Source organism: Cheilinus undulatus, linkage group 7 (genome assembly GCF_018320785.1).
Source record: "Cheilinus undulatus linkage group 7, ASM1832078v1, whole genome shotgun sequence".
Taxonomy (NCBI): Eukaryota; Metazoa; Chordata; class Actinopteri; order Labriformes; family Labridae; genus Cheilinus; species Cheilinus undulatus.
Genome location: NC_054871.1, coordinates 53,306,835 through 53,451,013, shown reverse-complemented (window position 1 = coordinate 53,451,013; position 144,179 = coordinate 53,306,835). Strand labels below are relative to the sequence as shown.

Here is a 144,179-nt window from a genome sequence, read left to right as displayed (position 1 = left end):
ACTGAAATGCTGTTTTTTTAGAAAGAGGAACGTATATCCAGGAATATGTTCCTGGGGGAACACTAAAGCAGGGCACGACTTGTCCCTCACTTTACAAACACTCCCCCCGCCCCCTCCTGAACAATAACAGCGTGTCAGAGCAGCTGATGAAACACGAGCAAACATCACGTAGCTCAACACGGGACAGTACAGGACGACACGATGGTGCACCTTCAAGAAAACTCATCTGTGCTTCGAGTTATTTTACCTCGCCACACCTGAGAGTCATGGAGAGAGGAATGTCTGTGGCCACACCGCTCATCCCTTGGAGGCTTCAAACTCAGGTCGGACCGACTCGAGATTTTATGAAGTCCCGTAGTCTAAATGATGTTAAACTGGAGTAACAGTTAGTTTAATAATTCCTTTGTAGATACTGTAGTTCCCTGTGGGTGCTTAACGAGCCAACACGTGTCTGTATTAACGTAGCCGTCTGATATGAGGCAGACGGACAGACAGCGAGGATGGAGAGAGATGAAGAGAGAAAAGTTACAGTCAGGAGTAAAACAATGCAGCATCAAACTGACGGACTGTTAAGAGAGAGAGTAAAGAAAGTTTAGGTAACAGGTTTATCTTTAACCATTTAACTTTAATGTGACCTTCTTATTAAGTTAATATCACTCTGTGTTTGAGAGAACAGAAGGGTTTCTTCATTTCCATTATAAACATCAGTTAGGATGTGATTATACTCGTGGATGTGTCTGAAAATGTTGGAAATATCTGACTGTTACACTGGTTATAATTATTTTATATCAGGGTTATCCAAACAACGGCTCCTGGGCCAACTGTGGCCCTTTTTCAATAAATTTAAGGTTATTTCTATTTAGTTAGTGAACATTTGGTCAAACTAGACAAAAGGTTAAAAACGGAATTCCAAAAAATTAAAATGGAAAAAAACAGAATTTGGAAAAAAAACAAACAAAAAAACCAACACCATTTAACAAAAAATAAAATGGATGTCATCGGGCCCTACTAATGGGCAGACTGATTATCAGCCTGGCTGGTTACTGAAACTAAATCTGGCATTTAGCTGATTATCAATACTGGATTTTATTTTACCCATAATCCCCAAAATCAGTTCAAAGGTGAGCTCCACTGAAAGCTGTGTCCTCACCTCTGGGCTTGTTTCCACTATCTACTGTCCCGAGCTGAAAATAATCTACCAGAGATTCTTCTCTCCAACATTTAGTCATGAACATTAAAAGTGACAAATTTGACTCTATTTCTCAATAATCAAACCATAACATTACAGTAGCATGATTATATCATGCAATAGCTATGAGATCAAAAATGTGGTTTGAATGGGAGTCAATGGGACGTTTTCGTCCACAAGTGACTCGAACGGGTCGTAAATTTTAAATCAGATACTACACAACAACTAAAAATGTATCAAAGTCAGTATTTTGGCCAATGTTTGACAATAGGACTGATTTTAAAAAACAACCCCCACCCCTCCCAACATCAGTTTTCTGGAAAATAATTATTGTTTTGTGGGTTTTTTTTATGAAAAAGATTACCATCCTGTAATCAAACTGGGATTTAAAGGGTTAAAATCCTGAAAATTATTCAATATTTGATTGTTTTGATCAGAACTGAAGTTGATCAAAAGATCTGACCCAAAAAAGCAGAAATAAATATTAATGTATACTATTTTATTGCCATTTTTGGAAGTGGACATTTTTGTCTTTAATGACTTGAAAGGTAGTAAATGTGTTTCAGTGTTCCCCTGACCTGTTAGAGCAACTGAAATTTGAATTTGAAAATTTGCCAAGTAAGAAACTTTGTTACAAAAAATTAGACCAAATGGTATAACATGGCCAAAACGGTGAGAGAGAAAGAGTGATGCCTGAGGGTTAAGAGAAGGATGTTTATGATATTCTCATGCACGATGTCTAGAGCATAACATCTCTGCTGCACAAAGTATCACAGTTATTCTTAAACACATTTTAGGCTTGATGTCACACAACTAGCAATCAGAATTAGGGCCTGGGTGACACTGACATCACTTCCTGTTTCCTGCTGCTACCGTGTTGCTTTGTGTCATTAAAGAGCTAGAGCTAAACGCTTTATTTTCCTTCATGTTTTGAACATACAGATCTACTTTATCTTCACTGCCAACTACTACATATCCGCTCCACCTATCCACAGCACTGCTAATAATCAGTATCAATATCAGTCGTGTAAACCAGTATCCACTGACCTCACTTTGACTAATAATTTTGGAAAAAAAAAAAAAAAAAAAAAAACAACAAAAAAAAAAACATCACCTGTTTCATAAGAGTGAATTTAGTAGAGAAGTGAAGCAGGCCAAAGTTAAAATACAGATGACTGATTATCAACCTGTTACCACCAGGTTCAGCTGGAGGTCTTCTGTGGGCCTGGCTGACTATCTACCTGGCTTATTATCAGCCTGACTGATCATCCGCCTGGCTTATTATCTGCCTGGCTTATTATCGGGCTGGCTTATTATTGGCCTGACTGATTATCGGCCTGGCTGATTATCTGCCTGGCTGATTATCTGCCTGGCTGATTATCTGCCTGACTGATTATCGGGCCTGGCTGATTATCTGCCTGGCTGATTATCTGCCTGGCTGATTATCTGCCTGACTGATTATCGGGCCTGGCTGATTATCTGCCTGGCTTATTATCGGGCCTGGCTGATTATCTGCCTGGCTTATTATCGGCCTGGCTGATTATCTGCCTGGCTGATTATCTGCCTGGCTGATTATCTGCCTGACTGATTATCGGGCCTGGCTGATTATCTGCCTGACTGATTATCTGCCTGACTGATTATCGGGCCTGGCTGATTATCTGCCTGACTGATTATCGGGCCTGGCTGATTATCTGCCTGACTGATTATCGGCCTGACTGATTATCGGGCCTGGCTGACTACAGGCCTGGCTGACTATCTACCTGGCTTATTATTGGCCTGGTTGATTATCGGCCTGGCTGATTATCGGCCTGGCTTATTATCGGCCTGACTGATTATCTGCCTGGCTTATTATCGGCCTGGCTGATTATCTGCCTGACTGATTATCGGCCTGACTGATTATCGGGCCTGGCTGACTACAGGCCTGGCTGACTATCTACCTGGCTTATTATTGGCTTGGTTGATTATCGGCCTGGCTGATTATCGGCCTGGCTTATTATCGGCCTGACTGATTATCGGCCTGGCTGACTACAGGCCTGGCTGACTATCTACCTGGCTTATTATTGGCCTGGTTGATTATCGGCCTGGCTGATTAGCTACCTGGCTGATTATCTACCTGGCTTATTATTAGCCTGGTTGATCATCGGCCACTCTCAGATCCACGTAGAAAGACAGCTGCTTTGGCTGAAAGGAGGTGAGACTGAGAAGAGTGAAGCTCAAATGGATGAGAGCTCTGTTCAAACACGTTCTTTCATGCCAACAGGTTTTTCTGTGACTCACTAACAAACAATGAACTTCTCCCAACCTTCACAAGTAGGTCAGCTACAGAGCTAACAGGCTAATTTACCACACAGATCAGGTTAAAGTAGAAGCATCAAAGTTGTAGTTTCTTAAAAAATGAGGAAAACAACTCAGAAACCATTCAAACTGGTGATAACGGACATGGGAGAAAACATTTCTGTGGCAGAAAGAACACTAGTGATGATTTTGATACCAGTTTAGCACCCACCACTTCTCCTATTCAGGGTTTAATGGATCTTAAAGCAGGAAGAACACATGAGCAGAATGTGGATTTACTTAGTCCAAACATGGCCCCTTATGACCACGAAAGAAGAAATGAACGCGGCGGTGGCTCAGCCAATCTCAGCTCTAGACGAGGAGTTAGTTTCTCTTTCTTTGTCATAGACCTGTGGCCAAGCCTTCAGCAGGTTTATAAAGTCCTGAAGGCTGCACTCATCATGGAAAGAGCTCAGCACATGAGAACACCATGTGTGAGGCATGAAGGTCACACTCAACCATCATGTGACTGTGAAACCAGCGCTCAAATATCACCGGACACATGGACATTCATGTTAGCGCCCTGTCAGCACGCCACACACACCATCCAATACCGCCACACACACCATCAAACACCGCCACACACACCATCAAACGCCGCCACACACACCATCAAACGCCGCCACACACGCCATCAAACGCCGCCACACACGCCATCAAACACTGCCACACACACCATCAAATGCCGCCACACACACACACCATCAAACACCGCCACACACACTATCAAACGCCGCCACACACACCATCAAACACCGCCACACACACCATCAAACGCCGCCACACACACCATCAAACACCGCCACACACACCATCAAACGCCGCCACACACACCATCAAACACCGCCACACACACACACCATCAAACACTGCCACACACACACACCATCAAACACCGCCACACACACCTTCAAACACCCATCTGGGGCCATTCATCAATGTTTGAGGTGATGTAAGGATGAAGACACAACCAGAGCATCCAGCTGAAACCTTAAGGGTTGAAATTTATCTGAAAGATGAGCCGAAGGAGCGAGGGTGAGACTACAGCTGACCTACGTCTGTTAAACCTAACAATAACACCACGCACTTATTTATACATCAAGATGATGTTTACAGCTGATCAATGCTGACATTTACAGCTGATCAATGCTGACGTTTACAGCTGATCAATGCTGACGTTTACAGCTGATCAATGCTGTTTACAGCTGATCAATGCTGATGTTTACAGCTGATCAATGCTGACGTTTACAGCTGATCAATGCTGACGTTTACAGCTGATCAATGCTGACGTTTACAGCTGATCAATGCTGTTTACAGCTGATCAATGCTGATGTTTACAGCTGATCAATGCTGTTTACAGCTGATCAATGCTGACGTTTACAGCTGATCAATGCTGACGTTTACAGCTGATCAATGCTGACGTTTACAGCTGATCAATGCTGTTTACAGCTGATCAATGCTGATGTTTACAGCTGATCAATGCTGACGTTTACAGCTGATCAATGCTGTTTACAGCTGATCAATGCTGTTTACAGCTGATCAATGCTGACGTTTACAGCTGATCAATGCTGTTTACAGCTGATCAATGCTGTTTACAGCTGATCAATGCTGATGTTTACAGCTGATCAATGCTGTTTACAGCTGATCAATGCTGATGTTTACAGCTGATCAATGCTGTTTACAGCTGATCAATGCTGATGTTTACAGCTGATATCACTAGTAAATATCAGCAGAAATGTTCAGAACCGTTTCTTCTTCATGTTTCGGTTTATCTGAGGGCTAGGACCGTTGATAGAGATGGAAACAGGGATGAGAGCGTGGAGGAGGACTTAAACTCAGGCTGCCTTTGTAAACTCAGAGCTTCTACGTTCTCATCTGCTGTCTGAGCATCTGTCTTTTTCTGAGAAAGGATGAAAACAGCAGGAGACTATTAAGTTTAGGGTGGAAGAATTCCTCGACCTACATTCCCAGCTGACTGCGTGACATTTGTCCGTCTTGTTTTGAATCCCTGCTGTGGATCAAATGTACACATGATCCATCCAGCCTACAGCAACACCTCGACCTATAGACGCTCCCTTAAAGGAAGAGACACCCGGAGCAGTGAGGTAAACATGAACCGCAGGCTAACATAGGCTCCAGGCTAAACTTAGCGCTCCATAGCTTCTAACTATGTAGTGGGACGTGTCCAACGTCTCCTCAGTCACACCCCCATCCCCATACGACACCCAGAGATGTACAGGAGAGATATCAACAGTTAAACCAGGTCAATGAATCATCAATCAGCTACTATCAGCAGTCTTCTAGTCTCAGTTCTCTAAAGTCTCACTGCTGTTTTTACTCTGTAGCACCTTAAAGATCAGTGTTAACCTGTCCTGTTTATGTGCATGAGAACAGGAACCAAGACTGACAACACTGACACTAACCGTGACATCAGAATGTTTATGTGGTGGATTCTGAATCCATACTGTAGAATCTGTGGTAGCATGGAATGCCAGGATGTTTACTGATTGGTAAACATTAAACTGGAGCACACTCACTGGTGGATCTAAAGCTGGAGCTGAGCAGACAGCCGGCAGAGTTAGAGTGCTGTTAAGGCTCACTTCTGCTCTACATAGGAACCTCAGACGGACACAGACGAAGCGTCTGTACCTCAGCACCATCCTCTGGGATCTTACAGATGTGGACGAAACGCTGAAATACCACCAGCATGTCTGTGGAGGATCTCAGTCATCCAGGTCCTGGTTATTCCAGTCTTCATCAACTGAAGATGTTTGACCTCTCCTCCACAAACTGAAGAAGCCTTTTGAAGGAGAGAACCTCGACCCTTCCTAATGGGCTCCTAATGGCAGATGAAAATAGTCCTTAGCCCCCCCCACATTGGCACATGAGCACACAGAGAAACCTCTCTCACATAAAAGGGCCAATCATTCTCTCTGTAACACCACCACTGAGCAGACAGGGACATACGACTCGTCATTTAGTCTTTCTGTTGGTTTGGACTGTAGATTATTGTTGGCCCTAATTTGAGCATTCTTCAGCAGCAGTGCATGCTTTAGTTTGATTCAGCCTTGATGAGACCCCCTTACCATCACCAAGACCCCCATCAGGGAATCACTGACTGAGCTAAAGAAGACTAGAAGAGCAGAGGATGAAGTGGTTGGATGCAGAGATGGAACAGGAAACTAAGCGTTAGAGTTCAACCCTTCTTTAAAGCTGCTGTCGTCCATGTTTACATAGTCAAATGTTCCCAAACCTGTGCTCTTATTTTGAAGGTCTCCCATGACTCAGATAAGAAACTGCTGAGTAAACACACACAGAGCAACTTTCAGAGTCCACGTCACACAGTCAACAATCCTGTTCAAACTTCCTGATCATCCATGCAAACCTGACATCCGTCTTCTGACTCAGGGATGTTTGTCCATGGCCTGCCAACTCACACAGAGCAACATCCAGATCCACCAATCACAGCACAACCCAGGCTGTCCCCATTCACATTCTCATCTGGCCCCTGCAGCCCCTCCCCCCTCGGCGAGCTCTCTGTCGGAGCATAAAGACCGAGTGTTGACATTCCTCCGAAGATGAAAAAAAGGAGAGCTCTGAGTGAAGGGGCCGATCTTTGAGAAGCGCTCTGACCTACTTCTTAATTCAGATCATTACATAATGGGGGGGAGGGGGAAACTTTAACCCAAAAACACAGAGAAATCCAGAAAGCAGCCAAAAATAAAGTGTGTCATGTGCCTTTAAAGGAGGAGTGGGTCGGTGCTGAGCTAATGAAGGAAGAGCCTGAGGCGAGACTAATGAGTCAGCAGCCCGCTAACATGCTTCCTCATTCCTCTCCTGTCCCATTTCAGAGACAGCAGGGAGTTAAAGAAGAACATTCCTCTGTGGTGCATCGATCACGCTGTAATAGTCAAATGAGCTCTGGCAGCCTTACAGGAATGATGTGGCATTCATCTCCTCAGAGCTCTGGTCCAGGACAGCATGATCATATCAGGGTGTTTTCACATTAATCTTTTTTAACCTGTTTTCATTCATAAAATCCAACATGATAGTCCTGAACACAGTTTTTCCTACCAAAATACCTCTGTAGAAACTATCTATGACGTTTGCTGTGGTGCAATTTTCATATATCTGACAACCTCTGAACAGTCAGAGCCTTCACCCCTACTGAGCGTGCCCAAACCCAACGGCTCAGCGGTTAGTCTGCATGCCTCATGTGCAGAGGCTGTGGTCCTTATGCTGGTTTTTGTTGAATAAAGTAATGCATCAGCCAGTAGCATGTCTAGGACAGTGCTTCTCAACCCTGCTCAACCAAAGAGCCAAACTGTTGAAAAATACCTTTGCAAGAGCCGCAATCTAAGAGGTAAAAGTGTCAAAAACAGCTTGAAGTGGCAATAAAAATAAGTTAAAAGTGGCAAAAATGCACCAAAAGTGACTAAAATGGGCAAAAAGCAGTCAAGAGTGGCAAAAAAGGGCACAAAATAAAATAGGAAACTAGTGGGATTTAATGGCAAAAGGTAGCTTAAATGGGCCAAGAATGGTGAAAAAGGGCAAAATGGGATAAAGGTGGCAAAAAGAAGTGGTAAAAATGGACAAAAAATGAAACAAGTGGTATTCAATGGCAAATGGTAGATTAAATGGGCGTAAAGTGGGAAAAAATGGTGAAAAAGGGCAAATACGGAGTAAATGTTTGAAAATGGGATGAATGGGACAATTAAGTTTGACAATTAAAACCTTCTGTACAAGTCTGGGAAACAAACTGATCAATGTGATTCATTTCTGAGGTCGGTTTCCCTTTAAGGTTTTCTAAGGGAATAATATTTCAAATGAAGACAAAAGAGCCACAGGTTGAGTATCACTGCTCTAGGACTTGTGTTTGTGTTGCTGTGGTATCAAACATGACTTGGTTTATTTCACTAGAATCATATTAAAGTGTAACATCCTGGTACAGAGACGGCTCTGCTGTGCATGAATGCCCACAGACTCACTGTCCTGATAGAAACCGACCTCTGAGGCTGCACAGACAAATCCCCGGGCCCAGATATTTCCTGTTGGCTTAATCTTCATTCTGAACCAGGAGGCGGTTTTAATCAGCCGGACTGAACCGAATGACTGAGCAGACACAGAGATGATGGACCTGAGACAATCCATCACCAGAGACAACAGCCTGAGGACGGACTTATCCACCCGCACAGAGGCAGGAAGAACCAGCAGCTGCAGGACATGCTAACAGCGCTGCTAACAGCGCAGCTAACAGTGCTGCTAACAGCGCAGCTAACAGTGCTGCTAACAGCGCAGCTAACAGCGCTGTTAGCAGCGCAGCTAACAGCGCAGCTAACAGCGCAGCTAACAGCGCTCGCTAACAGTGCTGCTAACAGCGCAGCTAACAGTGCTGCTAACAGCGCAGCTAACAGTGCTGCTAACAGCGCAGCTAACAGTGCTGCTAACAGCGCAGCTAACAGCGCAGCTAACAGCGCTGCTAACAGCGCTGCTAACAGCGCAGCTAACAGCGCTCGCTAACAGCGCTGCTAACAGTGCTATAGTCTCTACATGGATGTGGTTCAGCCACGTCTGGCCTTGATCTTTCATCATCTTTGTTTACTCGTGGTAAGACAAAGTCAAATCAGCGTTCATTCGACTAAAAATGGACTTTTAAAGTAATAATGAGGTTACATGCTCCTCAGCTCCAGACTGGGTTTCTGAGCATGCTCCACAGCTCCAGACTGGACCTTCTGAGCATGCTCCACAGCTCCAGACTGGACCTTCTGAGCATGCTCCACAGCTCCAGACTGGGTTTCTGAGCATGCTCCACAGGTCCAGACTGGGTTTCTGAGCATGCTCCACAGGTCCAGACTGGGTTTCTGAGCATGCTCCACAGGTCCAGACTGGGTTTCTGAGCATGCTCCACAGGTCCAGACTGGACCTTCTGAGCATGCTCCACAGCTCCAGACTGGGTTTCTGAGCATGCTCCACAGCTCCAGACTGGACCTTCTGAGCATGCTCCACAGCTCCAGACTGGACCTTCTGAGCATGCTCCACAGCTCCAGACTGGGTTTCTGAGCATGCTCCACAGCTCCAGACTGGGTTTCTGAGCATGCTCCACAGGTCCAGACTGGGTTTCTGAGCATGCTCCACAGGTCCAGACTGGGTTTCTGAGCATGCTCCACAGGTCCAGACTGGACCTTCTGAGCATGCTCCACAGGTCCAGACTGGACCTTCTGAGCATGCTCCACAGCTCCAGACTGGGTTTCTGAGCATGCTCCACAGCTCCAGACTGGACCTTCTGAGCATGCTCCACAGCTCCAGACTGGACCTTCTGAGCATGCTCCTCAGCTCCAGACTGGGTTTCTGAGCATGCTCCACAGCTCCAGACTGGGTTTCTGAGCATGCTACACAGCTCCAGACTGGGTTTCTGAGCATGCTCCACAGCTCCAGACTGGGTTTCTGAGCATGCTACACAGCTCCAGACTGGGTTTCTGAGCATGCTCCACAGCTCCAGACTGGGTTTCTGAGCATGCTCCACAGGTCCAGACTGGGTTTCTGAGCATGCTCCACAGCTCCAGACTGGACCTTCTGAGCATGCTCCTCAGCTCCAGACTGGACCTTCTGAGCATGCTCCACAGCTCCAGACTGGGTTTCTGAGCATGCTCCACAGCTCCAGACTGGACCTTCTGAGCATGCTCCACAGGTCCAGACTGGACCTTCTGAGCATGCTCCACAGCTCCAGACTGGACCTTCTGAGCATGCTCCACAGCTCCAGACTGGACCTTCTGAGCATGCTCCACAGCTCCAGACTGGGTTTCTGAGCATGCTCCACAGGTCCAGACTGGGTTTCTGAGCATGCTCCACAGGTCCAGACTGGGTTTCTGAGCATGCTCCACAGGTCCAGACTGGACCTTCTGAGCATGCTCCACAGCTCCAGACTGGACCTTCTGAGCATGCTCCACAGCTCCAGACTGGACCTTCTGAGCATGCTCCTCAGCTCCAGACTGGACCTTCTGAGCATGCTCCACAGCTCCAGACTGGGTTTCTGAGCATGCTCCACAGCTCCAGACTGGGTTTCTGAGCATGCTACACAGCTCCAGACTGGGTTTCTGAGCATGCTCCACAGCTCCAGACTGGGTTTCTGAGCATGCTCCACAGGTCCAGACTGGGTTTCTGAGCATGCTCCACAGGTCCAGACTGGGTTTCTGAGCATGCTCCACAGCTCCAGACTGGGTTTCTGAGCATGCTCCACAGCTCCAGACTGGGTTTCTGAGCATGCTCCACAGCTCCAGACTGGGTTTCTGAGCATGCTCCACAGCTCCAGACTGGGTTTCTGAGCATGCTCCACAGGTCCAGACTGGGTTTCTGAGCATGCTCCACAGCTCCAGACTGGACCTTCTGAGCATGCTCCTCAGCTCCAGACTGGGTTTCTGAGCATGCTCCACAGCTCCAGACTGGACCTTCTGAGCATGCTCCACAGGTCCAGACTGGACCTTCTGAGCATGCTCCACAGCTCCAGACTGGGTTTCTGAGCATGCTCCACAGCTCCAGACTGGACCTTCTGAGCATGCTCCAAAGGTCCAGACTGGACCTTCTGAGCATGCTCCACAGCTCCAGACTGGGTTTCTGAGCATGCTCCACAGCTCCAGACTGGGTTTCTGAGCTGAAGGTTGAGTATAGATGCTAAATGTAGCAGAAGTGGCACTGTTGTCTTCTTTTGGATATCACCAAAAGTGACTCTTTCATGGCAGGTTTGCTGATCTTTTAACCTACCCATGTTAACCTGCTGCTGTTTAGGAAGCAGCTAGAGGCTGAGGTCCATCATATTCACTGAAAAGGAGGCGTATCCCCACCTGCTGTTCAGGTATTCCTCCACTTCAGTCGTGCCGGCGCTGAGGCCTGGAGGACAGGAGGAACATTAGCAGCTACCGTTGACCACGACATGGAGCTGCAGCACCAGCTGTTTTATAGTCCTTCTCTTCACATTGGCACATCCAAAACCACAGAGATCAGAGGCATTAATTCAAACTGAGAGTTTTTGTCCCCTTACACAGAGATGCCATTTAAAGCTGTAAAACCAGAGACGCCCCAGCCACAACTAAGCTTCAGTGAGAAATCTTGTTAAAACCGTAGGAGGCAGACAAAAATGCTAACTTCTCCACAGCACACAGCAGAAGGAGCCTTTCCTGTCCACCAGGGGGCAGAGCCACAGGTGTGTTCCATCACATTAATGCTGAGTCCTTTAACAAAGACAGCAGTGCAGAGAGGTTGTAATCCCGCTCTAACCGTAGCTTGTGTGTGTATTTAATCACAGCCGGTTGTTTCTGGACTCTCAGACACGCTCATCAGTCTCACAGCACCACACCTGAACAGTCTTTAACCGGGCCAGATCCAGATTACCTCCCTCCTCGCTCTCCTGGCCTGAATCTGAGGACAGCCTGTTCACTGACAACGCTCTCACACACAAACAGCCTGGGGTGAACACCGAGCACACATCTGTCTTTGAACGAAGATCTTTGTCACATGTCAACAACAAAACGCAAACAGTTGAAATAAGGAGAACAAAGTCCCATCAGTGCAGTCCTGCCTCTGAATAAAGACCAGGGGTGTTGAACTCGACCACAACAGGGCCGGATTATGAATGTAGCTCTGAGGGCCTAACAGGGTCAAGACTTTAGTAAGAACAGCCAACCTCGTTTTTATCAGCAATGAATTATGGAAAAATAACTGATTTCTAATGAAAAAAGGTTTGGAGTTGTTAATGATTAAAAAAATAAAAGTTAGCAGTTTATCATAATAAGTTACTTTAGTAAAAACTGTTTTTAAAAGGCAAATATTTGAAATAGAAATTTACAATCATGTTTCAAACGTCAAAACATGAGATAAAATTTGTTTCTATAAGGCAAAAAAATCTGGCAAAATTTTGGATTGAGTCTAAAATGTGAAAATATGGAATTATCAACTCAAAAGCACTAAACAGAGTACATCAGAAAGTAGAAAAGCACTCCAAGAGCGCAGACTTCCGCCAAGCAGTTCATTTTTACCCAGAAATTGTGATTTCCACCCAACATTATAGGCCCATATTTTTTTATACCCACATTGTGGAATGAAAAATATCAATCTGCAAGAAGTGTGATTATTGTTGATAGAAATATCATCCAATGGAGTGACCTAGTTAGTAGAGGGTCAACAAAAAACATGGAGGGTGCAATCAAAAAAGAAGTTCGTGTAGGAATATTATATATAAAACAGCCTTCATCAATGAACGAAATAGGCATATAGGCAAGGTATAATTGTTTTTATCTCCTGTCAAGCTCTTCACTGCCTTTTGTGGAAGTAGATCTTTGTTTAATGCTGTTTTTACGACTCGACTAAAATGTAGTTCAGTAAACTCCAGCTAATTTTGAATCCTACTCAGGTTTAAACAAAAATAAGAAATAAAAAAATATTAAAAAAATAAAAAGTCAGAAAGCTGCAGTTTTAATGAGCACGATGCATTGCTGTCAACAAAAAAACAAAGGGCTGTCCCATTCCTACTTATAGTACTTCAAGCCCTTGCAGCCTCATGCACTCAATCACTTTCCAGGTGCAGTCAGTTGTCAAAGAGCGCTCAGGGCTCAGGGTTTACAGGAGAGACCGAGATTCAGCCAGAGCTTCATAAACGGAGTCATGTGACTGACATGCAGCTGCGCTTACTCAGGCGGAAGGAAAAGTAGTTCCCACCAACAGTGTATTTTAGACAAGATCTCCACAGTTTAGTTACTTTCCACTGCGTTCATCTTAATAATATACATTACCTCAGATGGCAGAAGTATCAGAAGTATTGATATTTCGATTTGAGAATTGATTTTAGAGCATAAAGATCTGGTATCAGAGGAATGGCCATTTCCGTATCCATCTGCACATTTCCAATTGGCAGCACGCATTTTAACGCAGCCTATCTACCTGCATCCCTGGTGGTGAGCCTCTTCAGTTGTTCATATAGAGAGGATTGACACCATGGAGGACTTGAATTTGCAGGAGCAAAACCTCACTGATGCACAGGCCTTTGATACCCTGGTAGGTTTTATATCTGGAAGTAATGGATAGCCTAGAATAAAATAATTCAGTGCACTCACACACTGTTATATTCCTCTGGGGAGTGTTAGTCAACTTTATTATCAACTTATTCCAACAGGTGCTGCAAATTTCAAAAATTAGTGGGCGGGACACCAAGGACTGTGTCCACAAAGTGTTGGACAGGTATCTACAACATTTTCTGAATGTCCTCATTTGCCTTCTTTCTGAAAATACAAGTTCACAACCAAATGTATAGTTAGATTATAGAGCAGCTGTGCTTGACAAGGAGATAAGGGATAAAAGGAGGACCACCCAAGAGACACTGATCAGCTAGTGTGAAGGGTTTATGAATGTGTAATGTTGTTCCTACATAAATACTTGACAATTAATTATTTGAATGCATATTTTTAGGCTCTTCGCCAATGGCCTTATGGCCCAATTTAATTTGAAGGGCAAGGGGGGAAAAGGTTTGGAGGGAACAAAGGTTTATAGAGCTATACAAGGTAAGCCCAAGTTTCAAGTTGACCAGTCTATGAAAAATAACTTGGGAAACATTTCCTTCCCTTCTGACTTTAAAAAAAAAAAAACATGCTAATTATATCTTGATACATATAGATTTTATTCCCAAGAGGAAGAAGCAAAGACAGCAAAGTTAAAAGTAAAAGATCGTATAGTCACAATTCTCTCAAAATAAACTCCTCAAAAAAGTTTGGAAACTTTAACAATACCATCTGGTGTTGTATTTTATACCGTTAGAAGCCTGATTATTCACCTTTACAATTTGTGCAATGAGCAACACAGCTAAACGTGGGTATTTCAGTTAACAGTTGCTGAGATGGTTTTGTAGTAATCCAGTATTGGTAGTGGATGCAAAGGAAACATATTTTTGCTTATGGATATGGTGACGACTGACGATTACGTTTGCATATATCTAAATCATTTGTCTCTTTTTGTTTGCAGCAGGGATAATGAAATTCGACTCCACAGCCACGGAGGAGTACATCAGAGCTCATTTGTCTGAGCACCTCAAACATGCGCCACAGAGACGTGGAGGTGGAGGATTCTCGATGCCCGGACAGCCACCTGCCAGCCACTGAAGAAAACTTTTTGCAAATAATAGTTTGGTGTGGTTTATTTGTATGTGTCTAACTGTAGTCCCACGTTTCCACAAGGTGGAGGACACGTTTCTTACCAGATATTCTCCGTTAGTTTGGCTCAGTAGTGAGCTGGAAAAGGAGTTGTATTGTATTCATCTCCAGCTAGACAACCATACGGCATTTTTGGAAAAGGATCATTTTCTCAGCAGCAGGTGATAATGAGACCAATAAAAGGAGAAATGCATTTCCTGCTGCTGATCCAAACTTCTGGAAAATGAAGTGGTAGGAAACATGTGCTCCACCCTCTGGAAACAGTTGTAAAAACTACGTCTAAAAGTGTCTCATAGACATCCAAAAATGACCACACTAGGACTATAAATGTCATGTTCAGTAGACGTCGGAAAAACACGTCAATCCGACGTTGCAATTAAACGCCCCAAATATGACGGAAGAGACATCAAATCTCGCAGTGGGACGGACGTCAACGCTAGACGTTCAGTAGACGTTGAAAGAAGACGTCGTTACAAAACAACCCCTTCAGTGGACCAAAATTGGACGTCCAAAAATGGCACAGCTTTGATGTCACTCCGACGTCGCATTGCGCAGTGGGTGTGATATGCAAAATCAAAAATATGAAAACAAACAAATCAATTTCCTTTTTTACATCCTGACTTTTTATCTTATTTATTTTACTCTTCATCAAATTTTTTATTATGTTAGGATATTTTTAAACCAAAGCTCAAGTTTACATTTTTATACTGAGGAAATCTACAGACCTCGTTCTAGTTATAATAAAATATGACATCATCATGCGGGCCGAGTGCAGCTGTATTATGGGCCGGACTTGGCCCCCAGGCCTTGAGTTGGACACCCCTGATACAGACCATGAAAGCCATCATTAAACACTGCTATCATCAGCCTCATTCACACACAGCTGAGAACGATGCTGAAATCCAACAATATCTCCTGAACACCCAAAACTGTGTAGCCATGGATGCTTTGATTTCCAACCTGCACTCAGAAGAGGTTCAGTGAAGACAGACAAAAATGTGACTTCTAGATCAGACTATCCTACAGTAACATCTAGTACCTACCATCATTTATCATTTATTCTAAATGGTCACTAATAATCCAGCACAAGTGTCAGCAGTGATTGTGATCTGTCTGTAACTTCAGATTCATGGTAAGGTCGTTTCATGGGCGTCAGTGTTTGTGCAGGGCTGTGAGGCTGTCCTCCGTCTGCAGGCCGGGATGGAAAGAAATACTAAAGAGAGAAACTCTGTTCTCTGTACCTGACTTTAGAAGAAGCCAACACGGGGCGCAGGTGGCCTAGTGATTTAAGGTGCGCCCCCATGTGTGCGGACGGCCCAGGTTTGAATCTGGCCCTTTACCACATGTCTTTCCCCCACTCTCGTCCCTGTTTCTGACTCCATCCACTGTCCTCCTCTATCAAAATGAAGGCCCAAAATAAACCTGAAAAAGGACCCCAGGCCCCACATAGAGGTCTGAGCCCCTGAAAAGATCCCTACAGGTAGGAGGATGTGCTGAGTTTGGGTTCTGATGCTCTTCTAAGAGCTTCAGAGTATTTGGTCCCTGTGTTCTGGCAGCTGATTGAGGGGTCTCTTGTTGGTCTTTGCCTGGGGCCTCCAGTTCCACAATTGATGCAGATTTTCATGGAATTCCACTCTGGGCTTCTCCACTTTTCAAACCAGAGGAGGTTCTGTGTCCCTTTAAGGTGAAATGTGCATCAAAGATCCATTTTAAGCACCTTTTTATTTAATATTTTGCAGAAGGATAAGTTATTTTTGTTTGTGCAGAAATTGCAAAAAAAAAAAATCATACTCCTCAATCATGTTTACACTCTTTAAGTCAATAAAAAAGGTCCAAGTGGACAAACATCTGTTCATTTTAAGATGTGGAATGTCTAAAATTCTTTATGTACTTGATTAACATCCTGAACAATGGTGATGGTGTTCATTTCTAAATGAAATGAAACATCCAAAGGAGTGCTGCTGTCCTTATTTAACAGCACTGTGAGCTGGAGAGACCCTGAGCAGGATCCAGCTGCTGCCCCACAGAGGTGGTCTCACATTCTGCTCTTATGTTCAGTAGAAATATTCAGAACCTCCAGCCAAGCCTGAAAGTCTCTGGAAAGCACTCCTCGCTCTGACTGAGACCTGTGAGGACAGGTTCATCAGAAATCCTTGGAGATGTGAGGCGTATGTGAGATAGTACACTTCTTTTGGTGGATGGAGTTACCAGAAAGTTCCTCCTGTAAGAACAGGGCATTAAACTGGACTGATGTCAGGGTTTGTACAACTTCTAATACTTGATGTGATTAAACGTTTAATCAGGATGCGAGCACCGTCTTATCATGCTGGAGCTGAAACAAGAGGAGAACAGCATGACGATGCACAGAGTTCATCCAAGTTCTCCTTTAAACTGATCCGTCACCTCACCAGCAGCCTGATCACATGATCAGGGAGAGCAAAGACATGCACGACCAACAGGAGGCCGAATAAATGCAGCTGTCCTCACAGAGAGCTACAGACCAGCATCCGTCTGACACATGGCTGCAGGAATCCAACGCTCAGAGACAAAACCAGGAGAAAAGAGCGCTTAGAGCGAGAGAGGAGGAAACTCGTGGGCAGAGGTGGATTGTGGGGCAGGGCGTCGTGCCAGGGATCGCCAGTAGAAAGTAGGCCAGGCAGACAAAAACATGGCGTCACAGTTGGGTTGAAAGAGGGGGGCGTGGCCTGCAGCCAGAGGAGCTGGAGCATGTTTGGTTTGTGTGTGCGTTCCCTCCACATCAGGAAGACGATAGAGCAGCAGCAGCATTTCCTAAAGCCTGCTGATCCCCCATAATCCTCTGCACTGGTGCATCCTGGGGCGGACAGGACACGGTGGTGGGACTGGGGAAGGCTCGCAAACTGTACAGGCACGCACACAAACCCACATGCAGGCATACGTTCTGATATAAAGACTGTCTGCAGATTTATGCACACAGATCAGCTGATCATCTTTAAAACATCAGGAGTAAAAACCATCAGAAATATTTGAACAAAATCATTCCAACGCAACAGAAAAAGAACGTTGGTGGAGTGGTCTTCAGTGTGTGCCGGTACCAACGTAATCCAGATGGAGACATCCCAGACCACCTCTGAAGCAGTCCGGGTTATCAGGCAGTTTTCAGTACTGATGTTTGTCCACAAAATATTATGGACTGCCACAAATATCCAAAGCTTAGAAAAGTTCCTGCATCATAACAATGGGAGAAAGCAGAGGGGGTCATGCCAAATCCAGACTGCGTGCAGGAGTCTGCATGCAGTTTTCTCAAGTCTCTCAGGAGAATTTGAAAATTTGCAAAAGTCTCCCAGAATGCTATGTGAAGGTTGCTTCTTAAAAAAAGATTTATACCGTGCAAATCAGTTTCACAGGTGAACTGTGCGAGGAGGAATGACCATGAAAAGATGCCAGCAAACTCCTGCACTATCACCCTGCAATGACTGGTACCAGAAACGTTTGAGCTGGTTAAATCTGTGCCTCTTTTAACCAACACCCATTAAACAACCGAAGAATTCTTTAATCCAGCTCTTAAACACAATGGCTTTATTTCTGTTTGACTGCTCACTTCATTAGTGTCCAAAATAAAAACTGATTTAACACAGAATATTCTGAAACACCATTCATTCAGTCCATGAATGAAGGATTGTATCTCCAAATCAGATCTAGTTGTTTGCTTCTTAAAAGCCTCCTATGAGGATGGATGCTCATGTTTTCTCCCTCTCCCTTGCTGACACATGGACCATAAGTCCATAAATGTCCTGTCAGACCTGTGAATGCAGTATGGAAGAGTTCTGGTCTTGGTTTGAGTGGTGGGCTCATTCCCACTAAGTGCTCTAATGCTTTGAGCCGGAACAGAGGTGTTGTCTTCATCCTGTTATGATCCAGGCCGGTTACTGGCACCAGGATGTGGGTCTGTGGTTACGTCAGGAGGAAATCTGCCCCTACTGACCCAAAACTCTCCAAATGGGCCACTTTTTGGTCCAGTTTGGCTCAGGAGTAAAAGCACCTTATGTTACCAATCTTCTCTAGAATGTCGGAGAGCTGCAGAGCTGTCCGGGAACTTAACCATTCCTGGTTGACCTGGCATAACCAGGATTTAAACTTTGGTTTGTGATAGCAAGGAGGCCAACAGATTCATCTCACTGTCATCAAATACTCATCAAATATCTGAATCAAGCCTTCAAAATAAAAGAACCAGGAACCACTCTGTTTAAAGGTGACAGTGAACGCAGAGTCAAGGCCGCCGCTCTCAGGACTAAGAATCATCTGAAATAGGATAAAAAACCAACAGGTTTAATATTTGATACTCATGGATTGATAAAGCTGTTAGAGCAGCGCTCCCAAAGTCAAACACGTCACACTAAAACTGGATCAGCAGCGTTCCCTCTCTAAATGTCAGAGCGACTGGCAGCAGTCCTGCAGAATAACACTCTTCATTCATTCTTACAGCTCAGAATGATCCCACACAGTGAAAGCTCACATACTGCTGTCATCCAAACTCACTGCAGATATTTGTAGAGCCTGTTTGACTTTCTGGTTCACAAAGATCCTCGTGAAGACAGATGCTCAGTGACACACAGAAATGTTGAAGAACTGTCCACAGGAGCTTTTCATTGAGATACACACCTGTTTAATGTGAAGCCAGCGGCAGCATCCTGTAGGGCAATGATGATCGTCTGACTCGCTGCAGCTTGAACAACCAAAACTATTCTAAACAGAACTGCATTCAGCATGGCAATCAATCGATCTGATCAATTACTCATCTTTAGGAAGATCGAGACTGGCCCCTCAGTCTGAGGTCTGCAGATTTCCTCAGGTATAAACTTAGATCTCTTTGTTAAGTCTGACAAAGTAAGGAGTAAAATATTTACATCAGACGTCAGGAATGTGGAAAAATAAATTCATTTGTGTTTTTATTTCATATTTTCAATTTAGCATCTCACAATCAGGACTCAAATTTAGGATTTTGACTTTTTATTTTGTACTTTGAGCATTTCAACTCAGAATTTTGACTTCTTATATAATATTTTGAGTTTTTAGAATTAAAATTTTAAGTCATATTTTGACATTTTTATACAGTTGTTTTGTATTTTATCTCATATTTTCAACTCCAAATTTTGACCTTTTAGACTCACAATTTTGACTTTCTTTCTGATATATTTGCCTTAAAAAAAATTATTTTTCAATTTCAACTTTTTGAACTAATAAATGTGCTCGTCTCGGATTACGAGGCTTTTAACTTATATTTTTTTAACTTTTTAAGCTTAAGTTTTATTTTCATATTTTATCTCTGGTGAAACGAGGGTGACAGTTTCTGGTTAAATGCTGACCCTGTTAGACCCTCAGGTTAGACCTGAATCCAAAACCAGCCCCTGCTGTGACTGAGTTGGACACCCCTGTTTTAGACTAAAGTCTGTTAAACTCAGCGATCATTTCTGTCAAACCAGATCTGAGTCTCTGTCCTGGGGATCTGACTGAAGCTTTATATCCATGCCATCTCCAGAGCTCTGAAACTTTGAAAACTTAGCGGGCGCCTCGTGGTGCATCGACCGGCCAGGTGTGAGGTTCAGGAGAGGTTCAGGAGAACTATGAGAGGGATCTGGTCACTAAACCTATGTTAGTATAGCACGGTTACACAGAGCATGGAATAAATCAAGATTAAAACAAAGACTAAAAGAGGGTCAGAGGGAGAGGAACATCTCGTCCTACAGACACAGTGATATCAGTGAAGAAGTCTGCAGCAGCAGTCCCATCAGAAGGATCGCAGCGGCCTGGGAACTCCACAGGAGGAGCGGCCGGGACAATGGGAGAGGAGGACGCAGTCATGTGACATAATGTCATTTGATAGGAAAAGCCACTTAGCCGGTGTTGGTTAGCATTGAGGATACAACAATGCCTGTTCACTCTTAGAGAGTGTAAGTGTGAGGAAACGGAGCAGAGGACAAACAGCCTGGTCTAACATTTACGAGAACGTATACACGCCACGCTACAGGGCAGAAAAGGGCGTCTTTAACACCTGGAAATATGAGCACACAGCACAGCTCTGTGTGGGACAACCCCCCATACAGAAGGACCTGCACCTTTAGCAGAGAGACCAGAGGCTGTGTTTGAGTCTGATGTTTCAGATCTAGTTATCAGAAATAAAGAGATTTCACCTCAGCAGACGCTTTAAAGCAGATTTATACCACTGCTTTGTCTTTTAATGCAAAATCATGCCCTCTCTAGTTTCAGTACACAATGTTCTTTAGCTGCTCTGCGTGCGTGTGTCAGCTGTGGGCTCGCCATCTCTGTACATTGCCCCCGCCGTGTGTTTAAAGGCACATATAAACACAAACAGCACACGTTCCTGCACACATGACTGAACCATCAACACGGAGAAAAGGGGAGGAATAGACCCCCCCACCCCCACGCTCACACCAAGCATGACTGCTGCAAAAAGTCAAGAGAGGCGAGCAGAGAGGGGGAGGGGACGAGGAAACCGGAGAGTTTCAGAAGGAGAGAAAATAGAGCCTTTCTGTGTGAGGGCAGGAAAACCTGAGGCAAGCTCAGCTTAAAGACCAGGAACTGGTAAAAACAAAAACACACTCTGATCCTTGTGTTCATGCATTTAAACGATGCTTCCTCCGCTTCAAGAACTACAGCGCGACATCTTCTTCATAAGGACAGCTGGAGAGCCATGACCCTTAGAAAGAGAAAGCACACCCTCAGATTACACATACTCCATGTCTGCAGCCTTTCATTTGCGCTGTTTTGCTGGGATCCGCCCTCACCCAGACAAAACCAGATCACATGATCACACAACACCAGGAAAAACACCTGAAGGTGACCCAGAGCTCTGTGCGTTCCTGTTTGTCCTCCTTTAAGGTCCCGTCAACACGGAGACGAATTCAGGAGTAGACACAAAAGTTTTTCTGTCGTATCGGCGTTTCGTTCACACAGAAACGGCGTTTTGGGAGGCCATAAACGCTACCTTTTTAAAACCGAGCCCCAGAGTAAACAAATCTGTATACGCCAAGGTGACAAAAAGACTCCCCACATGGCACAGCAGTGAGCGCCCATAGCACACGCTGTGGGACGGCGAATACGGACTAAAACGGGAGAAATCTGCTCCAAGTCTGCAGCGCGTACAAGCGCTGCAGACACAGAGGTCGTGAAATTGGTCAGTTTTGAAGTTTTGTAAATAAACAGATAATTCAGAAACGCATGTGTCTCCCCTCTCTCTCTCCCATTTCCAACTCTATCAACTGTCCTCCGCTAGAGCAGGGGTTCTCAACCTTTTCAGCCTGGGACCCCCAAAATAAAGGAGCCAGAGACCAGTGACCCCCACTGGACCTGAGGTCATGAATATTCAAGAATAGTCATGTGGAGACAAGACTGTCCATAAGGAGGGGTAAAGGGAGGGTTATCTATATCTCTTCCTATTTATTTGTGTAGTAAACAGCCCTCTATAAATGACAATAACTGTTGTTAAAAACATTAAAAATGGGTGAAAAATTGCTTAAATTAGTGAACAATGGCAAAAAAATGGTGGGAAATATGTTGAAATTGGATTTTAAAAGAAAAAAAATGGGTTAAAATGGCAAAAATTAGATAACTTGGCCAACAAATAAAAAAACAACCAAAAATTGATTAAATTGGCAAGAATTGGCACAGAAAGTGGTAAAAGTGAATTACAAAGTGTCTGAAATGGCTTTTAAGTGCAAAAAATGGAAGGAAATTAAGTGGACTGGGATGAAAAATTGATATAAACTGGCAAAAACGGGATATCTGTGGTTAAAAGGGGCAAAAAGGGGTGTAAAAAGTGGTTAATAATGGCAATAATGAGACAAAAACAGGAAAAAAGTGGCAAGAATTGGTTTAGAAGTGACAAAAACAGGCAGAAAAAAAGTGAAAGGGTTTAAAATTGACACGAATGAGCTATAAGTGGCCAATATGTGTTAAAATTGGCAAAATGGTGTTAAAAAGTGATGAAAAAGGGCTAAAATTTGACAAAATTTGTGTAAAGTGGCAACAGTGTAATTTAAAAAATATTCTTAGCCATTTTTAAGGCATCTGGAGACCCCCTCTCAGTGTGTCGTGACCCCCAACGGGGTCCTGACCCCAAGGTTAAGAACCACTGCGCTAGAGAATAAGGGCATGAAAAGCCTAACTGTCCAAATGCAAACTGTGCCTAAATACATAAGGATGTCCTCAGTCCTATCATTATTCTCATACAGCGATGTTAAAGTGGCTTCTAAAAAAGTAGAGACATTCTTTGCATTTCTATTTGACGACAGAAAGAAATACATCGATCACAAAGGCCAAGCAAACACGGACATCCTGGATCAGTGCTGGAGACAAAAACCAACCAGGAGCAAAGAAGGGCCGTCCATCAGGACGCTCCTCCTTACAGATTTATTCTACAACAGCTGGTTTAAAGAAACCGTTTACCAAAGCCTTTGGGTTTCCTCATACAGATGTTTGTTCACATTTTTAAAACTGAAAACAGGAAAAAGAGCTGATGCTGTCGTGGTGTCCTACAGGTGGTAAATAATTACTTTACAGGTTAATAACATTGTTGATAAAAAATAAGAGAGCTAGAGTTTTCTTTCTCAGTCTTTGCACCAACCTTTCAACAGCGAGGACGTATAAACACAGATCCTTATCTGTAAATGAAAACAGGATTCCTTTCCACCACATGGGAAACAGAATTTCTGACATTTCTGCTTCATTCTGTACAAATACAACCAAATCACTGCTAAAACATTTCTGCAGAAATTTGATGACGATGATGACTCTGGTCCTTCTTCCTCATGCTGCACAGACAGGCAGGAGATGTCTAGAGCAGTGATTCCCAACCTGTGGGCCGCGGCCGAGGTATTGCAAGTGGGCCACCAAATCATTTCCAAAACAGTATGTTTTTTTTTGGGGGGGGGGGGGGGGTGTAATTATATAAATATAAAAATAAACAGAATAGTGTTTTATTGTTAAAACTCAGTTACATTTAAAAGGATATTAGAAATGTTCAAATATTCTTTTCATTATTTTGTTTTGTTTTTCCTTCAAGTATTAGACATGTGACAAGCTAATGAGAGACAGGAACTGTTGTTGTTATCTAGAGGTTATTGACAGCTTCTTGAAAACTGTGATACTGAAGGTGTTGCAACATGTTACAGATGCTGTGTTAGCAGCTGTGGAGCTTCAAACATGTTTCTCCTATTCAGTTCAGTCCTTTATGTTCAATCTTCAATTTAAAAAAGTGCTCTGAGAACGCATTATAAGGCAGTGTTTCCCATATATTCATTTATTTGTGGCGGACTGCCACAAATAGATTCTGGTGCTACCTGTTGACCCTCAGTCTGTGAATGTAGCGTGTCGTTAAAATGACTATATCGCAAATTTTCGAGTATAAATTATGTGGAAGTTTAGAGCCGCCAGCGTGCATTTCTCGCCGGAGTTTCACTTCTCCCATAGTCCCTGAATGCATCTCTCACAGCAGAGAGCTCACTCTCTCCTGCGCCTGCGCCCAATCAGAAAAATCCTTTGCACATGCGCATCGAGAGCGGCGAGAAGCAAGGGGGAGGAAGGTAAACACAGCAGCCGCGTGGCTAGTTAGCGGGAGCTAGCTGACTTCAGAGACAGAAACAGCGCTGGATCTGCAGCGTTGAGCAGTTATTCAACTTTGAAAAGCAAGAGGTCGAACTCACGCGGTATTCCTTCAAATACGCCACAAGATGATTCAGAGATAACGGCGGGAGTAACACAACACGTCACTAAAGACATGAGCCCAGTGTTGCTGAAAAGCCAGGATTTTAAAAATCTCATAAAGACGCTTAACCCAGAATACGAGGTTTGCCTGGGTGAGAACATTTTGCTGAAACGAGAAGTTAAAATGTTCCTGCCTCCAGACGAGCTTTTCCCCCACGATCACACAGGAGAGCTTCAAGAATGAGGCCTAAAGATGCTCTCAGCTCATGAACTCACCAGAAACTGCTCCAGGATTCATCAGCACAGATAGCACACTAATATAATCACAGCTGGGCCTGAATGGAGGACTAGACTGCAGGGGTTTGGTCTGAATGGAGGACTAGACTGCAGGGTTTTGGTCTGAATGGAGGACTAGTCTGCAGGGTTTTGGTCTGAATGGAGGACTAGACTGCAGGGTTTTGGTCTGAATGGAGGACTAGACTGCAGGGTTTTGGTCTGAATGGAGGACTAGACTGCAGGGTTTTGGTCTGAATGGAGGACTAGACTGCAGGGTTTTGGTCTGAATGGAGGACTAGACTGCAGGGTTTTGGTCTGAATGGAGGACTAGACTGCAGGGTTTTGGTCTGAATGGAGGACTAGACTGCAGGGTTTGGTCTGAAAGGTGGACTAGACTGCAGGGTTTGGTCTGAATGGAGGACTAGACTGCAGGGTTTTGGTCTGAATGGAGGACTAGTCTGCAGGGTTTTGGTCTGAATGGAGGACTAGACTGCAGGGTTTTGGTCTGAATGGAGGACTAGACTGCAGGGTTTTGGTCTGAATGGAGGACTAGACTGCAGGGTTTTGGTCTGAATGGAGGACTAGACTGCAGGGTTTTGGTCTGAATGGAGGACTAGACTGCAGGGTTTTGGTCTGAATGGAGGACTAGACTGCAGGGTTTTGGTCTGAATGGAGGACTAGACTGCAGGGTTTTGGTCTGAATGGAGGACTAGACTGCAGGGTTTTGGTCTGAATGGAGGACTAGACTGCAGGGTTTTGGTCTGAATGGAGGACTAGACTGCAGGTTTTTGGTCTGAATGGAGGACTAGACTGCAGGGTTTGGTCTGAATGGTGGACTAGACTGCAGGGTTTTGGTCTGAATGGAGGACTAGTCTGCAGGGTTTTGGTCTGAATGGAGGACTAGACTGCAGGGTTTTGGTCTGAATGGAGGACTAGACTGCAGGGTTTTGGTCTGAATGGAGGACTAGACTGCAGGGTTTTGGTCTGAATGGAGGACTAGACTGCAGGGTTTTGGTCTGAATGGAGGACTAGACTGCAGGGTTTTGGTCTGAATGGAGGACTAGACTGCAGGGTTTTGGTCTGAATGGAGGACTAGACTGCAGGGTTTTGGTCTGAATGGAGGACTAGACTGCAGGGTTTTGGTCTGAATGGAGGACTAGACTGCAGGGTTTTGGTCTGAATGGAGGACTAGACTGCAGGGTTTTGGTCTGAATGGAGGACTAGACTGCAGGGGTTTGGTCTGAATGGAGGACTAGACTGCAGGGGTTTGGTCTGAATGAAGGACTAGACTGCAGGGGTTTGGTCTGAATGGAGGACTAGACTGCAGGGTTTTGGTCTGAATGGAGGACTAGACTGCAGGGTTTTGGTCTGAATGGAGGACTAGACTGCAGGGTTTTGGTCTGAATGGAGGACTAGACTGCAGGGGTTTGGTCTGAATGGAGGACTAGGCTGCAGGGTTTTGGTCTGAATGGAGGACTAGGCTGCAGGGTTTTGGTCTGAATGGAGGGCTAGACTGCAGGGTTTTGGTCTGAATGGAGGACTAGACTGCAGGGGTTTGGTCTGAATGGAGGACTAGACTGCAGGGTTTTGGTCTGAATGGAGGACTAGACTGCAGGGTTTTGGTCTGAATGGAGGACTAGACTGCAGGGTTTTGGTCTGAATGGAGGACTAGACTGCAGGGTTTTGGTCTGAATGGAGGACTAGACTGCAGGGTTTTGGTCTGAATGGAGGACTAGGCTGCAGGGTTTTGGTCTGAATGGAGGACTAGGCTGCAGGGTTTTGGTCTGAATGGAGGACTAGGCTGCAGGGTTTTGGTCTGAATGGAGGACTAGACTGCAGGGTTTTGGTCTGAATGGAGGACTAGACTGCAGGGTTTTGGTCTGAATGGAGGACTAGACTGCAGGGTTTTGGTCTGAATGGAGGACTAGACTGCAGGGGTTTTGGTCTGAATGGAGTACTAGACTGCAGGGGTTTGGTCTGAATGGAGGACTAGACTGCAGGGGTTTGGTCTGAATGGAGGACTAGACTGCAGGGTTTTGGTCTGAATGGAGGACTAGACTGCAGGGTTTTGGTCTGAATGGAGGACTAGACTGCAGGGTTTTGGTCTGAATGGAGGACTAGACTGCAGGGGTTTGGTCTGAATGGAGGACTAGACTGCAGGGGTTTGGTCTGAATGGAGGACTAGACTGCAGGGGTTTGGTCTGAATGGAGGACTAGACTGCAGGGTTTTGGTCTGAATGGAGGACTAGACTGCAGGGGTTTGGTCTGAATGGAGGACTAGACTGCAGGGTTTTGGTCTTCATGCATGGTTGGTGAGTGTTTCTTCACCCTTAATGAGGAAAATAATCATTTTCTAATCATCAATAGTAAACAGAACAGAAAACATTTCAGGACTTTCCATAGACTGTAAAAGCCAGAGGATTTCATGATTTATGTTTTTATGTATTTTGATTTATTAGTAAAAGATTGAATGACGTACTTTTCAAAATAAAACAGCTAAATTTGACTTTATATTGATTTTTACTTTCTGCATATAATTTTATTAAAAATCCAATAGAACAGTCTATTTTTATCACCAAACTCGTGCCATTTGGGGCTGAATTTAATACAGCTGCTGAGAGGCCATTTCAAAATATGGCGATATATATTGTGTATCAGGATATGGGGTTGGAGGTGGGCCGCGAAAAGTTTTGAAACATAAAAGTGGGCCCTGAGTTGGAAAAGGTTGGGAACCACTGCTGTAGAGTCCACTTCGCGGCTCTACTCCCTGATAAGGACCCCGTACTCTGACATGGTCGTGTTCACATCTCCCACAGACCGGGCCGCATGAATGCCCAAGACCAGCGCTTCAAGCAGACTTGATCACAGCGCCTGAGTCCAGAGTACTGGTGTTCATCAAACCAGACTCTGGGATCAGGACCTGGGTCCTTAATATGGAACCAACCACAGTTTTTACCTGATCTAAAATTTCAAAGTCTCGGTATGAACGGTCATTGGCTGCTGTTTCAGACATGGAAATGATGTCATGACTGTCAGTGCTAGAAAAAAAGCACATCTTAAAACCACTGAGACACTTTTCATGATCGATGCTGTTCTAAGAATGGTTAGAAATCTGCTGAGTCAGCTAAACTCACAGAAAACAATGATGTAAAATCTGAAACTAAGTTGGAGCTTAATGCTGGTGCTCCTGTTACACAGCCAAACCCTGCAGGAGTCAGGCCGCCACCTTTAACCCTTTCCTCCCTCTGTGAAGGATCTCCATTCAGAGACTCAGCCTCAGGCTGTTGGCCTGCCATCAACTCTCACAGCAGCTCTGCCTTTTCCTAGAAATGTGTTTGACCAGCAACAGGATCCTGCAAACAAGATCCTGCTGCTGCAAAGTCAAAGACAACAGTGTTATTACTGAGTCATCCAGAGAAAACTTTAGAAATGTCATGATGGTTCGATTTAATGCTCTGCAATCAAATACAACCACATGGATGCAACACGGTGTCAGTTACACAACATCTCTGCTTAGTTACACAATTCTACCAGGAACGGGGGTTAAAAGATGCTGGAACAGGACTGGGAGGAACTGTCAATGAAGAGACACGCTGTGGACAGTTTTACTCTAAACGAAAATAAAAAACAGCTTTAGCTTTCTTTAACCAGACTACGGTCAGTACCTGAGTTAAATAAACCCGTGTCACAGCAAAGGCTCTGAAAACTTATGGCCATGTGATATTTCAGTTTTTGTTCTTTAATAAATTTGCAAAAATGTCTATAATTCTGTGTTTTTCTGTCAAAATGGCTGCTGTGTGTACATTAACGAGGAAAAAAATCAACTTCAATGATTTTAGCAAATGGCTGCAGATGAACTGTGAGTGAAAAATGTAAGGGGGTCTGAATACTTTCCGTACCCACTGTAAACACCGTCTGTGGGCTGCTGCCCAGATGGATGTGGACTAAACCCTCACCTTAGACTTCCTCCTGGTCTGTCTTGTTGTTTGAATGGGTGGGTGTTTCTCTCTGTCCCTGGTTCCTGACTCCGTTAGCTGTCCTGTCCTATCTCTAATAGATCAGTGACGTTTCTATCTAATCGATCTGAAAGGAGGCAGCTGAACCTAGCATCAGCTCAGCTCCACGCCTGAGAAGGCTGTCTTCATCCAAGCTTCACTAAAAACCACAAACATCCCGTCTTCAGACTCCATTCAAACCCAGACTTCACCTCACACTCAGGTGATGCCAGGCTCACTGTGAGCGACCTCAAATCACTCATCAAGTCTTTCTAACGCTACAGAAAGGAGAGACGTGAAAACACTTAGAGAACTATAGCTCCGTGTCCGGCTCCGTGTCCGGCTCCGTGTCCAGCTTTGGCTCCGTCAGAGCGGTTTTAGTGGGTCGTAAATGCACGGCAACAAAAAACAGCCTCAGAAAGCGTACTACATACATAGCCCCCCATCAGTGAAGAACTCTGTTCCCATGAAGCTTTGGCTGATCTCCACCTGTTTCATCTCATCATTAAAGTATCAAATCTGCTCTGAACCACCATCATGGTTTCGTTTCTCCATATCTCTAAAAAACAGGCCAAACTCTAACATGGTATCCAGGGAAACAGGGGAAAAAGCCGACACATTTGTCTCTGTGTGATGTCGATCAGCTCCTCTCCAGGTAAATCAGCTCACCTGTGGTAAAACCACTGTTGATGGTTCTCAGTGGTTACAGAAAGCTGTGATGATCAGGTCCACCTGGAGCTGGAAAGATCTAATGCTCCTCTCCACATTTGACTTTAAATGAAACATGAATACAGATTTTTATATTCTTATGAATACAAGAAAAAGGAGAGAAAGACATCAGCTGATTCAGACTGAAACACAGGAAATGCTTCACAAAAGACACAGATAAAAACAAAGAAGAAGACTATTGTCAAAAACAGGAACTTTACCAGTGAGCTGCTTCTTGAAAATGTAAATCCCTTTTGTTAAAAGAATTAAAATAGGTTAGAAATGGCTAAATTGGGTTGATACTGGAGAAAATGGTGGAAAAGGTGGTGAAATTGAATTTTAAAGTAGCAGAGATGGGCTAGGAGTGGCAAAAAATGGACTGAAATGGCAAAAAGGCAAAAAATGGGTTAAAGCAGCAAAAATGGAAATAAATAGTGGTAGAAGAGAGTTCAAATGTGGCTGAAATGGCCTCAAAAATGGTGGACATTTAGTGAAATGAGATGGAAAAACTGATATAAACTGGCAAAAAAGGGTTAAGTGAGACAGAAAAAGGCAGATATTGGCAAAAATTGGTCAAACTTGAAAAAATGGGCATATCAGAAAGTGAAATGTGGTTAAAATGGGAAACACTGGGTGTAAAAAATGGTAAATAACAGGTCAACAGAGGCAACATTAGGTTTAAGTGGCAAGAATTGATTTAGAAATGGCAAAAACAGGCAGAAAAAAAGTGGTGGAAAGGGTTTGAAATGGACAAAAATAATTAAGTGGCAAAAATGTGATAAAACTGGTGGGAAAACATGAAAAGGGGTTAAAATTTGGCAAAATTGGTGTAAAATGGCAACTGTGTAATTTGAAAAATACTCTTAGTTTTGTAGGGCATCTGGACCCTCTCAGTGTCTCATGACCCCCAAGGGGGTCCCAGCCCCAAGGTTGAGAACCCCTGATTTATAGGTCGATATGTGATTTAAACGGCCGACACATCAGCTGTGAGTGACAACTATGGAGCTGATTCTGATATCACGCTGATGGAGCATCTCTGCCGGTAAAAGTGGACCAGGCGTCTGTCCCTCTGAGACCGCCGCTGGTGATGAACTTTGGAGCAGAGACAGGGGGCCGGCTGGTCCACACTAGAACTGATGCCGTACCCCATTGACTAGCTTCGCCCTAAAACCAAGCTAAAACCAGCAGCAGCTTTACTGCTGAGTCAGCAGAGGAGCATCACAGAGAAGGTCATCAGCATTCTCAATACTTCACATCCTGATACAACAGGTTTTTAGAGACTAAAATCTCTACTGATCTCTGCTAGAGAGGAAGGAGAGGGAGGAGAGGGAGGAAAGAGGAGGAGGTGAAGAAGAAGAAGGAGGAGAGAAGTGAGGAAGACTGAAAAAACAAACAGCTTGAGATTTTTAACCCAAAGCTGCCGTAGCTCAGCTCACTGAAATATCAGCCTACAGGGCCAGGACCAAACTCTGCCCATGTTTATGTGCAATGTAAACAATGAGCAGGGATTCTAGGACAGGTGTGTGTCCCAATGTTCCTGAAACAGGGACTAAAGCTCTCCAGGAGCGTGGTATGAAACGTTAGATGAGAGACTCTGAGTCTAACCGTCCTATAAACACGGTTCACAGAAGGAAAGAGAGGAGTGCTGAAAAATAGAAATAATTATGAATAAAGAGAAGGCAGGGCTGGAGTCTGATGGCCTGAGGGCTCCAGGTTCTGTCCATAGTGAGGTGGTCTTCAGTTTCCTACAGAGACCTCTTTGTTCCCAGTTCAGGTACTGGGCGTGTAGACTGGATGGTAACATAAGCACCATTATCAGTGACAGCGGGCCCCTGGACGTCGACGCGCGTGGGAGACACAGAAAGGATCCTCTTATGCAACAACAACCCTGAAAGGGAACTTTAACAATGTGGGAGGACACACAGTCCTCTTTATGAGAGGGTCCTGAGCCAGTCCAGCACCTCCACGTTAGAGGACAAGGGGGGGACACGGGACGGAGAGAGGGTACACTTTTACTAGTTCACAACCAAAAAGCTCTGTATTCTTTAGCGCCCACCCTGGGGGGTCCCGGACCCCAGGTTGGGAACCAACGCACTAGACTACATACACACTAGACTACATACACACTAGACTACATACACACTAGACTACATACACACTGGACTACATACACACTAGACTACATACACACTGGACTACATACACACTGGACTACATACACACTGGACTACATTCACACTGGACTACATTCACACTAGACTGCATTCACACTTGACTACATTCACACTTGACTACATTCACACTGGACTACATTCACACTAGACTGCATTCACACTAGACTGCATTCACACTAGACTACATTCACACTAGACTACATTCACACTAGACTACATTCACACTTGACTACATTCACACTTGACTACATTCACACTAGACTAAATTCACACTTGACTACATTCACACTTGACTACATTCACACTTGACTACATTCACACTTGACTACATTCACACTAGACTGCATTCACACTTGACTACATTCACACTTGACTACATTCACACTGGACTACATTCACACTAGACTACATTCACACTAGACTGCATTCACACTAGACTGCATTCACACTTGACTACATTCACACTTGACTACATTCACACTGGACTACATTCACACTTGACTACATTCACACTTGACTACATTCACACTTGACTACATTCACACTTGACTACATTCACACTTGACTACATTCACACTGGACTACATTCACACTAGACTACATTCACACTAGACTGCATTCACACTAGACTGCATTCACACTTGACTACATTCACACTTGACTACATTCACACTTGACTACATTCACACTGGACTACATTCACACTAGACTACATTCACACTTGACTACATTCACACTTGACTACATTCACACTGGACTACATTCACACTAGACTACATTCACACTAGACTGCATTCACACTAGACTGCATTCACACTTGACTACATTCACACTTGACTACATTCACACTAGACTACATTCACACTAGACTGCATTCACACTAGACTGCATTCACACTTGACTACATTCACACTAGACTACATTCACACTGGACTACATTCACACTAGACTGCATTCACACTAGACTGCATTCACACTAGACTACATTCACACTAGACTACATTCACACTGGACTACATTCACACTAGACTGCATTCACACTTGACTACATTCACACTAGACTACATTCACACTAGACTACATTCACACTAGACTACATTCACACTAGACTACATTCACACTTGACTACATTCACACTAGACTGCATTCACACTAGACTGCATTCACACTAGACTGCATTCATACTAGACTACATTCACACTTGACTACATTCACACTTGACTACATTCACACTTGACTACATTCACACTTGACTACAGTCTAAAGCAGCATCACTACTAGAGACACCACAACAAAGACCAACCTAAAAGGAACGCTGGTGGCGTTTTATATTTTTGACCATCTTTAATTCTCAGTGGGTGGAGCCACTCACAGCTCACCTCTAAAGGTCATAGTGAAGGTCAAACAGCAGCAGAACTAGCACCCTGAAGCAGCACTGTGAACAAGCAAACATGTCCTACTCAGGAATCTTCAGTCTGATCCAGGACCATCAGCACTGATGGAGGACTGCCTCACATGTCAGGAGAGTTCTACTTCCTCAGTTCTAACGGTGTGTTTGAAGTGATGGGGATTTTCTCCTCATGCTAAAGTTTACTGACTCACGTGTGAGCTCAAACAGACCTACAGCCGATTGCTCAACAACTGTGCACAGAGAGCTGGGAAACCCTGACCCAGCACTCAGGGCCCCTATAGACCAGCACCCTATGGATCCTCCAAGAAAGGAAACTGGTCAGACAAGCAGAGCCTCTGTGTGTTTTTAAAGTTCACAGAGCATCAGACTCTAACGGTGGACAGTAAAAGCAGACAGAGAACACAAATACAGTAGTTTAGATATTGTCCTCCTAATGCTCTTCTGCTTCTTCTGCATAAATACAGTTGGCTTTCATTTTTAACCTTTTAATGTCTATATTTCCATCAGCCTTATTTGCAATTTTTTGACTTTTATCTTTTTTTTTGCTACTTTAAATCCATTTTGACTAGGGATGCACCGAAAATTCGGCCACCGAAATTTTTCGGCCGAAAATGGCCCAAAAGTGCATTTTCAGTTTTCGGCCGAAAGACTTATATCACCGAAACAACAAGGCCGAAACACGACGTTGTGATGACAAAAGCAAAAAAACGTGGCCAGCACGCGCTTGGTGCAGTGGTTCTCAAATACGGGTACGTTTACATGAAGGCACTCCAGGGGGTACGCGAGATTTTAAAATACATGCCGGCTATTTAAGAAAAATAACGCCTTTCTTTGCACATCAGGAGCGACACCTTTTGCGAGTATATTACGTACATTACGGACATGGTAAATATTTCACTAAAGTCCCGTTAGTTTAGAAATAGCTCCAGCTGTGTGAGTTTCGCTCCAATGAGCGCACATGGTGGTGGTGGTGGTGCCAATAAATAAGGCAGACAGAGGAACAAAAACGTCGTCCTCTCCAACACCACCTGATGTTTGATATCTCCTCATATCTGTCTGTATCAGTGCTTGTGTTGTTGCCTCTTTTTCAGCCTGGTAGAGAGGGAGACAGGCAGCAGGCAGCACCACATGTCCATATGAGCGCAAATGCGCTATTTAAATATACAGAAATGTCACGCTGTGTAATGATGTTGCAGGTGAGGAAGCTTGCACTGACTCGCTACAGGTTCTAAATGTAAATATTTTGTGTAAATAATTTGCATGAAAAAATTGCGTATAGGGTGTAAGGACCTTAAGTTTATAAACTGGAGTTAATATTTTGTAGGCTCTTAAATTTAATGACCCTACAACCCCCTGAGTCTCCCCCATGGCAGGATGGTTTGACCCACACTGGCACATGCCTGTCAATCACTGCGTTCACAACCTCTCCATTCATAAAAAGGTTGGTGATTTCTTTTTTGTGAAGAAATGCTGATCTATAACTAAGTTCATGATTTCAGTTTGAGAAGAGAGAAGTCTTTTTTATAATTTGTTTATTATTTACAGGTTTTCAGTTTTTTCTAACTCTATGTTTGTATTTCCAAATTGTTCCAGTTTTGCACACTTCTGGGTTTAAAACCTTTCAGTCACTGTTTTCAACAGCTACATTCATTTGAATTCCCACATTTAGAGATGAGAAGATGTGCCATGACTTTATTCATGCATTTTTAACATTTAAAATGTACGAAAAAAAATCTAATATTTGTAATTTGAAAGTGTTTATCAGTTACAAAGTTTGATAAATCAGACGGCTGTCACAGCTCTCTTTAAGGTCTTTCTTTATGGCCAAAAAGCTTTGCGCTGTTTAGGGGCTACTTGGCTGAAAAAAATACTTCACAGGGGTACATGACTGAAAAAACGTTGTGAACCACTGATTTAATGTAGACATGACTGCGGTCAAGTTAAACATTTTATTTTGTATTTTATTTTATTTTATATTGTTTAGATTGAAGTGCTTAATAAATATTTATAGAACTTAGTAATTGATTTATTCTTTGAAGCATTAATATTAATTTTTGCAATTGCAATTGATTTTAGTGAGGTTAGTACGCAGTCATAGCCATAAATGCAATGGTACTAATAATTGCCATAATCATTTCTTTCGGTGTTTCGGTTTTCGGCCTTGGTTTCCTCATTTTCGGTTTTCGGTTTCAGCCAAGAATTTTCATTTCGGTGCATCCCTACTTTTGACTGCTGCACTTTGGCCGTCTCTTTTTACCCTTTTTTACTACTTTTATCCAATTTTTGCCAGGTTTTTTGCCTCTTAACCTGCTTTGTGCACTTTTTCCTTTTTTGCCACCTTTTTGCCCATTTAGGACGCATTTTCCATTAAATGCCACTGTTTTCACCATTCTTGCCACTCTTTGCTGCTTTTTGACAATTTTTACCCATTTTAGTCACTTAAACACTTATTTTTTGTCATGTTTTTGTTCGTTTTGACCACTTTCCCACATTTTTGCCCATTTTAGTCACTTAAACACTTATTTTTTGTCATGTTTTTGTTCGTTTTGACCACTTTCCCACATTTTTGCCCATTTTAGTCACTTAAACACTTATTTTTTGTCATGTTTTTGTTCGTTTTGACCACTTTCCCACATTTTTGCCCATTTTAGTCACTTAAACACTTATTTTTTGTCATGTTTTTGTTCGTTTTGACCACTTTCCCACATTTTTGCCCATTTTAGTCACTTAAACACTTATTTTTTGCCATTTTTTTGTTCGTTTTGACCACTTTCCCACATTTTTGCCCATTTTACTCACTTAAACACTTATTTTTTGTCATGTTTTTGTTCGTTTTGACCACTTTCCCACATTTTTGCCCATTTTAGTCACTTAAACACTTATTTTTTTCATGGTTTTGCTGTTTTTTTACCTTTTTCTGCCACCTGTAACTCATGGTAACTTCTCATTTCTGCCACTTTTTCTCCCTTGTTTTCCACTTGTCACCCACTTTCTGCCATTTTATGCCTACTGTGCCTCTTGTTGCAGCTTTTTTGCCGCTGGTTGACATTATTTGCCACCTTGTTCTTATTTTCATAGCCACTTTGATCAGTTTTCGCCACTTTTCACTACTTAGATTGTGGCTCTTGCTAAGGCCTTTTTCAACAGTTTGGCTCTTTGGTGGTTGAGAACGCTGCTTTAAAGAGTGTCTGAAGTAGAGCCCAACAATTGATCGGCAGGCTGATTAATTGAGCGGATTATAGCGTATCACGGATTAATCAACATCAGCCAACATGTAGCTGATAATTAACCCTTAGAGCTCAGGTGGCACGGATCTGTTGTGCCTTTCTAATCATGTCTTCCAAGCATCTGTAGCTCTTACAGAACATTTTCTAGTGAGCCTGGAACTTGGCTGACTTTCTGGAGTCTATGAGGACAGTGTTGTCCTTCACAACAATACGTGACACCGTTTATAAAAACGCTGATAACTTTTGAACCGTAAGTCATACAAACTTACTCTTTTTTTCCTCTGAAAGCTTACATTTGCCATTTTGCCGTTTGTTTGCTACCATCGATGTCTCTGTAGCTCTAAAGGACGCCATTGTAGTGAGCCTGGAACTTTGGTGACTTCTCAGGGTCTTTGTGGAGATTAAATCCACACATTACATCCCATAATAAGCGTCTTTTTATCCATTTTTAATCCATTTTCAATCATGTACTTTCACTTTCTTCAGTGCGCAGCCATATTTGTTTGACATGCAAAGCATTGTGGGAGTTGTAGTCCACCTCTCTTCTCGAGGAGTAGAGACGCAGTAGAGAATAAACAATGATAAATGCAAATGTCCGCCATTATCTAATAAAAGACTATTACACAGCATTTTAACGTTGTCTAAGTCGCTTCTTTGTGAAATAAACAAAGATAAATACAAGAATTTATGTTCATGTACAGTATAAATCCTGTCTATATCAGTGTCTTATTTCTTATATCGGTTATCGGCTTTTTTTAGCCCCCAGTATCAGTATCGGCATCGGCCCCAGTTTGAAGTTTCAGGTCCAAACTACGTTTGAATATCAGGGCGCTTTCCCATTAGACTCGATGGATCTGAACAGCGCTGCGGCGTTATTCCTCCTGGCCACATCACTCCGTGCCCGGGCTGTTTTCCGTCTGATCAATAACCAATCTGTGTCATCAGGAGATGGACGGAAGTTTTAGTTTGTGTAGTTAAACGTTAACGCTGACATTTGTAAATCTGTTAAATATGTCTCCATCTACGGCCCTCACTGATCCCTTATCTCAGCTTTTCCCTCTTGTATTGAAGTGATAAATCTCTGACAGAATTAAACCTTTTGGGATGTTAGATTTAGCTTTGGGAAACACTGATCAATATCTGCTGAGGTCTGATGGTCCGATCAATGAACTGATTGGAGTATCCCTGATCACCTGCAGCCCTGGTGTCAGCGCTCTACTCAGTAGGAGGATATATACCCCAGCTGAGTTATCTCATGAGTGCTAATCATGTTACATAATAATAATAATCTTTAAATGGCTGTGAGGATAATTCTGGGGCCCAGTGTGATGATGACAGGATGTCTCCGGTATGAAGAGCACACTGTAAATACTGACCCTGCCTCTCATAGCTGACTGAATGTTAGACCAGTAAGGAGGCAGAAAGTTCATCAGCGAGTTCTGCAGAGTTGTAGAGAGAGCCCTCAGCCGACATCGAGACACTCAGAGATGTGAGAAAGTCTGAGGGGTGAACTGTCATTACAATGAACTGAGCATGCTCACACACAGGAACACCTTCTCCTGATGATGATGATGATGATGATGGTGAGAAGGACAAACAGGCAGGTTAGAGCCTGCTCGTCTCAACTCTGCACTAACATCTGCCTTAGACATTCATGCTCTATGCACATCTAAACTTTACGTTAACGACAGAGACGACCTGCAATCACACCTGAGTCACCTGCCCACCCCTAATGTCACATGACCAAACCAGAAAGAGGGTCTCATCACATCCACTTGTTGGAGAAGCAGAAGCAGAGATAAACGGTGACTCAGCTAGACTTTTCTCTGAATCAATAACAGCGATGTCAAACTTAATCACCACAGAGGCCGAATCCAACCTGAGGGCCGAGGAGGGTCCACGTTTACCAGAAACTGTCCACCTCATTTCATGCTATTATGGAGTAAATGCTTCTGAAATAATTTCATTGTTTTCAATCACACGCTCTTATTTATGGAATTATTTATTGCCTGAATGTGTCAAAAAATACATAAGATTAACCCAAGAATAACTGCGTATTAAATCACAATACTGGGGGGAAAAAATCGCAGTTCGATTATTTTTGTGAGTGGATCAGCCCTAGCTGGTACTGAGACTGCTGATATCTGAAACAAACATTCAGCTGATCAAGTGTTTTTTCTAACTCCTTTTGTAGCGTCCCAACATTTACTCTCATGTTTGACCATAAAAACTCTTCCTATAATCATTTAATATGATTTTCAATGGAAAAGAGAATGATGGAAACATTTTCAGTGGTTCAGTCTACCAGGAACCAGGACTACACTGACTGGATAGGACAGACAAACCCTGGCTCCTGACATCAGTCCGTGCCTCATTACTGCCTCTGAAATGACGCATCGGTGCATCCATAAATGAAGACACATTTTTTACTGAGGACTACCACAGAAGACGCCCCAGTCCACCTCTGTATGCAGCCTGAGCATTAAAGTCCAGAACGGATGTTAAAGGGAGGAACAAACGAGTCCTCAGAGTTCTGAGCAGCTCCAGCAGTCTCACAGTGAAATCCAGAGGACGAACTTTTTCCATATGAAGACGGAGACTGAGGAGGAAATCTAAACATCAGCCCTGCAGGCAGCTCTGTACACAGAGTCCAGTTCTGCTCACAGAGACCTCTCTCTCTCTGCTGCCTAGGAAACCTTTGGATTACTGCGAGGACTGCATTCCCCGCTCCTGCGCTCTCATTGGGACGTGTGAGAGTTGGCACGGAGGAGTGAGAGGCCGCCAGCAGCACGCTAAAAAGCGTTTGCATTAGTAATAAAGCCTGTGCACGCTGTTGCACGGCCATTAGTCAGTTTAAGAGAACGTGAAAATGTTCACAGAGGCTTTTAAGAAGACAAACATTCATGGCTGTGATGATGACAGGAGGGGTTTTTGTTTCATTCATGTATTCAAATATAATCTGATCCTCCCCCACATCCTTCCCTGAATTTAAATGACCAACCAGGAACATGTCAACACCGCTGTTGGTATCCCCGACCTGCAGGAGAGAGAGAGCGAGAGAGAGCGAGCGAGCACGCTCTGCTCTTTGTTTGTCTTCTATAAGGACAGAGAGAACGCTGAATCTTATCTCAGCTATACCTGAGCTCTTTACAAAGAATCTAATCTACAGAAATGTGATCATTCCTCAGAAAAACAACGGTCCAAGGGTCAAAGACATCATCAGTCCAAGTCTGACTATGTTTGTTCTTCCACGACTACAGCTCTGGAACATGTTTTAACCCCATCTGCAGTGAATACTAGGAAAGAACGTCCCCAACATTACTCTGTTATCGATGAGGCCGTTTTATAAAACTCATACTAAGAACAGAAGCATCAAATCTGCTTCTGAGGATATGAAGAAAAGTATGTGGGTATGATTTCCTGCAGGTATTTTCATAGATGAAGCCAAGACTCATATTTATGTGGATGATTACATTTTAAGGACACAGTTCTCTGCCTGGAAGCTACTCCAGCCTTTAAACCTTATTTCCTGTGTAAAAATCCTCCCATATCTGCTTGATTGTGTTTTTCAATCATGACTACATTCATCAGTCCGCCTCCTTAAGCAGTGGTTCTCAACCTAGGGGTCAGGACCCCCTTTGGGGTTCTGAAGCACTAAGAAGGGGTCTCCAGATTCCCTTAAACAAACTAAGAATACTTTTAGAACTCCACTGTTGCCACTTTACACCAACTTTGCCAAATTTTAACCAGTTTTCACAATTTTTCCCCCAAATTTTAACACCTATGTTTGCCATTTAACCCTTACTTTTGCCTCTGTTGACCCATTATTGCTATTACTAATAACTTTCTATCACTTTTTATTGCCCAATTTTCCCATTTTAACCCCATTTCACTGTCTGATCTGCCTTTTTTTGCTAGTTTGACCAATTTCTGCCAATATCTGCTTATTTTTTTCTTTCTCGGTTAGCACTGTTTCACCAGTTTATGTTGATGTTCTTCCCATTTCACCAGATTTCCATCCATTTTTGCAAATTTAAAGCCTTTCAGACACTTTTAATTCCCTTTTACCACTATTTGTGCCCATTTTTGCCTTTTTGGGGTTATTTTTTACCACTTCTAACCCATTTCTGCTACTTGTAAGATCCAACTCACCTTTTCCACCATTTTTGCCATTATTAACCATTTTTTCAATTTTCAACCAATTTTAATTCTTTTGTTTTAACAAAATAGATTTGATTTAAGAAGGCTATATTCTACACAAATAGAGATTTCTTTCATTGATAAGAGTGGATGTTTTTCAGGTTTAATATAAAATAAGGATATCACGGCTAAACTTCACAATAGACCATGGTTTTGTGGACCTCCATGGGCCCCAGTTTGTTTGGGCCCCAGAAAGGTCTGTCCCCCTGTTCATGGCTGTTCAACCACCTTCAGGTGCAGTGGGGGTCCCCGGTCTCTGGCTCCTGCATTTTGGGGGTTGAGAACCACTATCCTCAAGATGGATAGTGGTGACATGTTAGCTGCCCAGTCTGGATAATGGTGGCATGTTAGCTGCCCAGTCTGGATAGTGGTGACATGTTAGCTGCCCAGTCTGGATAGTGGAGGTATGTTAGCTGCCCAGTCTGGATAGTGGTGGTATGTTAGCTGCCCAGTCTGGATAGTGGTGGTATGTTAGCTGCCCAGTCTGGATAGTGGTGGTATGTTAGCTGCCCAGTCTGGATAGTGGAGGTATGTTAGCTGCCCAGTCTGGATAGTGGTGGTATGTTAGCTGCCCAGTCTGGATAGTGGTGGTATGTTAGCTGCCCAGTCTGGATAGTGGTGGTATGTTAGCTGCCCAGTCTGGATAGTGGTGGTATGTTAGCTGCCCAGTCTGGATAGTGGTGGTATGTTAGCTGCCCAGTCTGGATAGTGGTGACATGTTAGCTGCCCAGTCTGGATAGTGGTGACATGTTAGCTGCCCAGTCTGGATAGTGGTGACATGTTAGCTGCCCAGTCTGGATAATGGTGGCATGTTAGCTGCCCAGTCTGGATAGTGGTGACATGTTAGCTGCCCAGTCTGGATAGTGGTGGCATGTTAGCTGCCCAGTCTGGATAGTGGTGGTATGTTAGCTGCCCAGTCTGGATAGTGGTGGTATGTTAGCTGCCCAGTCTGGATAGTGGTGGTATGTTAGCTGCCCAGTCTGGATAGTGGTGGTATGTTAGCTGCCCAGTCTGGATAGTGGTGGTATGTTAGCTGCCCAGTCTGGATAGTGGTGGTATGTTAGCTGCCCAGTCTGGATAGTGGTGGTATGTTAGCTGCCCAGTCTGGATAGTGGTGGTATGTTAGCTGCCCAGTCTGGATAGTGGTGGCATGTTAGCTGCCCAGTCTGGATAGTGGTGGTATGTTAGCTGCCCAGTCTGGATAGTGGTGGTATGTTAGCTGCCCAGTCTGGATAGTGGTGACATGTTAGCTGCCCAGTCTGGATAGTGGTGGTATGTTAGCTGCCCAGTCTGGATAGTGGTGGCATGTTAGCTGCCCAGTCTGGATAGTGGTGGCATGTTAGCTGCCCAGTCTGGATAATGGTGGTATGTTAGCTGCCCAGTCTGGATAGTGGTGACATGTTAGCTGCCCAGTCTGGATAGTGGTGGCATGTTAGCTGCCCAGTCTGGATAATGGTGGTATGTTAGCTGCCCAGTCTGGATAGTGGTGGTATGTTAGCTGCCCAGTCTGGATAGTGGTGGTATGTTAGCTGCCCAGTCTGGATAGTGGTGGTATGTTAGCTGCCCAGTCTGGATAGTGGTGACATGTTAGCTGCCCAGTCTGGATAGTGGTGGTATGTTAGCTGCCCAGTCTGGATAGTGGTGGTATGTTAGCTGCCCAGTCTGGATAGTGGTGACATGTTAGCTGCCCAGTCTGGATAGTGGTGGTATGTTAGCTGCCCAGTCTGGATAGTGGTGACATGTTAGCTGCCCAGTCTGGATAGTGGTGGTATGTTAGCTGCCCAGTCTGGATAGTGGTGACATGTTAGCTGCCCAGTCTGGATAGTGGTGGTATGTTAGCTGCCCAGTCTGGATAGTGGTGGTATGTTAGCTGCCCAGTCTGGATAGTGGTGGTATGTTAGCTGCCCAGTCTGGATAGTGGTGACATGTTAGCTGCCCAGTCTGGATAGTGGTGGTATGTTAGCTGCCCAGTCTGGATAGTGGTGGTATCTTAGCTGCCCAGTCTGGATAGTGGTGGTATGTTAGCTGCCCAGTCTGGATAGTGGAGGTATGTTAGCTGCCCAGTCTGGATAGTGGTGGTATGTTAGCTGCCCAGTCTGGATAGTGGTGGTATGTTAGCTGCCCAGTCTGGATAGTGGTGGTATGTTAGCTGCCCAGTCTGGGGTATTCTTGAATCAATCAATTGTGTAGTTTCCCTCCAAGGATCAATGAAGTCTCATCCTAAAATCATGTTTGGGAGTTTTTCTGCCGTTTTTGATCATTAAAAATAAGTAATGACTCAAAAACAGGTCCCTACAGATTCTACAGGTATCTCTGTAGTTTCAATCAATCAATCATGGCACCATTGCAACCCTGTTTGAAAGGGATGCACAACACTATCAGGATAATATCAGTATGTCAGTATAAGCAGTTATCAGCTTTAAAATCAGATTATTTCAGCTGGTATTTACAACTGATGTTTTCAAATCCAATCACAATGTTGGCTTCCAGTGATCATGAAAACAAGATAACAGAGATTAAACCATTGTTAGGCAGCATGCCAGCTTGTTTTGACATCTGTAGTAAATATTTCATGGTTGTTGTTGTATTTATGTAACCAGAGTACATCACCAATACTTTAAACAAGCTTGATTTATTTTTAACTGTTCTTAGTAAGATACTTCCATTAGTGTTTGTATTTTTTTCTTGTTCATTTTCACATATGGCTTGTTTTTTATACACCAGAAAGGAGAAAATGGGATGGTCAAAAAAACACAGTCAGACAGGGTAACACCAGTAACATGAGGAGCCACTTCAATTATCACCCCAAAAAGTTTTATGAAGATGAAGAGCAGAGTTTGGCCCGGCCAACAGACTCTTAAGGAAGCGTTCACAATCCCACTGCACCACAGCAGCTCAGCAGATCACAAGGTGTATCAGTGAAATCATCCCCAAAGATCTACAGCTGCTCTCAGTGAGGACAACGGCGGTTTTAGAGCAGTGATACTCGACGTGTGGCTCTATTTGTCTTAATTTTAAATATTATTCCACAAATAACCTTAGAAAACTGAAACTTTACTACCTTTTTCACAATTTTTACCACTTTTCACCCATTTAAACTACCCTTTGCCATTAAATATCCCTTTTTTATACATCTTTTGGCCATTTTGCAATGTCTTTTTTACATTTTTTCTCAATTTTGCCACTTCCTTCCCATTTTTGCCCTTGTTTTTAACCTTTTTTGCCACTTTTTGTCCATTTAAGTTAACCTTTGCCATTAAATACCACTTTTTCCCTTTTTTCCAATTTTTGCCTTTTCTTTTGCCATTTTTTTTCCCATTTTTGTGCCACTTTTTGTCCATTTAAGCTACTTTCCTGCCATTAAATACCACTTGTTTCCTTTTTTGCCACTCTTGACTGCTTTTTGCCCATTTTAGTCACTTTTTGCTCAGTTTTTTGGTCATTTCTCACCCATTTTTGCTGCTTTTGGACCATTTTTGCCACTTTTGACCTATTTAATTGCTACTTCAAGCTGTTTTTGCCACTTTTAACCCCTTAGATTGTGGTTCTTGCAAAGATATTTTCAACACTTTGGCTCTTTGGTCGAGCAGGGCTGAGCTACACTGTTTTAGAAAGTTAGTAAACACGCTGGAGCTAAAGAAGGATGGATTTTTAAGTCTAAGGCACATCTGCTGCACTTTCTGCACACATTTTAACACTCAAAGAGTAGTTGTTGTTAAATGCAGGTGTCACTTTACTCCAAGCCTTCGTTTGTTGTTTGGGGTAGTTTTTTTATACCTTCATAAACACCTGATACTGAAGTAATACCGTATAGAGACATTCTGATAGGCTTTGTTCATTTCTGGCCACAGGTATCTGAAGACCTCTGTTAGGACTAGTTCAGGCCAAACACTGCCACTGTTAGGGGTATTCTCGATAGCTTAATAGAGGATGTTAAATTGATATATCATGGTGAGACAACGGTCAGTTTCAGTCTAGGCTAAAAGATTACGGAATCCATCATCGCTGATGGTGACTACAGTATATCCGGATAACCTGGCTAACGTTAGCAGCCCGAACAATGAGGTGAATGTCAAACTCACTGGTTTAGGTTAGCTAACCCTGCTGCTAATCAACAGCTGGCTAGCTAACCTACTAACCCAATAAAACCATTGAAGCTTCCAGTGATGTCCAAACGAATAAAACCGTGCTAGCACTCTTTTTCAACCGTCATAGCTGAAGTGAACATCCTATCCAGCTGTCGTTAACTGGCTGATAATGTATTAAAAACGTTAGCAGTGTAGCAGGGAGGATTCATGCCCATTCACATTGATGACTGACGGATTTAATGCGGCAAAAATCCCAGAGAAGAGCAGCTAGCAGACAGGGCAGTGATGGTTTAACATGTTAGAGTGGTTCACAGTGCTGTCATGCTGTCTGGTGTGTTTTAAAGATGATTTATGGAGGTTTTAGTTGGAGCTTACCAGCACAGGAGAGCTGCGATGAGGCACACCAACAAAACGCGCAGCCTCTTCATTATCTTCCCGCGGGGACCAACATCCTCGCTCTTTGGGGTTGTTTGAACCTCTCACGGCTTCACAAAAACGCCGAACACAGGCTCCCTGAAGGCTGGACTCCCGCCGGGATAACACGAAAACAAACGCGTGTCTTCTGCGGATCAAAACCTACACATGCGGTGTGCTAACGTTCATTGTGCGGACCCGTTTGTCCGCCTCTTTTTCAGCTCTCCTATCCACTTCTGTTGACGGGGAGCAGACTGTCGGTAACTTCAACCCCTGCTTCGCTCCTGACCAATCAGATCAAAGCTGTGGGATTTTTGACCAATCAGAGGGCAAGTAGTGACAGCGTAGAAAGAATCTCCAGCCTCTGAGAGTTGAGATGAGGTGGTCACCGTGGAGCAGGACGCGTCACCTTTATATCGATAAATTAATCAATAAAACACGCAATATTTAACGTATCTACTCAGCACTCTCATGTTAATTAATATTTAACTTACGACGAATTTACATCAATATGTGTACTTCTTTACGATATAATTTACTACACCCTTAATGAGGAGAGTAGTGACAGCCTAAAAGAACACGATGTTCTCTTTGGCTTCTTCTCATTACACCCTGAAATAACATCAAAATGTCTACTAGAAATTTCCCAAAGTTATGTTTTCATGAAAATATGCAATTTTAGACCTGAAGTGTTGTTAGAAGCGTTTCAACCCCCATATATTTACTCATTTTTTTGTTTTTGTGCTGCTTTCATTTAAAGAGACAGGTAAAACGGCAACCACTCCCCCCCCCCCCAACTAACACTGAAATCAACATTATGTTACAGAACGAATCATGTTTGACAGATCTGTTTTTTTAGAGAAAACTTTCGCATGTAATCGGAAATAGAAATAATTTTTTGTTCATATAAAAACAGTTATGACTTTTTTGTCTTAACAGCTGTGACTTTTATTCCCCTTTTAAACGGTTTTTGCATCAAAAAGCACGATTTTAGCTTGATTTTCCTCGGTTTCCCGGATGTTTGCGCACGCGGTTCAAAAGAACTACATATCCCACAGTGCGTTGCGAGACAGGCGCTCAAACTTCGCCTGGTTTTTAATGGCGATATTGAATGCTAACTTGTTAAATTAGCTCATAAGGATTATCATTAAATGAGTGAATTTTAGGTCATTGTCGTGGTAAATTATCATTAAATTTTGTATATTTTAGTTAGGCGGGGTCCTGAATCTGAAACAGCCGTGAGACTATTTGTAGTGAAGTGAAGTTTGGGCGAACACAGCTAGCTGCTCTGCTCTCACTCCGAATCGGCGGCTAGCTGCTGGAGCTTCGCCTCGGTCTATCCTGTCTCTCAGACACTATGGAGCTGTCCCGGAGGATCCTGAAGGTTCTGTCCGTGTTCGTCGCTCTGTTCTCGGACAGCTTCGTGGTGCTGGCTGGCTTCTCTCAGTCCATGGACAGCGACTTCACGTTCACTCTGCCCCCCGGACGGAAGGAGTGTTTCTACCAGACCATGAAGAAGGATGCCTCCCTGGAGATAGAATATCAGGTCAGATAGAAACGGGATAATAAACCAGAACTTTAGTCAAACTCATCTAGACTAGCCGCTGGTCTGTCAGGTTAACGATGACTTCTTGTCGGAAAGTCAGCAAGGTTGTCAGACCCGACAATCCACAATACTCGATACATGTTTGAAACGATACGGTTTCATTTGACCGATGATAGAATCGAACAGCACCAAGGCTGTAAAGATAATACATCTACTACATAAGACATGTGCTCAGGAGAGGACAGAATCCAAGAAAATTCCAACAATGCTGTTTATATTGCTTTAGACATTGACAACGTTAGGATGCCATCTTAGATGAATCTTAGAAATCATTAAAGACAAGAAACTAGCCAATATCCTGTGACATCTGTGTATTATAAGAACTGTAGTACCGAGGAGTGTGCAAGCATTATAATCCTGCTTTAGCTTTTCAGAGGGGAGAATAGTTGGGAATTAATCCATCAAAAAAGCAAGCAAATTGCTGCAAAGCGGTCTAAATAATGGGCAATGTCAAGATACTGAAAATCTGCAAACTTACTTCTATCTAATAAATCATTAGAAGCAAGAAAACACCCAATATTAGGTGTCTGTGACATCTCTATACTGCAGTGATTAAGGCTGGGCAATTAATCGCAAATTAGATTAAATCGCAATATGACATGCTGCAATATTCAAATCCCAGACAGTGCAATTTTTTTTAACCAGAAAAGTGTCAAAATACCAGTTTGATACAATCTTTTTTTCTTTTTATATGCTTTATACCAGTGTTACTCAACCCTGCTCAACCAAAGAGCCAAAATGTTGAAAAAAACCTTTGCAAGAGCCACAATCTAAGAGGTAAAAAGTGGAAAAAACAGCTTGAAGTTGCAATAAAAATAAGTTAAACTTGCCAAAATGCTCAAAAAGCAACAAAAATGGGTGAAAATGGGCAAAAATGTGGAGGAAAAGGGTCAGAAAGTAGCAGAAAATGGGTGAGAAGTGCCAAAAAATGAGTTACAGTTGGCACAAAATGGTCCAAAAGTGGCAAACCTGTGGCAAATAAATGAGTGAAAAGTGACTAAAATGGGCAAAACGCAATCAAGAGTGACAAAAATGGACAAGAGACCCAGCAAGAAGTTCTATTTAATGTTAAAAGGTAGATGAAATTGGTGAAAAGTGGAGAAAAAGGGTGTAAAAGGGCAAAAATGGGGTAAGAGTGCTAAAAGGAGTGGCTGAAATGGGCAAAAACTAGGAAAAAAGTGGTATTTAATGACAAGAGGTAGCTTAAATGGGTGAAAGTGGGGAGAAAAAAGGGTGAAAAAGGGCAAAAATGGGATAAAAGTGGCATAAATGGGCAAAAAAGCCTTCAAACCTTTAAGTATCATTTTAGGATTTTTTTGATGAAAATCTTACTTTTCGTACTCAGCATTTATTTTTCTTCATCAAAATGTGAATAATATGAGAAATGATCTTCCCCTTCAGTAAAGCAATTGAAATCAAATTTGGTATATGAGCCAAAATTGCAGTGAGATATTTTTTTCTAAATTTAGACCTAATTTAACTTGTCTAATATTGTACTAGATATAATATAAAGTGATTTCTTGCTGATGTTTGTTGAACAACAGAAAAACTGAGGAACCTAAATAATCGCATTTTAAATCACAATATTGCAGGAAAAAAATTGCAATTAGATTGTTTTTGCAAATCGTTCAGCCCTAGCAGTGATATCAAAAAGGTTAATATATGACAAATCTAAATGTTATTTATGGTTAATTTGTCATCTCATATTGTTTATCATGTGTAAGTATCTCAAAATATACAGCAGGTAAAACATGATAACATTTTCATTTTCACCAGCAAAGCTGGAGTTGGCTTAAAGCACCCAAAAATCTGCTCAGACTGAGAGTAAGTCGTCAAAATGTTGAATACTACATATCTATTTGACTCCACAGGATTTAAAACTGTTTCATCTTTCCTATTTTAAAGATTGGTGTCATTGAGGACCACCAAAGTTTTAAAAGACAGCATCTGTTCCACATAGAAGGAGCATTGATGAGGAATTAATCCATCAAAAAAGTGTCTGTGTCAGTGGTCACCAAGCTTTTTAACCAAAGATCCTCTATTGACAAAGAAGGTGAGATCTACTCAGCTGTATTCACTGAGAAATTGTATCTATATTTAGTTTACAATTTATATTAGTGCTGAATAATTTGCAAAAATAATCAAATTGTGCTTTTTTCCCCCAAATTTTGCGTTTTAATATGCGATTATTCTTGGGTTAATGTTATGTATTTTTGACGAATTTAAGCAATAAATATTTCCATGGGTAAGACCATGTGTGTTGAAAACAAAGAAATTATTTGAGAAGCATTAAATCCATACTAGCATGAATCTGAATATAGGGGTGCAACAAGCTTTAATCTATAAAGGAGGAGGCTGGGGTGGAGGAGGTGAAGCTTTGGTCTACAAAGGAGGAGGCTGGGGTGGAGGAGGTGAAGCTTTGGTCTACAAAGGAGGAGGCTGGGGTGGAGGAGGTGAAGCTTTAGTCTATAAAGGAGGAGGCTGGGGTGGAGAGGGTTAGGCTTTGGTCTATAAAGGAGGAGGCTGGGGTGGAGGAGGTGAAGCTTTGTTCTATAAAGGAGGAGGCTGGGGTGGAGGAGGTGAAGCTTTGGTCTATGCAGGATGAGGCTGGGGTGGAGGAGGTGAAGCGTTAGTCTATAAAGGAGGAGGCTGGGGTGGAGGAGGTGAAGCTTTAGTCTATAAAGGAGGAGGCTGGGGTGGAGGAGGTAAGGCTTTAGTCTATGCAGGAGGAGGCTGGGGTGGAGGAGGTTAAGATTTAGTCTATGCAGGATGAGGCTGGGGTGGAGGAGGTGGAGTTTAAATCTATGCAGGAGGAGGCTGGGGTGGAGGAGGTGAGGCTTTATTCTATGCAGGAGGAGGCTGGGGTGGAGGGGGTGGAGTTTAAATCTATAAAGGAGGAGGCTGGGGTGGAGGAGGTGAAGCTTTAGTCTATAAAGGAGGAGGCTGGGGTGGAGGAGGTAAGGCTTTAGTCTATGCAGGAGGAGGCTGGGGTGGAGGAGGTGAAGATTTAGTCTATGCAGGATGAGGCTGGGGTGGAGGAGGTGGAGTTTAAATCTATAAAGGAGGAGGCTGGGGTGGAGGAGGTGAGGCTTTATTCTATGCAGGAGGAGGCTGGGGTGGAGGGGGTGGAGTTTAAATCTATAAAGGAGGAGGCTGGGGTGGAGGAGGTGAAGCTTTAGTCTATAAAGGAGGAGGCTGGGGTGGAGGAGGTGGAGTTTAAATCTATAAAGGAGGAGGCTGGGGTGGAGGAGGTGAAGCTTTGGTCTATAAAGGATGAGGCTGGGATGGAGGAGGTGAAGCTTTGTTCTATAAAGGAGGAGGCTGGGGTGGAGGAGGTGAAGCTTTGGTCTATAAAGGAGGAGGCTGGGGTGGAGGAGGTGAAGCTTTAGTCTATAAAGGAGGAGGCTGGGGTGGAGGAGGTGAAGCTTTGGTCTATGCAGGATGAGGCTGGGGTGGAGGAGGTAAGGCTTAAGTCTATAAAGGGGGAGGCTGGGGTGGAGGAGGTAAGGCTTTAGTCTATAAAGGAGGAGGCTGGGGTGGAGGAGGTGAAGATTTAGTCTATGCAGGATGAGGCTGGGGTGGAGGAGGTGGAGTTTAAATCTATAAAGGAGGAGGCTGGGGTGGAGGAGGTGGAGCTTTAGTCTATAAAGGAGGAGGCTAGGGTGGAGGAGGTGAAGCTTTAGTCTATAAAGGAGGAGGCTGGGGTGGAGGAGGTGAGGCTTTAGTCTATAAAGGAGGAGGCTGGGGTGGGGGAGGTGAGGCTTTATTCTATGCAGGAGGAGGCTGGGGTGGAGGAGGTGAGGCTTTAGTCTATAAAGGAGGAGGCTGGGGTGGAGGAGGTGAGGCTTTAGTCTATAAAGGAGGAGGCTGGGGTGGAGGAGGTGGAGCTTTAGTCTATAAAGGAGGAGGCTGGGATGGAGGAGGTGGAGCTTTGGTCTATGCAGGAGGAGGCTGGGGTGGAGGAGGTGAGGCTGGCTACCAGCTGATCATGGCTGGGGTAAGACTTTTCAGAAGTTATTCTAGGCTTCATCAGTTCTAGATAAAATGAGCTAACTCTTTTTGCTTGTATTGCGAATGTGATGTCATTTACTTTGTTTAAGGGCGTTATCATTTCTTTGTCACTCATTTTGATTCAGAAAAACATACATTAGACACAAAAGGAGGATTTTTGTAAACCATTATAAAAATTGACACTTGAATGTTTTCATTATGTGCATAGAATCTCTGCTGCTGCAACAACTTGATCTATTAAACTGGTATTTTGACACATTTCAAGTTATAGAAATATTGCATCTTCTGCGATTTGAAAATTGCAGCAGGCCATGTTGTAATTTAATCTTATTTAATTGCCCAGCCCTGATTTATATTATTTAATTTGACTTATATTTAAGCTCATAGATGCTGTTTTCTATCTGACAAAGTTATAAAAGGGAGGAAATAAATACTAAATGACAGAATTTCTTATTTACTTACTCTTATTAAAGATTTAAAAGTAAGAATTTCTGCAAGAAATGAAGACATAAACAACATTTTTTAAATGTTGAAAGCAAAATTTGCTTTGACATCGTCTGTAGCCAAGAATAAAACCAAAAGGCATGAAAATTTCAAAGATTCTTTAAAAGAAACTCCGGTTGAAGACTGGAACAGTATCAGACAGCAGTCTATCTCTGGCTTACTCTAGACTAGAAGGATGACAGAAAGTCAGTGAAGGTGGACCTTCTGCACGTCTATTTAAGAGTTAAACCTGTCTCTAGGCTGGACCAGTAAATCAGGATCTACAGGTAGGGGACCCCTGCTCTGTTATTTTGGACAGACATGCTGATAATGAGCAGATTAGACAGAACGCTGGAGTCTTTATTTGGATGTTCAGGTTTTTTTTGCTGTGGTATCTCAAAGGTATCAGTGTTTTAATGATAATAGGGGTTAATTTACTTCATAGGAAATAAAAAGTAACATATAAAACATTGATCAGAAGCACAGTGATTTGTTGGTGACAGACTTTTCTTTTCATATCCGTGGTATTAAAACATGAAATAATGCAGCTACATATGTATTTTTCCCATATTGAACTTCAAAACTATGGTAGAGTGACAGTCCTAGTGTCTTTTTTAGATTAACTACATTCACATACACCTCTCTGGTGCACTGCCACCTTAAACAAATGCAGCGGCGTTGAAGAGGTCTAGCAGGTCAGGTAGCTTACACCTTGATGTTCGTATTGTTGGGAACCTGCTCTGCAGGATATTATGCAGCTCAAAGCTCTGCATGAACCCCAGAGATGGATTTTCTGGTGTGTCTAGATGTTTGAGGCTTACAGAGAGGTTTTGTGAATGTGAGAATGTGTTGTTCCTCTGTTGTGGCGTCTACCATCCAGGCTTATCTCTGTCTGTGGAGACCTTGAGAAGAAACATCAACATTCCTCACGTGAAATGTTTAAAGATAAATCAAGTCTGCTTCAACCTATAGAGAGAAAGTGTTATCACAAACACGCAGAGCTCATTTAATCTTCCTCTTTCTGTGTTGTCCTCACCTGTCTGCAGGTATTAGATGGTGCCGGCCTTGATGTAGACTTCATCATCTCCTCTCCCTCTGGCCAAGTCCTGTACAGCGACTACCGCAAGTCAGACGGGGTCCACACGTAAGTTAAATATGTCTCAGAAGAGATCCATGACTTAGATTACTAGGGCTGGGTATTGTTAAGAACCTCACGATTCAATTTGATCTCGATTCTTTAGGTTGAGATTCAATTCGATATCAATTCGATTCCATATTGATTTAAATGCTTCAATGTCGATTCAGTAAGAAGTAGAAATACACAAATAACCTGTTGACAATTTTTTAATAATTATTTTCATGCCCATGTGAACGTATTTGGTAAGTCACTTCACATTTTTGAGCAGTAAAAGTTCTGTATAAACACTGAAAAAGTGCATGTAAACCTAAATAATATTTCTTTCCTCTTGGAAATTGTGATAAACCTCACATAACATGGTTATGGTTGGTTGTTGTTTGGTCGAGTGCGGGCTCCGTCCACACAATGCGAATCAGATGCACAGCGACCCCCACTGGCCAGGAGGTGAATCGATTCAGAGGATTTGCTGAATCAATATTGAATTGGGGGAGGATATATTGCGATGCATCGATTAATCGATATTTTTACCCACCCCTATAGATTACTGACAAAGCTTTCAGTACTCTGATACTTCTGACACCGTGGACCTTCATGGTTCTCTTACACAGGAGTGCACTAAAGTCGATGTAAATAGATGAGCTGTGCTGCATCACCCAGATATTCAGGCTGGATCTGACCAGGATGCCTCAGAATAAGCCACAGAGTCAGGAAAGCTGTAGTCATGTCTTCTTCTGACTGAGACTGATCTTCTAGTAAATAAAGACAGCAGGTGTCATGGACTCTGGTATTAGAGGGACCTCGTTTGGTCTGGACCAACCCCATGTGGCACACTAACGTTTCTTCATGATTATCTTGGTTTCGTGAGCATAGGAAGATAAAATCATGATTGAACTGCCAGTATGGGACTTGGTCCACAAGGCACCCACCCCCCGTGCCTGTCCTCTCAGGGGGCAGGCCCACAGATCAGCAGATCCCTGTGGCCTCTTTGGGATGAGCCTGACTGGACCCCTTGTAGAGAAGCCCAACTATGCTGGCTCCATGGGGGTGTCCATCCTGTCCATTCTTTAGGTTTTTATGAGTCACTCTTAGTCTGGACCCACCCATGGGACTAAATTTCCTTGGTAGACCCTACCATGGGCGAACACCCCCAAAGACAGCTCCCAGACTCCCAGGGACATGCAAACCCCTCCACCGATTTATGGAGGGTCCCCGATAATTGATCTTACCATGAAGTACTGCAGTTTCAAAGATACATTTTTGTCTTTTCATGCCTTTGTTCATAGAGGAGGACAGAGCCAGAAATGGGGGGGGGGGGGTGCGGGTAAGGAGTCATGGGCCAGACTTGGACCTGGGCCACCCCCGGACATGGGGTGCACCTTAAACCACTAGACCATCTGTGCCCCTAAAGTACTGTGATGTTAAAAAGAAAATAAAAGCTCTGGTCATATTTGACCCCAAAGCTCTGTCCAGATTGTACAGATATGTTCAGCTACTAAAGAGTGCCAGAACTTTCTGACAGTTTTTCACATTAAAAACCAAAACTGACCTGATTACGCATGCAGCTTCTGTTTTAGTTGTTGTGGTATAAAAGCAGGCATCAGAATTATCAGATTTTTACTAGCTGTGTTGAAAAGGGCCAACGCTGTAGAGAATCTTCAGTAGTCTTCGTTTCTCAGTGAGGAGGATGAACTCTGTCTGGATTGCAGAACAAATCTAGTCTCTATTTGAGCGGTCTGGCAGGAGTTTGTCTGCATCTTTTGGTCATTAAAAACTAGGAATCACTCCACTCTTGTATTTCTGTGGCTGTGGATTTGAAACAGACATCACAACATTGGATTTTTATCATATTTTAGTTAAAATTCTGGAATCCTGAGACCCCGATGCTGATAAATATGTGTGTTTTATCTTTAAATGCTTTTGTTTTCATTCAGAGTTGAAACTGAGGACGGAGACTACATGTTCTGCTTCGACAACACGTTCAGCTCCGTCTCAGAGAAGCTCATCTTCTTCGAGCTGATCCTGGACAACATGGACACAGACGAGGACCCCGACGACTGGAAGGAGTACGTCCACGGGACTGACATACTGGACATGAAGCTGGAGGACATCATGGTGAGAGAAACACAACACTTTTATCACACATCACGGCCATCTGTGTGGGAACTTCTGAGCCTGAATATCTGTAGAGAGAAGGAAAATAGACTCAAAGTGTTTATTGGATCCTTGTTGGAGGGTTCAGACTTTGTCCGTCCATCTTTGTCTGCCCTGTGATCGATCACAGTGTGACACAGCGGGGCGGGATGACCCGACAGGCTGCCAGCAGAATAGCATGCATCCACCACATAATCAATGGTCATCGTGGGGGAGGGGGAGCAAAGCTGTGCCCACGCTGTGTGGATGTTTTCTACGGCACAGAACTATGAGGTGAAGTTGTGTGTTAATCACAGATGATTATCAGAGACGTCAGCTGTGGCTCTTTCTGTTTGTACTCTCCCTGATAAATTTGAATCAGAAATATCACACCAGAGTTGACTCTGTTCTTGTCACAAGTCGGTCACTTGGAGAACTCGGGCTCCTCTGTGTTTCAGAGTCAGCATTAGGACTTCAGTGGGACCTTTGGGTGAAGCATCCCACTGACATGTCAGAATTTCTGACTGTACTATCAATGGGAGCACCCCATACATCCTTGAAGGATTGCTTGCACTGTTCCCTCTAAGGGTTTTTTTCTCCACCTCTCTGCACAGAAGAGAAAAAAAGTTGCACACTCAAATATCGTCAACAAGTTTTCACGTTTTTTTCTCGTGTGCTGTGATTAAAAGTGCACTAATGCACAGGTTAGCTGGTACTGTAGCCTGGGGTTTCTACCTCCATGGGTGCCTCACACTAAGAGATGTAAAGTGTGGCTACCACATAATGCAAAAGCTGACACACCGATGGCAGGGCCTGATACTGACAGCCGTCGAACGCGGATGGATTCTAGCCACGTAGGGTTCCTCAGTGAGGATTTCTGGTGAATTCAGTTTAATCCTTACAAACTCCACCTCTCTCTAACTGTGCTTGGCTCCTAGTGCCAGTGTGGGTGAATTGGATGCTTGTTTCAATGACTGATCTACACATAAAGGGAGAACTTCTTTTCCCTGAATACCTGCCATTTAGCTGAGTCTTTCGGTGCGTCAGTCATGCGTCTTTGCACAGACACTTTTGGCTTCATGTTGTTCACACGACAACGCAAACACTAACGCCACTCACAGACAGACAAACACAAGCTAACGTGTTGGTGGTGTAGACCTGAGGCTGCTATCTGCAGAGGAGAAAAGGTTTCAGCTCAGAAACTTTTCTCCTGCTTTAAAGCTCTCTGACCATGGCGCATACGTGCATCAGTGCTGTCTATGAATAACTGCTCTCTCTCCCTCTCTCCTCAGTGAGCTGCAGACTGTTAAACTGGATCTCCTATAATGGACCCATAACAAAAGGATTTAAGCCCTGATGTTTTAAACAGCGTGACACATTTCTCTGAAATGTGCTGTGTAACTTGTGCAGAAGTCCTTTAGGAGACCTGACACTGATAAGGTTGCTGGAGCATGACAAGAGAACTTGTGTTTGGTTTCAGCCCAGACGTTCAAACTTCCTGCCTTTTTATATGAAACTGCAAACGCTGTTAATTTCTGTTTTTACATGAGGACAAATGCTTGTAAGATAGAGTCAGTTTCCTTGTAGACCATGATTATATTGAGCAGGATTTCCAGACATCAAAATTGTGGCTAGCTAAAACTGAGAGTGGCTTGTTACTAGGGCTGAATGATTAGCAAAAATAATCTAATTGCGATTATTTTTCCCAATATTGCCATTGCGATTTAATGTGCGATTATTTTTAGGTTCCCATCTTATCTGTTGTTTAACAAACACAAGCAATAAATCAGTCTTTAATAAAAAAAAGCTTCATATTAGATAAACAAAACTAGGAATACATAACTTTAAAAGAGAAAAGGCATTTTGATCCATATCTTTTCTTGTTATTCTTGTTTTGAGTAAGAAAAACACGTACACGAGGGAGAAAAGTAAGATTTTTGTAAAAAAGAAAAAAAAAATCTGCGAAAGAAACTGTATAGAGAGTAGAGCAGTGATCCTCAACATGTGGCTCTTTTGTGTCTTCATCTGAAATATTATTCTCCCAGAAGACCTTAAAAAACCTTTTTTTGCCATTTTCATAATTTTTTGCCACTTTTTGCCCGTTTAAGCGACCTTTTGCCATTACATACCACTTGTTAAATTTATTCCCAAAATTTTTGCTTCTTCTTTTTGCCGCTTTTTTTCATACAAACTTGTTTCCTATATTTTTTGCTCATTTTTGCTACTCATGGCTGCTTTTTGCCCTTTTTAGTCACTTTTCACTCATTTTTTTGCCACTTTTTGCTACTTTCTGACTGTTTTCCATGTTTTCTCCCAATTTTCAACACATTTTCACACATTTTTGTTGCTTTTTGACCATTTTTGCTATCTTTAACTTATTTTGATTGTACTTCATGCCATTTTTGCCACTTTTCACCTCTTAGATTGTGGCTCTCACAAAGGTATTTTTCAACAATTTGGCTCTTTGGTTGAGTAACACTGCTGTAGAGCATAAAACATCTACTGCAAAAAAACTGTATCTGGTATCCTGACACATTTCAGGTTAGAGGAATATTGCACTGTCAGCCATTAGAATATTGCAGCAGGCCATATTGCGATTTCATCAAATTTTCGATTAATTGCCCAGCCCTACTTGTGAATGAATGAGTGAATGAATGAATGAATGAATGATTGAATGAATGAATGAATGAATGAATGAATGGTGACATTCATGATTTGAACAGTGATTATTAATCATTATAATTTCAGCCACTTGTAATGATATTTGGAGTTGGAGAGGTGATGCCGTGGCGCTGCCATGAGGACGTAGCGTGTACATCATATGTCGCCCACAGTTGATGAAGTAGGCACCCAGTGGAGTTGAATGTCTGCTCAGGAGTTTTGAAAATTAGAGGGATCATACGTAATATCATATTCACCTTCATATGTAATAGTAATGAAAGTTTAGTGAGCCACTCATATGGACAAGTTAGAAATGTTAAAAAGAAACCAGAATGAAGCACTCTCAGGAGTCCTGGAGACTGTTTTTGTTGCTGTGGTTCTAAACAGGTACAGGTTTGATTTTGACTAGTATTATATCAGAATTCATGCCACCTCTAGTCCTGACTGTAGGAAATATGAGGGAGCATCAGCAACTGTAACGGTTTCTAGTATTCAGACAGCCTGTGAGCCATGCTGCTGGCAGGTTTTCCCCAACACCCTGTAACTACTTCCTCTCTGTTACTAGCATTGATAAGAAGGAAACCTGACAGGAATATTTCCTCCATCACAGAGCTTGTTTTCCAGTGAAGATAGTTGAGTGTTAATAGTATCTGATGAAACACTCGGATTAGTGTCAACACAGAATCAAATCTGCTGAGAGGTTGGCAATGCAAACCGCCACACTTGTGTTTCTCTGCATCCAAGTAAAAGTGCTGAATGTCTTTCTTTAAATCAGAAAGTAAAATTGGATGCAGTGTGGACAGCAGGCCTGCCCTGTCACTGCTGTGAGATGGTGTCTAACACTCACATGCTGGTGTTTTTAACGTTTAGGCCTCGAGGATTTTTGTAGATCTCATCATGCCACATAAGCACCAAATGTCCCTCATGTGGCTGGGCTCCTGTTTAAGGCCCAGAGGAGCTTTTTTAAACCCCCCTACAAGTGACCAGGTTCACTGTAGACCTGAACCAGGAGAATCAGCGTAAAGCATCCCGTACAAACCAGGTGAATCTCACCAAACTAGCTCTTACTTTAAATAGCCAGACTGCACTGTTTATCTGCTGGTAACAGAATCTACCAGTGTAGAGTGGAAACAGGAGGCTAAGTTTGAGTTTAGAGGTCAACTTTATAGACTGATGGCCGTCTTCAGAGTCTTTAACCCTTAGAGCTCACAGCTGTGTTTTTCACCATCATGTCTCATCTGGATTTTTTGTCTTATAAAGCTTCTAAAACATCAACGTCGTCCTTTATCCAGGACAACCTGGCTTCAAGAATAAATCTACTACAGTAATGTCACTTTGATTTTTAAAAAGTTATAGGACTCTAAAGACAAAAGAAAAAAATCAGAATTTGAAAGTCAGCAACTTTTATTTATAAAACACAGAAAACATCAGTGACTAAGCCTTTCTTTGCACAAACTTGTTCTCATCTCTTGGGGACAAAACGGTGAAAAAAATCAACATTCTGTGACTAACAGTTTATAAAATATCACATATATACAAAGAGAAGTCCATGTGCTTTTTTGCAGTTAGATTTATTTGTGCCATTCCTTAAAGCAGTAGAGATGCATTGCGGTAAACAACATGGGGATGCCCTGGGCAAAAAGCTGAAGTAAATGATCAAAAATGGATTAAAATGTATAAAAAGACGCTTATTATCAGATCTACCAATGTGGATTCAATCTGTAAAGACCCTGAAAAGTCACCGAAGTCCCTGGCTCAATACAACGGTGTCCTTTAGGACTACAGAGACATCGAGGGCAGCAAACGAACGACGAGAAGGTCAGCTGTCAGACGTTAAAAAAAGGAGAATCCATGAGTCTATCTATGAGTAGAGTCTATCAAAAGTTATCAACGTTTTTATAAACTTGTCACTCCTTGTTATTTATGACAACACGGTCCTCAGAGACCCTGGAAGGTCAGCCCACTGGAAAATGTTCTGTAAGAGCTACAGATGCATGGAGGACATAATCAGAAAGGCACAATGGAGAGCTTTCAGATAAAAAAATAATTAAGAGTCTATGACCTCCAGTTCAGACGTTACCAAGTGATCTATAAAGGGATGTGCCTGCGGCGTGGCTCTAAGGGTTAAAAACACGCTGAAACACTCTGCTGATGTGGACGTGCATATCTGCTGAAACAAGGCCGATACAGCTGTCTGTGTTTCCCTCTTTTCTGCTGACAGATGTGTACAGCTTTTATTTAGGCTCACAACATGTCCCACTGCTATTTTCAGATCAGGTAAGGGCCAATATTTCTGACAGACCCTGAAATGAGACAAGTGTTTCTGCTCTACACGTCATTCAGCCTTCGAGAGTCAGTTTTTCTAGAATGGATGCAATAAAATCCTACTTTCCTTGTTTTTGGATGTTTTGTCTTAACCAAAATAAGAACGACATAAAAATGATTTTCCCTTCCAAACAGCAATTGCAGTTAACATCTGTAATATCAGTCAAATAATCACTATTAGATAATGGGGCTGAACCATTTGCAAAAACAATCTAATTGCAATTTTTTTCCTGCAATATTGTGATTTAAAATGCGATTATTTAGGTTCCTCAGTTTTTCTGTTGTTCAACAAACATCAGCAAGAAATCACTTTATATTTTAACTAGTACAATATTAGACAAGTTAAATTAGGGCTAAATTTAGAAAAAAATATCTCACTGCAATTTTGGCTCATATACCAAATTTGATTTCAATTGCTTTATTGAAGGGGAAGATCATTTCTCATATTATTCACATTTTGATGAAGAAAAATAAATGCTGAGTACGAAAAGTAAGATTTTCATAAAAAAAAAATTTAAAAGGATACTTGAAGGTTTGAAGGCTTTTTTGCCCATTTATGCCACTTTTATCCCATTTTTGCCCTTTTTCACCCTTTTTTCTCCACACTCTCACCCATTTAAGCTACCTCTTGTCATTAAATACCACTTTTTTCCTAGTTTTTGCCCATTTCAGCCACTCCTTTTTGCCACTTTTATCCCATTTTTGCCCTTTTACACCCTTTTTCTCCACTTTTCACCCATTTTATCTACCTTATACCATTAAATACCACTTATTTCCAGGTCTCTTGTCCATTTTTGTCACTCTTGACTGCATTTTGCCCATTTTAGTCACTTTTCACTCATTTATTTGCCACAGGTTTGCCACTTTTGGACCATTGTATGCCAACTGTAACTCATTTTTTGTCACTTCTAACCCATTTCTTGCTACTTTCTGACCCTTTTCCTCCGCATTTTTGCCCATTTTCACTCATTTTGGTTGCTTCTTGAGCATTTTGCCACGTTTAACTTATTTTTATTGCTACTTCAAGCTGTTTTTTCCACTTTTTACCTCTTAGATTGTGGCTCTTGCAAAGGTCTTTTTCAACATTTTGGCTCTTTGGTTGAGCAGGGTTGAGTAACACTGGTATAAAGCATAAAGAAAAAAAGATTGTATCAAACTGGTATTTTGACACTTTTCTGGTTAAAGAAATATTGCACTGTCTGCGATTTGAATATTGCAGCATGCCATATTGCGATTTAATCTAATTTGCGATTAATTGCCCAGCCCTATTAGATAAAAACCAAAGTTCAGCCCTTCTCTGGCGCTTCCACAGGCAGTCTGAAAGCCTCACTAACATTTAAACCAAAACCAAAATCAAGCCGTCACTGCTAACGCCGCATCTGACATGGGCTTTAAAATCTCGGTTTTATTCACCCTCTGAGTCGTGGGAATTGTTGAGCATGTTTACACGGACAAATTAGAAATTTCCAGAAGGAAAGAAAGAACAGGCTCCTACAAAATAAAACAAAGTTCTAGAGCTGGGCAATTCATTGAAAAATAATCGAAACCAACATTTATTTATTTATTTATTTATTTATTTATTTATTTATTTATTTCGTGCAAAAACATTACAACAAAGTAGTGACACAGGATAGTGAACAAGAAACACAAAACACCAGGACAAGACAATGACATGCTACAGTAGTACACTGGTAATGTAGAATATCGTGTTCAGACGTGTTTGATCAGGAGGGTTTTTTGGTTTTTTTTTTTCCTTTTTTGTGTGTGGGTGTGTGTGTGTGTGTGTGTGTGTGTGTGTGCAGGGGGGGTGTTGAAAAAAAAAATATATATATAAAAAGAAAGAAACTGTAAGGAAATAAACAAGATCTTTTCATATGTCATTGAACAAAACGAACAAAATAACTAAAACAAAACAAAAAAACAAAGGAGTAACTGTTTGTGTGTGTATGTGTGTGTTTTGTGTTTGGGGGAGGTTGACTGTAAGCAAAGAGGACCAGAGCTTGAATCACTGCTGATTATGATGAGTTGACTGAATGTATGAAGAGCTGCCATGTTGAATCCTGAGACTTTGAGTTCTGTTTGTGGAGCTGGATAGAACTCAAAATTACTGCCATAGCACCCTGAGCACGCCCGATCTCCAAACCAACATTTAGAGCCTCTAACCCACGTAAACCTGCCTGTTAATTATTTCAATTTTTTCCTTTTTCTTTGAAAAAAATTTCACTTTTTACGAAAAACGTATTCATTTTAGCTGATGTGTGTTTTAATTTCAAATCTTTCATTAAACAACCATAAATTATTAATCTGTGCCTGTTCTTTCAGTTGTTTGTTTTAAAATTAGACAAATATTTACAGACCAAACAGAGTCAGAGGTTGTTCATTAATCCTAATCAAGGCAAGAAGTTCAGTTAATCGTGATTTAGATTTTTGCCATGATCGCCCAGCCCTAGTAAGTACAGCAAGCATGGAGAAAAACTTCAAAAGGGCAATATTCACACGTTAACAACCCAATCAGGATGGAAACATCAGCATTTTTATTTGTTTTTGTATTTGAACGTTGCTCTCTCTGTCTCATGGCAGATTTAGGTGAAATGATGGTGATGAGCCTGAACTAACGTTAGCCGTTTATCTGTTGAGCCGCTTCAGTTTAATGCCAAAATAGTGATTCAGAGAACAGGATTCTGATTGGACGAGGTCATAAGTCTGGTTTATTTTCACGGTCAAACATGAGAGGAAACCTTCACTGGTATTACAGCTGGTGATCTGCTCCATTTCTCCTCTGAATATCAGTCTCAGCGTCCACCCTGGCTGTGGTTCTCAGAGTGGCAGCGTCTGTTAAAAGAATGAAAGACGGCGGGGAAACATGAGAGAAGCTTCTCTGTCTCCCAGACGGTGGAGGTTCAACAGCTCCAGGCGTCGGTGACCCTCTGCGAGTGAACCAGCCGTTAGAAGCTGAGATGTGTGTCATCAGCACCACACGTGGAAACCCCCGCTGCATTCTCAGTCTCACACGGCTGTCACAAGAATAGAAGCCATGAACTGTGGCCTACTGGACGAGGACAGCCGATTGTTTGACTCCATCCTCAGCAGACCGCTCCGCCCCGGCAGAATAATGTCATAATGTGTGTCAGAAGTCAGTGATTTCAAAGAGCGGACGTTATTGTTCCTGCTGTGGAGGAAGGAGACCATGATGGAGCAGGTTATGTAGAAAACTGAAGTCTGGCTGTAGCTAACTGTCTACGGGGTTATTAAACCTCTTTACAGGATTTTGGAACCCCCAGGTTCTGGGAAATGCGTTGTGGGTTTAGTGGCTGTTTTTAGGTGGCCTTGGAAGCATCCTTAACCAAAGAAGAGCAGAAATATTTCACAAAACATGTGATAATGGACACGGCTGGCACAGCGTCTGATCCCTGACCTGATGAAGGTCTGCTGGTTCAGCGTAAAACTCCACAGACGTGTTTGAACATGTGGTCAGCAGAAATAATGATCATTACATTTTTATTTCACTATATCACTTTTTCAGGCTTTTCTAACATAAATCTGTGTCTCTGGTCCGTCCACAATCCCCTCAAATACCACAAAAATCCATTCCCTCTCCTCCTTTCAAAAAATGTGTGCTAAAACCAGCCGTTCTCAGATTTTACAACTAGTGACCTCACATGGGGAGTTAGCCCTGCCCCCAGGTTTGGTTGGCCCTCCCCCACTTGGAGGAAAGTTCCGCCCTCCTCTCCTGATCTTCCTCTCAGCTACCAGCTGACATGCTGGAGCTCAGTGGGTTACCCTGCTGACTACGGTCGGAGAGATTCATGGTTCAAATCCCAGTCAGGTTCTAAACTTTGGATAAAAATGTCTGTAACATCAGGAGTGCCTCATCCATTTCCTGACAGGGGTGTGGTCATGGGCGGAGTCAGACAGCTCATTAACATTTAAAGCCACAGACACAGAAACAGCTGGTTCTGAGCAGGGCTGAAACAGAGGGGTTTTTAGACATGCAGAAATCAATACTGGAGTGTTTTTACAGCAACAAACTTCACAGGCATGTTTTGGGGACCTCTGACACCGATCTAAACTTGTCTTAAGGGGTCAAATCTGTCTCCTTTAATATCAATATCCAGGTGAATCCCTAGAACTGGATTTCAACAACATGTCCTCACAGTTCCTGATGGTGTGATGGCCAGGAGGCCAAATACTTTTGTCCACATAGTGTATAGTCCTTTGTGTGAGTTCTTCTTATCAGTCTTTCTAAGCAGACATTTGTCTCATACTGATCTAAGGAAAGACAGCCCACCTAGAGCAGGGCTTTTCGAAGTGTGTGAGAGTGAGCCTCCCCTAAGAAATGATTCATTTGGTGGACCCCCACCCACAAAAAGGATTCAAATAAAAAAAAAAATTAAACGACAACATTTCAAAGATTTATGTCTAATCTTTAAACATTTTTAACATTAATATTTTTGGTTTGCAGATGTCCTTAAACATCTGCCCTTCCCTCTTACTCAGTTAGAATGCCATTAAAAACCATTTTTCATATTTTTTGGCCATTTTACAACTTCTTTTTGCCACTTTTTCCCCATTTTTTCCACTTTTATCCCATTCTTGCCCTTTTTCACCTTTTTGTCCATTTAAGATACTGTTCATTATTAAATATCCTTTTCCCCTCAATTTTTTTGCTCATTTTTGTGACGTCTTTTTGCCACTTTTTCCCAATTTTTGCCACTTTTATCCCATTTTTGCCCTTTTTTAACTATTTTTGCAACATTTTGTCCATTTAAGCTATGTTTTGCCATTAAATACAACTTGTTTCCTTTTTTCCCAATATTTGCCTCTTCTTTTTGCCCTTTTTCTCCATGTTTTTGTCACTTTTCAACCATTTAAACTACCTTTTGCCATTACATGCCCCTTGTTTCCTCTTTTTTTGACCATTTTTGCCACTCATGACTTTTTCTTTTTATTTTTTTTTTTTTGCTGCTTTTTGACCTTTTTGCCACCTTAAACCTATTTTTATTGCTACTTCCAGCTGTTTTTCCTCTGTTCCTCTCTTAGATTGTGGCTCTTGCAAAGGTTCAATAATGTTCAATAATGTGGCTCTTTGGTTGAGTAACACTGCTCTATAGCATAGTCCCTATAGTAACTCTAAGTTTATCCATTTAGCTCCATGCACAGCAGAGGTTAGCAAAGCAAATCCCCTTTTTTCTGGTTTATGGCTCCGGGCCTCCCCTGAAGCTCTGTGGCGCCCCCCAGAGGAGGCCCGCCTCACACTTTGAAAACCACTGACCTAGAGGACAGAAACAGCTGAGTTTGTTAATTCTTGCTTTTAGAAGTGAAATTAGCATTTTCATGTAAACTGCATTTACTCAATCACAAAACGACGCTGTATGAATGAATCTGACCCGTGTGTCTCCTCTCTCAGGACGCCATCAACAACGTGAAGGCTCGTCTGGGGAAGAGCGTCCAGATCCAGACGGTGCTGCGGGCGTTTGAGGCTCGTGACAGAAACCTGCAGGAGAGTAACTTTGACAGGGTGAACTTCTGGTCCGTCATAAACCTCATCGTCATGATGCTGGTCTCGGCAGTCCAGGTCTACCTAGTCCGCTCGCTGTTTGATGATAAGAGGAAAATTCGTACATAACGCCGCCGTGCAGGGAAGGACAGAGAGAGACTAACGCTCCGAACACGCAAACCTCTGGGACCGTTTTTCTCCTGACTTTTAACGCACCACGTCGTCGACACGTTTAACCTGCTGGACGTTTGGACCCCCCCTCTAACCGAGCTGTTACTCTGATCTTCAGTGATCCGGACTCACAGGGACCCTGGGAGTCTGGAACAGGAACTTTTGATAGCCTTACCTTAGCTGCTGTAACCCCAGAAAACAAGCTTGTTTATGATGAGACTATTTTTCTATCGGAGCCTGAAGTTACATGTTCAGCTGCCAAAATGTCCTTCTTTTCTTGGACGTGTTTTTATTTAAGTGTTTATTTCTGCCAAAAAGGAGAAGGGTCTTCCCTCTGTGTTACTGAGAAGCCTTACTTGTTTGTGGGTCTGAGGCCTTTGAGTATTTCTGCCGCTGCCATCCTTTGGTGTTAGTAAAGAGTCATGTTGTTTAAACGCAGACATCCATGAGTCATCAGGTTTTCTAGCCAAATTCCACGTATTTTTTCTCTCCAAAGACATCCACTTAAAGCTGTTGAATTTCTACAGTCGGCATGTTTGGTAATTATATTTTAAAACTTAGATAATCAAAAAGAAAAGTAAAGACAAAGTACAGCATTTGACCTTAAAACGGCTTCTTTCTCATGCTGATGTGGATTCATAGATCAGAATTCTTACAAGTGTAGAGCCAGACCGAGCAACAGTCATAATAAAATTACCCCACCACAGGGGCGTCAAACTCAATCACAGCAGGGGCCAGATTCTGGATTCAGGTCTAACCTGAGGACCCAACAGGGTCAACATTTAACCAGAACTGTCAACCTCATTTTCACTAGTGATAAAATACGAAAAAAGCACTTATGATGGATCATTTTGAAATTCAAAAAAGTAAAAAAAACGATAAGTTTAAAGGCTCAAATCTGGGATTCAAAATTCCAATTTACTACTTCAAAAGATCAGAACATGATATTAAAAACTGTAAAATAATGTTTTTAAAGAGCAAATATATAAGGAGAAAGTTGAAATCATAACTTTAAGTTACTGTAAAAGGTCAAGATATGATATAAGAAGTAAAAATTATGGATTTAAAATGTCAAAATATGAGGAAAAAATGGAAATCATGAGTTTGCAAGTCAAAATATGCCTCAAAATTTTAAATTGTGAATCTGATAGTTCAAAATTTGGGATTGAAAAGCCAGGAGTTGAAAATGTCAAAATATGGGCTAGAATTCAAAATGATGACTTAAAAAGTTAAAAACATGATTTAAATTCAAAATTGTGAGTGTAAAATGTCCAAATCTGATAAAAAAAGTAAAAATTATAAATTTAAAATGTCAAAATATGAGAAAAAAAAAGAAATTACGAGTTTTAAAGTCAAAATATGGGATTAAAAGCCAAAGTAAGGATTTTGAAAAGGTCAAAATATGACTTAAAATTTAAAATTGGTTATCTAAAAGATAATAATGTGACATTCACTGCCTGGCCCAAAAAAAAGTCACCACCAAAAAAAGGTCACACACTCTAATATTTCGTTGGACCGCCTTTAGCTTTGATTACAGCATGCATTTGCTGTCGCATTGTTTCAATAAGCTTCTGCAATGTCTCAAGATTTATTTCCATCCAGTGTTGCATTAATTTTAATATTGATGATGGGAGAGTCTGACCACTGCGCAAAGTCTTCTCCAGCACATCCCAAAGATTCCAAGAGGGTCTGGCTGCAGCCCTCGAGTAAACCTCTACGCCGGGGCGTTCAGCTGGAGACCTCTACGCTGGGGCGAAACCTCTACACTCGGGCGTGACGTACATTGCCCAAGCCTACGCTGGGGCGTGCAGTATGTTAGCTGTTGTTAGCATGACCTAGCTGTTGTTAGCATGACTACACCACTGTGCTTACACACATTAGCATACATACATTAGCATTAGTACATTACATAGCCCCAGTATGCTGGGGGCATAGCCCCAGCGTACTGGGGCTATATTTGGGCGTGCAGCAGCACACCAGTCATCGAGTTTGACACCTGTGCCCTACCAGGTCAAACCTGGTTGAAACTTCTTCAAATCTACCTGCAGGTCTGCCCTGAACCCTTAGCAGAGGTCTGTGCCATTGGTTCCCAACCTGGGGTCCAGGCACCCCTAGGGGGGGCGCGGGACCCTGTCTGCTCTGAGGGTGTCAAATCAGATGTCCAAATATATTCAGTAAGAATCGTGATTAGAAACATGATGTTTTAAGGCCAACAAGAGTATATGGGCCTCTTTTATCAGATTTTGATGATAAAAACAGTTAGAATTGATTTGAATTTTTCCGTGGGGGTCCTGGGGGCTTAGCTTCTCAAGTGGGGGGCTCTAAGGAAAACTGGTTGGGAACTCCTGGTCTGTATATGACACACATCACCTTAAAAGTGTTACTGAACATCAAAACAACACAAATAAAGCTCTGTGGTTAGTCCAACTGCCAGTCTCTGAGTACCGTCTACAGACAGACTGTGTGTACTCTGCTGTCAGAGAGAGACAGGAACAGTCAGATCTTCTCACTGACATCTTAAAAGGTCGGCCCTTTCTCTCCTCGGCCTCAGGGATTCAGCCGCCATGCTCTCCGTCTCCTCCGTCTCCTCTCTTCCTATCAGTGACTGCAGTAAAATCAGCAAATGATCAGATTTAGAAGCTCCAACAGAATAGGCTCAGTTTCAGTTACCATGGTTTCCTGCACACAAACAAGCTGTAAATGTGGCAGCAGGACCAGACTGGCAGGAACCAGGATACTCAGAAAACTCCACAGGGACCAGGATACTAAAAAAACCCCACAGGAACCAGGATACTAAAAAAACCCCACAGGAACCAGGATACTAAAAAAAAACCCACAGGGACCAGGATACTCAAAAAACCCACAGGAACCAGGATACTAAAAAAAACCCACAGGAACCAGGATACTAAAAAAAACCCACAGGAACCAGGATACTAAAAAAACCCACAGGGACCAGGATACTGAAAAACCCCACAGGAACCAGGATGCTAAAAAAAACCCACAGGGACCAGGATACTCAAAAAAACCCCACAGGGACCAGGATACTCAAAAAACCCCACAGGAACCAGGATACTAAAAAAACCCACAGGGACCAGGATACTCAAAAAAACCCCACAGGAACCAGGATACTCAAAAAAACCCCACAGGGACCAGGATACTAAAAAAAAACCCACAGGGACCAGGATACTAAAAAAACCCACAGGAACCAGGATACTAAAAAAAACCCCACAGGGACCAGGATACTAAAAAAAAACCCACAGGGACCAGGATACTCAAAAAACCCACAGGGACCAGGATACTAAAAAAAAACCCACAGGAACCAGGATACTAAAAAAACCCACAGGAACCAGGATACTAAAAAAAAACCCACAGGGACCAGGATACTCAGAAAACTCCACAGGGACCAGGATACTAAAAAAAACCCACAGGAACCAGGATACTAAAAAAACCCCACAGGAACCAGGATACTAAAAAAACCCACAGGGACCAGGATACTCAAAAAAACCCACAGGAACCAGGATACTCAAAAAAACCCACAGGAACCAGGATACTAAAAAAAACCCACAGGAACCAGGATACTAAAAAAACCCCACAGGAACCAGGATACTAAAAAAAACCCACAGGAACCAGGATACTCAAAAAACCCCACAGGAACCAGGATACTAAAAAAACCCACAGGGACCAGGATACTCAAAAAAAACCCACAGGAACCAGGATACTCAAAAAAAAACCACAGGAACCAGGATACTCAAAAAAAACCCACAGGAACCAGGATACTAAAAAAACCCCACAGGAACCAGGATACTAAAAAAAACCCACAGGAACCAGGATACTAAAAAAACCCACAGGAACCAGGATACTGAAAAACCCCACAGGGACCAGGATGCTAAAAAAAAACCACAGGAACCAGGATGCTAAAAAAACCCACAGGAACCAGGATACTAAAAAAACCCCACAGGAACCAGGATACTAAAAAAACTCACAGGGACCAGGATACTAAAAAAAAAACCCACAGGGACCAGGATACTAAAAAAAAAACCCACAGGGACCAGGATACTAAAAAAAACCCACAGGGACCAGGATACTAAAAAAAACCCACAGGGACCAGGATACTAAAAAAAACCCACAGGGACCAGGATACTCAAAAAAACCCACAGGGACCAGGATACTCAAAAAAACCCACAGGAACCAGGTTACTAAAAAAACTCCACAGGGACCAGGATACTAAAAAAACCCCACAGGGTCCAGGATACTAAAAAAACCCCACAGGGACCAGGATACTAAAAAAACCCCACAGGGACCAGGATACTCAAAAAACGCAGCTGTTAAATTCATCAAAAAATGACTATTGAAATAGTTTTAGAATCTGATGTTGAGGTGTTCCTGTAAAGCATCCTTGGGTTTCTTGAAAGGCGCTATATAAATTCAAGATATTATTATTATTATTATTATTATTATTATTATCTGTTTTTCAGAAATTCACTCGTCATTCATAATTAGTAAGACTGGCAGAAATGTTGCAAAAATGGCCTGAGTAAGTGATGAAAAGGGGTTAGAGAGTGGCAAAATGGGTTGTGGAGAGACACAAAGGGGCAAAAATGTGCAGCAAAAGAGGTTAAAATGTGGCAAAAAAAAATGGTAAAAGGAAAAAAGGGGCAAAAAGTATAAAAACAAGTTATTAGTGGTAACAATGGTGCAAAAAGTAATGAAAAAGGGTTAAAAAGTGACAGAAATGGATACAAGAGTGGCACAAAGGGGAAAAAATGTGCAGGAAAATAGGTTTAAAAGGGGTTAGAGAACAGAAAAATTGTTTTGAAGAGGCCAAAAGGTATCAAAAATGAGTTAAAAGTGGCAAAAATATTGCAAAAATAGCCTGGCAAAGTAGTGAAAAGGGGTTAAAGAGCGGGACACGGGAACATGATTAGCAGGAAAGTTGCAAAAATGGGTTAAAAAGTGTCAAAATGGGCAAAAGTGGCAAAAATTGTTTTAAAAATGGCAAAAATGATCAAAAAAAAGTTGAGGGGCAGAAAATGTTGCAGAAATGTCCAAATGAAGTAATGAAAGGGTTAAAAGTGTCAAAAAAGAATTAATATTAGTGCTTAATCACAGTTGGGGAGGGCCCATTATTTGGGATTTTCAGGGGCCTGGACAATTCTGTGGGCCGGCCTGTGTCTTTGTATCCTGCTGCATTATAGATAACAGGGATAGATCTCACTGTAATACCTAAAAATATGCTGCATTTTGAAAACAAATACAAATACTAGTACAGTAATATTTTAATCAGACCCAAATATTTATTTAATTTTTGTTTATTTGAAAGTCCATCCCCCAGAGTCTCTGTCCAGACTAAATCTGGCCCTTGTGCAGATGTGGTTGATGAGCCCTGCTTTAAACCCTTGTTCGGGGCTCGGGGCTATGCCATGAGCCACTGTTGTTCTTCCGTGCGATTCTTCTTTTTCTTCATCTTGCGGACAAAATTTCGCTGCGCTACTCCTCCTAGGGCTTTGAGTAAACCCCTACAAATTATACATCAAAACGTGTGGTTTGTTCCTGATCGGTGTGCGATGACTTTTCTAAGAGATTCGCAAGTTATTCGCCAAAAACTGCGAAAAAGTCCCATTAGAAATGAATGAGGAGAGGGATGAAGAAACAACAAAAATAGGGGTTTTCACCACCCCTACTGCTTCGCCATACTCTCACCTACAGAGATCATTCAAATTTTAAAACACAGGTATTTTTGTCCTGTCTTCAGGAATGTCTTTGGTATGCCGATGGGGTTTATGGTTTTCAATAGGCGAGTCTTCAAAACTCCTGTGCATTGACTGAAAATGCTTAAAAATCACCATGCTAGAGTGGATGATGTCATCACCCCGGAGGTTGGTAGAGCTGACACATTAACTGATAATTTTGTGAACAACTACTGACTATGGCCACAAATCTAACACCACACACATAAAATATATATCAGAATGGAGGAAATCTTGTCCCACTACTGTCAAACCAAGAACCAAAGCCATATCATGCACACTTTTGGCGTGAGAGGACCAACTGTCCAAAGTACGGCGACATCTCTCTCATCTGCTGCAATGTTATAGAATCTGAGATTTAAGGTCTTCAGACTCAGAAAGATGCCCGTTTTTTAGCTCGCCCCCCTGGCCACATTCTCACACAATCAACACCAAAATAACATCACTGTTAGTTCCAAGCCTGCAGATGCTCACGTCGAAATCTGTTTGATGATAGCATGTACAGTGTTCACACACGAAGAGGAGAAAGAGACTGTGTTCACAAGCAAAATCACCCAAACGGCTCTCTGTTCTCACAGGTGTACCTGCTCTCTGTGATTACTGATGATGTCATCGCTGATTAACACACATACAGCCCTCAATGAGCTCTGATCACGCACACACATGGAGCTGTTCCAATAAAGCAGCCCATTTAAACAATGCTTTAACAGGATGGTGGGACGCTGTGGGTGGCTTCTCATCCGCATACAGTCCTCCATAAAGTCTTTTGCGACTGACGTCGCCAAAGACAGCCACACATATATGAAGTGAATGGGAGAGATTGTGCATTTGTGTGTGTGTGTGTGTGTGTTAGCGCGCATGCATGTGTGTTTGTGTGTTGTCTTGACTTTGGTGACGTCAATCAAAATAAGAACACACAATCCTTTCTCAATAAAAGTTTTTCATGTGTTCAAATGGAGCTGGAAATGATAAAATTCATCTCTTCTGCACCTGCTCTCATCAAGACCTTGACAGGAACCGCACATCTGTATAAAATTCAATTAAAGGACTTTCTTTCGTAGGGAGGGTCAACACCACCAGGTATATCAAGAAGACAGCTGAGGCTCAGCCGCCAGGTGATCAGCATCAGCTAATCAGGCCACATGACTAAAACACATGAATGACGTCTTCTGTCATGTACAGTGTTTCTCAACCATTTCACCGTGTCATTGTGCAGCTACATGCTGCTTCAGCCTGGACTTGGACATGACTTTGTAATGACAAGTCAGGTCCATTGTCATTAATGACCTTGAAATGAACAACAGACTGAAATATAAAGAGCTGCATCAGTAAAATCAAACAATTTCTCATTCTCTTTAAGGACATCCATATTTTAAACACTAAAAACAAATTTCTGTCTACACGTTTGCTGTAGTTTAAAGAAATAGATTATCTTATTGTTTTGTGGTCTTTTTTTCTCATATGAGCTTTGACAGGGTTGGACACGATGCACAGATGAGCGTGTGTGTTAATGTGTGTGCGTTTGTGAGCGAGTGTGTCTCTCTGCTCTGTCTGCTGTCAGACAGCAAACAAGGCGCGTTTAACTGGAGCTAGAACTTCGCTTTTTGGAGCTAATCTATGGCACTCATACAGAGTTTGTTTTGCCAGGTTTACTACTTCAGTATGCAGACCCTTTGTGCTACTCATGTTACGCGCCTGACTGATGATACGCACAGCCAACAGCTGATGGATGACATGACAAAGTAGCGACTCAAAGTTACAGAGTCACAAACAGCGGCACTACGAGCGTGTCTGCGTGCATACACGAGCTAAATAAACACCGTATTCTCCTCATGGAGAAGGCACAGGCTTTCACCTGCAGCATTTTATCAATTCACACCGTTATGATGATGCATAGGCAGATCATGTGCGGCTCAAGTAGCGCACGCGAGGGGTGTGGGAGGTTGGATACCGGATCAGCTCCGTTTTCTCATTTGCTCTCTCCCCAACAGTTTTATAGTGCCCAGGGCATCTTTGGGATCTTTTATAACTTCCAGTTTGGTATCGTCTTCTGTAAGGAGAGCTGCTGCTCCAAGTGTCTGCACAACATTGATCTCGCGAGACTGATTTTTCTGCGACAAGAAATCTTGTGGCGTTTTGATCTCGTCACACCCCTACATTATACTGAAGAAATCTTCCCCTCCACATTCAGGAGTGAGATGGTACGAAACTGGCTCAGATCAGAGGACTCCTTCTCCTTAGGAATCAGGATCCCCACTGCTCTACACCAGGCTTTTGGGATAGACTGTTTCTCCCAGACTAACCTTAATAACCGCCACAGAAACCTAAGGACATCAGACGTGTTTTTATAAAACCTGTAGGGGACTCCGTTTGGCCCTGGGGCCAAAGAAGCCTTTGCACACCTAACTATATCCTGCACTTCCTTCCACTTTGGTGGTTTAACATCCATACTAAACTCTAGCTCCCCTAGTGGTGGCATGGCGGGTGGGAGGCCCAACTCCCTGTTCTGTCCTGGAGTTGAATGTGTTCTTTTTAAATAATCCTCTACCTCCTGCTCTGATGCTCTAAGCTGCCCTCCCTTTTCCTGAGTGAACAACCGTTTAACAAACTTAAAAAGATCCCTCTAAAATGCTGTCCTAGCCCGCTCCTTCTGCCTCCTTTTCCTCCTCAGTTGTTTCCAGTCTATTTCTTAACTCCTCCTGTAAAACATGAATTCCCTCTGTCTCCTCTTCCGTAGCCTTCCTCCACTGATTCCTTAACTGTCTCCTCTCCTTTACTAACTTATCTATCTCTTTCTGTCTTCTAGATTTAGCTGGCTGCACCCTCTCAACCCTGTTTCTGTCTTGCACTCCAAACCTTTCTACACCATATGCAGATATTCTATCTCCTATTTTCTCTAGCTTGTTTACCACCGTTTCCTTGATGCCTTCTAACAACATTACAAGGTCCCTATTAACTGTCTCCCACTCTTTCCTCTCACTGGCCTTGGCCATTTGACTTTGTCTTTATGCTCAAAAGTTCTCCCTCTGGTTGGCAGGCTGTCCTCAGTGTCATCCACATTTCTTCCGCCCAGGCTACCCCCCTCCCCTGCAGTGCCAGAGTTACTGATATCCTGCGACTGTGGTTTTCTACCTGCCCCTGGACTTCAGCCGACTGACTTCTCAGGAAGTGCTGATCGATGTGGCGACCCTGCACTCCTTTTACCAAACACTTCATCCTCCCCTGATGCGTTCTAAGGCCTTTGACTGACGTTACCTTCTGCCAACCACAAGGACTAACCTGGAGCTTTGTTCCATCTGTGACTCTGTTCCTTCCCTCCACTGGTGCATTCATTCATCTCCTAGCTCCAGTCATAATCTGACCTTTTAGATTCACTATCTTAAATTTTAAGTTCTATCTTGACCTTTTAAACTCAACATTTTGGTTTTTTATCTCATATTGTGACTTTTTTGACTCCTAACTTCAATTTGTAATCCCATATTTCAACCTTTTAAACTCATGCTTTTTACTTTCTATCTCATATATTTGCCTTTTGAAAATATTATTTTAACTTCTGATTTTGTGTTCTGGCCTTTTAAACTAATATTTTGAGTTTTTATCTCAGATTTTGAGCCTTTAACTTATCATTTTGACTTTCTTTTTTTAAAATCTCAAAATCATTTGTCATCAGTTTTCTCCCCCTTAATGTTTTACCTGTGAAAGTAAGGTTGACAGTTTGTGGTTAAATCTTGACCCTGTTAGGCCCTCAGGTTAGACCTAAATCCAGATTTTGGCCCCTGCTGTGACTGAGTCTGACTCCCCTGTCTTAGAGGAAAAGACAAAAAGTCATCCAAACCTCGAGTTATCAGACGTTTACCTTTGTGCATAACAAGTTCTTTTTTCCTGGTTCAGTGTGTAAAAGCAGGTCTGTATCCAGCTGTAAGTCCATTATCCTCGACATCAGAAAGATCCAAATTTCACACCTGAGCAGGTTTAAATGCAAAATAGCAGAACTTTCAAATGTCACTAAAAGGCTGAGATTAATTGCGATTAAAAATTGTAATCTCTTGACAGCCCCAGCCTATAAATGTAGTGGATAACCACAGATCTAGGTGCCGTAGCTCCATTTGGTCTCACATCTGAAGTCCATCACCCCACCATGTCTTAAAACACCATCAGACACATCACAACTCCTAAACTCAGAAGCTTCCAGAAAATTTAGCCCGACAAAGTCATAGAAACCTAAAGAGGGGTCTCCTCCAGTGATCATGGGGTAAAGGACCCCGGGGTGGAGCTAACGCCACTAGAGATGCTGCTAACAACACTAACGCTGCTGTTTGGCACTAAAAGGATCCTGAAGAACTAAACTGACCCTCTTTCCCCATGGCCTGAATGGCGCCCAGCTCTGCTGGGTGGGGGTCAGATTGTTGGGGGGTGGGGTGTCTCCTTACAGCCACCTACTGTGTGAAGATGTGGAGCTGCCGTCTCTCTGGTGACACCACTCTATTTCTATCCTCCTGACACCTTCAAGGTCACTGCACAACGAGGCGTTCACCGACCCTCTGTTTTTTTAATGTTTGTGCTGTTGTTGAACGTCATGGTTGCACTTCCTCTAACAGCGTGTCCTCAGTTGAACTGAAAGTGTTTTTCAGTGATCCTGATGTTTGCATGAAGTCGTGTTGTTGTTGTCAGACACGACAGCGGCCTGGCTTTATGTTACAACTCTTTATTCTCACTGATGAAGGTTTGGAGGCTCCGTGGTGCCATAGTCTGATTTTCCCTGCACTGTAAAATAAACAGATAAGCAGTTTATAACAGATTTGTGTTCTATGGTGAGATTTAAACCAAACTTTTACACCTTTAGTCTGAAATAATGAAGCTTGTGTTTTGGTCGTTCTGCTGTGAGGTGGAAATTTCAGAATCAGAGTCGATGAACTTTAACGTGACGATAACATCCTTGTACCCCCCTCAGGTGGTTAAGTGCTGATCGGTAAGCTATCCTCCCCTAACCTGGCATGCCAGACTGGTAAACCTCTCATAGACAGCGTTTGGGAAAGGGCAGAGCCTTTGAAAAAAAAAAATTGGAGTGTGATTGGATGAACATTCTGTCACATCTTTAGGGGCCAATCAGAGCAACAAAACACATGACGTTGTAGCCGCTAACTGAGGAATAACCATGGCGACTGTAGACACGTCAGTACAGGATTTTTGTGGTTTTTGAAAAGAAAAGAACTCCCTGCTGTTCTTTGTTCTTCTTTTAACAAAGAAATGTCATCAAGTTCTGATAAAACTGGTGCTTTAGCAGCATCCACGCTAATCTTTTCTGCCATAATTGCACCGGCCTCTCGTTGCTGCTTGTTTACATCACGACTCCGCCGCACCTGAAAGTACTGCCCCTCGTCACTGATTGGTCCTGTCACTTTCTAACCAGGCCCAAACGGTTCAGACTGGAGCTTTGCAAGATGGATTCACCAGTGCTCTCTGTGTAAATTATATTCTGACATGGTAAATAATTAACCAGTAGGATTAGTAGAGTCAGAGAACACCAACAGTCATGCTTGCATGCTGCTGATTTTATCATTGACTGTTCAAAATACCAGCAGTGTGGAGTTTAAGTAGGTAAAAACAGCAGGTAACAGTAGGTAAATGGGTGTTTGGTAGATTATCTCTGTTGTAAAAATGATTCCTGTTAATAAACCCTACAACACAGTAAAGCCTCTTTAGAATGGAGCCACATTAGTGAGGAACATGCATGTGTGGGATGAGCAGCAGAGCTGAGTTTGTGGGTCAGTCCATGAAAAATGGACTAAATCTTCTCTGCCAACACCAAACAGCTGATTCTGCTGCTGACTCTTGTTTTGGGTTTCTGGTTCCTCCAGGTGCTGACATTCAGGTGCCTGATTGGTTCCTGTTACGTTCAGCGATGATTCAGTTCAAACCAACAACTTTATTAATCCCTCCACTGGTTCAGAGCAGCTTTACATGAAAACAGAGAAACAACAACATGTAAGCTAAAACACAGAGTGGTGAGGAGCCAGGCTGATGTGGCTGTGTATGGTTCTTACTGAGCCGTCCTGCTGTTGAATGAACAAACCGTCTGATTGACCAAATGTCTTGTTTTTTCAGACTTCAATCATCCAGTCCACCAAACAAGAGTCAATGGAGAATGGTGTAGGATGTAGTGATAAGAATCATTGTTACAACAAAGAAAATAATCTACTGATTCAAAATAAATGTGTATCAGCACTTTTCTTTCAGTTCATGATGGCCAAAAATGTCCTTAATCTTTGTTTAGTTAGCACATTCATGTGCAAGAGTTACAACCCTCCGTTTGTTAAAACGTTTGTATTAGTTTAGTTTAGTCTGTTTCTATCTAAAGTAGTAGGTGACTAATAATGAACGGTTTCGGTGATTGTAAAAGCGTTTTAAGTTTTTTAAAGCCGTCTTTTATCAAGTTATACCAGAGTTACTGCGATCGTCAGCTGTCCACCAGCAGGGGGAGCTGTGAGCTCTGTGCGACAGCACTTTACTTCCGGTCCAGCGACATGAAGAGATTGTAGCTTCCGGTAGTATCGGCGCCGAACAGAACAGACGCTCAGGTAGGTGAATAAGACATTTGCGGACATTAAAGGATGTTTGATAGATCGTAGTTATTGTTTTTGACCTTACAGACGTGTTTAGATCGAGTTTGAATGTTTCCCGCCGTGTTAAAGACAGATGTAGATTAGCATTCATGCTAGCTCCGTTGGTGTTGTGGCTTAAGGAGTGTCCGTGTTAACTGGTGACAGTAAGCCGGAAGTATCTGTGGTTGTTTCTGTTATAACTCTTGACAAACTTAATGAATAATCACGGACCCTCCTTGGTTTGGTTTGTAGATTCAGGTTTATCTGATGAGTGTAAAGTGACAGTGTTAAAGACTCAGGCATTTGTGAGGACACCTTTACAGCTTCAGCGTCCACACAACCAGAAATCTCCTGTTATTTTAACCGGAGTTCATAATAAATGATGTCTTTAGCTCATATTTATTCTACACAGTTCCTCTGTGAGGACGTGTGGTTTTAGAGGATGACTATTTAAATGATTTACAAATGTTTTAGGGACCACTAAATAATCAAATATTAGACAAACTGCCACATAGTATTACATAATAATATGTAATACTAAAATATCTGACTAAATACAAGCTCGACAAAAATATGTAGTCAAGATCTTAAAAACCGAAATATCTTTAATGATCGTCAGAATATGTGATCATTTATATACAGAAGGTTTTAATGATAACATCGCTGTTACTGTAAGGATGGATAGGGTCACAATGTTACTAAATGTTTTAAAACCTAATTTTTCAGAAAGGATGAAGAAGAGAGGGATGACTCCATCAAAAATGTCAGACATTGATCATTGGAAACGTCTCAGATTCTCTTCATACTGCTGATATCAACATCGTTTGATTTGTTTTGCTATCATATCTTAGGCCTGTGTGATCATTAGACTGTATTGATTAATTTCAGATGGAAAGATTACTAAACTACTGTTCTCAGGTACAAGAACAGTTACTTTGATTAAAACTGACTTAAGTAGAATTTAAAAAAACTCTAGAGAAAGTAAAAACATTTCCTTTAAAGTTTACTCCAACTACTGAGTTTCTCCTGAGGAGAGAAATATGAACGTTCATTAATGTGCAATAAGACCCGGAGGATCTGAATGTCCAACCAGGTGATTCAGGTAAAACTACACCTGTATAAAACAATCAAAGCTGTCTCATGGATTAGTACTGTTGATCTTTAAGTGTTTATTTATTTACTCTATAAATTATCCTGTTAAATGTAGTCAAATACTTTACTTCCCCACTTTATACTTAAGTTAAAGTTAAATTACTGATTTTTAAAACTACTCACAGGTACGAATACACAAAAAAGTTACTCATTCACAGTATCTAGAGTAAATGTAAATACGTCCTATCCACCTCTGATAAATCCTATTTCTGAAAATCTAGATTTAAAAAAAGAGAAAATCTAGATTTAAAAAGAGAAAATCTAGATTTAAAAAAGACAAAAATCTAGATTTTTTAAAAAAGAAAATCTAGATAAAAAAAGACAAAAATCTAGATTTAAAAAGAGAAAATCTAGATTTAAAAAAGACAAAAATCTAGATTTTTTAAAAAAGAAAATCTAGATAAAAAAAAGACAAAAATCTAGATTTAAAAAAGGAAATCTAGATACAAAAGAAAAAATCTAGATTTAAAAAAGACAAAAATCTAGATTAAAAGAGAGAAAATCTAGATTTAAAAAAGACAAATCTAATTTTAAAAAAAGAGAAAATCTAGATTTATAAATCTAGGTTTAAAAAAGAGAAAATCTAGATTTATAAATCTAGATTTATAAAAGAGAAAAATCTAGATTTATAAATCCAGATTTATAAAAAGAGAAAATCTAGATTTATAAATGTAGATTCAAAAAAGAGAAAATCTAGATTTAAAAAAGACAAAAATCTGGATTTAAAAAAGGAAATCTAGATACAAAAGAGAAAATCTAGATTTAAAAAAGACAAAAATCTAGATTAAAAAAGAGAAAATCTAGACTTAAAAAAAGACAAATCTAATTTTAAAAAAAGAGAAAATCTAGATTAAAAAAAGAGAAAATCTAGATTTAAACAACAGACAATCTAGATTAAAAAGAGAAAATCTAGATTTAAAAAGGCAAAAATCTAGATTTAAAAAAAGAAAATCTAGATAAAAAAAGACAAAAATCTAGATTTTTTAAAAAAGAAAATCTAGATAAAAAAAAGACAAAAATCTAGATTTAAAAAAGGAAATCTAGATACAAAAGAGAAAATCTAGATTTAAAAAAGACAAAAATCTGGATTTAAAAAAGGAAATCTAGATACAAAAGAGAAAATCTAGATTTAAAAAAGACAAAAATCTAGATTAAAAAAGAGAAAATCTAGACTTAAAAAAAGACAAATCTAATTTTAAAAAAAGAGAAAATCTAGATTAAAAAAGAGAAAATCTAGATTTTATACAATCTACATTAAAAATAGAAAATCTAGATTTAAAAACGCAAAAATCTAGATTTAAAAAAAGAAAATCTAGATAAAAAAAGACAAAAATCTAGATTTTTTAAAAAAGAAAATCTAGATAAAAAAAGACAAAAATCTAGATTTAAAAAAGGAAATCTAGATACAAAAGAAAAAAATCTAGATTTAAAAAAGACAAAAATCTAGATTAAAAGAGAGAAAATCTAGATTTAAAAAAGACAAATCTAATTTTAAAAAAAGAGAAAATCTAGATTTATAAATCTAGGTTTAAAAAAGAGAAAATCTAGATTTATAAATCTAGATTTATAAAAGAGAAAAATCTAGATTTATAAATCCAGATTTATAAAAAGAGAAAATCTACATTTATAAATCTAGATTTATAAATGTAGATTCAAAAAAGAGAAAATCTAGATTTAAAAAAGACAAAAATCTGGATTTTAAAAAAAGAGAAAATCTTGATTTAAAAAAAGAGAAAAGCTAGATTAAAAAAGAGAAAAGCTAGATTAAAAAAGAGAAAAGCTAGATTAAAAAGAGAAAATCTAGATTTAAAAAAAGAGAAAAATCTAGATTTAAAAAAGACAAAAATCTGGATTTTAAAAAAAGAAAAATCTAGATCTATAAATCTAGATTTATAAAAGAGAAAAATCTAGATTTATAAATTTAGATTTTAATCTAGATTTATAAATCTAGGTTTAAAAAAGAGAAAATCTAGATCATAAAAGAGAAAATCTAGATTTATAAATCTAAATTTTAATCTAGATTTATAAATCTAGGTTTAAAAAAGAGAAAATCTAGATCATAAAAGAGAAAAATCTAGATTTATAAATTTAGATTTTCTCTTTTTTTAAACCTAGATTTATAAATCTAGATTAAAATCTAAATTTATAAATCTAGATTTTTCTCTTTTATGATCTAGATTTTCTCTTTTTTAAACCTAGATTTATAAATCTAGATTTTCTCTTTTTTAAACCTAGATTTTCTCTTTTTTTAAACCTAGATCTATAAATCTAGATTTATAAAAGAGAAAAATCTAGATTTATAAATTTAGATTTTAATCTAGATTTATAAATCTAGGTTTAAAAAAAGAGAAAATCTAGATTTATAAATCTAGGTTTAAAAAAGAGAAAATCTAGATCATAAAAGAGAAAATCTAGATTTATAAATCTAGGTTTATAAAAGAGAAAAATCTAGATTTATAAATCTAAATTTTAATCTAGATTTATAAATCTAGGTTTAAAAAAGAGAAAATCTAGATTTATAAATCTAGGTAAAAAAAAGAGAAAACCTAGATTTATAAATCTAGGTTTAAAAAAGAGAAAATCTAGATCATAAAAGAGAAAAATCTAGATTTATAAATTTAGATTTTAATCTAGATTTATAAATCTAGGTTTAAAAAAAGAGAAAACCTAGATTTATAAATCTAGGTTAAAAAAAGAGAAAACCTAGATTTATAAATCTAGGTTTAAAAAAGAGAAAATCTAGATCATAAAAGAGAAAAATCTAGATTTATAAATTTAGATTTTAATCTAGATTTATAAATCTAGGTTTAAAAAAAGAGAAAATCTAGATTTATAAATCTAGGTTTAAAAAAGAGAAAATCTAGATTTATAAATCTAGGTTTAAAAAAGAGAAAATCTAGATTTATAAATGAGAAAATCTGGATTTTAAAAAGGAAAAAAAGATCTAGATTTTTCCGCTCCCCTCGGCCTTTCCCAGGTTGAGTGAAGGTCTACTGGTAGGAAACGTGGCACACTTGAGCAGGTGTGCAGAAAGCTGTGGGGATTCTCTGACCTGCTCAGTATATTTTTGCTGTCCGTTTAAACATTTCTATTTCCCCCTACACATGAGATCACCTTCAGGGATCAGTGTGGTGTGTTCTGTATTGTCTTGTTCTTCTTACCTGCAGTGACACAGGAAAGAAAGTTGATTGAAATCATAAATCAGGTTTGGTTTGGAAAAATCGTAAGTTTTATCTGTCAGCCCGGCCCTATTTCATCCTGACAACCCAAACAGGATTTTTTCCTCTGATATACAACACACAGTCAGCACAGGTGACTGTGGTCAGTGCAAAAAGACTCAGACAGATAAACACTAGATGTCAGAGGGAGCTAGATGTTTCATTTCTTTGATTCTCTCTGCAGATGACTAAATCTACACAAACACGTCTGCAGAGCCGGTCTGGAGCTCTCAGCTCTTCTGGTGTTTTCTCTAAAAACTGTTTCTTGTTTGGTGAAGTTTGGGAGCAGTATTAGAGTCATCTTCTGCTGTGTCTGTGATCAGGGTGATGGGGCCAGACGGGGCCCCGGGGTCAGCGGTGCCCTGGAGGAAGGTTCTGTGGGAGCGCCAACCGTTCCCTGACAACTACGTGGACCGGCGTTTCCTGGAGGAGTTACGGAGGAACGAGGGGATCAGACAGTACCGATACTGGGCCGTGGTGAAGGAGGCCGGCTTTGTGGGACAGCAGCTGTCCTGTGTGGCCATTTTTATCTCGCTGTGGCTCTACATGGAGCAGGTACTCCTCACAAACCTTCATACTGAATCAGAGTTAGACCATTAAAACTAACGTCATGTCAGCTGCGGTCACACATCTCCAGCTCATCACTACTAGCTAATCTCAGTCTGGCCTCTGATTTTACAGTTGACTTTAAAAGCACAGGAAGATCTTTACCCTGACGTAGGTTTAGATTTGAAAAAGAAAATCTAGATAAAAAAGACAAAAATCTAGATTTAAAAAAGAAAATCTAGATACAAAAGAGAAAATCTAGATTTAAAAAAGACAAATCTAATTTGAAAAAAGAGAAAATCTAGATTTAAAAAAACAGAAAATTTAAATTAAAAAGAGAAAATCTAGATTTAAAAAAGACAAAAATCTAGATTTTTAAAAAAAGAAAATCTAGATTAAAAAAGACAAAAATCTAGATTTAAAAAAGAAAATCTAGATACAAAAGAGAAAATCTAGATTTAAAAAAGACAAATCTGATTTAAAAAAAGAGAAAATCAGCTCATCACTACTAGCTAATCTCAGTCTGGCCTCTGATTTTACAGTTGACTTTAAAAGCACAGGAAGATCTTTACCCTGACTCTCTTCAGCTGCATCTCCATGAAAAAAAAAAAAAAAAAAAAGGACGTAGGTTTAGATTTGAGGTTTTTCAGATTTATAAAAGACAAAAATCTAGATTTTTTAAAAAAGAAAATCTAGATAAAAAAAGACAAAAATCTAGATTTAAAAAAAGAAAATCTAGATAAAAAAGACAAAAATCTAGATTTTTTAAAAAAGAAAATCTAGATAAAAAAAGACAAAAATCTAGATTTTTTAAAGAAATTCTAGATTAAAAAAAGACAAAAATCTAGATTTAAAAAAGAAAATCTAGATAAAAAAAGACAAAAATCTAGATTTTTTAAAAAAGAAATTCTAGATAAAAAAAAAAGACAAAAATCTAGATTTAAAAAAGAAAATCTAGATCTAGAGGTTTTTCAGTCATTATTTCCTTAGGCTCTCTTTGACGGTATCACTGTTTTGCTAAATCCTCTTCTGCTCTCCTGCAGGGTCTCCTGCCTCCTGAGACGCTCCTGTGGAGCAGCCTACTCTGCGCTCTGATTGGTTATGGACTCTACCAATCCCTGACGTCCCCACTGGAGTCGGGCTGTAAGACCCGAACTCGTCTGGCTGATCTTCAGAGCGCCGCCATCTTTCTCTCCTTCACATTTGGCTTCTCTCCGGTTCTGAAGACGCTCACAGAGTCGGTGAGCACGGACACCGTGTACGCCATGTCTGCCGTGATGCTGCTCGCCCACCTGGTGTCCTTCCCCTATGCCCACCCCTCCCCCCCTGGCAGCCTGTCCCTGAACGCTGCCCTGTTCGCCTCGGTGTGTTTGGCCTCCAGGTTACCGGGAGCGTTGCATACCTTCGCCATGCTGAGCTGTGCCCTGGAGGTTTTTGCTCTTTGGCCATGTCTGCTGCAGAGACTTCGAGAGAAAAAACCCGCTCACTTCACAGCTGTCTGTGTGGGCGTCTGTGTCGGAGGGGTGGGCAGTCTGGGCTCTCAGTCACCAGGGGGCGCTGTGCTCTTAGCCTTGGCCTTAGGGAGTGTGACTCTGCTCTGCCCCCTGCTGTTAGTGCGTCTGCAAAGACACAAAGACAACATTCAGGGTCCATGGGACGAGGCCGAGATCCATGAGGACCTCGGTCTGCTGCACTGACCCACAGAGACACAAAGACAACATTCAGGGTCCATGGGACGAGGCCGAGATCCACGAGGACCTCGGTCTGCTGCTCTGACCCACAGAGACACAAAGACAACATTCAGGGTCCATGGGACGAGGCCAAGATCCATGAGGACCTCGGTCTGCTGCACTGACCCACAGAGACACAAAGACAACATTCAGGGTCCATGGGACGAGGCCGAGATCCACGAGGACCTCGGTCTGCTGCTCTGACCCACAGATCGGGGGACCCAGGGTTAAACTGACCAAGGATTTTAAACAAACTCATACACTGACATGTTTACTGAAGCACTCAAATGAATGTGGATGCATCTGTTTGGACAACAACGGCGCCTCATTACTCCCCCACTTAGGCCACAGCGATCTTTTAATGCTCCTCTCATCAGTGCAGACCTCACAGCATGTCCCATCAGATCTCACATCACATGGTGCAGCATCCATGAATTGATTAATCCTCTTCTCTGTAAATTTCAGTAACAGAAGCTACGATGCTCTGTGCTTTGATTCAGAATGTGAAGAAAAGGAGATGTAGAGCTTTGACAAGGATTTGATGGCAATAAGCTGAATTTTTTACCCCAGAACGCAACAGTTCAGTCACAGATGCAGATATCATTAGAGCACCACTATCTCCACTCTGTAAACCAAGCTACAAAGCTCTGTGAGAGAGGAAAGGGAAAGAAAATCAAGATAATCCTCTGGTAAGACTCTCTTTGTCCAGGTGAGGAGGAGGAAAGCTGCACCAGAGCACCAGATAAAAACGGCACACAGGCTGTCAGGACACTTCAGCAGAAATCAGTGAAATCCAGCTGACTTTGCCACTGAGGATTTCTTACTTCACAAGTTTCTGGGACTAAATTATATTGACCAGGGTCACAGGCACTATCATGGGCGTAGCACAGGGGGGGAAAGGGTACTGATTACCCGGGCCCTCAGGGGCCCTGAAGAAGCCTGTAGTACAGGGATGTTGAACTTTATCACAGCAGGGGCTGAATTAACTGTCAACCTAATTTTTACCAGCAATGAATCATGGGAGAAAAAAAGCCTTAGCACTGATGATAAATGATTTTGAGATTTAAAACAGTGAAAATGGTGAGCTTAAAGGCTCAAAATCTGAGATAAAAATTCAAACTTTAAAGGCATTTAAAGTCAAAATCATGTTTTTAAAAGGCAAATATTTAAGACAAAGTTTAAATCATGATTTTTTTAAGGGTCAAAACGTGAGATGAAAATTTGAAATCATGAGTTTTAAAGGTCAAAATATGAGATATATTTCAAAATCATTGGTTAAAAATGTTAAAGCCTGAGAAAAAAATTTATTTTGAGTTTCACAGGTTTAAATATTACTTAGAATTTAAAATTGAGGATACAGAAGGCTAAATTATGAGATAAAGGTCAAAGTAAGGAGCGAAAAAGGTCAAAACCTGAGAAAAAAAATAAAATCATGAGTTTGAAAGGTCAAAATATAACTTAAAATTCTGAAATAGAGGATTAAAATAGGCAGAAAATCATAAAAAGTCAAAATGTGAACTGAAAAGGTGAAAATATCAAAAAGGTTAAAACAATATCTTTGCCTGATAACTGTGAGATGCAACACCAAGAATAAGAAAGGAAAACAGAAATGTATTTTCCCACGTTCCTTACTTTTTATCTAATAATTTTAACATTTTCTAATTTCTATGACAGAACAAGGATATTTCAAATCATCAGGGTTAGGTTTAAATGTTTAAATCTGCAGATCAGTGGGACAGTTGGAATAAAAATATAATCTGACGGGCCAGGTACAACTGTACCACGGGCCGGATTTGGCCCCCGGGCCTTGAGTTTGACACCCCTGCTATAAACAATGTAAATGCTGTTTTAATGCTCTCTCTCAGATGTGTGAAGGTGAATTCAGTGTTCTCAATCAGGAATTTAAATATTGACACTAAGATTTGAATGTTTTTAAATGTTTTTTTTTTGCACTAAAACATGTTTAATTATTGATTATTGTTAAATTTCCTGAGGGTCATTTAAAGATTGTTTAATACACTAATAAAGAAATGAAAGTTTTAAATGTCTGTCAGTTTATTTCTTTATATTTTAGACTAACAGAATATGGAAATGCAAGTTTTAGAGCTTTTTAAAATCATTGTTTTGATTTTGTAGAGGACCAGTATATTTCAAATAAGATAACTGAACTTAGCGTTGAGTTTGCAGATCCGTGCTGAAGGTGTGAGATAGACAGCCGTCTCTGTCGGAGTCTTCTCATTGAAATTTCAGTTCATTTCTGTTCTTTGGAGACACATGATTCCTGCTCTCTGTGATCAGCTTTATTGATAACGGTCACATTTGATGAAGGGCTGGCCAGTATTGATCTTTCAGGGCTGATATTGATTATTATTGGTAACTGATAGTTCAAACAGATATGCATTTAAATAGAAATGAGCTTCTAGGAAGTTTCAAATGTGATATTTTACATGTGATAGAATGTACAGTCTACCTGCTATTAAACAAAGCTGGCCTTCTTTAGGATTACTAAAGATGAATATTTTTTGTTGACTGTTAGAATAAAATGCTCATAGATAAGATCATGATGTTGGGGTCAGGGGTCCTCAACCTTTTCAGCCCGCGACCCCTAAAATAAAGGAGCCAGAGACCGGGGACCCCCACTGGACCTGAAGGTGGCTGAACACAGCCATGAACACTCTAGAATAGTCATGTGGAGACAAGGCTGACCACTAGGGGGGCAAATGGGAGAGCTTTCTGGGGCCCACCTGAACCAGGGTCAGCAAAATCCTGGTCCATGGAAAAGTTAAGCTGTGGTATTTTATGTGTAACCTGATTAATAACCACTGTTATCAAAGAAACACATTTAATTCATTTGTGTAGTAAGTAGCCCTCTTAAAATGTAAATCCTTTAGTTATAAATAGAATTAGAATATGTTAAAACCAGCTAAAAGGGGTTAATAATGGCAAAAAAGAGTGGGAAAGGTGGTGAAATTGCATTTTAAAAGTAGCAAAAATTGGGTTAGAAATGCCAAAAATTAGATAAAAATACAAATGGCAAAAATGGGTTAAAGTGGCATAAATGTGCATATTAAGTGGTAAAATGGGATTCAAAAGTGGCTGAAATGGTGTTAAAGTGGCAAAAATAGGTGGAAATTTGGTGAAATGGGATGAAAATTGATATAAACTGACTAAAAAGGGTTAGCTGAGGCAGAAATAGTCAGAAACTGGCAAAAATGGGCATATCAGATTGTGAAATGTGGCTTAAAAAGTGGTAAAAGGGGTTAATAGTGGCAATAATGTGTCAACAGAGCCAACAATAGACAGAGAGTGGCAAGATTTGGTTTAGAAGTGGCAAAAACAGGCAGAAAACTAGAAAAGCACACAGAGAGCACAGACCTCCGCCATTAGTGCTATCTCCCAATAGTGAAGGATCCTTTAAAAACTTTCTGGATCCGTCCCCATGTGGCCCCCACCACAGCATTTGCTGATTACTCCTTCCCTGGTGGGGTGGAAACACAGTGAGGAAAGACATTGGCTTTACTACAGGTGGACTGTCATGGCAAAAGCATTGCCTGCTGGTGCCAACAGATGCACTGACAGTCCCACCCATGGTCTCACTGGACGACTGGAAGTCATGGCAGAGGGTGAATATTCCTCTATTCCTCCCAGCATTGTGAGTATTCTCACTACAGTTCGCTGTCTTTCTCTCTGTTACGCTCCAACTCGTCTCCTTGACTAGGCGTGTGTCTTTCAAACTCTATAAACTCCAAAACTTTGAATGGAAACACACCAAAAATGCTGCTGGGATTGAAGTTACTCATGTCCGCCATCTCCTGGTGTACAGTGGTAACAGTGCAGAGCTCTCTATCTCCCAATAGTACAGAATCCTTTAAAAAATTCCCAGATCCAGACGGTGATCCGGATCAGTCCCAAAATCTAATCAGTTCTTTCTTATGCCATTTCTGACATTTCCTGAAAATTTCATGAAAATCCGTCGATGACTTTTTGAGTTATGTGGCTAACAAACAAACAAACAAACAAACAAACAAACAAACAAACAAACGCACCCGATCACATAACCTCCTTGGCAGAGGTTAAAGTGGTGGAAAAGGTTCAAAACTGAAAAAAAATGGGTTTTAAGTGGCAAAATGTGTTAAAGTTGTTGGGAAAAGTGATAAAAATGGGTAAAAATTAGGCAAAATTGGTGTTAGGTGGTAATGTTGTAATTCAAAAATGTTCTTAGTTTTTTCAGGCAGACCCCTCTCAGTGCTGAGAACCCCCGCTCTACAGGGATAGTTAAAATCTATCTTTATGTGCTCGTAGTGATTCTTTACCCCTTATTTAAACTCTAAATCCATGTTTTAATCATTTACAGTGATTTCAGACATGTAGCTCTTGTTGGGCCCTTGTAGAAGGAGGCCCAGGCCCCAGGCCTGGGCCTCCCTCAGTAAAGCCTCTTGTTGATATGAAGGCCTACTCCACTGATCATCAACTGGCGGCCCGAGGGCCATATCAGGCCTCCCAAAGCTTCCTATCTGGCCCCCAGAAGATCATCAAATTCAGAAAAGGCAGAAAAGAAGATGTAGGTTTATGGGTATCTTTTGGCTACAGCTGTTAAATCAAAATGATTAATATTGAAATAATTTTAGAATGACTTAATATTTGATCTGTTCTTACAAAAATTCCTTTGTCAGCCATTATTAGTAAATATCTAAAAACTATTTTAAAAAATAGGTTAAGACTGGCAGAAATGTTGCAATAATGGTCAGAAAAAGTGGTGAAACGGGTAAGAGAATGGCAGAAATGGGTGATAACTGTCAAAATGGGTTGTGGAATGGCACAAAGGGACAAAAAATGACAGGTAAAGTTGTGAAAAGAGTGGCAAAAATGGGTAGAAGAGGAAAAAGGGGGCAACAAGTATCAAAAATGGGCTAAAAGGGTCAAGAATGATGGGAAAAAGTAATGAAAAAAGGTTAAAAAGTGGCACAAGAAATGAAAAGTTGCAACAAATAGAAGAAAATAATTCTCTTATGACTTGAGAAAATTACTTTAGTTTATGAATATGTTCAAACGTCTGTTTTCATGTAATAAAAAATGATGCAATGAAAAAAAAAGTTCCATTAGTCGCAGTCTAATCATGCATCAAACCATCAGTTCTCTTTAGTCGCGGTCTAATCACGCATCAAACCGTCAGTTCTCTTTAGTGGCGGTCTAATCACGCATCAAACCATCAGTTCTCTGTAGTCGCGGTCTAATCACGCATCAAACCGTCAGTTCTCTTTAGTCGCGGTCTAATCACGCATCAAACCATCAGTTCTCTTTAGTGGCGGTCTAATCACGCATCAAACCATCAGTTCTCTTTAGTGGCGGTCTAATCACGCATCAAACCGTCAGTTCTCTTTAGTGGCGGTCTAATCACGCATCAAACCATCAGTTCTCTGTAGTCGCGGTCTAATCACGCATCAAACCATCAGTTCTCTTTAGTCGCGGTCTAATCACGCATCAAACCATCAGTTCTCTTTAGTGGCGGTCTAATCACGCATCAAACCATCAGTTCTCTTTAGTGGCGGTCTAATCACGCATCAAACCATCAGTTCTCTTTAGTGGCGGTCTAATCACGCATTAAACCATCAGTTCTCTTTACACCGCGTTCCACATTATTATGCAAATGATATTTTTCTCTTATTTTCCTAAACATTGATGCAAATGACAGTCAGAATTCTTTTCAAGTCATCAGCCATTAGAGCATAATTCAAATGTTTTCGAACAAACTTCATAATGATAAAAATTATTTTTTTAAAAATAAAAACCTCAAAATGCACTGTACCCCTTTCTTAAGCACAACAGCTTTTTAAAACATTTTATAGGTTGTAAAGAACTGAAAATGGTCATTTGTAGAAATTGCAGCATCAGGAGGTCATATTTACTGAAATCAAAGCTATTTCAATCAAAAACATCTGAACAGGACAAGTTCCATGTTAACATAGGAGCCCTTCTCTGATATCACCTTCACTATTCTTCATCCATTGAACTTGTGAGTTTTTGGAGAGTTTCTGCTTGAATTTCTTCGCAGGATGTCAGAATATCCTCCCAGAGCTGCTGTTCTGATGTGAACTGCCTCCCACCCTCATAGATCTTTAGCTTGAGGATGCTCCAAAGGTTCTCAGTAGGGTTAAAGGTCAGGGGAGGATGGGGGCCACACCATGAGTTTCTCTCCTTTTATGCCCATAGCAGCCAATGACACAGAGGGATTCTTTGCAGCATGAGATGGAGCATTGTCATGCTTGAAGAAAATTTTGCTACAGAAGGCACGGCTCTCTTGTTGTACCATAGAAGAAAGTGGTCAGTCAGAAACTCTAGATACTTTGCCGAGGTCATTTTCACAGATTCAGGGACCCTAAAGGGGCCTATCAGCTCTGTCCTCATGATTCCGGCCCAGACCATGACTCCGCCCCCTCCTTGCTGATGTCCCAGCCTCATTGGGACATGGTGGCCATCCACCAACCATCCACTACTCCTCCATCTGGACCATCCAGGGTTGCACGGCACTCATCAGTCAACAAGACTGTTTGAAAATGAGTCTTCATGTATTTCTGGGCCCACTGCAACCGTTTCTGCTTGTGAGCATTGGTTAGGGGGGGCTGAATAGTAGGTTTATACACGACTGCAAGCCTCTGGAGGATCCTACACCTTGAGGTTGGTGGGACTCCAGAGGCACCAGCAGCTTCAAATACCTGTTTGCTGCTTTGTAATGGTATTTTAGCATCTGCTCTCTTAATATGATGTATTTGTCCGTCAGAAACCTTCCTCATTATGTCTTTATCTGCAGGAACCCGGCTGTGCTCTGAATCAGACACTAATGTCTTCAAAGTACGATGATCATGCTTAATTTTTCCTGAAATATCGAATGTTTTCATTCTTTGTCCAAGGCATTACACTTTTTGACACTTTTCAGCAGCAGAGAGATCCTTTTTCTTTCCCATATTGCTGAAACCTGTGGCCTGCTTAATAATGTGGAACATGTGGAAAAGTGCATTTTGAGGTTTTTATTTTTAAAAAAATAAAAGTTATCATGATGAAGTAAGTTAAAAAACATGTGAATTATACTCTAACTGTTGATGACTTGAAAAATATTCTGACTGTCATTTGCATTGATATTTAGAAAATCAGAGAAAAACGTCGTTTGCATATTTATGTGGAACGCGGTGTAGTCGCGGTCTAATCACGCATTAAACCATCAGTTCTCTTTAGTGGCGGTCTAATCACGCATCAAACCATCAGTTCTCTTTAGTCGCGGTCTAATCACGCATCAAACCGTCAGTTCTCTTTAGTGGCGGTCTAATCACGCATCAAACCATCAGTTCTCTTTAGTGGCGGTCTAATCACGCATCAAACCATCAGTTCTCTTTAGTGGCGGTCTAATCACGCATCAAACCATCAGTTCTCTTTAGTGGCGGTCTAATCACGCATCAAACCATCAGTTCTCTTTAGTGGCGGTCTAATCACGCATCAAACCATCAGTTCTCTTTAGTGGCGGTCTAATCACGCATCAAACCATCAGTTCTCTTTAGTGGCGGTCTAATCACGCATCAAACCATCAGTTCTCTTTAGTGGCGGTCTAATCACGCATCAAACCATCAGTTCTCTTTAGTGGCGGTCTAATCACGCATCAAACCATCAGTTCTCTTTAGTCGCGGTCTAATCACGCATCAAACCATCAGTTCTCTTTAGTCGCGGTCTAATCACGCATCAAACCATCAGTTCTCTTTAGTCGCGGTCTAATCACGCATTAAACCATCAGTTCTCTTTAGTCGCGGTCTAATCACGCATCAAACCATCAGTTCTCTTTAGTCGCAGTCTAATCACATATTACTGTTTTTCACAATTGCTAAAACACATTTTCTTGAAACCTCCACCCATTTTCTCAAAACCTTAAACACAAATCCAAAAAGTCAAACTACATTCACAAAACCCCAGACTTTTCTATCACAATCAAACTATCACCTCAAAACCAGTTACCCTGTGTTGAAAACCAAACAATGTGTTCAGATCATACACACAGCAAGTAAAAATATATTCACCAAAGAGCATTCATTAGACACAACATAAAATAATTTAGGACACAGCACCCAGGGCATGTAGTCAACAGAAAATGTTTCTTGGTGGGGATGCTGAGTAAGCATCCACATTATTGATATTTGTAAATGCATTGAGCAAAAAAATGATCATAGTCAAAGTCTACATTCAGCACTTTCATAACAAAATAAAACAAAAATTAAAAGCACATTACTGCATAGTCAAAGTCACTGAGATTCAGTGTCCAACATCTTGTCTTTGTGCAGGGTCCGACCAGAGGACTTCATCCAGATCACAGGCAATATTTCCTCCATGCCAGACAACGGGGGAAGAACCCTCTGGTGTGCCGTACCCAGCTTTGACACGACTCCACAGTTACTGTATATCATCACAGGCCTGTTCCATTGCCTGCAGTAAATTTTCCCTGGTGTTGGGCTGTCGGTCATAGATCTGGTTGTCTTTCAATTCTACAGAGAGGAAAATGCACTTACAAACATATATAGCCAGTAAAAATAGCATTGTAATGAGCATTACAGTACTTACAGTATAGTATTCTGTATGTCAAATGTTGTACAACAAGAAACAATGAGTTGTTCTCTTCTCTGGATGTCCTGATGATGCTGGCCACAGAGAATCTGCATAAATTGGGCTGGACTCTTTGTCCTGCTTCTCTCTTTGTCATCCCATGAACAAAGACGTGGTGTACAATAGTTACCCGAATTTCATCAGTGATGATTTTTCTTGGTCTTCCTCGGCCTCTTCCTCGTCCCCTTCCTCCTCGTCCACCACCTCTCATAGGAACTCCTCTGCCTCTCTGTGTGTTTCTGTCCGTTGTAGATGGAAGCGCATGTGCCACCTGTGCACTCTGAACTGACTTTTATCCTGCCTAATTGGTCTGATTGCATCATTAGAAACTTGTGTGTTCAATTTTGAGTTGCTGTGTGTAAAAGATGACAGCTGTGTTGGAGTTGTGTTCACATTTTGCTGCTAGTGTTTACAGTTTTGCAACACAAGTGTATGACAGTGTGAAATGTGTTTAGTGACTGAGAATGTGTCTAAGGTTTTGCAAAAAAGAGCAAATGAGTTTTGCAAATTGAGTCCAAGTACCTGAACAGTTTAAGTTTGGGCCAAAAGAGTGTTTGAGTTGAAAAATGAGTTTCGGCCACTGAGAATTTGGTTCAGAGAATGGTGTTTAGTGTTTTAACAATTGTGAAAAACTGTAATATTGCGTGGCCAGGAGATATTTAATGTGCTGACATGAGATAGTTAATGCTGGCTATGAGTTAATTCACCTTCACGATAGGTGTGGTGTGGAACTCCGGTTGATGCTGTTTATAGACGTTCATGATATAAATAAATACACCTGTGCAAGAAATATGACCCGAACTGTGGCCCACATAGCCTACGATTTAGCCCCCTGAAATACTCGCATAAGCCAGCGGTCAGTGTGGGTGATTTATTAACCATGTCATTAGGTGCATTAACTTTGCAACATGAGTGACTTCATGGTGTGTGCAGATACATTAACATATACTGATAACTAACAAATAACTGACAAGGTCGCGGGAACAAACGGCCGAAATGAGCTTCCTCTGTAGGGTGGCTGGGCTCTCCCTTAGATTAGATTATTAAGTCAAATTTTGGAGTTGAAAACATGAGAGAAAATACAAAATAAATACTGTAGTTAAAAAGGTTAAAATAACACTTAAAAATTAGAATTGTGAATCTTAAAGTTCTATTATATTAGAAGTCAAAATTTGAGTTAAAATGCTCAAAGTATGAAATTAAAAGTCAAAAGTTTGAGTCCTAACTGTGAAATGCTGAATTGAAAATATGAAATTAAAACACAAATGATTTTTTTCCCCACATTCCTGACTTCTAATCTAAATAATTTTACTCCTTACTTTTTCAGATTTTTTGACTTAACAAGGAAATCTTAAATCATCAGGATAAGTTCACATTTTTATACTTGAGGAAATCTGCAGACCTCAGACTGATGGGACAGTTAGAACAGAAATATCAGATCATCTTGTGGGCCGGATTTAACTGTTCCGAGGGCCGGATTTGGCCCCCGGGCCTTGAGTTTGACACCTGTGCTATAGACAACAAAATGCTAGATCTTCTCCATGCTGACACCAAGAAGGCATAAAGGTCATCCCCCTCCCTCCCCTTTGAAGAGCTGACATGATTAGGTGCAGCTCCTGGTGCACAGACAACCAGCTGTTACTCGCAATGTTAGGAGATGGACGAATGAGGTCCAGAGAAGAAGCTCTATTTTCTGCCACCCAGATAAAGAGAAAACTGAAGAGGCTAGAGCTCCCTTAAATCCTGTGCAGACCAGCTGTGTAGGGTTGTGGAGAACAGGGGCCTGAAGCTTGGGAAAGTACCACAACTATGGAAAATGACCTGTGTGGTACCGGTTGAACAGCCTGCATCCCTAGGTCTTCAACCATGACAGGTCAGTCGCACTGACGTCACATCTGATGAACACCCAGGAAAGGTTGGTCCTCTGTCATCTGAAGCCCCTGCTGACATTATAACTGGACCGTCAACAGTTTGTTAATCAACCAGGAATCAGGGTTTATAACACTTTCACTCAAAGCTGGGGACTGGGTTATTAATAGAGACTTTTTGTTAAATCAGTCCTAATCTGGGCATGCCGGTAGTCGAGTGGTCAAGGCGTGCACCGTGTACGCAGGCGACCCGGGTTCGGATCCAGCCCGTGGCACTATTTCCTGCATGTCTCTCCCTGCTCTCTTCCCTGATTCCGACTCTATCCACTGTCCTCTCTCTAATAAAGGCACGAAAAAGCCCCCCGAAAAATCAGTCTTAATCAGAGGCAGTCTATGTGTCAAAACATGCTAGTGGGACTGCTTTGCACATGTTAGTAGTTAGAGACTGCAGACTGTTTAAAAGACGGTGCCTTTAGGGAACCTTAGGGAGCCCAGCAAGGAGGAGGAGCACCCCACTGTCTGTAGCAGCCCAGCTTAGAGGGCCTCCATGCACAGGAAAGTTGAAAGTATCATGGCTGCAACTTGAGTTCCCCTCATGTGAACATTAAACGATCCTTATCACGTTCAAATGTTTAATGGGAGCTATGGTGTTTTTATATATGTGTTCATTTGTGAGGGACATTGCGAGAAACATTGTTTCTTGATAAAGATTTACTATAAAATTGTAACTTCTTTAAGAACTGACAGTAGTCTTTTTGTAACCTGGGAGGATGTTTACTTCAAACTTGGGCAAGAGAAGCAGCCAGGTTCCACATCACTGTCTGGATTCAAAACAACACAAACATCCCTTCTTCTGCAGGTTTACTCTTCATCTGATCTTCATCTCTTCATCATTTTCAAACAAGGCATTCAGAGATGGCAAACCTCTCCCCCTCACGCAAAAGGGACCAGCTGCTGGTACAATAGGAACAGGCAAGAAATATGTGAATTTGTATTTATTTATGATCAAATAACACGAGAACAGTTGTTAGGAATCAAACAACCGTGTAACATAGACTAGGGCTGCTGGTTGTACTGATGAGGAAATTAAACTGATTTCTCCGTACAAAAAAGCCAACAACATAAACATAAAATGACCAGGAAAGGCTGGTAGTAAGAATAACTCTCTAATACACTGGGATTTGAACCCAGGTCCCCAAGTGTGCAGTTGCAGCAGTATCCACTGCACCAGTTGAGTCTTTAACTTGCACTTAATCTGCCAGTCATATCTGTAACAGATCCTCAGTTATTAACCACTCCTGTAAATACTGTTGATTATTGTTCATCGTCTTTCTCATGTTGGGTGATGGGGATCTCTGCTGGTGACTTTCGGGATCCTCTTCATTTAGGCTGGGAATATGGAAGAGGGGAAAATGTTTTCCACAATATCGTCGAAAATGATATCACTGTATACAGTATATCTTTCTCCCAAACGATCAGTAATTGTAGTTGCTGATTGTAACTATAATTACTGACCGCCTTACGCCCGAAAGTAGCTGGGATAGGCTCCAGCCCCCCTGCTTAGGCAGCATCCGGTTCTTTCAAAATAAAACACAATGCACAGACTCCCGATCATAAATCATCACTATATCAACATTACGTATCATCCTGCAGCGAGAGCAAAGGGTCACCAAGAAAAGAAATTGGTTATGTTGTGGCTATTTTAATTCTATATACAAGGTTGTGCTATGAAATGATATGATGTTTATTTTATTTTTATCAATATTTTATTATTATTATTATTATTGTTATTTACTTTTTTATTTATTTTCATTTTATTTTTTTACCTGCTAAAATATTTTTATCTAATTGAATTTTCACCCAAATGAATTTCTGAATGACCTGCATACACCTTTTAACTGCCTGATTTATTCTTTCTTCAAAAGTATCGGTATCGGTATCAATATCGATAAAATTACATAAAAAAGTATCAGTATCGTATCAAATTAAAAAACGCTGGTATCGCCCATCTCTACTCGTCAGCATGGCAACGGAGGAAGATAACCAAAACGTAGCACAGCAGCGCCAACTGCTGCTCAAGCAGTACATTACAAATAGCATCAACCGGAGTGCCACACCACACCGATCCCGAAGGTGAATTAACTCTAGCCACGCATTAACTATCTCATGTCCGCACATTAAATATCTCCTGGCCACGCAATATTAATATTATTTTTCATATATATTTTTAATTTCTGTTTCCTGAAATTATAATAATGAGCCTAATGGTGTATAAAATAAAACACTTTAACACTGTTCAAAAATGTAAGCGCTATTTAACGTAGCCTATGTTTTTATTATTAATTTATAAGGTTGGATTTTATTTTGGTAGGGACTCCATTTACGTCATGGTCACGTGCTTCAGTTTTTTTCATTTCCAGACCTAAAACGGTAAAATGAAAAAGGAAAATCCAAAAACCAATTTCGGGCTGTTATTTGATTTTGGCTTTTGGTTTTTCATTTTTTGGTCAGAAAGAAAAAGTTTTTTTTTTGGTATATATATATATATATATATATATATATATATATATACACACATATGTATTTTTTTTTACACCTTTATTCACAAGTTATCAAACACATTACAGAGTGAAAACAGTGAGAAACGGGGCTGAGGAAAGTTATAAACGGAGAATGAAAGGGGCAATTAGAACATACAAATACAGACAGTTACAATTGAAAAAAATAAAAATAAATATATAAATCCAGTTCATCAGACAAAAAGCTTTGGTTTCCAGAGCTCTGGCGTTTGTGCACTAATCACATGTTTTTAGGTCGGACTTTAGGAAGACATTAAGATGGGCTTTCTGTTTTAACATTTACCAGTATAATAAACAGGTTAATGGCGTTTTTCTTCTGTGAAGACCTTACACGTACATAAAAATGAATGCCGTACAGCTGTGCGGCGTGACGTCAAAACGTTCCGTCACGGCTCGGTGTTTCTCGACCTCTCTCGGGTCTGTAACGAGCGGGATCATAGGGGCGGGGAGCCGCGGATCTTCAGCCGGGTTGAGCGAGAGGGACCCAACTGCGGTCAAGATGGCCGACATGGGCGTCGTCCATAGATATATATATAGAAGAGTGTTCTATAGATATCTACGGGCGTCGTCATAGTAAACAGTCAAAACATTTTTCTTTACCTGAGCGGAGAGACAGGCACTTCAGAGAAAGGGTGAGTGTTAATAACTAAAGATTATGATTGTTTTAGTGGTCAAATCTCTGGTTCATGGGTGAATAAAGCAGGTTAATGCTGAGTCCATAGACATAATATACGTAGATGACTCATTTGCGAGTGGGTCGCATAGACATATATGGCAAGCCGTTTTAACATTTAGCTAAGTTTGACTATCCGGAATTCTAACTGTAGATATCTGTAATTCAATTTCGCCTAGTCAAAAAGAACATTTTAGATATCCGAAAATACATTCTGCCTATCCAAAATTGTTACAATGTTACAATGTTACAATGTCATTTAGCAGACGCTTTTCTCCAAAGCGACGTACATTTGAGAGCAAGAACAACACAAGCAATGATCTAGACAAGAAGAAACAACATCAGTAAGTGCCATCAAGTGCTTCAGGTTCAATTGGACGCAAGTGCTGCCGTGTAGAGTTTAAGGCAGAGTACCAAAATATACGTTGTTTATGTAGTTTTTTTTTTTGTTTTGTTTTGTTTTTTGTTTTTTTTGGGGTTTTTTTGGGTTTTTTTTTGTTTTTTGTTTTTTTTGTTTTTTTTTTTTTTGTTTGTTGTTTTTTTTTTTGTTTGTTTGTTTTTAGACAGCAACAATGAATCAAGGAAAATGTGGGATCACTAATTGCCATTCATTAGGCTTCACAACAACTATTTACCAAGTACCAAGTGCTGGATCATTCCCAAAGAGCTGGGCAAAGAAATCCCAGAAGTAGAGCAGGACAGTGCGAGCTAACTATAGTTGGGAAACTCATTCAACCACTGGGGGCAGCAGTGGAGAATAGTCTGGCTGAGACTCAATCTACTACTGGGGACAACAGTAGAGAATTGCCTAGCTAAGTGCAAAGTGTTCTCTGAAGAGCTGGGTCTTTAGCCTTCTCTTGAAAGTAGACAGGGAGTCTGTAGATCGAATGTAGTTGGGTAATTCATTCCACCATTTAGGGACAACAGAGGAGAAGAGTCGAGCTAGTGACTTAGGAGCATGATGTGCTGGAAGTACCAGGCGCCTTTCGCTGGCTGAGCGTAGTGGCGAGAAGGGTGTAGACCTGGATGAGGGACTCCAGGTAAACAGGAGCAGTTTTAGTTACTGCTTTGTAAGCAATGATTAGAGTTTTGAATTTAATGCGAGCTGCAACTGGAAGCCAGTGTAGAGAGATTAAAAGAGGCGTGACATGAGCTCTCTTGGGTTGGTTGAAGACCAGACGTGCTGCTGTGTTCTGGATCAACTGCAGAGGTATAACTGTGCATGCAGGTAGGCCTGCCAGTAATGAGTTACAGTAGTCAATACGTGATATTATAAGAGCCTGTACTAGGAGTTGTGTAGCATGCTCTGTCAAGTAGGGTCTGATCCTCTTGATGTTGTAGAGGGCGAAACGGCAGGACCGAGCAATCGAGGCCACATGGAGCTTGAAGGTTAGCTGGTCATCAATCATGACACCCAGATTCCGGGCTGACTTAGTGGGCAAGAGATTATTTGATCCAAGCTGGATACTGATCTGCGGTTCAATAGTGGGACTGGCTGGGATGATAATGAGCTCAGTTTTGGGCAGGTTGAGCTGAAGGTGACGTTCCTCATCCATTTAGAAATATCAGCAAGGCAGGATGAGATCCGAGCTGAGACAGTTGTGTCATCTGGTGGAAAGGACAGGAATAGCTGTGTGTCGTCTGCATAGCAGTGATAAGAAAAGCCATGGGAGCGGATGATTGCACCAAGTGAGGTGGTGTATATTGAGAAAAGTAGGGGACCAAGCACAGACCCTTGAGGCACCCCTGTTGATAAGCCATGCAGTTTAGACACTCCTCCCTTCCATGATACTCTAAAAGATCTCCCTGTGAGGTAGGACTTAAACCACTGTAGGGCAGATCCTGAGATACCAAGTGAAGAGAGTGTGGAGAGGAGGATTTGGTGGTTTACTGTGTCAAAGGCAGCAGACAGATCCAGCAGTAAGAGAACTGAGGACTGACCAGCTGCTCTGGCCAAGCGAAGTGATTCCGTTACCGACAAAAGTGCAGTTTCAGTAGAGTGGCCCCGCCTAAAGCCAGACTGATTCTGATCAAGTAGATCATTGTTCTGCAAGTGTTCTGAGAGCTGGTTGAAGACTGTGCGCTCCAGTATTTTTGATAGGAATGGGAGAAGTGAGACCGGCCTGTAATTTTCAACCAGGGCTGGGTTGAGAGTGGGTTTTTTGAGCAGTGGTGTAACCCGCGCTTGCTTGAAAGCAGCTGGGAAAACACCTGTGGACAGAGAGGAGTTAATGATACAACTCACAGCAGGGCTGATTGTGGGCTCAATCGCCTGCAAGAGATGTGATGGTATCGGATCGAGGGGACAGGTTGTGGGCTTAGAGTCAAGCAGAAGCCTGGTGACCTCGCTCTCACTTAGTGGAGAGAATGAGCTAAGTGATGCATCACTAGCTGGTGGCAGAAAACTGAGTTGGACAGGCTCAGAGAATTGGTTGCTGATGGCAGAAACCTTGTCAGTGAAGTAGGAGGCGAACATGTCTGGAGTCAACATACTGGAGGGTTGTGGGTTTGAAGGAGAGAGGAGCGAGTTAAAAGCAGAGAAGAGTTTGCGTGCATCAGTGGCAGCACAGATCTTTGATTGATAGAACGCCTTCTTAGCAGATTTTAGAGCAGAGGTAAAACAGGACAGTTTTTGCTGATAAGCACTCAAGTCAGTGGTTTGTTTGGATTTACGCCATTTTCTCTCTGCCGCTCTGAGCCCTGCCCTTTGGGTTCTGATGACCTCAGTGAGCCAGGGACAAGGTGGAGTATTACGAATAGGCTTAGACACCAGAGGGCAGAGTTTGTCCAGAGAGGAGGTCAGTGAGGAGCAGAATGTGTCTGTGGCCTCGTTAACAGTGAGTGTGAAGGACTCGTTACATGAGGCTAGTGCAGCTGAGACCTCGTCAGACAGCTGTGTTGGGTCAAGTGACTGAAGGTTTCTGCGGTATGATCTTAACTGAGTAGTAGATTGTTGAAGTTCAGGTAAGCCAAGTGAGAACTGAATGAAGTAGTGGTCAGAGAGGTGAAGTGGTGTTACACTCAAATTAGCCGTGGAGCAATTGCGAGTTAGAATCAGATCCAGTGTATTACCAGCCTTGTGTGTAGGAGGCGTTTGAACCAGTTTCAAGTCAAAGGAGGACAGTAGTGAAATAAAATCAGTAGCCTGGGCTCTATCCAAGTGGATGTTCATGTCACCCATGACAACCAATGGTGTGCCATCATCAGGGATGTCTGAGAGTAACATGTCCAGTTCCACAATAAAGTTGTCCAGGTGACCCCCAGGTGGGCGGTATACCACAACCATGTAAGCCTTTATTGGGGCAGTGACCTGTACTGCATGATATTCAAATGAGGTGTTATTGTCCAAGGGTTTGAACTGGCTGAAGTTCCAGCTATGAGAAAGAATAATGCCTGTGCCACCTCCTCGGCCAGAAGAGCGAGGTGTATGAGAGAACACTGCATCAACTGATAGAGCAGTTGGTGTTACAGTGTTCTCAGGACGGACCCAAGTTTCTGTCAGGGCTAGGACCTGAATGTTAGACAGTTTAGTGAGGGAATTGATGAATTCTGCTTTGTTAACTGCAGACTGGCAGTTCCAGAGGCCAACTGTGATAAAAGGTTGTGGAAAAGAGGCATTCTGCAAAGTGGATAGATTATGCAGGTTTCGCTTTTCTGTAACTATTGTGCTTCTTTCTGTTCCATATATGACTTGTATTTTTTGGTTGCACATGTTGCGTTAGACTGCTGGGGTGCGTTAGACTGTTATGAGGCAGTGCTGCCTGTCGGTGGCCTTGCTCGGTGGACTCGCACAGGTAGACTCGCTGGTCTTTACCCAATGTGGTCTTCACATAATTGGGCTTCCACAAGGGCTGACGCTTACGCTGACGCTTCAGCGCAGTCTGTGTACTTATATAGAGAGATATGCCACAGATGTGCACAATTGAGTTGATTGTGCACAGCCGCTAACCGCCCCAGCTGGCAAATTTAGATTCAAACTCTCTTAAAGCTTGGACTACAGTGAAACTCCGCCCCGGCAGTTTACACTTTTAGCAATCAATAGAGGGAGCCACACGCGTCAACTGCCTCACCTATTGTTGCAGAGAGAGTGAAACTAACACGTTCTAACACTAACACGTGTAATTTTAAGATTTCACCTAGTCAAAATTGAATTAAGCTATCTCTAATTGTTATTTCACCTAGTCAAAATTGAATTAAGCTATCTCTAACTGTTATTTCACCTAGTCAAAATTGAATTACAGCTATCTCTAATTGTTATTTCACCTAGTCAAAATTGAATTACAGCTATCTCTAATTGTTATTTCACCTAGTCAAAATTGAATTACAGCTATCTCTAACTGTTATTTCACCTAGTCAAAATTGAATTACAGCTATCTCTAACTGTTATTTCACCTAGTCAAAATTGAATTACAGCTATCTCTAACTGTTATTTCACCTAGTCAAAATTGAATTACAGCTATCTCTAATTGTTATTTCACCTAGTCAAAATTGAATTACAGCTATCTCTAACTGTTATTTCACCTAGTCAAAATTGAATTACAGCTATCTCTAACTGTTATTTCACCTAGTCAAAATTGAATAACAGCTATCTCTAACTGTTATTTCACCTAGTCAAAATTGAATAACAGCTATCTCTAACTGTTATTTCACCTAGTCAAAATTGAATTAAGCTATCTCTAATTGTTATTTCACCTAGTCAAAATTGAATAACAGCTATCTCTAACTGTTATTTCACCTAGTCAAAATTGAATAACAGCTATCTCTAACTGTTATTTCACCTAGTCAAAATTGAATAACAGCTATCACTAACTGTTATTTCACCTAGTCAAAATTGAATTAAGCTATCTCTAATTGTTATTTCACCTAGTCAAAATTGAATAACAGCTATCTCTAACTGTTATTTCACCTAGTCAAAATTGAATTAAGCTATCTCTAATTGTTATTTCACCTAGTCAAAATTGAATAACAGCTATCTCTAACTGTTATTTCACCTAGTCAAAATTGAATTACAGCTATCTCTAATTGTTATTTCACCTAGTCAAAATTGAATTACAGCTATCTCTAATTGTTATTTCACCTAGTCAAAATTGAATTACAGCTATCTCTAATTGTTATTTCACCTAGTCAAAATTGAATAACAGCTATCTCTAATTGTTATTTCACCTAGTCAAAATTGAATTAAGCTATCTCTAACTGTTATTTCACCTAGTCAAAATTGAATTACAGCTATCTCTAATTGTTATTTCACCTAGTCAAAATTGAATTACAGCTATCTCTAATTGTTATTTCACCTAGTCAAAATTGAATTACAGCTATCTCTAATTGTTATTTCACCTAGTCAAAATTGAATTACAGCTATCTCTAATTGTTATTTCACCTAGTCAAAATTGAATAACAGCTATCTCTAACTGTTATTTCACCTAGTCAAAATTGAATAACAGCTATCTCTAACTGTTATTTCACCTAGTCAAAATTGAATTACAGCTATCTCTAATTGTTATTTCACCCAGTCAAAATTGAATAACAGCTATCTCTAACTGTTATTTCACCTAGTCAAAATTGAATTAAGCTATCTCTAATTGTTATTTCACCTAGTCAAAATTGAATAACAGCTATCTCTAACTGTTATTTCACCTAGTCAAAATTGAATTAAGCTATCTCTAATTGTTATTTCACCTAGTCAAAATTGAATAACAGCTATCTCTAACTGTTATTTCACCTAGTCAAAATTGAATAACAGCTATCTCTAACTGTTATTTCACCTAGTCAAAATTGAATAACAGCTATCACTAACTGTTATTTCACCTAGTCAAAATTGAATTAAGCTATCTCTAATTGTTATTTCACCTAGTCAAAATTGAATAACAGCTATCTCTAACTGTTATTTCACCTAGTCAAAATTGAATTAAGCTATCTCTAATTGTTATTTCACCTAGTCAAAATTGAATAACAGCTATCTCTAACTGTTATTTCACCTAGTCAAAATTGAATTACAGCTATCTCTAATTGTTATTTCACCTAGTCAAAATTGAATTACAGCTATCTCTAATTGTTATTTCACCTAGTCAAAATTGAATTACAGCTATCTCTAATTGTTATTTCACCTAGTCAAAATTGAATAACAGCTATCTCTAATTGTTATTTCACCTAGTCAAAATTGAATTAAGCTATCTCTAACTGTTATTTCACCTAGTCAAAATTGAATTACAGCTATCTCTAATTGTTATTTCACCTAGTCAAAATTGAATTACAGCTATCTCTAATTGTTATTTCACCTAGTCAAAATTGAATTACAGCTATCTCTAATTGTTATTTCACCTAGTCAAAATTGAATTACAGCTATCTCTAATTGTTATTTCACCTAGTCAAAATTGAATAACAGCTATCTCTAACTGTTATTTCACCTAGTCAAAATTGAATAACAGCTATCTCTAACTGTTATTTCACCTAGTCAAAATTGAATTACAGCTATCTCTAATTGTTATTTCACCCAGTCAAAATTGAATAACAGCTATCTCTAACTGTTATTTCACCTAGTCAAAATTGAATTACAGCTATCTCTAATTGTTATTTCACCTAGTCAAAATTGAATTACAGCTATCTCTAATTGTTATTTCACCTAGTCAAAATTGAATTAAGCTATCTCTAATTGTTATTTCACCTAGTCAAAATTGAATAACAGCTATCTCTAACTGTTATTTCACCTAGTCAAAATTGAATAACAGCTATCTCTAACTGTTATTTCACCTAGTCAAAATTGAATTACAGCTATCTCTAATTGTTATTTCACCTAGTCAAAATTGAATTACAGCTATCTCTAATTGTTATTTCACCTAGTCAAAATTGAATTACAGCTATCTCTAATTGTTATTTCACCTAGTCAAAATTGAATTAAGCTATCTCTAATTGTTATTTCACCTAGTCAAAATTGAATAACAGCTATCTCTAACTGTTATTTCACCTAGTCAAAATTGAATTACAGCTATCTCTAATTGTTATTTCACCTAGTCAAAATTGAATTACAGCTATCTCTAATTGTTATTTCACCTAGTCAAAATTGAATTAAGCTATCTCTAATTGTTATTTCACCTAGTCAAAATTGAATAACAGCTATCTCTAACTGTTATTTCACCTAGTCAAAATTGAATTACAGCTATCTCTAATTGTTATTTCACCTAGTCAAAATTGAATAACAGCTATCTCTAACTGTTATTTCACCTAGTCAAAATTGAATTACAGCTATCTCTAATTGTTATTTCACCTAGTCAAAATTGAATTACAGCTATCTCTAATTGTTATTTCACCTAGTCAAAATTGAATTACAGCTATCTCTAACTGTTATTTCACCTAGTCAAAATTGAATTACAGCTATCTCTAATTGTTATTTCACCTAGTCAAAATTGAATTACAGCTATCTCTAATTGTTATTTCACCTAGTCAAAATTGAATTACAGCTATCTCTAATTGTTATTTCACCTAGTCAAAATTGAATAACAGCTATCTCTAACTGTTATTTCACCTAGTCAAAATTGAATTAAGCTATCTCTAATTGTTATTTCACCTAGTCAAAATTGAATAACAGCTATCTCTAACTGTTATTTCACCTAGTCAAAATTGAATAACAGCTATCTCTAACTGTTATTTCACCTAGTCAAAATTGAATTAAGCTATCTCTAATTGTTATTTCACCTAGTCAAAATTGAATTAAGCTATCTCTAATTGTTATTTCACCTAGTCAAAATTGAATAACAGCTATCTCTAACTGTTATTTCACCTAGTCAAAATTGAATTACAGCTATCTCTAATTGTTATTTCACCTAGTCAAAATTGAATTACAGCTATCTCTAATTGTTATTTCACCTAGTCAAAATTGAATTACAGCTATCTCTAACTGTTATTTCACCTAGTCAAAATTGAATTAAGCTATCTCTAATTGTTATTTCACCTAGTCAAAATTGAATTACGACTAGTCAGAGAGACATTGTAGATATCTACAATTTGAATTCCAGATAGTCAAACTTAACTTTTAAATGTTAAAACGGCTTGCCATACATATACGTATATAATGTCTATGAGTGGCCGTACGTCAACGCCGCCGCCATCTTGCCAGAGGTATTCCACGTAATATACAAATGACTCATAACGACCACTTAAATGTAAACTTGTGTGTTTTTAATTACAAAACCCTTCATCCCCCATAGACTTACATTGTTTATGGAACGGTCCTTCCTCTGGTAATATGGCGGACACACTGACGTACAGCGGCAGCGGGCTGACACAGTCAATGAGGCGTCTACCAATATATTATGTCTATGTGCTGAGTCATCCACTTTAAACAGTAAAACAAAGAAAACTGATGAGGAGCAGAGCTCCACTTCCTGTTTTCTCAGCCTTTGTGAGACTAGAAAAGTGAAGGAAATTCAGTTGTTGGAGCCAAAAAGCATAAATCAGATCTTTGTAGGTGGATGTCAGAAACTTTGTGTGTGTAGAGCTGTGTCTGATGAGGAAGAGAGACTCCTCTCTCTCTGAGTCTCATAATGGGAGCAGATTGAAATAGAGGCTGTTAGCAAATTTCACTTGAACAAACCTTAAACAGACAGGATTCCTGCTCTCTCATCTCACAGTCAGTGTTTCTGGGTTCCCCTCAGATTAAATGGGCCCACAGGGGTTTTGCAGTATTCTCTCCACCCTTTAAGTCCTCTGGACTAAATAATGCCTCTAAATAATGCCATTTTCAAACCTTTAAAGAAAAGCTTGAAATGAAATCTTTCATCTTGAGTCAACATTTGAGGGTCATGGTGGGTTTTCAGTTCAGGGTGTGTTTCTCTGTTTGAACAGTAGGGGGAGCTGCCTCCCTTTAACTCCACTTCTTCAACATCATAAACTCTCTTCAGCTCACCTAAGAGCAGCAGGTAAACAGCTGGTAGTGGAGGAGTGGTCCTCTTTTAGATCAGTCAGAGATGCAGGTAGAGTTTCAGTAACAGGCGGCTGGACCTCTGAACACGGCTCATCTAAAACCCACTGAGTTTAAACTGGTCTTCTCTTAGACACATACTGGAGAAATCACTGCTGAGGTTCTGAAGTCTGCTGTTACTAAATTCATTCATCCGGCCATCCAAACTGGTCTGCATGAACCCAGCCACAGTCTTTTACTACTGGGACCAGTGAGGCGATGTGCAGCTTTCTTCCATCAGAGCTCAGCAGCCACTGCTGTACTCACATCCAAGTAGAAACTACTGGAAGAGCCTCCTCACAAGCTGATCATGGCTGTAACAACGCTGCAGAGTGGAGCTGACACTCCAAAACTCTGCTTTCTCCTCTGTAAAGACTGTAAATCAGAAGTGTCCTTGTTGTTCTTTAGAGGCTTTTTCTGACACTGTGGTTCTCAACTGGTGGGTCGGGACCCAAAAGGGGGTTTCAGAGTCCTTTTCAGCGGGTTGTGGAACAAAAATGTGGCAAAAGGTTTCTGATGTGCTTTTCTTTTGAAGGATTTGTCTCCATCACAGCTTTGTTTCATCTTAAGTCCTCACAGTCTCATTTTCATAGCAATATTTGGTTCTGATTGGAAATGAAATCAGTTTGGTTGATTGGTCATTAAGGGGGTGGTGGTGGGTCCTGAATCTAGACCAGTTTAGATCCACTGGTCTAAAAGGATCCAGTGAAATGAGAGTAGAGGTGTATGTTTTCCTTGTGGGTCCAGAGCTGCTGTTTCAGGTTTAATGTGATTTTGATGACATAGTGATAATACCATACACCATGAGAGCGTTTAAGGACGCTCTAATGGAATTAGAAACTGGTTAGCCCCAAATCCTAGTCTGAGATCAGTTCTCTAACCAGACCAGGATCAGATACCCAGCAGTGATCCAGATCAGACTGCAGTGAGGTGTGGGATCAGGCAGGGGGGGAGGTGAAGTCAGATCATTTCTCTCTTTAGGTCACGAGGCTTGAATTTATGAACACGTTCTTCCTGTTCGTTTCTCTCCTGTTTGTCTTCCTTGTTCTCAGGTTGTTCTACCTTCATGGTCTACATCGTCCTCTGCACGATCTGGACTGAAGATGATGAGGGACCGAGGAGACCAAGAGGACAGAGGAGAGTCTCCTCCTTCCAGCGGTGTCTCTGTGAAGAGTGACTGGTCTAAAGGTTACCCTCTAAACTTCAGTAGTGGACCAGGACCAGGACCCTTAGATCCACAGTAAGAGAACTTGTCTTTAACCTCTGAACTGTCAGGATTCAGCTCTTTGTGTCCTCAGAACTAGAGTTGTCTCAGTCCCACATCTGTCTCCCTGATATCCTGGTAACAAAAGCATAGATTTGGTGTATTTGATGATTCAGAGGCTCCAGACAAAGACTAATACGAGGCTCTTCTACATTTTTCTAAGCTTCAGTTTAATGTGGAGACTGAACTGAATGTGAGCAGAGATCATTTAAAAATGTTTTAAATCAAACTGTTCAAAGAGAAGACAACAATCTCTGGAGCAACCAGGAGATACATTTATGGTAAAAAGTTAAAACCAGGAGCAGAGACAGTTAAATCTAGACATGTTTCTAAAATAATCCTCTGAATATTGTTAATTCAAACATCCTATCACTGTCTTAAAGCAGCCATAAGTCGTCATTAAAAGTCCAGTAATAAGAACAGGAGACAATCAAAGTCCAAATCCCAGACACCCTTTTCCTCCTCCTGGCTGTGTCTGTTACTGTAAAGCTCTCTGTTCCTTCCTGGACCACAGCGACCCGTCAGCCAGCACACCTGAAGAGGACAGATCACAGCAGCAGTGCACAGCAGAAATCTGGCCTCTAGATTCCTTTTCTTTCCCGTGCTGGAGTGTTTGTAATCCCCAGGTGGAGATCCTCACTCCTCCACCAGCGTCATGTTGGCTCCGAACTCTCTGGACTTCCTTGACTCTGTTGTGGCTTTCCTGTTCTCTGCTGACGCCTACTCAGGTGAGGATCGTTGGCTTCTTGTTGGCTGCCGATTCATCTGTGGCGCTCTCCTCGCTGCTCCTCGTGTCTGCTCCTTTCCTGTCGACTCACACGCCTGCTCCAGACGCTGCTGCTCCTTTGTCGCTCCTGTTCACTGCTGATAGGTCACAGGCCATCCAGCTTCTCTCTCATTGGTTCCTTGGAATATGGATCAAGCTGCAGAGAGCTCAGCAGTGTCTAGCTATTGTGCAGTGAAATCATAAGTTCAGAGCCGACCAGTGTGCAGCTGCCCGTATTTCTGAAAATCAGTAGTGAACCGTGGCTCTTACACATGGGCCGTCTGCCGCCACCGCTACTGCTCCCACACAAACGCACACGCCAAAGCAGTCCAGCCTCCTGTGTTCACCTATAATACAGCAAAATAGTTCTGAGACAGGAAATATAAAGCTACACACAAGTCCAGCCTTATCAGTGGGAGGAGAAAAATCACATGAAGAGAGAAAATGATGAAAGGAGAAACAGTGGACAAACTTCAGCTCCACTGAACACTGAATAGTGACTGTAGCTTTATAAACTCACCATCACAGATCAGCAATATTGTTCATGAATAATATTAGAATGGCAACAACAATAAAGGTTTAAGATTCATCTGTAGAATACTTTTATGCTCCTGTCTAACTTTATGAGAATCATATATTTTAAAGTTCATCACAAACTAAAAGCAGGAAAAAGAAAAAATAAATCAGTCCCTGGTACGTGAAAAAAGTCAAAGCATCTGTCATCAGAGCTTCTGATCTGTTTGAGAACCAAGAATTAAAACCTGAACAGAAAAACCAAATCTGTCTCCATCAAGGTGAATAAAAACAGCAGTTTGAATTTTCAGTCTCTGTGTCTTCAGGATGAAGGTGCTGTCAGATTTTGGAGCAGATTGTTGTTTGAACAAGAACTCAGTATCTGAGACATTTAGCTCTACAGAGCTTTTTATCATCACATTCTACTGTATGTTCTAACCTGTTTATCCTTTAAATCCCTAGAAGAAGAAAGAGACCAGTTTCAGTGGAGGAACAGCTGACCAGCTGTGCTCTGTGTCAGGAAATCCTGAGAGATCCAGTTACTACCAGCTGTGGACACTGGTTCTGCAGACAGTGTATCAGCTCATACTGGGACCAGTCTGCTTTATCAGGAGAGTCCTCCTGTCCCCAGTGTGGAAAAAGAGCACAACTGCAGATATCCAGTCAGTCCAGAAGTGTAACAGGTAAGACTGGTGTCATTAGTTTACATGCAGGTAGAAAAAGTGGATTTACTGTCTGACTTTGACTAAAACTGCTGTAAAAATGAAGGATAAAATCCAGTGTATAAGCCAGACTTTGATACCTATTTGATCTGTAAAACCAGGCTGAGGCTGATAGACCAGGACGGCTTTATAGGACCAGGAAAAAGAGCTAAGACAGACAACATCATCACCACAAGCAGATATCATTGCCACACACAAACTGACCTGTTAGAAGGACTTAGGGGTGGGAATTGGTAAGATTTTATCAATATCGATGCCGTTTTTAATTCTTCTTATTAATTCGATTCTTTATCGATTCCTTCCTTTTCTTTTTGGATTACTAAAAATGTTAAACATCAAGTGTTTGGGAGGAGAACATGCTAACATAGACAAAAAAATATTTTTTATGTTGGATATGGCTTAGTTAAGACAAACTGCTCTCTGGAGCTTTCATCTGTGAACTTGAATTAGAATACAGTACTACTGCTCATTTTCTTTCAAAGACAAAACCTTAACGTAAATATAAAACTAGTCTCTGGATCCTAGATCTCTGAAAGTATCAAATAAATTGAACTCGTGCAAAATCAACAGTTATCGGGCAAAAAGATGCATGTCATGCATAGACATCACTGTGTGACAGACGTTTCTCATTGCCCTGTGTGCATCATTTTTGGAGAAATGAAGCCACATTTTTGACCACTTTAGTCTGTGTTTGCTAAAGCTCACTAGAAATGGGTGGTAATACGGTAATACTGTATCCTAAGGGGATTAAAAATAGCCAAGCTGTTGCATTATTACCATCATGAAGACGGTGCTGTGGGATTAGTGCACATTAATAATAAATTCCATGAGAATTTTTGTATTTTTCCACAGCCAGCACCACAGCCTGTGTGTGAAGACTCTTTAAAAGTGATGACTGAACTCTGTTAATGATGTTGGGACAGTTTTGCAAAGGACTAACAGTCGCACATATACCGGCGCACAGATACTCGCGCACCATGGCGCAGGCACGGCGCGGGGACAGTTCTGGCACCGCGGTATGGTCTTCTCTAAAGTCAAACTGTTAGATGTGCACTGCTGCTCTAATGTGATCTAAGACAACATGAGTTTAAAAACACTCTAACTCTTCTTTCTGGCTATACATCAGTGATGAGATATTAGTACGCACACCCACAGGCGCTGTGAAACAGATGAGATTATTCACTGCTTTGTGCGCTAAAGTATTCTGTAACTTTTTATAAGATCATCGTAAACACTCAGCAGGACGGAGCTCACCGCTGAAGCACAACGCAGACATAAATAATATTGAAGTCCAATCTTTTTCTGTTTAAAGTCCCACAGAACATTACTTTACATTCCTGGATTCTATGATAGCCTATTAGATTTTGATTATCATGTCTCATCTTCTGGGAGGAGAGGAGGGAAGGGAGGGAAAAGAGCACACATCTGTCATTGAAAGAAAAAAAAGAGAAACTTCATTTGATCCCCTGCCCTGATTTAACCAGTTTTATAAACACCTTGCGGCGATACTGTACAGTCCGGTAAATGTTTATTTTCTCAGCTTCTCTGTTCAGCTGACTGCCTCACGCAAGGCCTGTGTTTTATGGCATGCGGAGGTGAGGCATTGATAAGGAATAGTTTAGATAAAGTGTAAATGATGTCGATGGATCGAGCCAATTGGAACTGGTTCTCAATGGGAACTGGTTCTTGGTTCCCACCCCTATAGAAGGTCAACAGGGAGAAGGTTCTAGATGGAGACATGACCACTACTGTAGCAGACAACATGTCTCACTGGAATCTGTTCTGCCCCAGTGCTTTATACTGGGAAAAGGACAGCAGTCCAGTTAACAAGCCTAATCAAGCTCTAAGCTCTAGATCTACTGAACCATGCATGGAAACGTTCTGATTGGGTCTGAGAACAAGACTTTTGAATGTTCTTCATTAGATGGTATGTAATGATTATCATGAAAGCAGGACATTTGAACATTTTAGCTGAAGCCTGTTCTTGTTTTCAGTTTATTCTCCTGTAGCAGCTCAGATTTATTACAGGGCTATTTTTGAGTTGTGCAGTTTGTGTAATACACTGCCTGGACAAAACAACAGTCGCCACCTGGATTTAACTAAGCAAATAGGTACGAGCCTCTTATTGGATAATTACTGCATGGGTGATTGTCTTTCACCTTGCAATAAATTATTTAACCCCAGCTGATGCAATGAGTAACTCCTCATTTCTTAAACAACCATGTTGAAAGACACATCCTGTGGTTGTGGAAAAGATGTTAGTCTGTTTAAGAAGGGTCAAATCATTGGCATGCATCAAGCAGAGAAAACATCTAAGGAGATTGCAGAAACTACTAAAATTGGGTTAAGAACTGTCCAACGCATTATTAAAAACTGGAAGGATAGTGGGGAACCATCGTCTTCCAGGAAGAAATGTAGTCGGAAAACATTCCTGAATGATCGTGATCGGCGATCACTTAAACGTTTGGCCAAATCAAATCGAAGAAAAACAACAGTAGAACTCAGGGGTATGTTTAATAGTGAAAGTAAGAGCATTTCCACACGCACAATGCGAAGGGAACTCAAGGGATTGGGACTGAACAGCTGTGGAGCCTTAAGAAAACCACTAATCAGTAAGGCTGACCGGAAAAAAGGCTTCAGTTTGCTAGGGAGCATAAAGATTGGACTCTGGAGGAATGGAAGAAGGTCATGTGGTCTGATGATTCCAGATTGACCCTGTTCCAGAGTGATGGAGCATCAGGGTAAGAAGAGAGGCAGGTGAAGTGATGCTCCCATCATGCCTAGTGCCTACTGTACAAGCCAGTGGGGGCAGTGCTATGATCTGGGGTTGCTGCAGTTGGTCAGGTCAAAGTTCAGCAACATTATGTGCCCAAAGAATGAGGTCAGCTGACTACCTGAATATACTGAATGACCAGGTTATTCCATCAATGGATTTTTTCTTCCCTAATGGCACGGGCATATTCCAAGATGACAATGCCAGGATTCATCGGGCTCAAATTGTGAAAGAGTGGTTCAGGGAGCATGAGACATCATTTTCACACATGGATTGGCCACCACAGAGTCCAGACCTTAACCCCATTGAGAATCTTTGGGATGTGCTGGAGAAGGCCTTGCGCAGTGGTCAGACTCTCCCATCATCAATACAAGATCTTGGTGAAAAACTAAATCTTGAGACATTGCAGAAGCTTATGGAAACAATGCCACAGCGAATGCGTGCTGTAATCAAAGCTAAAGGTGGTCCAACGAAATATTAGAGTGTTCTTGTTTTTTGTTTTTGTTTTTGGTGGCGACTTTTTTTTTGTCCAGGCGGTGTATTTACCAATGAAAATGGTCTATTTGATCATGTTCTAAAACCAGATTCCTGGTGTCAGTCCAGTCTGATATTGTTGTGGTCTTTCAGCAGATAGAGGTCTACAGGAGGTTCTAGATGAACACAGGATCAGTCTGAGGGAGAGATGTGAACATGTGACTGAAGGAAGTGATGAAGCAGGAAGTAGAACCCTCCTGAACAGGATCTACACTGAGCTCTACATCACAGAGGGACAGAGTGAAGAGGTGAGACAGCTTGAGATGGCTTCTAAGATGGAGAGCCTCCATGAGACTCCAATCAAGTGTCAGGGCATCTTTAAAGCCTTACCTGGCCAACAGAAAGCCATCAGAGTGGTTCTGACCAACGGTGTGGCTGGTGTTGGAAAAACCTTCTCTGTGCAGAAGTTCACTCTGGACTGGGCAGAGGGCTCAGAAAACCAAGACGTCAGTCTGCTGGTTCTGCTTTCATTCAGGGAGCTGAACTTGATCAGAGATGAGCGCTACAGTCTTCTGGAGCTGCTCCGTGTTTTCCATCCAACATTCCAGAAGGTCAGAGCGGAGACGCTGGCTGTCTGTAAACTTTTGTTCATCTTTGACGGCCTGGATGAAAGCAGACTGTCGTTAGATTTCAGCATCAGGGAGGCTGTGTCTGATGTGTCAGAGAAGTCCTCGTTAAACGTGCTGCTGACAAACCTCATCAAGGGGAATCTGCTTCCCTCAGCTCTCATCTGGATAACGTCTCGACCTGCAGCAGCCAATCAGATCCCTGCTTCATGTGTGGACAGGGTAACAGAGGTCCGAGGCTTCACTGACGCCCAGAAGGAGGAGTACTTCAGGAGAAGGTTCAGTGATGAAGATGTGTCCAGCAGAATCATCTCCCACATCAAGACATCCAGGAGCCTCCACATCATGTGTCTGATCCCAGTCTTCTGCTGGATCACTGCTACAGTTCTGGAGCACATGATGAGCACGAAGCAGAGAGGAGAGCTGCCCAAGACCCTGACTGACATGTACTCACACTTCCTGTTGGTTCAGACCAAGAGGAAGAAGAGCAAGTACAATGAGGGACCTCAGATGAGTCCTGAGGAACTCACCAGATCTGACAGGGAATTTCTTCTGAAGCTGGGGAGGCTGGCGTTTGAACATCTGGAGAACGGAAACATCATGTTCTACCAAGAAGACCTGGAGCGCTGTGGTCTGGATGTCACAGAGGCCTCGGTTTACTCAGGAGTTTGTACTGAGATCTTTAAGAGAGAGAGTGTGATTTTCCAGAAAACAGTCTACTGCTTTGTTCATCTGAGCGTTCAGGAGTTTCTGGCTGCAGTCCACATGTACCACCGTTTCACCGACAGGAACACAGATGTCATTGAGGCGTTCCTACAAGAGGACAACAACAGAGACTCATACAGAAAATACTCTCTAAGAAAAAGAAAGTCTTCTCAAACTCCACCCCTGGATGTCTTCCTGAAGCGTACCATGGAGAAATCCCTGAGAAGTCCAAATGGACACCTGGACCTGTTTGTTTGCTTCCTTCACAGCCTTTCTCTGGAGACCAACCAGACACTCTTTGGAGATCTGCTGGGTCAGACAGACAACCGTCCAGAAATGATCCAGAGTGCCATCAAGAACCTGAAGGAGATGAACAGTGAAGGTATCTCTCCTGACAGAAGCATCAACATCTTCCACTGTCTGATGGAGATGAACGACCTCTCAGTACATCAGGACATCCAAGACTTCCTGAAGTCAAGGAGCAGATCAAGAGAGGAACTCTCTGAGATCCAGTGCTCTGCTCTGGCCTACATGCTGCAGATGTCAGAGGAGGTTCTGGATGAGTTAGATCTGAACAAGTACAACACATCAGCCCAGGGACGACGGAGACTGATTCCAGCTGTAATGAACTGCAGGAAGGCTGGGTAAGTCCAGATGTGATTAAATAAGAGCAGGGCTGGCTCTAGCCATGTTAGGGTCCTAGATCTGATTTGGTGTCCCCCATCCCAGCACTTTGTCATCAGCTCAGAGTAAAGTTAATAGTTTAGTCACTAATATGATTGTAGAAGTTGAGTTTGTGTATTTGACTAGTAATGTCTGCTCTCTTTAGCACATATGATCTGCTGATCTCTCATCCTCTCTCTCTGTTTTCTCCTCTTATCATCTGATGGCAGCTGTGTGTCTTTATGAAAGCATGGTGTGAGCTCAGACGTTCCAGTGCTCTTCTTAACATTAGTGATAAAAACACAAACATAATGTCCCTGATGAACTTTCTCTAAATTCCTCTCTGCTGTTTCTGAACAATCAGGAGACGTGGAATAAGAGTAGATTCTTTTCTATGCCGTGATCCACACATGATCAGTGTTAGCTGTGGATCTCTGAGATTTTAGAATCAGTTCAGAGGAGACTGTGTATCCACCACATCTGACACTGATAAAGTCAAAGCTCTAGAGCACATTTTCAACCATATTTCAGCACACAGAGCTCCTCTAATGATTATAATCCAGTCTGAGTCAGCATGGTTTGATTTTTGATGGCGCTCTTTGTGGCGTTTTTCTCCTTTTATGGTAAACAAAAATGGAAGCTGCATCAGACATTGTAAACAAATGTTGTGACATATGCAGACCTTTAATAGAGATTCTCTCTCCTCTGAATTCTCCTGTTTGCTCACAGATGACTTTAGTGAGCTGAACTTGTTCTGTTTCAGATACTATCCACATAAACGCTCTCTGCTCCTCTCTTAATTCACACAGAGCTTCTCCCAGCCCTCCATCTCTCTGAGTCTGATCTAACATCAATATTCTTTAGCTTCACATGTCACCAGAATCATAGAAATCTGCTTTGAACTGTGTCAGTCAGTATGAAGTGATCACTACAGCTGGTCTTTGTGCTGATGAGGAGGATTGTTGATGAGGATTACAGTAATTTACAGTCAATAGAGAGCAGAGAAACATGGAGAACATCAGAAAAGCACTCAAACAATGGCTGAAAAGTTTGATCTTTGACATCAAACTCCACAGCTCTCTCATCCATGAACAATGAGGGGGGTAACAGGGCTGGTCTTTGTCTCTGATCAGCTGCAGATACACCTTTGGCTACAGGTGTCAGCTCTACTTTTACAGCTGACAATGTTCTCTAGATGATTCATCATGGACAGGACTCTAATACAGCTAGAAAAATGTTTAGAAATACAAAATCAAAGGACAGCACACTTTGGCACAGGTGTGGTCCAATAGAAACACTGGTTGTTACATGAAGTCACCATCACCTGACCAATGAAAGGTCCACCATAATGTCACTGAATTTAAACACAAGGATGTGCTGTGTGTTTTTATTCAGGGTTCCTGCAGATCCTTGAAAAGTCTAGAAAAGTCTTAAACTGGACGTTTGAAACTGAAGTCCATCAAAGTCTTAGAGTCTCATTTTGCACAGTTAGCAGCATTTCAAGCAGTGCTGCCTGTACATAACCTGTGTGTGTCAGCCCTGCCCCCTCAGTGTAAGCGGCTCAGAGAGAAGCCTTCAGTGTTAGAGAGAGATCAGCCCCAGATTTAAAGAGAAGAAGAAGAAATGAATTCAGCCACACAGAGAGGACTTGTGGTTATAAAAGGCTGTCTCCAAGTCTCAAGTCTTTGGTAACAAGTCCAAGTCAAGTCTCAAGTCTTTGGTAACAAGTCCAAGTCAAGTCTCAAGTCTTTGGTAACAAGTCCAAGTCAAGTCTCAAGTCTTTGGCGACAAGTCCAAGCCAAGTCTCAAGTCTTTGGTCATAAGTCCAAGCCAAGTCTCAAATCTTTGGTGACAAGTCCAAGTCAGGTCTCAAGTCTGTGGCCACAAGTCCAAGCCAAGTCTCAAGTCTTTGGTCACAAATCCAAGCCAAGTCTCAAGTCTTTGGTCACAAGTCCAAGTCAAGTCTCACGTCTTTGATGACAAGTCCAAGTCAAGTCTAAAGTCTTTGGTCACAAGTCCAAGCCAAGTCTCAAGTCTTTGGTCACAAGTCCAAGTGAAGTCTCAAGTCTCCCATGGTTGTAATGAGCGTTCTATGATCTAATAACCCCCATTCTCCTTAAACTTCTGTTAGCACTTATGCTGTGTGTAAATAAAGCATTTAAATGCATTAAATTATCTGTTAAGATCAAAGATGACTGAGATTTACTGTGTTAAGTTTAAATTAGATTTAAACTTATGTTTTTGACTCTTTCTTTGTAGTTTAATATCACTGGAGTAAATCAAATCATAGAAACATGTCTTCCTTTATTCAGCAGAAATCTCCTGGACTCCTGAGTTACTAAATGATCAGTTCCAGCCTCTTATCCATCTGTCTCTGTTTCTCACTGCCTCCATGAACTGTATTTAAAGTTTTAGTGTTCCCATCCTCTTTTATATCCGTTAATTATCAATAAGCAGTAATTTATTATATTCTCTGCAAATACAGACGTGTCAAATGTTTGAAGGTTTTCTTTATAACACACAGGCTAAGATTTTAACATTTGTTTGTCCTCATAAACATGATATTAAGGGAACATTAACCAAAGAATATTTTAACATAGCACACACCTCTGGCTACACAGAGACACACAGATGGAGCACACACACTCACAAACAACAGTGCTGCGCTGATCCTCCGTGGTCAGGGAGGAGCTCTTTATGAACTGAACCACTGATGTCAAAAGGAAAACACTTTCTGTAAATAGTTTTTTCATCAAATATACTGAGAAAATATGAGCACTTTAAATAAAAGCACATTGTGTAATATTAATGTCATTACAGGCTTGAATACAGTGGACTATCAGAGGCTCACTGTGAAGTTGTGGCCTCAGCTTTAAAGTCCAACCCCTCACATCTGAGAGAGGTGGACCTGAGTAGAAACGGCGTGCGGGATTCAGGAGCGGAGCTTCTTTCTGCTGGACTGAAGAGTCCAAACTGTCGACTGGAGACTCTGGGGTAAGCATGTTTAATTTCTCTGTTCAGATGAATATGAGGTGAAACTAAAGCGTAAACATCAGACTGATATTAAACTGATCCTCACTGAGGATTTCAGTAATAGGGTCCATTTTCTTCTTCTGTGGTTTTGTCTGTTGATGGGTGGAACAGTTTTTAGTGACAAATTTGAAAGCTCAGAATAAGAAGAAAATCAACACAGTCTAGGGTAAGTGTACCCATTAAGCCCACCAAAATCTAAGTTCAAGTATTTTTCATAGATACAAAGATGGTTTATAATCATGATCATTTGTTAAAATGAAGAATTAAGCTTTCGTTTGAAAGTATATGTATTTACTTATGCATATTTTAAAGAGCAAATTAAAAAAGTTTATGAATAAAGTCAAAAGTCTGGCATGGGCTTAATTGGTACCGAAGTACCATTCAAGCCCACGTGTGTTCCAAATAAGCCCACAACCACATTTATTGACAGAAATATAAAAAATTATTAGCTATATTTTTCAGGTAGTAAACAAATATAAATTCAGTAACATTTTATCATGTTAAACACAATTGATTTTTTGAACTTGGATTTAATGTTTGGCTTGTAACAATGGACCACCACAAACATGACTAAGTAGGCCTTAAACTAATTTTCACTGGCTTCAGTATTTAACATTTAATTGAACATTTTATTTAACATTTACAAAATTTGATTCGATATTGACAAAATAAAAAACTTATTTCTTTTTAAAAGTATTAAATGACATTCCAGTGCATCAACAATATCTTATTGAACTTGGATTTAATGTTTGGCTTGTAACAATGATGATTTTAGGACAGTTGCTGTAATTCTTCCTTTTTGTATTTTTCTCACTGTAAACAAATTATTATGCAAAATTAACTGACATAACAATTCTTCTGGGCAGTGTGCGATATGTGATGTACTCGTGTTAATGAAATTAGTGAGGTATAACAACATCCAACACAGGATTACGGTGAAAAGCTATCAAACCTCAAAATTTCATTATTTCCTATTGCAACATGTAAGATGGGCTTAAATGGAACACACTGGGCTTAAATGGTTCTACAGTGACTTCCAGGGAAATGATGATAATATGCTCTCACCAAAATGAAACTAATGTATAAAGAAATGCCTGTAGCCTAAATATGCTGTAAAATTTGCCATCACAGTCATCCCTCTGTTGCCAAACTTTCTGAATTATCAAGGAATTCTTGTTCAAAGTTAGCTCACGCTAGCTGTTTTTTGGGTCACTGTACCTATTCTGTGCCTCATTTAAGTATTTTATTATATTTTGCCTTTTCAGTAATAGAGCAGTTGATAATTTGTTGTTTAGTATTGCCAGAATTCACCTTTAATAGAAAAAGAGTGATTTCAGACTGGTTTGTAGTACACACTGCCCTCTGCTGGCTGTATATGGTAAGCAGCAGGTTATTTTGGAAAAAACTAGTCATTTTCTACAAGCTCATGAAGTGGACAGTTGTGTTCCGTGTTTCTGTAGATCCCTGCTTCTCATGCGCTTGAAGAAGCATAATCTGTAAGTTTTACTGAATGTTTATGCACGTTAGAGCTTAATTAAGCATAGTTAATGCTTTCTTTGTATTTATGAATGCATTTTGGTTCTTTAATGATGGAAGCTAGCTGTTAGCTTATTGTAGAATCAGTGAGCCTGGAATATGTTGGCGTACAGCTTTTGCCTTTTACTTTATACACATGCTGTATCCACCTATTGCTTATATCAAGATTTTGGATTTACTTTTTACATGGAAGATATTTTGAATGTGTATTTTATGCATTCGGATAGAGACCAAATGCGCTGTATTGTTTTTTGTATTACAGTTTTACAAATTAAGATGTGGTACATCAGTAAAAGCTCTGAAGAAATGGACATGCTTCCTGAGTGCTTACTGAAGCCATAAGTGTTTAGCTCACTGCATTAGGCTAAATAGACACATTTAGCTGAGGGCAGAAGAGTACCATTTAACCCCACCTTGGAAAAAAGACATTTTTTGAAAATATTTCACCCACCCAAACCCTTTTCTGTGTCTTAATTTGAAAATTTATATAAAATGAATCAGAAAACATTAAGTTTATGTACTTATCATTTTTAATCCTTAAGCAGTGTATCTATCAGTAGGGCTACATGTATTGACTAGTGATTAGCGCGCTACGCTAGCTAGCATGACTCATCTCTTCACATAAAAATAAATAATAAGAAAAGATAAAAAACTACTTGTTTATACACAAAAAACAAATCAATAATCTCTCAAATTACATAATGTGGATGTACTTAACAAGTCCGTAGCTGAAAATAGTTGAAAAGAGGTTCTTTCTGAGGGTTCCCAAAACACCAAAGTTTTGACGCGACTTTATCTGAGCCTCCTTGAGACTGCACAAATGTAGGCGAGCCTTTTTCAATATCCGCAAATGTGATTGGTGCCAAACAAAAACTGACATATAATTAAGAAATTGTGTGATTGGAAAAAATAATGTATAGCATTATACAGGCCCCTCTTTTTAAAAAAAATTGAATTCAAAGTTGCAAGTGGGCTTAAGTGGTGCCTGGACTTAATGGGTACGTTTACCCTATTTCCCTCTAAGCACTCAGAGAGCCAAGAGGATCTGGCTGCAGCCCTCGCGCAAACCTCTACGCTGGTGTGACGTACATTGGCCAAGCCTATGCTGGGGCGTGCAGCGTGTTAGCTGTTGTTAGCATGACTAAACCGCTGTGCTTTTGACACATTAGCATAGCCTATAGGGCTATATTTGGGCGTGCAGCAGCACACCCCGACCCCTACGCTGGGCCGTGCAGACGCAGACCCTCAGCTGGGGCTTCCAGCGTATGGGTCTATGCTATTAAAACCCGACAGGTTCGGTTTAGGCGTTTAAATCTGACTGGTTAGATTTAGGCATTAAAATCCGACTGGTTAGATTTAGGCAAGCGGATAGAGCTGAAATTTTGTCGCGGGTAATATACGTCACGCCCCAGCGTAGAGGTCCGTGGCTTCTGCAACGTACATCACGCCCCAGCGCAGAGGTTTCGCCCCACCATAGAGGTCTCCAGCCAAACGCCCCAGCATAGATGTTTGCTCGAGGGCTGCAGCAAGATGCCTCTCCAGAGAGCTGATGATCTTTTTCTCTGTCATGTTGTCTTTTTCACATCAATCATGAATTGTTCAACAATAGACTTTATCCATAGAATAATGATGTATTCATGTAGAGATTAATTTTTCTGAGACTTTATGAAGCTGTTTGATGATTGCAATGATGGAAAGGTTGAATGTTAGACTCTTTGTTTAAATCTCTTCTGTCCTCCTATAAATAAATATTACAGATGTGTTCTTTGTTCATGTTTCTCCTCACTTCATCCTGACATTTTTGGCCTTAGAGGAAACTTTGAGACCTACAGTTAAGTCTAAAATCAGTCTGAGAGTTTTTATTTCAGTCTAAACATCATGAGTTTTCCTGTTTGAAGAATTCATAAATGAAGTAGCATGTTGGTGTTATTAACTGGAGCTTTTTTTCTAGTAGTGTGTTTTTGTGTGTCACCTGCATCATGTTGTGTTCAGGTGTTTGGACTTTTCACCGTCTAAACTAGAGGTGTCAAACTCATTTAGGGTCAGGGCAGTTATAAACGATGTCCCGCTTTGACGTAAGTGACCAAGACCATAATTTCACTCCTTGTTGACATAAAATTAAATCGAATGTAAGTAAATTTAGTTGATATCAGTTTGGCAGATGTATTATAATGAGGGATTAAATCAGGCTGGAGATTGAACTGAGTCACTCGCCAGAGGCGAGATACGATGTCTGCGTTTGTGGCTGGCAGACAGTTGCACAGGGAGAGTATTGGCTATCCTGAGAGCAGCTTCAATCCCTCACAGGGATAGAAGTTTGGTTTTACAAGGCAAAAACCTCTGACATTTGTTTAGGCCCGAGGAAGGAGACAGGAAAACTGAGGTGAGACAGGACTGGACTCTATGATAGAGAGAAGTGCAGCTGTGCACGGAGGTTACTTTCTTCATCTTTATAAATAAATCCTTCTCCTTCAGTCTTAAAATCATGCAGTCTGTATCAGCCTTTATTTTTCAGCATGTTTGCAGAGCTGAGGTGATGAATCAGCTGTTCCTCTGCTGTGTCTTTTTCACCATATTCCTCCCTGCTCTAAAGAGGGTTCAATGTCCCATATTTAACTCATTTATGGCATCATATTGTGATCTTTCTTCGCAATATTATAGAGAGATCATGAAAAATGAGTGAAAATTTGTATTTTAAACACCTAAGGCTGGCCACACACTACAGGATTTTAAGCTCAATTTGGGGCAAGATTTGCCTCCCTGACGACTGTGGGGGCGTATCCTAAGAGGAGCCTCGTCACAGACGACTACTTGCCTGAGTAATCCTCATGTGTGTGGTGTCAAAACAATTTTTTTACTGCTCCAAATTGCATCGTGGCCTTCAAAATCCAGAGTCTTAAATATCAAACACGTTCGATATTTACGATTCTAGGTCATAGTGCCGCTGACGTGGTACCCACAACAACCAGTGAGAGGGAGCACACAGGGTAGCATCACAGCCGGATCAAACGTTCTTTCACCACTCACAACCGTAAACACAAGTTTAACTTAATTCCAGCCAGGATTTCATCCTGAGTGTTTCCCTTGTTTTATGATTGTTGCTGCACCTGTAACTCATGCCAGGACAGCCTGTTTTGGAGAGACAGGAAGACGGTATCGACAGACATCTGTGTTTGTTGGTGTTTTTTTCTGAGGTCAAGTGATCACTTGAGTTGTAGACAGGTCTGCAGGTGTGTGGTCTCCAGTGATCTGACAGTCTGGCTGAGGCGTCTAGTGTGGAGTTCAGAGGATTAAAGATAGAAAATCTTTGGAAATTGTCCTCATATCTGTGGTCTCGCACAGTTTTAAAATTGTTTCAGAATTTGAAATCATCTTGTGTGTGGCCAACCTAAGTAAGTACATATCTAATTTTAATTTTTTTTAATGTCCATCTTTTTCCCTAAACGTCCCGGCCTGTGGGCCGTGAGGTTGGCACCCCGAGTCTAAACTGTAAACCTTCATCAGCTCTGATCTGATTATTTTACCTTTGATCATTTAAAACATAAATGGTATTTTAAACACTTGTTCATTTAATCTTTTTATTCAGGTTGTCAGAGTGTGGTCTGTCAGAGATCAGCTGTTCTTCTCTGGCCTCAGCTTTAAAGTGCAACCCCTCACATCTGAGAAAGCTGTACCTGAGTAAGAACAACCTGCAGGATTCAGGAGTGGAGCTTCTTTCTGCTGGACTGAAGAGTCCAAACTGTCGACTGGAGACTCTGGAGTAAGACAGCATGTTTAATTTCTCTGCTCAGATGAATATGAGGTGAAACTAAAGTGTAAACATCAGACTGATATTAAACTGGTCCTCACTGAGGATTTCAGTGACAGGGTCCATTTTCTTCTTCTGTGGTTTTGTCTGTTGATTGGTTGAACAGTTTTTAGTGACACATTTCAAAGCTCAGAATCAGGAGGAAATCAACACAGTCCATTTCCCTCTAAGCACTCAGAGAACCGATGATCTTTCTCTCTGTCATGTTGTCTTTTTCAATCATGAATTGTTCAACAATAGACTTTATCCATAGAATAATGATGCATTCATGTAGAGATGATTTTTTCTGAGACTTTATGAAGCTGTTTGATGATTAAAATGATGGAAAGGTTGAATGTTAGACTAATCTTTTTTTTCAGGTTGGTTTACTGTGGTTTGTCAGAGATCAGTTGTTTTTCTCTGGCATCAGCTTTAAATTTCAACCCCTCACATCTGAGAGAGCTGGTCCTGAGTTACAACAACCTGCAGGATTTAGATGTGACGCCGCTGTCTGATCTTCAGAATGATCCAGACTACAGACTGGAGACTCTGAGGTAAGTAGAGGGTTTGATTTAGTCCATGCTGGTCTCTGCAGTGTTACACTAACAGTTCAATCAGGAGAGACTTCATTATGAGGTTTATTTTCAGGTTTAGAAATGAAGGAAATGTGTAATGTCTTTAGACTCCATGGTGTTGTCTTCATGTACTGTTCAAAGGTGTAGTGAGGCTCAGATCAGTATCAGACACACCTGATGGATAGTAGACCCTGGTGGAGGAGGAGGAGAAAGGATGCAGGATGAGCTGAGGAGTGTTGTCAATGAGGGGATCAGAAACCATCAAAATCAGTCATTTCCAACATCCATTTCCTTCTTTCATACTGCTTATCACATTCAGGACCACAGCAGCCAGAGCCTATCCCAGCTGTCATTAGGGGAGAGGGGGTTACCCTGGACTGGAATATAACAGAGCAAACTTTAGACACGTTAGGAGCTCATTAACAGCTGAAGCCTCTAAAACATATTTAAATGCTGTTATTTTACTCTACTTTGACTTTAATCTTTTTGTTAGGAAGCTCCTGATCCGTTCTTATTTTCAACTGTGTAAATGAAGGCATCAGCTGTTTTATGAATTTAAACAGGGGCCTTTTTTAGTCATACAGGCTTCAATGTGAGAATGAATGAAATGTAATTCTTTCTCAGGGAATAACAGTTTTATTGGGTACCCCACTGAGATCAGCACCCATGGGTGACTAAAAGCTGTCAGCATCACTGCACCTGACCAACATCCCCTGGATTCTGCGCCCTATTTAAGCTGGAAGATTTCCAGTCTGTCCCTCTGCCCTGTAATTTCCAGCTCTGAATCTGTACTGGGCTCCTGCTTCAAAGCCTCCTCCACCCCAGCATCCATCTGTAGGCTACACCAGGGTTAAAGGAGTTCTCTCATCACTGCTCAAATTCTGCATGTCAGTAAATCTGCTAGAATAGAAGAGGTTGGAGCCTGACACCACAACAGTCCTGCTCTGCTACTGTTCTAAAGGTCTGAACTATTGTAAATGTGAGCTGACTGAAATCAAAGAACAACAACATTTAGAACTGAATTAGAACAGTGTTGAAAATGAAAGAGGTCATGAAGTTCAGACTTTTAGAGACTGCAAACTTTGTTGAAAGCCACACGTGGATCACTTCAAACAGAAAGTCTCTCTGTCTGTTGATATTCTTTACAAAGCAAGAGTTTTAGTGAAAACTGCCTCAGTCAGAATCAGCTTTACTGGTCCAGTATGCTAACACAACAAGGAATTAAAGCTGCAAGCAGCTATGACGGGCCCCCACAACCCGTTGCACATCGGGATGTGCTGCGACCACAGGTGTATGGCAACCGTTGAGTGCCAGCAACAGAGCGTGCTGCCACATGGTGTATATGGGTTTTGCAACACTCACAGTTTAACAGAAACAGAAGGTGATCCCCCTCATTAAGTTCCAGAGCTTGCCATTACTTTGGCAGTAAAACCAAATGAGCATGAGGTATGAGCCCTGAAAGTTTGGAAATCAGCTCCAAAAAATGAACAAATCACTGGATTGTCAGCTCACAGCTCCTCTGTCTGCTCTACTTGGCTCAGTTGCTCTCTCTCTCTTTCTCTTTTGCATGCTTGCAGCCCCACTCCCTCTTCCTCTTGTTCACATTCACTCCACAGGAGAAAAATGACTGAGTGGCTGAAAGTATTAACTGTTCCTAGATTTTTGCAATCATCAGTGTGGAAGATAGAGGAGAAATTGCAGAGATACAGATGTGTACAAGTTTGTTTCATTATTATCTTCAATGCTTTGATATCTCCTCTCAGATTTTTTTTTTTTTACCATGTATTTATGGATAAACAGACAGATACAAACGGTACTCTACTGCAAATCAAGCACCCTCAGTATTTTATATTTCATGCCTGCGACACAAGCCGAGACTCCTCAGATTCCAACAGTATCCTTCTTGTCACTCTATGATCAAAACTCAGGGAGTATACAGCAGACAACCAGACCAAGCAAAAATCTCATTTGATAATCAGAACAATAAATTTCATCCTAACTTTAAAGTTTTTTTTTAATTAAAGGTTGTCTCAGTCAAATAAATCCACCTGTAGCTGATAACCCAATGTCTTCCCATCACTTTGACCCTTCAGAGCCTCACAGCTACAAAAACGTGGTCTTCGCTGCCATCTGGTGTGTCACTGAAGGTTTTGACCTTTATATTATACAATCCTGTAGTTGTAAAAAGAGGGTTTGGATTGACATGATGACACGATTGAAACGCAGGATTCAGAATTGTCTATGCATACATGGAACTATTGATCACAGTCTAAAAGATCTTGACTACAGACACTTTATAATAAACCTAATTCTTTTATATCCAGACTGTTGCTCTCGCTAAATCATTCATTTTTGAAGATATTTTTCCAGTTCTTTTAGTTACCCCCACCGTTTTTTCATGACTTTTAATGTTTTGCCAAGGCAACAGATGTGTAAAATAAACAGATATAGATGCATAAAATATAGAGGTACAGATGCGTACATGTTTGTTTCATTATTTTATTCAGTGCTTTTATATCTTATCTCATTTTGGCAAGTTACTTTATATTCATGGATAGATAGACAGAAGTATACTTTGTAATGTGTTGTTTGCTGTTTGGACCCTGTCCTTAAATATGGTGCAGTGCTGTGTATCATCAAAAGATGGCAGCAAAGCCTTAATTTCGGTTCCATTATGAGAGGACAGAGTTTTGAACATTTCAACATGGAAAATGACAAAAATAGACTTGCTTTTGTTTTACAATTTGGGTCCAAGAGATCCTGAGATGACAGATATGCTTCATCATTTTCAAACACCTTGGTAATATGCACTACAGGGGCTGATTTTTTTTTTTAACTATTGTAGGGGGCGCCACTGAGCCAAATAGCCACACCCACCAACAATCATCCTATCAATCTTCTCATTTCCTAATTTGGTATTTTTCTGCCAAGTTTCTTGGCTTCATAAGTTTTGTAAGCCTAGGAAAATTCTACTTCCTTTTCATGGGGAAGAAAAATTCTCCATGGCCACGCCCCTTTGAGTAATGAAAACTTTCTAATGAAATTTTCAACTTTGACATGTCTTCCTTACAATATCCCTAACATGATGGTGTTTGGATGAATTCCTCATGAGGAATTTTGAAAATTGTGAAGTCTGCAATGTGCTGCTTTTTGACCACAATAATCAAAATGGCGGACTTCCTGTTTGTTTTACGGCATAGGTCTCAGAGGCTTTGTTGTAGAACTTAAAATGATGTATAAGCTCAATAATTTTCAAAATCCTAGGTTTAACCTGCTGCAGGGGCTGAATTTTCACAAAATTGAAGGGGGTGCCACTGAGCATAACCCACCAACATTTGTATTATCAATCATCTCGTGTTGCTACTGAGTATTTTCCTGCCAAGTTTTATGGCTTTACAAGTTTTGTAAGCCCTAGATAATTCTACTTCCTGTTACATGGCGAAAGAAAAATTATCACTGCCATACCATTTTAGGTAAGGACTCTTGATCTTCAAATTTCAATAATACCAACATTGAGGGATGTCCCTGAGCTAATTTCAGCAGGATTTGGCCAATCTTGTAATAAATGGAAATTTTTTAGTGAGCACCAGCCACTTTTATCACATTATGAGGCATTTAAATTTAAGTGGCCGCCATGGCCACAGCTTTTGACTCATGAGAAAACCCCGAATAACTTTTGACCTAAGACATCTTTTCTTGCTTTCCACCAAAGATGAAGTAGTTTGGATAAATGCCCTAGGACAAGTTCGTGCAAATACAACCCCTAGAATATGCCTCGTTTTATCAAAAAATTCAAAATGGCCGACTTCCTGTTTGACTTACGATATGGGTCCAAGAGGATTTTTTGTGTGTCCTGACATGACGCATCTGCTCACATATGTTTCGAAATCCTAGGTCAAACCTGCTGGGGGGGCTGAATTTTTGAAATTTTCTAGGGGGCGCCATTGAGCCAATAGGCCACGCCCACCTAAAAACATCACATCAATTATCTCAGCATGCTCATGAGAATGTTTTTGCCAAGTTTTATTCCTCTACACATATCACAAGCCCCTGAGAATTCTACTTCCTGTTTCATCCAATGAAGCTAGTGGACTTCCTGTTGAGATCTCGGCATGGGTCCAAATAGCTTTTTTGTAGGACTGATGATGTCATATATGAACACCAAAATTCAAAGGTCTTGGTTAAACCAGCTGGGGTAGCTAAATTTGCCATTGCCATTGCCATTGCCATTGAGCCAATAGGCCACGCCCACCTAAAAAATGAAGATCAATCTTCTTAGCAATCCAATGAGATTTTTTTTTTTGGCCAGTTTCATTGCTCTACATTTCTTATAACCATTTGAAAAACCTACTTCCTTTTTCATGGCGAACAAAAAAATCACCATGGCCACACCTTTTAACATAGACATTTGACCATTATATATGTTTAAGGCCAACTCCTTGGGAACAGCCAGAGTGAATTTTCAAAATGTTCTGCCCAACCATGTAGGTACTGCGATGTGAAATTCAGAAGTAGTGACTTTCTGTTACCAGAGGGTGGCGCTGTACAATTTTTCAAAATTTCAAGTATAGATGTGTTCTGGCCTGGGCTGTTATCAAGCACATGAAATTTGTTTTGGATATGACCATGTATACTAGAGTTATGACTGTTTAAACATTTTTGGCGAGACAAAATGGCAACTCTTGACTTTGTCGCCCCGCCAAGGTCACGCCCTCTGACGAAAAGTCAATTTTATTTTTTACAAAGCTAGATTCACTTCTTAAGTCCTTCCTGACACATATTTGAAGTGGATATCTTGGATACTTTTTTAACTGTAGCTTGCACCGTAAACCTTGACATTTGCTGTCACCACTAGGTGGCGCTTTGATCTGTAAAAAACCTGACCATATGAATGGGTGCAGGCCATGACCGTTGATATACCTGAGCAATATGAGTCCAATCGGACCATGCACAGCTGAGTTATAAACTACTTCCTGTTTACCATAATCATATGCAAATTTTAGGGCTCGCCATAGCCACACCTTTAGACTAATGAGAAAACCCCGAATAACTTTTCATCAACCATGTCTCATGTAGCTCTGTGCCAAAGTACAAGTCAATCGGATGAAATCCCTCAGCAGAGTTACTCCAGATATGACCCTTGGAAAAGGCCAAAAACAGCCCCTTTTTTGCATATTTATTCAAAATGGTGGATTTCCTGTTGGAGATAGAGTGTGGGCCCAAGAGGCTTTTTTGTCTATCTCCCCAAGCCGCACCTGCACACAAAATTTAATGAATCTACGACAAAGTCAAAGGAGGGGGCTTTAACTTTGTGTGGGCCCAAGAGGCTTTTTTGTTGATCTCGCCAAGCCGCACCTGCACACAAAATTTAATGATTGTACGACAAAGTCAAAGGAGGGGGCTTTAACTTTGAAAACTGTTAGGGGGCGCTGTTTTTGCAATTCTGAATTTTCATGTTGGAGACCCAAAAAATATCGAAATTTTCGCGAGACCGGATGTACGTGCAAAGTTTCCTGCGAATTCATAAATGTTAAGGGCCTCAAAATGCCACGCAATGACGGTAAATAAAAATAAAAATAATCTGAGCAATTACAATTAGGTCCTCGCACCACTCGGTGCTCAGGCCCTAATTAGACTCCTCTTAGCTTTGCTGTCAGTCTACAGGAATTAAAAGGTCAATAAAAAATCAATACAACTGAACAGAGTATTTAAAAATGAAGATTTAAAGATGTAGAAGCTCTTGTTAGGAATGATTTCTAGTATCTACGAGTCAGTGTGTGTTGATAGAGTGTCTGCCAGATGTGCAGAGGGTGCAAGGACGCTGACAAGACATGATCAGAAGAATCAAACATGCAAGGATGTGTGCAGATATCCATGAGGAGAAGATCATTAAAGAGAATTGATGATTGATTCGTGCAAATGTGCAGATGAAGAGAGGCTTTAGCACAGATGTGAAATATTTCACTAGTAGTTCTCTAGTAATGCCTTCTATGTCCTACTGCTCAGAAATTCAGGGAAATACATAGAAAACAAATGGAGACTCTTGAATGAAAGTGCAGTTCAACAATGTAAAGGAATCCTGTATTTACACAGCAGCTGTAGATCTCAAACCTTTACCATCAAAGACCAGTCCCTGTGGTGTTTTATTTTGTACTTGTGACATTTACTTTGTTAACTTCCGGTTTCCGGAGTCGTCTTTGCTGGCTGCTAACTTCCCTTTGCTCTCTCTAAGGCCGTCCCCCTCCCCCCTGGTGCTGAGGAGAAGATTCACACCTGATCGTCAGCGCTCACTACTTTAGACCTGCTGCAGCTCTCCTCCGTCTATGACTTCCAGTTTGTCTGATGGTGGAGTAGGTGCAAGCTGGGAGAGCTCTGTTGAAACTTTGTTAAAAATTTTGTCATACTCGCTTAACTGACGACATAACCGTGCATAAACGTGCACATAACATTAATACCACGGGGAAAAAAGCAAAAAAAACAACCAACATCCAGCTGAGCAGTCAAGTGATGATGAACAACACGAGGCAACGCCAGCTAGCCAAAATGCGGAGCATGCAGCTGACAGTGCGCCGCTGACACAGGCAGATATGGAGAAGCTTCTCAACTCGTTGGAAGACCGTATCATTTCAGAACTTTCAGCCCAGCTTTCTGCTGACCGAGCAATGATTGATCGACACGATCAAACTATCCAGCTCATGGAAACTTCACTTAACAACACTGAAACCAGATTAGCATCTCTGGAATCCACCTGCGCAGCCCTCTCCAAAGAAAACGAGGCTCTCAAACTAAAGACAGATGATTTAGAAAATAGATCATGGTGCAACAACATCCATATAATCAGCTTACCTGAAAAAGTTGAGGGTCAACATCCTACTCGCTTCATGGAAACGATAAGCCGATGAGGAAGCAGGGTGATCCTCCACGTCCATTCATCATGCGGATTCATTACTACCAGACTAAAGAGCTCATCATGAAGCTAGCAAGAGAAGCCGGGTCACTGTCATATCGTGGCTCAAAAATACACATCTACCCAGACTACAGCGCTGAGGTCTCCAAGAGGAGAGCTACTTTTTCCAAAGTGAAATCACAGCCGCATAACCCCGGGTTTCAGTACAGGATGCTCTTCCCTGCAAAGCTTCAAATCACTGACAAAAATGGAGAGAGAAAGACTTTCTTATCACCTGCAGAGGTTACTTCGTTTCTCCAGGACAACCGGACATCAGCTCCCCCATAACAACTTGCATAAAATACTGCATGTAAGCCATCTGGACTTATAAGTGAGTGAGTAGCTGGATAAACTGTGAATTGAGCATGAGCCTTTTACTTAATCCAAATTATTACTTAGAGCCCTCCGTTCACACTTTGCTGTTGTGTTAACTAATTTATTTACAAATACTGTATTTCATTATGAACATTTATTCTGCACGGACTCTCATGCTCTCTTTGCATGATTGGTAATGGCTCTGATCACTTTGAGGCAGATGTGCTCCTTGCTGCGATTGGATGTGCGCGGCCGTGCGCAGCTTTAGTGCACAGTGGTATATGACAGTGGTGATGAAAATGACTCCTGTTAAGTGTGTTTGAATTTATGGATGGAGAAACTTTAGTTGGCTTCAATATATGGTGTTCTGTTTGATACCTGCAGTACACACAAGCCAGTTTAAGGCGATGTAGGCTCTCTTTTGTTCAAGTTAAAACAGAGTTCAAGAGTAAGTTAGGTGTTTATGTTAGATAACCAAGAAGAGCAGTGTTGAAGACCCCTGTCCCTAGCCAGAGGCATGTTTACACCCCTTTTTAGTTTTCCTTCTTTTTCTCTTTTTGTGTGTGTGTTTTTTTGTGTTTGTTTTTTGTTTTCTGTTTTTTTTTTGTTTGTCCCCCCCACCCCACCCCCGCCTTCCCCAATACTTCTGCCTCCGCACTAAATAATATCAACAGTCTTGTCAAGCAGGATAATGGCCACTAACTCTAATCAAAGTTGGCCTGTCCACTTCGTCTCTCTTAATACTAAAGGGATGAACAACGGGTTAAAAAGGCAGAAAATAATGTCCTATCTACTGCACCTGTGTTCAGATATAACCTTTCTGCAAGAAACACACCTCAAGAATGCATATGTTAACCTGCTGAAGAGAGGCTGGGTGGGCCAGATGTACCATTCCAGATTTAATGCTAATGCCAGAGGAACTGCAATCCTTATACACAAAGACATTCCTTTTAAAGCCAAAGATGTCATTACGGATACAAATGGAAGATTTGTCATTGTTTCGGGTCAGTTGTTTGCCTGCCCTGTTATTTTGGTCAATGTTTACACTCCAAATTTTGATGACCACGCCTTTCTCGACAAATTATTCTCCACTATACCCAGTGATAATAATTACAACCTGATAATAGGAGGCGACTTCAACTGTGTACTCAATACCACACTAGATAGATCATCAAATAAGGCTTATTCCCTCACAAAATCTGCAAAGGTTGTGAATAACTTTATCAAACAGAATGATATATCAGATACCTGGAGATTTAAATATAATGACAAGAAAGCATGTTCTTTTTTCTCCAATGTCCACCACACATACACCCGTATTGACTACTTCCTACTAGACAACAGATTACTTGGTAATGTTAGCACTTATGGATACCACAACATTACAATATCTGACCATAGTGCTGTCTCGTTTCACATAGCTCTTCCCAGTTGTTTCAGGCCCTCTCGCAATTGGAAGCTTAACTCCCTCCTTTAGCTGATGAACAATTTGCCACTCATATCTGAGCTTTTTCTCATTACCAATGCCTCCCTGGAGGTATCCCACTCCACCTTATGGGAGACACTTAAAGCTTATACTCTTGGACAAATTATAGAATATGCAGCTAGAGCAAAAAAAATAAGAGACTCCAAGCTTAACGATATCTCACAATCCATTGCTAACATTGATAGTCAATATTCCACCTGCCCCTCCCCAACACTGTTTAAAGAGAGACTACGCCTCCAGACAGAATATGACTTGCTTACAACAGACCGAGCTACATACTTGCTAACAAAAACTCTATCTAATATTTATGATTCAGGAGATAAGGCTGGCAAGCCATTAGCTCAACAAGCTCGCCAAGCTCAGTTCTCAGGCCTTATCCCTAAGATCTACGATCAAACAGGTGAAATAATTACAGATCACAAAGAAATAAATAATGCATTCAAACAGTATTATAGCAGGTTATATACCTCTGAATGTAGTGACAACCTGGGTTTGCTCACTCATTTCCTTGACAAACTCAATTTTCCATCTGTCCCAGTTGAACAAACTTCTAAATTAGGAGGTGATATCTCTAAAGCCAAAATCATGGAGGCCATCAAGTCATTGAAATCTGGCAAAACACCAAGACCAGATGGCTATATTACTGAATTTTATGAGAAATTTGCTTCTGAATTATGTCCCTTGCTCCAAGCTATGTTTAATGAGTCGCTAGCCACTGGAAGGCAGGCTACTGTAACACTCTTACTAAAAGGTGGTAAGGATTCACTCCAATGTTCCTCCTACCGCCCAATCTCTCTGCTAAAGTAGACTATAAAATTTTATCAAAGATATTGGCAACAAGACTGAAAAAGGTCATCCCACTAATAATCTCACAAGATCCAAAAGGTTTTATCTTAAAAGATATTCAAGTGCAAATCTTAGACGACTATTTAATATTTATGCTCCCCTGAAATTGAAATCGCTCGATGCTGAGAAAGCGTTTGACCGAGTCGAATGGCAATACTTGTTCTCAGCCCTTAAGAAATTCAAATTCGAAAGAGCCTTTTGTCTCTTGGGTGACACTAATTTACAACCAGCCCCTAGCTGCTGTAATAACAAACGGCCAGCAATCTGACTATTTCTCACTTAGTAGAGGTACTCACCAGGGTTGTTGCTTGTCTCCTTTACTTTTTGCTATTGCAACTGAAACTCTAGCTATTGTCCTCAGACAATCTGATGAATTTGTTGGTATTGAGCGGGGAGGCCTTACTCACAAAATTTCCCTATATGCGGATGACATTCTTCTGTATGCTGCAAACCCCTTGTCATCTATACCTGATGTACTCGATATTCTAACTCAGTTTGGAAAGGTATCAGGATATAAGATCAACCTTGATAAAAGCGAAATATACCCTATTAATCAAGCAGCTACTCAAATTTCACCATCACATTTTCCATTCAGAACAGTCAGAAAAGGCTTTAAATACTTAGGGGTTGAGATCATACCTGCATATTCATCATTGTTCACTAAAAATTGTAGTATTTTATTTGAAAAATGTAAAAAGGATATGGAGAGGAGGAGGAATCTCCCTCTATTGCTGGACAAATTAATCTTGTAAAAATGATAATGTTACTGAAGTTTCTTTATTATTTCCAGAATATCCCAATTCTAATTAAAAAGGAATTCTTCAAATCTCTGAACAGAAGTATTCTATCATTCATATGGAATGGTGGACCACACAGAATTAAAAAGAGTGCTCTGCAGAGACCTAGAAAACTTGCCGGTCTAGCCCTGCCCAATTTTATGTACTATTATTGGTCACGTAATATAAAATCTATTCTTCACTGGATTGATGACACTCCTACCTCTAGCTCTGAAGCATGGGTTCAAATGGAGAATGCCTACAGCCCAGTCAATCTAAGCTCTGTTTTATGTGCTCCTACACCACCCTCTCTGTGCCATTTTCGCCCCTACCCAGTGATCCATCACTCAGTCAAAATTTGGTCTCAATTTAGAAGACATTTCAGGCTGCAGTCTACCTGAATACACTCTCCCATAATGAACAACTTTAACTTTCCTCCTTCCCTTACTGATGGTACCTTTGGGGTATGGCACTCAAAAGGTATCAAATCTATATCTGATCTGTAGGTTGATGGCAAGTTTGGCTCATTTGCTCAGTTGTCTCAGTTATTTGACTACCCAACGCTCACTTCTTCAGATACCTTCAGATCAGACATTTTGTCCAAAAGAGTCATAGTTCCTTTCCAGACTTTCCAACACATTATATAGTTGATCATATTCTTTCATTAACCCCATGCCGTAAGGGTATCATTTCAATATTTTATAGCTGTATAGATGAGTGTATCCCCAAATCCCCCAAAGATGTTAAGAGACTTTGGGAGACTGAGCTTGGAAGAGAAATGACCGACAACCAATGGGTGGCAATTCTTAGCTTGATAAACTCCTCCTCTCCTTGTACAAGACACCGGTTAATACAACTCAAAGTTGTTCTGAGAGTAAACCTAACCAGGGCAAGGCTGGCAAACATATACCCTAATTCAGACCCCAACGTGTCCTCGCCGTCAAGGCCAACCTGCAGACCACATGCACATGTTCTGGTCCTGTCCTCAACTAAACAAATTTTGGTCTAGCATTTTTGATACATATTCTAAGATGTTTCAAAAATACATTACTCCAAATCCGTTATGTGCTCTATTCGGTTAGAGTTGTGAGATCCCTTCACTTAAAGGTAAAGCACATACCATTATAGCATTTACCTCTCTAATAGCAAGGCACCTCATTCTTTTCTCCTGGAAAGCACAAGCTCTTCCTAGTTTCACTAGATAGATCAGAGACACTTTGTATTTCTTAAAGCTTGAAAAAATTAAATACACCCTAAAGGGCTCCTTGCAAAGTTTTAAGAAGACTTGGACCCCATTTTTAGAGTTCTATGATAGCTTACAAGTACCACTGAGTGAAGATGAATGAATGAAGTGGTTTTCCACAACCCCCCCCCCCCCCCCCCCGGTTTGTTTATTTACTTAATTAACTATTTTATTTATTTTTATTTTTATTTACTTATTTATTTTCTTTCTATTTATTTTTCATAATTTTCTTATTTTCTCTTTAACTCATTTATTTATTTACGCTACCACTAAGAACATAATTGTTGCTTATTGTTAAACATTCTGAACTGTTTTTACAACCTTCAGTAACTCGTATAGTAATTTAGAAACACTGATGTGTTGTCATGTATAGGATCTTAACTCCAGGGGACAGCAGGGTGGGAAGAAGGATGGGTGGGATTGAGGGAGGGTTGGATGGGTTATTGTGGGATAGGGAAAGGAAACTTAAAATGCTGTAACTACCTGAAAGCAGCAGCTGCTCTATGTTTAAATACACTTTTGCTTGCAATGTTTGCTGCTAAACAATGTATGATGTGTTCAAATCAAATTCAATAAAGATTGTAAAAAAAAAAAAGCAGCTATCATAAGTCCCTCCCCTTCTTGATTCTGATTGGCCAGTGATGGAGACGTGACCTTGATGAGCTCAGTGATCTAGAAGTGAAAGTGTTTGAATGTGAGAACGCTGAAAACACTGAACTCTGTTGGTTTGGTATTAAAAATGAATCCTGACAGTGAAGAACAGCAGCTGTGGACACAGGCTCCTAAAGTTTGTTAAATGAGTGCTTTTATTTCTGAAGCCTCTCCAAAGGCAGAGGAAATCACAAACTACTGCTGTTCTATTTCAAACAGGAAATACGTCACTAAACGCTCTCTGACATCATGATGCCTTCAAGGACTCTGTTGGCCTTTAAGCTTCAAGTCAGCAACATGTGAAGAGGAGAGCTGAGAGAGAGCGTGCTACTTTACAGGATTACTGTGATGTGAGCAGGACTGAAGTCCCTGCTGCTCTTCTTACTGGATGTTCTGGGTCTCTGATAAGAACTCATCAAGTCCCTCACAGTGTGGAATCTCTCTCTCTCTCTTTTATATCCTCAGATGGAGATTTTAGAGAGGATCCTGATGGTCCTGCTGGTCAGAGAGGAGGAAGCAGCAGCAGCAGCTTGTGTGTGGTAAGTCTGTAACTGGGCCGTGTTACTGGGAGACTGACAGAGATGAGACTGCTCTGAGATCAGCTCCACTGTGGACCTCCCTCATGTTTCTAACACAGATTCTCAGTGTAAACTGCTGTAGGACTCAATGACTGAAGACGAACGCCTCCATGTGGATACAGATGTTGAGCTTTCTGTCACAGCGCCCCCCTGTGGAAATACATGAACCAGGGTTAGCTCAGCTTTGGTAGAGCCTAGCTTTGGCACACCACAGTCTCCCACTACTACCCTGATCTTTAACAAAGAGCTCATTACCAAAATAAATGGGACAGCCATGTTTCTCCAGTGTTTAATCTCTGCTTTTATTTTCACCTTTCACTGATTTTATTCATATTATTGATCATTGGATTTTAGCATTTATTTGCTGCATTTTATTTCTTTTATCAGCTCATTTGTAAATATCTGGTGGCTTTTATTCTGATTGTACTCTTATTTTGTGTCTGTCCGTTCTTTGTGAAGTACTTTACAATGTTACAATGTCATTTAGCAGACGCTTTTCCCCAAAGCAACGTACATTCGAGAGCAAGGACAACACAAGCAAAGATCTAGACGAAAAGGAACAACATCAGTAAGTGCCATCAAGTGCTTCAGGTCCAACTGGATGCAAGTGTTGCCATGAAGAGATTAAGGCAAAGCACCTAAAATATATGTTGTTGTTTTTGTGTTTTTTGTTTTCGTTTTTTGTTTTTTGTTTTTGTTTTTGTTTTTTGTTGTTTTGTTTTTAAACAGCAACAATGAATCAAGCAAAATGTGGGATCTCTAATGGCCATCCATTAGACTTCACAACAACTAATTACGAAGAACCAAGTGCTGGGTCATACACAAAGAGCTGGGCAAAGAACTTCCAGAAGCAGAGCAGGACAGTGCGAGCTAACTATAGTTGGGAGACTCATTCAACCACTGGGGACAGCAGTGGAGAATAGTCTGGCTGAGACTCAATCTACTGCTCGGGATAACAGTAGAGAGTAGTCTAGATAAGTGCATAGTGTTCTCTGAAGAGCTGGGTCTTTAGCCTTCTCTTGAAAGTAGAGAGGGAGTCTGCAGATCGAATGGAGTTGGGTAATTCATTCCACCATTTAGGGACAACAGAGGAGAAGAGTCGGGCTAGTGACTTAGGAGCATGATGTGCTGGAAGTACCAGGCGCCTTTCGCTGGCTGAGCGTAGTGGGCGAGAAGGAGTGTAGACCTTGATGAGGGACTCCAGGTAAACAGGAGCAGTTTTAGTTACTGCTTTGTAAGCAATGATTAAAGTTTTGAATTTAATGCGAGCTGCAACTGGAAGCCAGTGTAGAGAGATTAAAAGAGGCGTGACATGAGCTCTCTTGGGTTGGTTGAAGACCAGACGTGCTGCTGTGTTCTGGATCAACTGCAGAGGTATAACTGTGCATGCAGGTAGGCCTGTCAGAAATGAGTTACAGTAGTCAATACGTGATATTATAAGAGCCTGTACTAGGAGTTGTGTAGCATGCTCTGTCAAGTAGGGTCTGATCCTCTTGATGTTGTAGAGGGTGAATTGGCAAGACCGAGCAATCGAGGCCACATGGAGCTTGAAGGTTAGCTGGTCATCAATCATGACACCCAGATTTCAAGCTGACTTAGTGGGCAAGAGATTATTTGATCCAAGCTGGATACTGATCTGTGTTTCCACAGTGGGACTGGCTGGGATGATAATGAGCTCAGTTTTGGGCAGGTTGAGCTGAAGGTGACGTTCCCTCATCCATTTAGAAATATCAGCAAGGCAGGATGAGATCCGAGCTGAGACAGTTGTGTCATCTGGTGGAAAGGACAGGAATAGCTGTGTGTCGTCTGCATAGCAGTGATAAGAAAAGCCATGGGAGCGGATGATTGCACCAAGTGAGGTGGTGTATATTGAGAAAAGTAGGGGACCAAGCACAGACCCTTGAGGCACCCCTGTTGATAAGCCATGCAGTTTAGACACTCCTCCCTTCCATGATACTCTAAAAGATCTCCCTGTGAGGTAGGACTTAAACCACTGTAGGGCAGATCCTGAGATACCAAGTGAAGAGAGTGTAGAGAGGAGGGTTTGGTGGTTTACTGTGTCAAAGGCAGCAGACAGATCCAGCAGTAAGAGAACTGAGGACTGACCAGCTGCTCTAGCCAAGCATAGTGATTCTGTTACCGACAAAAGTACAATTTCAGTAGAGTGGCCCCGCCTAAAGCCAGACTGATTCTGATCAAGTAGATCATTGTTCTGCAAGTATTCTGAGAGCTGGTTGAAGACTGTGCACTCCAGTATTTTTGATAGGAATGGGAGAAGTGAGACCGGCCTGTAATTTTCTGGGTTGAGAGTGGGTTTTTTGAGCAGTGGTGTAACCCGCGCTTGCTTGAAAGCAGCTGGGAAAACACCTGTGGACAGAGAGGAGTTACATTAAGTTAACTTACAGCAGGGCTGATTGTGGGCTCAATTGCCTGAAAGAGACGTGATGGTATCGGATCGAGCGGACAGGTTGTGGGCTCAGAGTCAAGCAGAAGCCTGGTGACTTTGCTCTCACTTAGTGGAGAGAATGAGCTAAGTGAGGCAGCACTGGTGGAAGAAAACTGAGTTGGACAGGCTCAGAGAATTGGTTGCTGATGGTAGAAACCTTGTCAGTGAAGTAGGAGGCGAACATGTCTGGAGTCAACATACTGGAGGGTTGTGGGTTTGAAGGAGAGAGGAGCGAGTTAAAAGCAGAGAAGAGTTTGCGTGCATCAGTGGCAGCACAGATCTTTGATTGATAGAACGCCTTCTTAGCAGATTTTAGAGCAGAGGTAAAACAGGACAGTTTTTGCTGATAAGCACTCAAGTCAGTGGTTTGTTTGGATTTACGCCATTTTCTCTCTGCCGCCCTGAGCCCTGCCCTTTGGGTTCTGATGACCTCAGTGATCCAGGGACAAGGTGGAGTATTTCGAATAGGCTTAGACACCAGAGGGCAGAGTTTGTCCAGAGAGGAGGTCAGTGAGGAGCAGAATGTGTCTGTGGCCTCGTTAACAGTGAGTGTGAAGGACTCGTTACATGAGGCTAGTGCAGCTGAGACCTCGTCAGACAGCTGTGTTGGGTCAAGTGACTGAAGGTTTCTGCGGTATGATCTTAATTGAGTAGTAGATTGTTGAAGTTCAGGTAAGCCAAGTGAAAACTGAATGAAGTAGTGGTCAGAGAGGTGAAGTGGTGTTACACTCAAATTAGCCGTGGAGCAATTGGGAGTTAGAATCAAATCCAGTATATTACCAGCCTTGTGTGTAGGAGGCGTTTGAACCAGTTTCAAGTCAAAGGAGGACAGTAGTGAAATAAAATCAGTAGCCTGGGCTCTATCCAAGTGGATGTTCATGTCACCCATGACAACCAGTGGTGTGCCATCATCAGGGATGTCTGAGAGTAACATGTCCAGTTCCACAATAAAGTTGTCCAGGTGACCCCCAGGTGGGCGGTATACCACAACCATGTAAGCCTTTATTGGTGCAGTGACCTGTACTGCATGATATTCAAATGAGGTGTTATTGTCCAAGGGTTTGAACTGGCTGAAGTTCCAGCTATGGGAAAGAATAATGCCTGTGCCACCTCCTCGGCCAGAAGAGCGAGGTGTATGAGAGAACACTGCATCAACTGATAGAGCAGTTGGTGTTACAGTGTTCTCAGGACGGACCCAAGTTTCTGTCAGGGCTAGGACCTGAATGTCAGACAGTTTAGTGAGGGAATTGATGAATTCTGCTTTGTTAACTGCAGACTGGCAGTTCCAGAGGCCAACTGTGATAAAAGGTTGTGGAAAAGAGGCATTCTGCAAAGTGGATAGATTATGCAGGTTTCGTTTTCTGTAGCTATTGTGCTTCTTTCTGTTCCCATATATGGCTTGTATTTTTTGGATGCACATGTTGCGTTAGACTGCTGAGGTGCGTTTAGACTGTTATAAGGCATTGCTGCCTGTCGGTGGCCTTGCTCGGTGGACTCGCACAGGTAGACTCGCTGGTCTTTACCCAATGTGGTCTTCACACAATTGGGCTTCCACAAGGGCTGACGCTTCAGCGTAGTCTGTGCACTTATATAGACAGATGTGCACAACTGAGTTGATTGCGCACAGCCGCTAACCACCCCAGCTGGCAAATTTGATTCAAACTCTCTTAAAGCTTGGACTACAGTGAAACTCTGCCCCAGCTGTTTTCACTTTAGCAATCAATAGAGGGAGCAACATGCATCAACTGCCTCACCTATTGTTGCAGAGAGAGTGAAACTAACACATTCAGCCTAAGCAAAACTGCCAACAACCTACTTCCAACTGAAACAACCCAAAGCAGATTCCTGCTGGGAAAGGAAAGAGGTGGACAGATATTGTTCTCTCTGGGCCGATACGGTTACAGATTATTAGTGAAAGAGAGCCATAACTGATATTTGGAGCTGATATGTATTTAAAGTAAGGATGAGCCGTTGGTTTCAGTCATTTGAATGTTAGATTAACAACATGTAAGGGACATAAACATGTCTGTTTTCTAACCCTGGCCTCCAGAGCTAGAAACCAAGTCTATTTCTGACATGTGCTGTTGTCTGTAAAGGAGAGCTATGAGGAACTGAACATTTAGCACAAAGGCAGGAGAGAGCAGCAGAGGGAGAGGCAGAAAACAAGCCCAAGTCAGAGAAGCTAACTGCTAAGCTAAGCTAACAGTTCAGCAGATGGCGCTAAAGAGCCAGAGTGCTTGATGATGACCTGCAGACGTCTAAACCAGCAGCTACCAAACAACAGCAGCGATGAGAAATCAAGTCAAACCAACAGTTTAGCTCTGGCTCTATCAACAGGAGAGACGGCACAGAGAGAGACGCTGAAGTGGTGGGAAAACAGGAAGTGATGTCACACTCTCACTGTGACAGGCTCCTGTGGTTATTGGCTGTTAATGTGTGGCGTTTAACCAATCAGATATCAGAGCCAGAGGAAAAGGCTCACATCACAGCAGAGCCAAAGTAGCAGACTTTTGAACCAATGAATTTAATCAGTGATCAATCAAATAAAATACCAATACAGATCCTGATGAACATGCCAGACCTGGACCCTGATAATCAGCCAGGACCATCATGGATCCACCTCTAGTCTGGAGGCTTTTACTCAAAGAAAGCTGAGTTGAGTTGTTGTGATATTTGATGGTGTGAAAACAGCTGAATAATGCTGACTCATCTTTTATTTTCATGAGTCATGTCAGCGTAATCAAGGATCCATTTGAAGATCCAATCATCGGTCATTTTAACCAATCATTCTGATGTTTACTCCAGTTTGATGTTTGAGCTTCTTTTTTCTGATTCAGGGATTATAAACTGAAATCAAGTCCATCAGTGGAGTTTGATTGTTGATCAAACTCATGTTTAGGGGCGTCCTGTTCCTGCTATCACTGCTTTCTGCCAGCAGATGTCACCATTTCAACGTTTTCTCCCAGACTGATGGATCTGAATACATTCTTTATCTGTGAGCAGGAAACCAACTTTGAAATTCACAGAGAGAGAGAGAGAATGTCAACTCTCACATTTGTTCTTTTATTTCTGAATGTCATCTTCAAGTCTGTTTATCCTCTCTGCTTTTAAACTACTGCCCCCTACTGGACAGGAGAGTGGAGCACTCCAAAGTCAGATAAAATGATGAATAATCTGCTCTGAGAACACTGAGTCAGATTTGTAATAACTAACGAACAGTGGGCTCAGGCTGTATGCTGGCTGTCTGCTAAATCACATTTCTGAAACTTGACCTGGATTCTGAGCATCCGCTCTCCTCTCTGCTGAATGTTTCTCCCTTCAACTCGACATCTACCAAAGATTGCATATTGGTGACAAGAGCACTCACTTCATCCCCAATTCATTCACAGTCAATAACTAAACGGAGGAGCGAGTCGCTCTGAGATGGAAAAGTCCCCCCTAACCCTAACCAAAGTAAGGTTTATGCCACAGCTGCCCTGAATTGTTGATGTAGGCATCATGGCGGCCGTGAGGCTTGCCACAGTACAAGCAGCGTTCCTGTCTGTCATTCTAATGTCTGCGTTATCTGTCTGCAAAGCGTCGTGCTTAATCCAGTACACCCAATCGGAGCTTCTAAACCTCAGATCCATCTCTCACAGTGTTCTGAGTCCATCTACATCCCTGCTGGAGGAGAAATTAAGGAACCTAAACATCTTAAGCCACTCAACACCATGGCTGCCAGCCAAAAAGGGCAGCTGCTCCAGCACCTCTGCCAGGTTCAGGAGGCGCCCCTATCGGCTTTCGCTCCCAGCCCTTCTGCTGTCAAATGTCCGATCCCTCCGGCACAAAATGGATGAACTACAACTCATGATACAAACCAACAAAGACTACAGTGACTGTTCTGCCATCTGCCTCACAGAGACCTGGCTGGATCAATCAGTACCCGACCGAGCGGTAACACTTCCAGGTTTCACATTACACCGTGCTGATAGATCATCCAAACTATCGCGCAAGGCAAAAGGCGGCGGTGTTTGCATAATGATCAATGAACACTGGTGTACAAATTCTACAGAACTCACCCATGTATGTTCCCCACAACTGGAATACCTCTCTGTAAAATGCAGACCGTCATACCTCCCACGGGAGTTCGCATCTGTAATTCTGATCTGTGTTTACATTCCACCTGAGGCTAACGCTAACACCACCATTGCCAAGTTAGCCAACTACATCTCCTCAGCGGAAAATTCACACCCGGACACAGCAATCATCGTCCTTGGGGACTTCAACTGGACCAACATGTCATCTGAGCTCCCTGGCTACCATCAGCAGGTAACTTGCCCCAGCAGAGGGGCCAACACACTGGACCACTTCTACACCACCATCAAAGAGGCTTACCGTGCTTTCCCAAGGGCTCTGCTAGGCAAGTCCGACCACGCAATACTGCTGCTAATTCCACGACACAGGCAAAAAGTTAAATCCTCCAAGTCACCAGCAAAACTTGTCTGGTGCTGGTCCCCAGAAGCCATCGATCAACTTCGGGGTTGTTTCGCATGCACAGACTGGGATGTTTTCCTTGCTGCAGGTGACTTCCACGCTGTCACCGATGTAGTGACGTCATACGTCAACTACTGTGCGGACCTGTGCATACCACTCAAAAAAGTCAAACACCACAATAATAATAAACCGTGGTTTAACAAGGACATTAAAAAATTAAGAAAGGAGAAAAATTCAGCACATTTGTCAGGAAACAAAACAATACATGGCTGCCAAGTACAAACTGAGATCTGCAATAAGAAGAGCCAAATCCAACTACGCCACTAAACTAGAAGAACAAAT

General features: G+C 41.4%; 4 protein-coding genes across 6 annotated transcripts in view; 3 read left to right on the top strand and 1 right to left on the bottom strand.

Annotated features, from left to right (window-relative positions):
- Nucleotides 1-45,130, bottom strand: part of suco (SUN domain containing ossification factor) — a 126,482-nt gene extending 81,352 nt beyond the window's left edge. For all 3 annotated transcript variants that reach the window (XM_041790843.1, XM_041790844.1, XM_041790845.1), the window contains exon 1: nucleotides 44,872-45,130. In XM_041790843.1, coding sequence (XP_041646777.1) covers nucleotides 44,872-44,924 — 53 coding nt within the window. In that variant the 5' untranslated portion in view covers nucleotides 44,925-45,130. The remainder of the gene's footprint in view (nucleotides 1-44,871) is intronic.
- Nucleotides 45,131-46,016: 886 nt separating this feature from the next.
- tmed5 (transmembrane p24 trafficking protein 5) lies at nucleotides 46,017-65,877 on the top strand. The gene is made up of 4 exons (XM_041792363.1): nucleotides 46,017-46,456; nucleotides 52,057-52,154; nucleotides 54,080-54,260; nucleotides 64,672-65,877. Exons 1-4 carry the CDS (start codon nucleotides 46,268-46,270, stop codon nucleotides 64,888-64,890), a joined length of 687 nt encoding a protein of 228 aa, XP_041648297.1. The 5' UTR covers nucleotides 46,017-46,267; the 3' UTR covers nucleotides 64,891-65,877.
- Nucleotides 65,878-76,094: 10,217 nt separating this feature from the next.
- Nucleotides 76,095-85,076, top strand: pigc (phosphatidylinositol glycan anchor biosynthesis, class C). The gene is made up of 3 exons (XM_041792296.1): nucleotides 76,095-77,257; nucleotides 81,975-82,206; nucleotides 83,241-85,076. Exons 2-3 carry the CDS (start codon nucleotides 81,979-81,981, stop codon nucleotides 83,892-83,894), a joined length of 882 nt encoding a protein of 293 aa, XP_041648230.1. The 5' UTR covers nucleotides 76,095-77,257; nucleotides 81,975-81,978; the 3' UTR covers nucleotides 83,895-85,076.
- A 21,571-nt stretch (nucleotides 85,077-106,647) lies between these two features.
- LOC121511740 (NLR family CARD domain-containing protein 3-like) lies at nucleotides 106,648-143,952 on the top strand. Its single transcript, XM_041790502.1, has 9 exons — nucleotides 106,648-106,653; nucleotides 107,693-107,880; nucleotides 109,646-109,866; nucleotides 113,306-115,127; nucleotides 117,967-118,140; nucleotides 123,302-123,475; nucleotides 123,883-124,056; nucleotides 143,468-143,672; nucleotides 143,926-143,952. The coding sequence occupies exons 1-9, from the start codon at nucleotides 106,648-106,650 to the stop codon at nucleotides 143,950-143,952; spliced, it is 2,991 nt and encodes a 996-aa protein (XP_041646436.1).
- Nucleotides 143,953-144,179: the final 227 nt, after the last annotated feature.

Excerpts from the sequence above, each read along its gene's own strand:
- tmed5 (XM_041792363.1), top strand. The coding sequence starts at position 46,268 with ATGGAGCTGTCCCGGAGGATCCTGAAGGTTCTGTCCGTGTTCGTCGCT. Across the intron at positions 52,155-54,079 it reads AAGTCAGACGGGGTCCACAC|AGTTGAAACTGAGGACGGAG; the intron begins GTAAGTTAAATA and ends GTTTTCATTCAG. Across the intron at positions 54,261-64,671 it reads TGAAGCTGGAGGACATCATG|GACGCCATCAACAACGTGAA; the intron begins GTGAGAGAAACA and ends CTCCTCTCTCAG.
- pigc (XM_041792296.1), top strand. The coding sequence starts at position 81,979 with ATGGGGCCAGACGGGGCCCCGGGGTCAGCGGTGCCCTGGAGGAAGGTT. Across the intron at positions 82,207-83,240 it reads TGTGGCTCTACATGGAGCAG|GGTCTCCTGCCTCCTGAGAC; the intron begins GTACTCCTCACA and ends GCTCTCCTGCAG.
- LOC121511740 (XM_041790502.1), top strand. Across the intron at positions 107,881-109,645 it reads CCAGGACCCTTAGATCCACA|AAGAAGAAAGAGACCAGTTT; the intron begins GTAAGAGAACTT and ends TTAAATCCCTAG. Across the intron at positions 118,141-123,301 it reads TGTCGACTGGAGACTCTGGG|GTTGTCAGAGTGTGGTCTGT; the intron begins GTAAGCATGTTT and ends CTTTTTATTCAG.